Consider the following 128327-nt stretch of genomic DNA (forward strand, 5'->3'; position numbering starts at 1 on the left):
GCCGCTTCTAAGATTGCTTCCTTGTATATAACCCAGGAATGCTCTACATTTTTATGTCTTCTTTCTATTGAAGTAGTCCCTAATTTTTGTTCGACTAATTCTTTGAATATGTTAGCTACTCGTTTGTCATTTAGTTTGTAACTTCTTATTGTTTCGCATTCAGTTTTTTTGCATACTCCTATTCTTTTTCTCTGCTTTTCTTTCAATTACATCTCTTATTTTAGATATTACCATAAAATGATCACTACCAATCTCTGGCCCCCTTCTAACTTTTGTGTCTAAAACATGTCTCATATTTTCTCTATCTACGTAATCTCTGACGTAATCGATTATTGATTTCTCGTTTCTTGTTGGTACCTCTCGTGTATAAGTATGTATCTCTTTATGTTTGAACCAGGAGTTTGTTACGATCATATTATTTATTGTGCAGAAGTCTAAAAGCTTTACTCCATTGCTGTTGCACGCTTTTTCTCCATGTGGTCCTAGTATCTCCTTATACCTTGGGTTCGCACAGCCTACTCTAGCATTAAAATCGCCTAGGATATATACCATCCCTCTCGCTCCTTCTCTGGTTTGTGTTAGCTGTTCCCAATACTTTTCTTTGTTCACAATTCTCTCATCTTCGTTTGGTCCATAAGTAACAATAAATGTATTAATCCTGTTGTCTCCGTTCCTTATTTCAACTGACATGATTCTCTCCGATATTGCTTCCCATTCATATATGTTTTCTGCTATTTTCTTGTGAATGATACATCCAACACCAGCAGCTGCCCTGTTGTTCTCTTGTACTCCGCTATATAATAATATGTGTTCGTTGTCTAATGTTATGCACCCTTTTCCCTTTTTCTTTGTTTCTGTTATCCCTAGTACTTCCGTATTTGTTTTTTCGAATTCTATTTCCAATTCCTTTTCCTTGCCATTAATACCTCTAACGTTCCATGTCCCTAGTTTCCAAACTATTTCATTTTTTACCATTGATATACTTAAATTTTCCTTTTCTTTCAATTGTACGTTATTCTGGTTATTTATCTTATTTCTTTTCCCTTTCCATTGCCTGGTCGTCGTCGTGTTTCCTTCCTTTTGTACCTCTAGTTTTTTGAAAAAACTTTCTTTTTCATTTCTACTATGTCATTTGTTTCATTATTCCATTTGAAAGTCTTCCCATTGATTGTAATTTTCTGGTACCCAATCTTTACGTTTTTGTTTAAACGCCTTTCTTCATTTGCTTTTTCTGTAAGTAGTTTTTGCACTTTCCTCTCTTGTTTTGTTAGATCATGTTTTATGTAAACAGGGCTACCTGAAATTTCTTTTAATTTGTATTTGTTTCGCATTATTTCGGTCTTCTTTTCGTAGTTTGCTATTTCTGCGATGCACATACTTTCGTTTATCTTCGTTACCTTAGTGATGTTTGATTCGATTTTTAAAGTATCCTTGATAAAAGTTTTAATTACCTCTTTTTGCTTTTCTTTATTCTCTTCTATTTTAAGTCCGCTTATCACTATGTTATTTCTCTTGCTGTTTTTCTCTAGTTGTTCCATCGTTTCATTGGCTTTTTCTAAACTCATTACTCTCTTATTTAGTTCTTGAATTTCTTCCTTCATTGTTTTATTTTCTTCTTTGAGTATTCCTATCATTTCCCGGTATTCACTGAAAAGCTCTCGCATTTCTTTGATATTCTCTTTAAAACCTGCCATGATTTCTGTCAAATACTCTTTAATTTCCTCCATTGCTAATTTGCTGTGGATATAGTAAATAATTTGCTATGGAAAAATATATAAGATAATGTATACTTTTTATTATTATTATTAACCGGTGTCACCACGTTAAGAGCTCACCCCGGACTCTCTCCGCGGAGGGTTTACTCCTCTTGGTTGCACTCTAAATATCTTAATCTATTTTCAGCCTATCTATCTTAGAATATCTATCCTAATCTTACCTTTTCTGTAGTTGGTATTTTTTTTTTCTTAGTGTATCTATTCACTCCACTTTTAATGTTCACTATTTATCCATTTACCACCATGTTTTAGTTTTTACACACTTTAAATTAAATTTTAAATTCTCTTATGTAGTATTAGTAAATAAATAAATTCGAAAACCTAATTACCGATATTTAGTTTTTATCCGTTATACCGTGATAAGGCTCGATCAACGAGTTTGTTATCGCCGCTAAACAGACAACCTTCTTCACTGCTAGCCAAGACTCAACCACGGTTGGAGATAAAAAAGTGAAAATTTGGGATTGTGTGTATATTTTGGTTCAACATCGTATAAAATTAAGAAAAAAAAATTTGGCCAAAAAAATTTAAAAAAAATTTCGGGGGGGCAAGCCTTTCTTTCACTTAGGTAGACCGTACCACTTCAGAAACCATCCCGCGTTCATGCACAACAACTTTGATTAAGGTCGTCATACGATCAAATGCATAGTTTGCGAGTCTATACGGAACATACATACATACAAACATTCATTTTTATTTATATAGAAGAGGTAATATTTAGATGGCTATTAAAAATTAACCGTTGGAGATAAAAAAGTGAAAATTGAGGATTGTATGTATATTTTGATTCTACATCGTATAAAATTAAGAAAAAAAAATTTGGCCAAAAAAATTTAAAATAATTTCGGGGGCAAGCCCCCTTTTCACTTAGGTAGACCGTACCACTTCAGAAACCATCCCGGGTTCATGCACAACAACTTTGATTAAGGTCGTTATACGATCAGATGCATAGTTTGCGAGTCTATACGGAACATACATACATACAAACATTCATTTTTATTTATATAGAAGAGGTAATATTTAGATGGCTATTAAAAATTAACGGTTGGAGATAAAAAAGTGAAAATTTAGGATTGTATGTATATTTTGGTTCTACATCGTATAAAATTAAGAAAAAAAAATTTGGCTAAAAAATTTAAAATAATTTCGGGGGGGCAAGCCCCCTTTTCACTTAGGTAGACCGTACCACTTTAGAAACCATCCCGGGTTCATGCACAACAACTTTGATTAAGGTCATCATACGATCAAATGCATAGTTTGCGAGTCTATACGGAAAATACATACATACAAACATTCATTTTTATTTATATAGAAGAGGTAATATTTAGATGGCTATTAAAAATTAACGGTTGGAGATAAAAAAGTGAAAATTTAGGATTGTATGTATATTTTGGTTATACATCGTATAAAATTAAGAAAAAAAAATTTGGCCAAAAAAATTTTAAAAAATTTCGGGGGGGCAAGCCCTTTTTTCACTTAGGTAGACCGTACCACTTCAGAAACCATCCCGGGTTCATGCACAACAACTTTGATTAAGGTCGTCATACGATCAAATGCATAGTTTGCGAGTCTATACGGAACATACATACATACAAACATTCATTTTTATTTATATAGAAGAGGTAATATTTAGATGGCTATTAAAAATTAACGGTTGGAGATAAAAAAGTGAAAATTTATGATTGTATGTATATTTTGGTTCTACATCGTATAAAATTAAGAAAAAAAAATTTGGCCAAAAAAATTTAAAATAATTTCGGGGGGCAAGCCTCCTTTTCACTTAGGTATACCGTACCACTTTAGAAACCATCCCGGGTTCATGCACAACAACTTTGATTAAGGTCATAATACGATCAAATGCATAGTTTGCGAGTCTATACGGAACATACATACATACAAACATTCATTTTTATTTATATAGATTATTAAAATGACTATTTGACTATAAATACTTAAATTTAACTTTATTCCAAAACAGCATAAAAAAGGTAGTTCAAAATGGCGACAGTTTTTTACCTTTTGTCATCTATTGGCATTTCTCGAAAGCTGTAGAACGAGCACTGACATGAACGTGCAATGAGAAATGCATTCCAAACAAAACCGAAGATCACCGGTGAACCTGGTTCAACTGAACCATAGATTACCGCAGGTATGAGAAATCGACCCTAAGTAAAACTATGGTTACCACAATTACGTTATGACTATTTCTGGTAAATGTACTTATAGTAGGGGAGCAAATTATGCTAAATGTGCAGTCACTCGAGCGCGATGGGGACCTATTGGGTTATGAAGAGTAGGTCCTAAAACCAAAAAGGGTTAAATAAAGTTTTCCATTTAAGTGAGATTTACCATTTTCTAATTTAATTTTCTTTTTCCAACAATCGTTTTTTTAGATTATAGCGCCACTTATTCACAATTCGAAAAAATTTCTCGAATAAAAATTACTTATTTTTACGTAAGGAATCCAAATCTGCAATAAAAAATGGGGGCTCGCATTTAAGATTTTAAAGTAACCCCCCGCCCCACCTCCGTAGGGGGTCGTGTTTGGTACCATTCGATAGATTTTTCAAAAATATTGTACAGGTGTATTTTTCAGTTTTTCGATCTGATGTTCATTTCGCGAAATATCGCGGGATTCGTATTTAAAATATTAAATTTGCCCCCCACCCCTCTCCGTGGGAAGTCGTGTTTGGTATCATTCGCTTAATTTTTGAAAAATGTTGAGCAGGTATTTTTTAGTTTCTCGATCTGTCATTCATTTCGCGAAATATTCGCTTTTTTCTTGTGAAACTTTGGGACTCAACCGTTTCCTTACGTCCCGCTCAAATCGTCAGATTTTTTGAAATATACACTCTTTTGCATGTACTTAACTTACCTTATCTTAATCTGACAATTTTGAGTATTTTTAAGGATAGATTTTTTTTCGGGCCCCCCTTAACGAACTCCCCTGTGTTAAGAGCCAATATATGGTAGAGGTACATCTGCAGGCTACCAGGTTTCTCCCCATATGATAATCTGACACACTCGAGTAACTGCAAAAATCGCCGCTTGGGCTCCCCTACCATTATTTGAAAACTAATTAATTCAAAATCCATTCAAATTTTTTGCATATAAAGAATAATTTAGTCGGATATTAAACGTTGAAAGCACCAGGGATATTATAATAATAACGCTTTCGGTCAACGTATATAACTCGAGCCGAAGGCCCTCGGTCTATACATCATTGACCTCTAGCGTTATTATCCTTATAATATCCTTGGTACCTTAATAACTATAATATGTCTACAAAAGTTTCGTAGGTAGTCCGATAAGTACTTAGCCTACAAAAGAAAAAGGAAAATTTTGGAAAAGTGGCAATTTATTTCTCTACATAGTCTCCTTTTAGCTCGATACACTTGACTCAGCGACTCACTCAACTTCTTTAACCCGTCTGAAAAATATCTTTTCTCGAGTTCTGAAAAATAGGCTTCCGTGGCGGCGATGACCTCCCCATTCGACTTAAATTTCTGCCCAGCGAGTGTCTTCTTGAAGTTTGGAAACAAATAGTAGTCGCACGGAGCCAAATCTGGAGAATACGGTGGATGGGGCAACAATTCGTAGCCCAATTCGACCAATTTGGCTATGGCGACGGCGGAGGTGTGAGCCGGTGCGTTGTCATTGTGGAAGAGCACTTTTTTCTTTGTTCGGCGTTGAATCGGTCCAATAATTCGGCATAACAGGGCCCTGTGATCGTTTTGCCATTCTCCAAGTAGTCGATGTAGATCACACCTTGTGAATCTCAGAAAGTGCTGGACATCACCTTTCCGGCCGATTGGACAGTCTTCGCCTTCTTCGGAGCACGTTCGCCGGGTGCTGTCCACTCTTTCGATTGTTCCTTGGTTTCTGGTGTATACCAGTGAATCCATGTTTCGTCGATGATTATGAAACGACGTAAAAACTCCTTTGGATCACACGTAAATAGCGTCAAACACTGCTCTGAAGTGGTCTCACGGTTGCGCTTATTGTCTGAAGTGAACAAACGCGTCACCCATCGTTCAACAGCTTTCTCATGCCTAAAATTTTATGCAGCATATGACCTACGCCGTCTTTTGAAATACCTAATGTGTCAGCTATCTCGCGCACCTTCAGTCGGCGGTCTGCCAATACAAGATCGTGGATGTTTGTCACGTTATTCTCCGTGGTAGCCATTTTCGGGGCTCCTACGCGTGGCTCATCAACAATCGACGTTCGTCCACGTTGAAACTCATTAAACCAATTTTTGACAGTTGCCATTGAAGGAAAAGAGTCACTGTACACAGCATCCAAGCGCTCTTTGATTTCGCTGGGTGATTTCCCTTCCAAAAACAAGAATCTTATCACCGACCGATATTGCTCTTTGTCCATTTTATTAAAATCCGCGGATTTTCACACACAATCACAACAATACTATAATTTCGATTTGGCTGAAATTTTGACATTAGCCGTCTACCATAACGCATTAAATGACAGTACACTTCATTTGCGTTAGTGGCGCCCTCGGACGGAGAGGCTAAGTACTTATTGGACTGCCCTAGTAAGCCACGCCCAGGTGCCCCGAAATCGGCTACCACGGAGGATAACGTGAAATAAATCCACGATCTTGTATTGTCAGACCGTTGACTGAAGTTGCACGAGAGAGCTGACACAATAGGCATCTCAAGTGATCGCGTAGGTCATATCCTGTGTGATATTTTTGGCATAATAAAATAGTCTGCGTGATGGGTGCCGCATTTGCTCACTCCGGATAATAAGCAACTCTGCCTGGGGGTTATGAGCGCGAAGACTGGGAGAATTGAGTAGCTCAGAAGCCGCGTTCACGCTCACAGCCGGTCTCAAACCCGGATAAAAGAGGAGGGTTAATGGGCCAGGTTAGCATCCTACCCATTGTAAAGGAAAACAAGGCTCAAAGAACCGATATAAAGCCTCGTAACCTGACGAAAACCTAAGATGACGAACCACGAAAAGAAAAGGAAAACGACAAGGAAAAATAAACCTACAATCAGATTAGCAACATGCAACATGCAACATCACTTATTTCAACATCAAATACCAAGAGATAATAGAAGAACTGATAAATAAAAACAAAGACATTTGTGCAATCCAATAAATCAAGAAGGGGGTTAAAGGTCAAAGAGAATATAACCAATATATTTTAGCATAAAATGGAGTGAAGAACGAAGAACGAGCACGAGCAGACGTAGGTATACTTGTCCATAAAAAATTTAAAGACAACATAAGTAACTGCCGTTATATCTCTGAAAGAATAATACATATTCATATTACGAACATCACAACGGACTACCAAAAATGCAATGCTATATGTATCTATAGCCCCGAGGTAGGGATGGGAAAAACCTACCGGTTTAAACGTAAAACCGGTTTTTTTACTAAGCAATAACCGGTTTTACCGGTTGTTTTTTTGCCCCGGTTATAACCGGTTTTTTCTTTTTAAAGTAAAAACCGGTTATTAGGTTTTTACGGTGATTAGGATTAGGTTAGGTATTATTTTGGATCCCAATCATAATTATTATTTTCAAGTAATTATTCCAAACAAAACCATAATTCAAATTTTATTTTATTTTATAAAATACAGAAGCAAACTGAAAGTGCAATCTAACATCAGCCAGAAACAATTTTTAAGTTTTATTATAATATTTCCTTGAAAAGGTATTTGTAATCATAATATTTACATAAGAAATGATCTGGTTGAATTAGACGCAAACATCATCTATTTTTCATACTTAACTCTTGACATTGAAAGTGGGTGAATGACTTTTTCTGATTACCAAAAATAGTGCTCTGACTATGAATATCGAATTACTGATTGCGAATACGAATCTTCAAGAATTTCGCTACGTTTTCAAAACGATACACTCATACAGGAAGTATTAAATGAGTTAAAATGTACCTATTCTACAAATATACAAACGTGTTAAAAGTAATACATGTTCTTTCGATAGTAATACTAATTTTGATCATATTGATATCGAGTCGAATGGAGTATCGCAAACTAAAGTGTATTGTAAATGTAACTTTGTAACCTATTGGATTAAAAAACCGAAAACCGGATTTTCCAAAAACCGGTTTTTTCGGCCGGTTATAACCGCCAGGTTAAACCGTAAGCAAAAAAAAACGGTATAACCGAAAACCGGTGTTTTGTCAAGAACCGCCATCCCTACCCCGAGGACTGCAAACCTAAGGGTAAAAACAAAACAAGTGGGTCGAGGTGGACGTGTAGGTTGCAGTGGATGCTACTAGTTAAGTCGCGGTCGATGTCAACAGCACATAGCAAGGAGGTCACCTGCGCTGTCAGTTGAGCTAGAGCCACTATCAAGTAAAGTAGTTTAATGAAATTTGAATGACAAAAAGACTGTGCTTTTGCGATGTTGTGTCAGTCAAGTGATGATAGTGATGAAATGTCAGCTATCTGTAAATAATCAGATCCTTCTTCATGTTTCAAAAATTTACTGAATTTAACTACTTTAGAAATCCAAAAATAAACTGAATACAAAAAAGGTATTATATAAAAAGTATTAACACAGATAGCGCAGGTAATGACAACTTGGCTTCGAACGGACCAATCACAGGGAAGCATCCTTGTAGGCCGCGCAGTAGACATCCATGTAAAACAAACTCATTTTATTTTCAAAAGCATCGATGTAAACCTCCTGGATGGCATCGCGCTAAACCTCCACCGCGACTTACCTGCTCTGTTCTCTTCCATTCACTACGATGTGTTTGTTTTACATGGATGTCGACATCGACCGCGACCTCCACCTCTACCGCGACCCACTTGTTCTGTTTTTACCCTAAGGAGGAACGAGAGGCATGTTACAAACCGTTGCAAACCATCCTGGATAATATAACTCATAAAGAACCCTTAATTCTTATGGGTGACTTTAATGCATGAATCGGAAATGAAATAGTGTCAGGAGTAAAACAAAGATTCAAGGAAAACCTTGTAAACGGAAATGGAGAACTCATGGCTAATCTTTGTGCTTTTAACGAACTGAAATTCAATAAGACATTTTTCGACCATAAGCTTCAGTATAAATATACGTTTGAAAACTCCAGGGGGTACAAATCTATGATTGATTTTATAGTATCTAATAGAAAAATCCACCCAAAGCAGATTCTAGATATTTGAACTTTAAACTCAGCAGACGCAGGGAGTGAACACAAACTAGTCCTAGCAAAATTTGGGTCGGGCAGAAATTTGTTGAATGAGGAGTTCATAACCGGCATCCGGCACGGAAGCCTACTTTGCAGACCTCGACAAAACGTATTTTACAGACGGGTTAATAGACCAGGGCGCATCGGTAAAAATATTAGTACATTTGGACGTTGAGAGGTGACTCAAAATTTTTTGCATAAATTGCTTGAAAATAACTCAAATAATAATATTTGAGTTATCCTCCCTCTCAAAATGGTCCGGAACATTGTTTAAATAATCAAAATATCAAAAAATTAAGGAAAATTTTTTTTTGTTTTTTGATTATAACTTTAAAAGTATTCATTTCCGAGAAAAGTTGTACTTACATAAAAGTTGCGTAATTAAATTTCCTACAATATAGAATTGGGTCCAAATTTAAAAAATAGTCACCCTTGTTGCAAAATTGCAATAATTGCGAAAAAAATCATACAAAAACAAGTATTCGCATTTTACGTTTTTCAACCATTGATGCTACATTTAGGACCTTCGTATTTCACCCAGAAAAACTTTATAATACAGTAAAACAATACTGTAAATTTTATTAAGATCGGTTCAATAGATCTTGCAAAATAAATTTTGCAATCCAGCTTTCGCAAAAAAATTCATTTTTTCAAAATGTTACAGGACTTAAAATAAAGCAGATAGCAAGTTGAATTTTTTTGCTTACAGAAGTGTACTGTACCTTTCATTTGCAATTTGCAAAACTAATATTGATTAACTACCACCGCGTCAGGAATTTTTTTAAATAATCATTAATTATTGATGCTACGCGCAGGACAGCGGATAGTTTGCTCTGATTGGGCTTTCCAGTGACCTTTGATAATGATTGATACATTTTAATTTTTATTACATTTCGATATAAATAAATAAATTTGTTTATTGTGAAATAAAAACACATACTTTATCCTTTGAAATAACACTTTTTTTGACAAAAACATTCTTTGTTCATATATTTTAAAATAAAAGTTTATTATTTTTAAACATACGCAATTGTTTAAACCATATTTCACAAACAATAATAAAATTGGTTTGATTTTTGTGGAATTAAGATATTAAAATACAACAAAATATAGAGTAAGAAAATAATATATTAGATAAAGATTTGAAGACATTTTGGTGGAAATCAACTTGTGTGAATCGAACACCGCTGTCCTGCGCGTAGCACCAAAAATTAATGTTTATTTAAAAAATTTCCTGACGCCGTGGTAATTAATCGATCTTATTTTGCAAATTGCTAATAAAAGGTACAGTAGACTTCTATAAGCAAAATAAAATTAAACTTGATATCTGCTTTATTTTCAGTCCTGCAACATTTTTAAAAAATGAATTTTTTTTGCGAAAGCTGGATTGCAAAATTTATTTTGCAAAATATATTAAACCGATCTTAATGAAATTTAGAGTGTTGTTTTACTACATCTCTGGGTAAATATGAAGGTCCTGAGTGTAGCATAAATGGTTGAAAAACGTAAAATGCCAATACTTATTTTTGTATGGGTTTTTTTCGTAATTATTGCTATTATTGCTAATTATTGCAACAAGGGTGACTATTTTTTAAATTTTTAATCAACTCTATATTGTAGGAATATTAATTACGCAACCTTTATGTCAGTACAACTTTTCTGAGAAATGAATAGTTTTAAAGTTATAATCAAAGAACCAATAAAAAAATCGAATTTTTCCTTCATATTTTGACATTTTGATTATTTAAACAATGTTCCGGACCATTTTGAGTGGGAGTATAACTCAAATATTATTATTCGAGTTATTTTCAAGCAATTTCTGCAAAAAATTTGAGTCACCTTTCAACGTCCATCTCAAAAAAGATGCGCCCTGGGCTATAAACAAAGTGGAGCATCGCTTGTGTCAGGTTTCTCGAGATAAAGGAGACTTCGTTCAGAAATAAATCACCACTTTTAAAAGTATGTACTTATTTGGTTTTCTTTTGTAGGCTAAGTACTTATCGTGCCGCCCTAGTACCTGGTCAGAGATCAATTAATAGACGAGGCGCAAAAGAAAGGTAATACGAAGTAAGCTTTAAATGATAGATAATTAATTTATAACGGCGCGGCGGTACAGATCGGAGGTTAAATAAAAGCCTGAATTTTAATAGTGTAATATTTCAATCTTTTGTGTTTTCAAATTATTTGATCTTTATAGTTACATACAGGCGCGGATACAGAGTGGGGTCAACGAGGCTTTAGACCCCCTCTTGTACTTAGTCTCTAAATATTATTTTTTTACAGTTTTACAATATTGTTCCGACGTAAGCAAAGGAACATTACTGCTATAAATTATCATTTTGTGTAACTGTTTTACGCAGAATGTTTGATTTGAATTATTAATTTATGCAACAATATGTTTTCCACATTTTAAACAATGAACAGTATGTCCGAATGCATTCACACAACGGTCGAGCCTATGTGGCAACATTGGAACATTCAATACAGTTGATTCACTGTTATAATTCGGTTTGGGTGTAGCAAAACTAGCGGTATTTAAAGACAATCAGATACAAAACGACAATTTCTGATATGGAGATGTCAATCCCAAGAAACCATCCAATATCTTACCGGGGGATGCCAGGCGTTTGCTGCAACTGAATAAGGAACGGCATAACTCAGTGGGAAAGATCCTTCATTAAGAGATCAGGTATATCAAATCAGATATATCAGGTATGACAGATAAGGTATCAAAGTGGGATTTCTCCAAACCAACCATCTCCCATATTATAATGTTGTTCTGAAGCTATTTTCCTGTGGAATTTTTGCAATTACATAACTAGTTTTGATGGGAAATAAGCCACAATTTTACTTAAAAGAAGGTTTTAATAACGTTTCGACTCCCAAATCGGGTGTCGTTTTCAAAATACAAAAATATTAATAAAGCTATTTTCTTGTGACATTTTTGCATTTAACTAGTTTTGATGGGAAATAAGCCACAATTTTACTAAAAAAATGATTTTGTTAACGTTTCGACGATCAAATCGGGTGTCGTTGTCAAAATACAAAAAACATTAATCTTTTTTGTATTCTGACGACACCCAATTTGGGCGTAGAAACGTTAATTAAATCATTTTTGTAGTAAAATTGTGGCTTATTTCCCATATTATAAATACGTTCATGAGAGTATGCTTGAGAATTACAATTGCTGCGACAGCAGACTAAACAGTGGCATATAATAGAACAGATCTCATTTGTTAATAAATTCATGATACCTACAAAACCCTAATTAATGTGGCGATACCTAACAACAATAATCTGCGTATCAAATATAATGAAAAGAAAGCCAAGTACGGAGATTTGGAAGTACCGAAACAATATCTACCTATTATTCTCTCTACTACTGCAGTCATTTCGAAGAACCTTCTAGAAAACATAAAATAGTTGGGTCTGAATGAACATCTGTATAGACCATGCTGAAAGTTGTACCACTTTCATCGACCAGATATACACGAAAATTTTATTTTTGGGAGAAACTCCAGCACACTAAGTCACCTAGGGCTCAGTAGCATGGAAAGAGATAGGGTAGATAGAGATAGGATTGAGATAGTAGCACCAGAGCTCAATCCATTCAGTGCAGTAGAGAGAACAACATTACCGCGGTATGCAGGAGGAAGAGGACTTATGTGTATAGGCAAGCAAATAGAAAAGCTGGTTGCTAATTTAAAAACCTATTTTCAGACGCAAGCCGAGATATCTACTTTAAATCGCGCAATTTGGGCATTAGATGAAATAGCGCGGCTTAAACTGATGGAAAAACAATGAGCATAAACCACTTTTCTAAGCAAGAAAATGCAAACCTGGATGAGTCGAACTACTGGTTGATGTCAGGAAGGATATTTGCCGAAGCAGAGGAAAGATTATTCACCAGGAATTTACCAGTAAACTGGGACTTCTCCAAACCGACCACCTCCCTTGTTATCAATACATCCCTGAGCCTTAGGGGGAGCGTGACCCGTACTTATGGCTAAATCTAGATAATAATAATAATAAAATTTTCGGAAAGTCCAGCCCCCCCTATTATGAATTTCTAGATCCGCGCCTGGTTACACATCACAATAGTTTCTAAACGTGAAAAGTAGCACTTTACAGGACAGTTTAAAATTTAAAAAAATTGTAGTGTGTCCTGTGCCGTGTGCGCCACATAATAGAGAGTTTAAAAAAAAAAAAGTAAAAAAAAGAAAGTTCCTTTATTACAGGATGTTTTAATAAAGGACAAATACAGGATATGTCTAATGAGAGTTATCGGAAACGCAGTTTTAAGGAATCTCTTATTTTGACAAATGACACATTAAATATTTTTTGTAAATATAAAAATAACTTATAAAATTCTATTTGTTGATAAACACATAAATATAAGTGAAGTTAGAAGCCTTTCTTTTCTTGTTTCTTCGCATAATTTGACCAATTTGTGACATTTTTGACACGTTACGTCAAAATAAAGGATCCTTTATTAAAAGATTTTTGTCCTGTATTGTTCCTTAAATACGGGCGGCCTGTATTTTATTACAGGACAAAAATAAAGGTCGCGATACTGCGCTTGCGTATATGTCAAAATAAAGGATCTTTTATTAAATAACGATGTTAAATTGGGTTTCGACATCTCTCTAATAATAATAAATTTTAAGAATCTAAATTATTTTCAAGTAAGGTTTGTATAATATGCATGTAATATGGCCATGCTCGGTACCTAATATGGCTATCTAACACATTTCCAACTATTTTATGTCTAAATGATAGAAACCTTGATAATATCATTGTAATACAAACTTACTGCGGAAACTTTCCAAAAGATGGCGCCATATTTTCTACCCTCGCCGTTGTAGAAACTATTTATTAATATTTCATATTTTTTTTAATCTCATCTGGTTCTAATAGGTAAGTTTTAATTATTTTTTTGTATATCCCTTAGTTTAGCCGTAATCAAGTGGTTTGGCGCACTCTTTATATCCAGATAATCCATACATAATATGTTCATACATATATTAGATACCTCTTATCTAATTATAATAGTTCCTTAACTTAAACTAACTTAAATAAAAAACCGTAAATTTTGCCCAAAATATACTTGGACAAAATATCTTAAGGTGACCATATTACGTGCACATACTTTCCCTATATAAAAGGTGTCCCCGAAAATAGTGCGTTCCTTTAAGGTATGGATATAATATACAATTTATAAAAAAAGTCCTATACCGTTTTTCCTAAAGTTAACCGTTTCCACAAAAAGTTACATTGTTCTCCATAAAAGTGAATTTTTATTTTCATAAAATTAAATAGTCTGGCAACGTCATACAAGAACTTATTTTTGTGACTTTGGAAATTTAACGTAATCGAACCGCTTGTTTATTTGCTATTTGAGGTGTGATTTTAAGTTTGTTGACATCCGAAATGTACATAAGTACCTGAAAAATAATTTATTTCTTGCTAATAATGTGGCATTCGCTATTATCTGAAATAATTAAGGTTTTGCCCAAGTAGCAATTTGTCGACGCGACAACGTTGTCTACCGCGTGGCAACGTTTTGTTACAACGTTGTTATTGCCTAGAAGACGACCCTATTCTGCACTAATTTGGTGGACGATTTTTGAGTTGTCTTGACGTTGCCTAGGCAACCTCCTATGAAGCAACATCGTTTCGTAAGCGTTGCATAAGACAAGTGAAGCGACTATAAAAAGAACCTGCGCGTGCAATGGTTGCTCAAGGAGTCAGACTAGTTATGTTTTTTTACCTATATTTTTAACACCTGTATGGTGAATGCGAAAACCAAAAAGGTAACTATTTTGACATCGTATTAGGTATTTAAATTTATATAAATACATAAGGACATAACAAAATTACCTGATCTGAAATTTATAAACGCATCTCAGATTACCGTCAAATATGGATATTTCACCTTTAAAAAACACACGCGCTACTTTTTTACGACATTTTTGACAAAAACATGCAAATTTAAAAAAATCAAATTTTAATATAAAAGTCAAAATTTATGTTAAAAATGTTCTGTATAAATTTAATGTATTGATGGTGCTTTTAAAGTTATCAGAAAATGCCTGCATTTTTTATATTCTGTGTTTTCATTTTCTTTACATCCCAAAAATCTCAAGTAAAACCAAAATGGTGCATTAAACAATATTACCAATATTACTAAAAAAATACCTTATTACCAACTCTAGACCGATAAGACAACTTAGAAGTCCAATCGCCAACCAAACCCGGCCGCGCTGACTATTCCAACCATTTTAGAACGCGCCCTCTTATTGGGTGACAGAGAGGTCATGTGACCAGTGTCAAAAGTGTAGCAATCTCCTTAACAGCGTTGCCACAATTAGGAGATTTCTAGATTTCTACTTTTTTGGTAGATTTTTGATATTTTTTAAAATATTCTAGTAGGTAATATTTTTTAGTAGATTTTTGGTATATTTCAACATTTTGTTATGACTAAAATAAAATTTGCTTTTTAATAGTATTTACCCCATTTCTAAATTAATTTTCACACATTTGGTTACAATTTCCCAATCCGAAAATAAGATTCAGAATAAATAGGTCATTGCCGAAAATAAGATTCAGGACGTAGATGATAAATATTACAGAGAAATGAAACTGGATTCTTGTGTAACAAACTTGCAGATTTCAAGTAACAGTGCAAGCAGTATTTCAGGTGTTATTGAAGAGTTCTGGCATTCGGTGAGCCTATTAGAAGCTAACGATGGAAAACTAAAATATCTAAACATATGTAACTTTGCAAAACACAAAATGTTGTGTTCACGTGTTTCTAATGTTAAATGCGAAACAATTGTTTGAAGAATTTGATCCAGTCATGCAGCTGTTAAAATTAGTGGATGACAAAATATTCTAGTTGTTAAATGTACCTATTCATTTTTTTCGAAGCATTAGGAAACTATAATAAGTATTTTTGAAAAATTTAAACGCAGAATGAAAGACTGCATTATTTAGAAAAACCAAAACGTTTCTTTTGAATGAGATATTTGGAATTAAAATGACACTACATTTTTGTCCTTGGACTTTTTGTCCTTGGAATAATGTAATCTTTCTTTCTGCGTTTAAATTTTTCAAAATACTTTTAGTTTTCTTAGGATTCGCAAAAAATGAAAACATTAAAAATACATTGAACATTTTAACGGGCGACATTTTGCGCCTATCCCCGTAAGTTAGCTGTTTTTTTTATTATCAAAAATCCCAAATATATCCCAAAAATCCTTAAGTATATTTTAGTTTTTGATTTAGTAGATTTTAGCTAAAAAATGGTAATTACCAGTTGTTGTTTTGGAATAATTAGGTTTCCAATTTTTTGGAATTCCTCTTGGGACAGTTAAGACGGATATGCAGATTACTGTATAAGTATACTGTATTTACATGGCCTAAAAAGAATCTACTGATTTTGTGAGAGCAAAACTACTGAAAGAGTAAAAACTGACCTGGTAACCCCGTCTAGCAAAGCTGATACAAAGATTGAAAGATTAAGGTTATCAAATCTACTGATAAAATAGTGGACAATGGAATGGAAACCAGCTATTAAAAAAACAAACAAACAGGTTGTTAAATAAATCGAAAATTTCCAGCAAAATAAAACATATAATAATAAGAAAAAATAAGGTTATAAAGTAAATTCTTTTTCTCCTTCTGAAGTTGCCGCAAAGGTGTCAAACACCTAGGGTCGTGACAGACAACTTCAGAGTCGGCCAGAAAACCCAAATCGGCCAGGGCGTAAATTAGTTTAGCATTATAACGTTTTTAAGTCGTTGCGATTGTTGAAAAAACTGAACTGTGATATGTAGTTGTCACAATGGTAATAAATTAGTTGCCCGTATAACTAAAGGTATTACTTAAAGTTGTAACATCGTAATGTCAGTCGGGATAGGGGACGTTGGCCGAAACAACTGAAAATGCTCTCGGGCAACGTTATATACAGTGCATTTGTTTGTACTGACAACCGATGTGTCGAAAAATTGCTACTTGGGTGGATTAAGGCTCGAAGTTTTACATAAATAATTATAACTTTTACTATGGCTTATTTCCTAAAATGCAATTAATGCACCTAAAAAAATATTTGTAATGTTTTTCTGAAATGTAGCTACCGAAATATGGAATAATTTTAAACGAATTGATAAAATGTCAATTATTTACAAGAAGAAATACTTTATTTTTTAAATAAACTACTTAGTATTACGTATTTATTAAGCTTTAAAGGTGTTGAGTGCAAGGGTTTTAACTGAATTACATAGCTTACAGTGGAAATTAAATATAACAGACAACATTTAATAATTCTAGTTTTTACTTGTGAGCTAAAATTAAATTAGATGTTTGTACTTGAAAAAATATTGTTTATAATAAATGTTCAAAGTCAGCTCCACCTGCGCGAACACATGCATCGTTACGACGAATTCAGTTGTTAGTAATGCCATAGTCAACTAAATTATGTCAGATAGTTTCTGTAGCATCAAAAATTCGTTCCCGTAATTCAGCTGATGTTTGGATTCCATCTCGGTTATCATTCACTAACGGTTTCAGATGTCTCCAGAAATAAAAATCTAGTACATTGATTCCGGGACTTCGTGGTAGACAAAGAATGGGTCCATTCCTACCAATCCAACGATGAGGATCTAGAAGAAGTGGTATCCAGAAGATTTTCCACAGCTATGGTAAAATGTGCTGGGGTTCCGTCGTGAAGAAACCATATTTCACAGAGTGCTTGCAAAGACACGTCTTCAAGAAGTACCGGTAAAACTTATAATTTGTGAAATAATCTGCCTATAAATGTATGCTAAATTTTCGTTGAAAATTTGTCCTACATATGAAACTAGGGTCTTCGTCACTCCTTATGTGGCAATTATGAAAATTATACACACCATTTCTCGTGAAACATGCTTCATTAGCGTATAACACTTAGGATGGAAATTCAGGTCCTCTAGTCTGACGACTTTACCTTGAAACCACTTATAAAATGTTAATCGTCGAGGAAAATTACTTTGGTGAAAATCTTATACTCTCTGATAGTGATATGGATGTAGAAGTTGTTCCAGAAATGTTCTATGAACAACGTTTTTCGACATGCCAACTGCCAACCAGTGCTCGTATACTTACATTTGGATTATTCTTCACAGCATCTATAATGTCGTCTTCTATATTTAATCGACGGATACTTCTTGTTCTTCCGCTATTTGTTTTTTTTTTTTTTTTTTTTTCGGTACAACCCCTTTTCTAATAATCTTTGAGAAACATTCACAAAAGTTCGAGGATTAGGAGCTTGCCTTTAGCGATACCGATGCACATAAACTTGATCAGCTAAATTACTGTTGCAGTGACCTTCTCTATAAATAATCAAGATCTCGTGATACTCACGAATCGAATTTCGCGGTGGTAGTAAACACAATCGTGTTGACACTAAACACACATGACATGTTCCAAACTATCATGTAGTGATGAAAAAAAGTACCTACCCTTTACAAAGTAACAAAGTAAGGATATAATATTTGTCCAATATCCAAAGTACATACATACCGATCACTCGTTGCAAATACTTGTTCTTTTGGTACAGAATAAAACTAAACGATTAAGCGAAATATCCGGATGTCGGCATGTGGGTAACATCAAACAAAACAAATTCTTGTTTTGTTTGATGTTGAGGACGAAGACAGGGTGTAATGTAAACACTAAAGGCGCGTGCCGAAATGGATATCGGTTTCGTTGATATTTACACGATTCATTACTTTACTACCAGATACAACTCTAATACAAAGAAACCTACAATTTTTTAATTGTGACTGTCTTTAGATCTTTCGATTTTTGTATTGCACGTAGTTGCCTGATTTCAATTTGCATACCAAAATGTATTTTAGTTTTTGGTCAAACAGTTGAATTTAGAAAAAATGTTATAAGACTTTTTTGCTCTACATGGTGCCTTCTACCTATATCTTTAAATAACGCACTATCTTCGGCGACGCCCTGTATACCTATGCTACCATACTGTAAAGGTTAAGTGTTTGCCGTACCTTGTTGAGCAAAAACGGATATAGTATTTATGATAGCGTCGCTCCAGTTTATGGAATTTCGATTATAAATACTGTTTTCTTCGTGGTACAGAGCAAAGATTAAAATTAATATAGCAAAAGCTGAAAGTGAAATCAAACAAATCCATACAGTTGTTGTAAACGGTTTGGTGAACATATCTATAGAATTCAATCTTTTTGGATCCCTAAAGATAAATGCAGATCTGAAACAATAGAATCAATTATCAGTAATAATATTTTGCACAATATGGAATAATATATTATCTTATAAATAATATAATATTAATTATAGTTGAAATGTAAGACAGTTTTTTTCAGTATCATTACTTGTAAAATATGTCCATCACAAATGAAATAAGATATAGTAGAGAATTAGTCTTAAAATGGGCAAGAAAACAAGATTTATTATATTATACTGTACACTCCGATACCAGTACCCGAAATATTAACAAGGAAAAAGGGCATTGTCACCCAAGGATCAGAATTGATACCAGAAATCACAATAGACGAAATAATACTAGCCATAAGAAAAGCTAAGAATAACAAATCTCCAGGCGATGATTGTGTAGTTACTGATGCAATCAAAATCGGAGGCACTTGTCTTCTTAAGAAAATAAAAAACCTTTTTAACATGTGCCTTTTAGATAGTAATATACCCGACAAATGGCACAATGCTGAAGTAATTATATTGTACAAAAAAGGAGTACCCATTAATTAGAAAATTACAGACCTAAAGGCCTTTTTAGTCACTTATACAAACTCCTTACAAGAATAGTAACAAATCATCTTGAGAAAAAACTTGATTTCTACCAGCCAATGGAGCAAGCGGGATTTCGTATCGGATTTGGAACACATAATCACCTAAAGAATATTGAAACGGTAATAGAAAAGACTATCGAATACAATCGACTACTCGTTTCGGCTTTTGTAGATTTCCATAAAGGCTTTGACACGGTAGAATTTGACAAAATTCTGGAAGCACCACAAGCATGCCGCATTGACTACCGATACATAAGGTTAATTTACAATACATACAAGAACGCAACTATGTCGGTAAAACTACATAAAAATACAAACAATATCCTAATCGGCAGAGGAGTCCGACAGAGCGATATCTTATTGCCTAAACTCTTTACCGAAGTACTACAATATGCTAGTAAAAAGCTTAACTGGGAATAGCGAGGCCTGAATATTGGCGGTAGAAGATTAACAAATTTGAAATTCGTAGACGACATAGTTTTATTCTCTCACAACCTCAAGGAAATATGTACAATGCTCCATGAACTTCAGTTAGTGTGTGCCAGTGTAGGTCTTAAAATAAACATCTCCAAAACAAAATTGATGACAAACCTAGTACCTAGCGGAAATATCAATATTGGAGACAACGAAGTAGACCTAGTGTAAAAATATATATACCTTGGACACGAAATAAAGATCACAATACACAACCAAAGATGCGAACTACGAAGAAGAATAAACCTAGCATGGGCAGCCTATAGAAAACTCAAAGACATCTTGAAAAGTGATATACCAATTTCTTTAAAACTTAAAACATTTGACCAATGTGTGTTGCCTGTGAAGACTTATGATGCCGAAACTTTGACATTGACAGCTACAACTTCTAAAATGCTGCAAATAGCTCAGAGGAAAATGGAAATATCAATGCTGAGTATATTGCTTCGTGACCGAGTTAGAAATGAAGACTTAAGACGAAGAACAGGAGTTACCGATGTAATTTCCCGAATTGCCACCCTGAAATGGAACTGGGCCGGACACGTCGCCCGAATCAGTGATGGGAGGTGGACGAAGAGATTACTTGAGTGGAGGACGAGATTAGACAAAAGAATTAAAGGAAAAATACCTACTCGTTGGATTTACGATTACAAGAAAATGTCAAGAAATTAGATGCAAAGTGCTAAAAATAGAGCACAATGGACAAAATGAGGGAGGCTTATGTCCAGCAGTGGACGCAAAGGGCTGGAGGATGATGATGATGATGATGATGGTGATGATGATGATGACACTCCGATAACAGAAGATCAACTCTACGTCAATCAAGCCAGTGTAGAAAATGTGAAGCACTATAACTATATCATCGTGAAGAATGGACCAACGACCAAAAAATAAGAGTGCGCATCGTAAAAGCTAGATTTACCTTTAACCGGATGGGGGCCTTCTTCAACAGCCACAACTTCTTGCTTGGTATAAAAGTAAGAATGCTGCGATGCCACGTTTTTCTCTCCATTTTTATGGTGTTGAATCTTGAATTTTGAACAATTATAGGTGCCGAAAATTGGAATCATTTGAGATGTGGCTATATCGGAGAATTCTTAAAATCCCATGGACTGACGGAGTCACAAATAAGGAACTTCTCAGAAGAATGAAGAACAACCGGGAGGTACATTGACCACCATTAAATCTCAAAAGTTACAGTATTTCGGATACATGATGCGAAATGAATCCAGTGATGGCCTCCTACAAGCCACCTTGCAAGGAAAAATACTTGAAAAGCGAAAGAAGAAGAACGTACTGGTTGGAGAATCTCAGAACCTGGTTCAACACAATATCTGTGCAGCTTTTCCGCGCTGATACAGATAAGATAAAGATTGCCATGAATATCGCCAACATTCGTCACGGATAGGTACAGTTATAGGACTAGACTATAAACAAGAACCCAGACACTTCGACCGTTATAGGACTAGACGTGAGCTGCGCGCAAACAGTAGAAGGGATGCAGAATTCATTTGGGACTTGAATTACAGAGTGGCCACGGTTTTTACAAGTATTGACCTGTTTCTTTTGAAATGTTGTTTACATAAATCATTGCTTGGGTTACTAGGGGAGAGTTGGATAAAACGCGATAGTCGGATAAAACGGGTTACCTAGCCTAGAGACCCAACTAGTGCTGCTATCAATCGGACAATGACGAAAACTTATTCTCAGTAGTCATTTTAACATTTTCAGTTAGTTTTACCTCGATGCCATTATCTGATGAAAAGTTGTTGTAGGTATTTAGAATTGTTTCACTCCATTTTTTTGGTACTTTGTACTTTTAAGTGCGTTTTTTCTACATTATATTGCCTGTATATCTAAACATATAATTCCGGTGACTATTACATTTAATTAAGCACTCATTAACGAATATTCTCATGTATAGTCTATCTAATTTCACTTTCACGTTTAGGCAGGAGCCATTTTTGTTTTGAAAAATGTCTGAGTTGGACAAAAAGGGACACTTATAAGTTGGATAAAATGGGATACAGTTTTTTATGTTCCATTTTATCCACCTATTTATTTTTTGGCCTATTAATTTTTTAAATAGCGATAAAGCGTGTTTTCATACTGCAGAAAATAATAACATTTTTTATGTGACTTTTGGTCTGATATACGTACCTAGTACTAAATAAAAGGTCTTATTTCCTATTTTACAATAAAACATAAAAAAGGCCTATTTTTAAGTTTCTGACTACTGAAGATATAGTTTTTTCAAAGGTAGATTTTGCTTTTTTGCTTGTTTGTGCTTTTGCACAAACGGTCCTGGTAAAGAGACAGTGAGGTCGATTTGAATCTGCTACGCAATTTAGCTTCAAAATTACTGAGGTATTGCGAACAGATAAATCACCAAAGTCTTAAAAAGTGTAAATAAGTGAATTAAGTAATTTAGAGTGTAAACTAAACAAGAATTTTAAAAATAAGATCCAACCATTATTAACCTAACTTAGCTTTAATAAAAATATATTTTAAATTACTAACAGTAAAACAATAATTAATTATCATTAAGTTTTTCGGCACTGATAAGAAGTCACGGTCCGCTGGGGCGACTAGCCGTTGCTTCCTTTCGCGGTGTTAGTGACTAATAGAAAAATTCAAGTTTTTTGCACCTATCGAAAAATACAGAGTCGAAATATTATTGTGGATATAAATAAATAACCGATAATTAAACAATTTTTAAATAATTTTAAAAGTAAAATAAAAATTTAAAAATTAAATAATTAATAAATAAAATAACAATAATATTATTACATAGTAATAAGTAAATACAGAATTAGGTCTCTAAATAAAAACACAATGAGTGAGCATAGAAGCGAAACTGGAAGCGAGGTAGAAACAGACGAAGAAACTAAACGGAAGAGAACGGAAGGAAACGATGACAGTTTTGAAAGAAGTAAAAAAGCAAAGAGAACACAACAGAAAAATGAAGCAGACAAAGACACAAATGCAGTCATGATTAGAATGATGAAAGAACTTATGGAGAAAAATGAAGAACTGATGAATGAAATAAAACAGGTCAGGAAGGAACAAGCCGAAAACAATAAGCAATTAATGGAAATGAGGCAAGAGAATCAGAACTTGAAAAGAGAAGTAAAGCAACTACAGGAAAGAATCGAATACATAGAAAAATACAGTAAGAAGAAAAACCTGATAATATCAGGATTAAAAATGGACACAAACGACGATAGAAACATTAGAGAAGAAATGGAAAATTTCCTAGTCAGAGAACTGCAAGCTAAAGTGAAATTAAGGAACGCCACAAAAATTGGAGAGAATCTCTGTGTTATAGAAACGGAAACAATGACTGAAAAAATGGAGATATTGAAAAACAAGAGAAAGTTAAAAAACCACAACGAACGCATTTACATAAACAGTGACCTAACGATGAAAGAAAAAGAAATACAGAAACAATTAAGCAAGGTGGCGAAAGAAGAAAGAGAAAAAGGAAAAATGGCAAGAATTGGATACAAAAAGTTAATAGTAGACGGTAGAGAATGGAGATGGGATGAAGAGAAGGAGCAGCTATACGAAATAAAAAAAGGAGAAGCTGCACCAGGGGGGTCAAAAAAGTAAAAAATAATAATCAACATGAGAAAAATGGTAACGACATGGCTACAATAAGGACGATGAATTCGGAAAAAGGAAAAGAAGATAAGAAAGGAAATAAACAAATTGAAGATGTACTGAAAGTGGGCACATGGAATGTAAGAGGGACCTACGATGAAGGAGCATTAAGAAATTTAGATAAAATACGAGAGAAATATAGAATCGAAATAATGGCCTTGCAAGAGACCAAGCAACTAGGAAATGAGATAGTAAAAGTTAGGAAAAGTACCCTTTTTAAAAGCGGCGGGCCAAATAGATACCTGGGGACTGGTTTTATAGTATCAGACAGAATAAGACGAGTAGTAACTGACTTCCAAGCAATATCAGAAAGACTGTGCTATTTAAGATTTGGCGGGAAGTATAGAAAAATTAGCATAATTAATGCACATGCTCCTACAGAAGAGAAAGACAAAAAATGAGTTGGAAACAAAAAATGAGTTCTATGAACAACTCGGTGAGCTAATTGGGAAAATACCAAAATATGATATAAAAATAATTGTGGGAGATATGAATGCGAAAGTAGGAAGAGAAGAAATTTATATGAATATAACAGGAGGTAAAAGCCTACATAAAGAAAGTAATGACAATGGCAAAAAACTAATAGAACTTTCTATGGAACATAACCTTAAGATAGTAAGTACACAATTTGATCATAAAGATATACACAAAATAACCTGGATCTCTCCTGATGGAAAAACAAGAAACCAAATAGACCATGTCCTCATTGAAAGAAAACACAACAAATCTGTGACTGATTGTAGAAGTTACAGAGGAGCAGACGCGGACAGCGATCATATATTGACAATAGTCAAACTTAAGCAAGAAATTCCCAAGCTAACAAGAAAAGGAACACAACGGAAAAAATACCAATTAGAGCGACTCCAAGATAAAGAGGTACCAAAAAGAACAGAGGAAGAGATAAACAAAAGATTGGAAAGAATCACGACCGGGAACCTAGAAGAGGAATGGGAACAAATACAAGCAGCTTTGATAGAAGCGGCAGACCTTAGCATTGGTAAAGCAGAAAAAGAAAATAGAGAACAATGGTTTGATGAGGACTGCAAAAGAATTCTAGAGCAGAGAAACAACGCAAAAATGGAAAATATTAGAAACAACACAGAAAAAAGTAACGAGTATTATAAAGAAAAGAGAAGAGAAGCTAAGCGATTATGTAGGCAAAAGAAGAGAAAAGCACTGGAAAAGCAACTAGAAATAATAGAAGAAAACTATTTCCAAAAAGAAGTTAAAAATTTTTTATCAAGGAGTAAAAAAAACACGAGGGACACAAAATATATGCATAATGTTTTGCAGAAATAAAGATGGTATGTTGTTGGGAGACAAGACAGAAAAATTTAATAGATGGGCAGAATACTTCGGAGAATTATTAAACGATAAAGCCCAAACAGAAACAGAAATGCAACAGCGAGGGCAAGAAATCGAACAACAACAAATACAAGAAGCGGAACCACAACAAACACAAGCACCGACAGAAAGGGAGATAATAACAGTAATAAAGTGTCATGAGGCTGAATAGCTCATAAATGTAAAGTCCTGTGATCATAGATCACTTGAAGTGATTGTTGACAGACGATGACACAGGACAAGGACACGAGGCCTCATGGCAGGGGTTAGGTCAAGTAAGGACAATAGAGCAATGACTTTGAATTATAAAATATAATTATTGAATAAAGTACTATAACAATTCACAAGACCTTAAACATTATTACATGGCGCAGTCTAGTGGAAAATAAACCAAAATCATGGAAGTGAGGTTACCAAATACATTGTCATTTGAAGGAAATGTGGCCGAAAATTTTAAAAGATTCAGACAAAGTTTTGAAATATATCTGATGGCCTCTGGAAAAAGTGGTAAAAGTGATGACGTTAAGGTAGCAATTTTACTCAATCTAATTGGAGAAGAAGGCATTGAAATCTATAACACTTTGGAATTAACGGAGGCCCAAAAAGGCAAGCTAGCAGATGTATTGGAAGCATTTGAGTCTTATGTCACGCCTAGAAAAAACGTGGTCTATGAAAGATATGTGTTTTACAACCGCATTCAAGAAGAAAGAGAGCCGTTTGACCACTTTTTAACAGATTTAAAAAACAAAGTAAAAAATTGTGAGTTTGGAGCAGAAGCATCTTCAATGGTAAGAGATAGAATAGTATTAGGCACTAATAGTAAGGATGCACAACAAAACATGTTAAAGACCATTAATTTAGATCTGGCTAAAGCTATTGAAATATGTAAAATGCATGAAATATCCCAAGCTCAAATAAAAGAAGTTCAGAACAGCTTGGAGAAGGTTAAAATTGAATCAATTGGGAGTAAAGCCAAGCAGGGGCAAAATTCAGTCCAAACATTCAGGAGTGCAAATTCTAGAGATGAATATAGCTGCAGAAACTGTGGGAGAGTCCATGGGCCAAGGAGGTGTCCAGCATATGGAAAAAAGTGCAGAAAGTGCGGTAAAAATAACCATTTCGATAAAGTGTGTTATCATAGCAGGTTAGTGAGAGAAGTACAAGTGGAAGAAAGTGAAAATAACGAGGTAGGTGATTTTATGATATCATCAATCACTGTTAATGAAATCAAGAATAAAAATAATAAAGACTGGATCGAAAATTTAAAAATTAGTAATGTTGATATACCTTTTAAAATAGATACAGGGGCACAGGTTAACATTTTGCCTAATGGTTTTGTTCAAAAAGTTTGCAAAATTAATGATTTAAAAGAAACTAAAGTCATACTTGAAACATATGGTGGTTTTAAGGTCGTTCCTATTGGTACAATAAAACTTGTCTGTAAATATAAAAATATTGATTATTTATTAGAATTTGTTGTAGTTAAAGATAGCCTTACACCAATTTTAGGGTTAAAATCATGCTTAGATTTAGATTTGATACGAAGAGTAGATAACATAGATTTAAACATAACAAAAAGTGCCTTTATTAAACAAAATAGTGATGTATTCATTGGATTAGGCAAATGTCCTCAAAAATGTAAACTAAAACTTAAAGATAATTGTGTTCCTGTAGCTAAACCACCACGAAGGGTCCCTTTAGCCATTAAAAAAAGATTAGAAAACACACTTTTAGATTTAGAAAAACGTGGCATCATATCTAAATGTGAGGGTCCTACTGAGTGGTTGAGCAATTTAGTTATCGTTGAAAAGCCTGATAAAACGTTAAGAATCTGTTTGGATCCTAAAGATTTAAACCAAGCGCTTGAAAAGGAATATTGCTTAATACCTACTATTGAAGAGATATGCAATAAGTTAAAAAACAAATGCTATTTTTCTGTTTTAGACTTTAAAGAGGGATTCTATCAAGTTCAGCTAGATGAGGAGTCCAGTAGAGTTTGTGCATTTGGAACTCCCTTTGGAATTTGGAAATTTGATAGACTTCCATTTGGACTAAATATTGCCCCCGAATTTTTTCAAAGAATTAACTTAGAGAATTTTGGTGATATTGAGGGCTGTCTTATATATTTTGATGATCTTTTGATATTTGCTGATAGTCTTAAAGAACATGATAGAATCCTTAATGAAGTATTGGAACGTGCTAGAAATATTGGGGTAAAATTTAATTCTAATAAGATACAATATAGAATGTCTGAAGTAAAATATTTGGGAAATACATTTGATAAAAATGGTATGAGACCTGACTTAGATAAAATAAAAGCTATTATTAATTTAAAAGAACCCAATAATAAAAAAGAGTTACAAAAAATATTGGGTATGATCAATTATCATCGCAGTTTTATACCAAACTTATCGGATGTATCAGCCCCATTAAGAGAATTGTTAAAAAAGAATACACTTTGGGTGTGGACTAAAAGTCACACAGACGCATTAAATTTAATAAAAAAGTTAATTTGCTCACCACCAGTTCTTGCAAATTTTGATGAAAATAAGTCAATAATAATTCAAACAGATTCAAGTCAAAATGGCGTGGGATGTGTATTACTGCAGAATCATAAACCGGTATCTTTTGCTTCTAGGTCTTTAACTGATTGTGAAACTAGATTTAGCCAGATTGAAAAGGAACTAAATGCAATCCTATTTTCTTGTACTAAATTTCATAATTATATTTATGGTAGAGAAGTTAAGGTATTCACAGATCATAAGCCATTGATTTCGATAATGAAGAAAGGCATAGCTGAAGTAGATTCTCCTAGACTACAACGTATGAAGGTAAAATTATTAAAATATGACTTAACTGTGGAATATATGCCAGGCAAGGAAATGCTAATAGCTGATTTGTTATCTCGTAATTTTGTGAAGGAAAAGGTAGAGGATGATGCTTTTGTAACAGAAATAGTGCATACAATAAATATAACAGATGAAAGGAGAGAGGAATTTATAGCTGAAACTAAACAGGATAAAAAACTTCAATTGATCAAAGATTTTTGTGAAAAAGGGTGGCCGTCATGCTCTTCGAGGGTACCTTATGTAGTAAAAGATTATTTTAGTATTAGGCATGACATCTACATATTGAATGATTTGATATTTTATATGGACAGAGTTATAGTTCCGGATTCTTTAAGGCCTAGGATGTTAAAGTTTCTTCATGAAACACACTTTGGAGTTACAAAGACACAGCAAAGAGCAAGGCAAGTGTTGTTCTGGCCAAATATGAATAAGGACATAGTGGATTTGGTTAGAAATTGTGTTGATTGTGAGAAATATCACAGAAGTAATGTTAAAGAGCCATTAATACTAAGAGAAATTCCAGAACTTCCATTTCAAATGCTAGCGGCTGATATTTGTGAGTTCGGAGGAGCATCTTATTTAATTGTAATGGATTATCTCACAAAGTGGATTGAAATTGTTCTGTTGCCGTCCAAAACATCCCAGTCAATAATAAAATCATTTAAGACCATGTTTGCCACTCATGGGATTCCTTTGGAAATTGTATCTGACAATATGCCTTTTGGCTCTAAGGAATGTAGAGAATTCTCTAGAGAATGGAATTTTAAATTTGTGACATCTAGCCCTAGATATCCTAGATCAAATGGGCAGGCGGAACGAGCTGTTCAGATAGCTAAAAATATTCTCAGAAAGTGTGGTGATCTTCAGTTAGCTTTATTAGAATATAGGAACACACCACTGTTAGGATCAGACAAGTCCCCAGCACAACTCTTGAATAGTCGTAGACTTAGAAGCAAACTTCCAGTCTTACATGAAAAATATTTACCAGAACAAGTAGACCTAACAAGTGAAAAGAATAAATTGGATGACAAAAGAAAATTGTACAAGCACTACTATGATAGAAATACAGCTGCAAGAGAAGAATTAAGTGAAGGCGATAACGTTGTTATAAGGGAAGATGGGCAATGGAAACCTGCTGTGGTCAGGCAATGTTTACAAGAGCCAAGATCATATGTTATTGAGAAAGAAAATGGAACATTGGTAAGAAGAAATAAATATCACTTGAGACCATCTAGTAATACGCCTAAACATCACATTAAATTAGAAGATGATCTTGATGATAATCAGAGTAACAAACCTTCAACATCAATGGCCTGTGAGAGTGAAGTACCGAATCAGTTTCCTACCAGAGGTAAAAGAGTAATTAAACCCCCAACTCGATATAATGATTTCGAGATGTACTAGTTTTGTAATCACTTAATATTATTGTTAGTCGTAGGTAGTATTAGTATTTTATAATATTTTATTCTGAGTTTATTGTAGTAAGTTCTCTGCTTTATAGGAAGGGAAAGATGTCATGAGGCTGAATAGCTCATAAATGTAAAGTCCTGTGATCATAGATCACTTGAAGTGATTGTTGACAGACGATGACACAGGACAAGGACACGAGGCCTCATGGCAGGGGTTAGGTCAAGTAAGGACAATAGAGCAATGACTTTGAATTATAAAATATAATTATTGAATAAAGTACTATAACAATTCACAAGACCTTAAACATTATTACATAAAGGACCTAAAAAATAATAAAAGTGCCGGAGAAAGCGGAGTTCCAGCAGAGATATTAAAGGTAGGAAGAAATATACTGCAGCAAAAAATAGCTGGACTTATAAAGAAAATTTGGGCCAACGAAAAAATGCCGGCGCACTGGAACACAGCACTCATCTGCCCAATTCACAAGAAAGGTGATAAGACCATATGTGAAAATTACAGAGGAATCGCACTGTTAGAAGTGGTGTATAAGGTAGCAAAAATTATAAGAACTAGATTGAAAGCTTATGAATCAGAGATAATAGAATACCAGGCTGGTTTCAGACAGGGAAGAGGAACAACCGATCAAACTTTTTTGCTAAAGTTATTGCAAAACAATAGTTATGAACAAAATCTAGGATTACATATGCTCTTTATCGATTTTAAACATGCTTACGACTCAATCTCACGAAACGGGCTATACGAAGCAATGAGAGCACTAGGAATATCAGAGAATCTTTATCGCTGATACGATTAGTTAAAATGACGTTAAACAACACATTCAATAAAGTTATGATAGAAGGCAGTTTTTCAAATCAGTTTAACGTCAACAGAGGATTAAAACAAGGGGACCCCCTGTCAACAGACTTATTCAATCTAGTACTAGAAAATATAATTAGAGGAGCCAATATCCAGACAAGCGGCACGATTCTTAACACAAGACAACAGTGTATAGGTTTTGCAGATGACTTGGTGTTTCTGACGCGTTCAAGAACAGAACTTCAAAAAATGTTCAAGCAATTTGAAGAAGAAGCAAAAAAATATGGCCTGACTATAAACCAAGGAAAAACCAAGTATATGGAAATGAGAGGGGAAAATGCTGAAGAAAATAAGTGGATTACTCTAAGGACAAATGACAAAGATTATAAATTTGAGAAGGTAACTGAATTTGAGTACCTTGGATTCACAGTTACAAATAGAGGAGACGAAGAGAGAGAGACAGATAAACGGTTGTTAAAAGATAGCAAAGCAGTAGGTTCATTAAACGCACTATTGAAGGCAAAAACCGTGTCCAGGGCAGCCAAGATCCGAGCGTATGAAGCAATAGTGAGACCAACGGTGCTGTATGCATGTGAAACTTAGACAATGAACCAGAAAGTAGAAAAGAAGCTAGAGATTTGGGAGAGAAAAATATTGAGAAAAGTTTTTGGTGGTATAAAGGAGGATAACGGGGAATGGCGCAGAAGAACAAACCAGGAGCTAATGGAGATGTGTAAGAAACCTAAAATAACTCAGAAAATCAAGGCACAGAGAGTTAGATGGTTGGGCCGTGTTTTACGAATGCCACAAGAAAGAAACGTCCTAAGAGTTTCATCAGCAGGAGAACAAGGGAAGAAAAGAATAGGGAGACCACAAAGGAAGTGGTTTGATGCCGTCCGGACTGACCTAGAAGAAATGGGTACAAGAGACTGGAGAGGACAAGTACAGGACCGCAAAAAGTGGAAGAAATTAGTCAAGACTATCGAAGCCAAGGGCCTCTAAGGCCTGTAGGGCTGTTATATACATACAAATTTTGCTTTGAAGTCTTATATCAACTTAATATATACTTTTTAGATAATTTTATGCAAAAAATTAAATATTGTGAACCTATCCCGTTTTATCCAACCGTGGTATGCTAAAACGGGATGTAAGGTGCAGGACTTTAATAAATATTTTTGTTTACTATTTTCCAGTCATTCAAAATAGCTAAAAATATGTTTTTTGTGTGCTTCGATAAATCTCATACCTATAAAAAATAATAATATGATAATGTCTTTAACATTTTTTCCGTAATAAAAATAAACAAGAATGGTATCCCGTTTTGTCCAACTCTCCCCTATATGTATATTTTTTATACTATAGAAATAATCTAAACTAGCTGTTTTAACTAGTCTGTAATTCCTGTCTTCTTTGAATATTCTTAAGAGGCTATAGTACCGCGTCATCAAAACGGAAAACGCGATCCAAGATTGCTGCTTTAATTTTGAATTTTCTTCTAGAGAAGAAAGGAAACTAATTCCCCAACACCAATTTGGGTTCAGAACACAACACGGAACGATAGAACAGGTACATAGACTGGTAAAACACATCAGAAGTGATCTAGAAAATAAAAGGTATTGTTCTGCTGCATTCCTGGACATTGGTCAGGCCTTCGACAAGGTATGGCATGCTGGTATGCTCTTTAAACTAAAGAAAAACCTTCCTCATCCTTTTTATCAAATGCTAAAAAGCTATATTTCCAACCGACATTTCCTAGTCAAGCAGGATAATGAATACACAAGCCTAAGACCAATAAAAGCCGGAGTACCACAAGGAAGTGTCTTGGGACCGATATTGTACTTGCTCTACACTGCTGACCTACCCACAAGTAACAAAACAACGTGTGCAACTTTTGCTGATGACACTGCTGTACTAGCCTCTCACCATGATCCAAATACAGCATCCAGAACCCTTCAGAAAGACCTTAATAATATACAAATATGGCTTAAAAAATGGAAGATAAAGGCGAATGAGAGTAAATCCATCCATGTAACCTTCACCATGAGAAGACAAACATGTCCATCTGTAACACTAAATGAAACTCAACTCCCACAAACCGATACTGTCAAGTACCTAGGAATCCATCTTGATAGGAGATTAACTTGGCAAAAACACATTTTTACAAAAAGAAAACAACTAGGAATAAAATTTCGAGAAATGTACTGGATCATCGGTCGTAAATCTCAACTATCACTTGAAAACAAACTGCTGATATATAAAACTATATTAAAACCAGTGTGGACCTATGGTATCCAACTTTGGGGGACAGCCAGTCAAACTAACCTAGAAATATTGCAGAGATTCCAGAACAAAGTCCTTAGAACAATGCTGAATGCCCCTTGGTACGTGCCAAACTATGTGATAGAGCAAGACCTCAATGTGCCATCCATAAAAACAGTAATAACGGAATATTACAAAAAATATTCCAAGAGACTAGAATCTCATCCAAATGAGTTAGCCAGCAACCTTACTGATGACCACAATGATGTACGACGCCTGAAGAGATTCAAAGTAGTGGATCTAGCAAGAAGATTCGAATAATCTGTGATAACTAAACTTATTTTAATTTGTTTTAATTTAATTTATGTAAAGAGGGTGATCACTGGATCTCCCTCTACAGGTCAAAATTTTCAATTTTTGTCAAATAATTTACCTATTGTTCTCAGTTGAGGACAGATTGTAAATATTACAACATTAAATAAAAAAAAAAAAAAAAAAAAAAAAAAAATTGAATATTTTGTCGAGATATTTTGGCACAAATATTTGTAATAATATAGTAAACAATGGTGGTACAGAGCCCAATTTGAGAAATGTGTTAGTATGTGGAAATTACTCTATAACTGAATATAATATTAAGAAAACGAGCCTGTACCGCCATTAAGCAGAAAAAATACTACTACTACTACTACTATCCGTTTACAGCGTTCTCCGACGCCTTCCGACTCCTAACCGCCATTCTTCTCTCTTTAACCATAGACCTGGAGGGATTTCTCTTTCCCTAGTTCTTTTTTAATTCCCTCCCTCCAGCTTCTTCTCGGCCTTCCTCTTTTTCTTCTCCCTTGTGGTGTCCATGCGAAAATCTGTTTAGGGATCCTGTCATCTGGCATTCTCTGTACATGGCCGTACCATACCAGTTGTTTTGTTTTTATGTCATCAATTATTGTATGTGTTACTCCCATCATTTCTCGTATTCTCTCGTTCGGTATCCGATATCTTCTTGATTTGCCTGCTCTTCTCCAGAAGTCCATTTCTGTTACTAGTAACATTTTCTGCGCTCTTTGTTTCAGTGGCCAAACTTCGCTGCCATATGTGATTATACTTTTAAGTATGCTATTGTATATGAGCTGTTTGTTCGCTTTAGATATTGTCTGGTCCCACAGAATGCCGTTCATCATGGATATGGCTTTTCTACCCTGTATGTTTCTGTCTTTTATAGCAGCATCGAGTGTTCCATCTTGAGTTATCTTCATGCCCAGGTACTTGTATTCATCGCAGTGTTACAAAAAATACACTTTCTTCAAATAAACTTTTTTATCCCATGCCTAGATTTTGTGTAATATTGGAACTACTAAAATTGTTTATCTCTAACAATAAATCGAACATATTATAACTAAATAACTAATTAGTCAACATAAAGAAATAGTCACTGTCATTTTGACAAACCTGCGTCAGATTTCTAAGTGTAAATGTATCGATATCTGTTCAGTGCAGTAGTGTATTATTTTAAGAATTCGTTAGTGTTGGACTATTTGAAAAAAAAATATTATTGTTAATTTTGAGTTTTTCTTATATGTACGTAAAATTGTTTCGAATTCTATTGCGCGTATATAAAGTTTACGGAGGAGTTTTTATTCTAAAATTATTATCAATAGTTTAAAAAACGGGAAAAATTCATGTAAAGTTCTATTTTAAAAAAAGGGTTGAAACTAGTTAGTGTGCTTGTGGCGTTCTATGAACTAAATAAAATAAGACGGCTCTTGTTTCTCTTCACAACGAAATTACTATTTGTTATTGTTTTATTATTATTTCGTGCAAATACCTATGTTAAGGCCATCGGTACATAATTCGCAAATATTTTACGGCTATCCCTACTTTTTCTGTCTTTACACGGCAAATTAGGTGTAGTAAAATTCACACTGGTATGGATATGTAAACATTACTAGAATGTCATTCTACATACTTGAAAATGTCATCATTAACTGAAAGATGTAACGATATAATACCTCGACAAGCGATGAGCTGCCTTACCAGAGACGACCGGAGGAGTGTCAGCGTTGGAGCATAGCACCACTGGGGCAAACCGAAGGAGAGGGCATCGAGAGCATATTTAAGGCGAGCTAGGAGAATCGAAAACCATGTTAATCCAAAACCATGTTAGTACCAAAGTAGAATCAGTAATGTAAATAGGGAGAAAAGTTATCAAGCTACCCCTACAGTGAGGTGGCCTAACCACAACCATGCTAAAACGGAGGGTGTTTCTTTTCCCAAAACCACCCGACGTAAAGATCATAAGCCTCCCCGCGTATGTGATACGTTGGGGAGGGGTGGAGGAAAAACCTGGGGGTCAGATAGGTACCGATCTAAAATGATTTGCTCTTTTGGAGCGTGACCGGTTTGATCTTCGGACATGTGGGTCCCGCTGACTAGCAGCGGTACACACATGTTCCTAGGGGGTTAAGATGATCAGCGAGTGTGAGTGAGTGAGTGAGAAAATCAGTCATGGCTAGCGAATTGAACTAACCTCGGCTCAATAGCTGCTGCTCGCGTATTGAACGAGCAGTAGCTGGCTTGGCAATAGATGCACCGTATGTGAGGTGGGACTATGCCTAGGTGGACGCCACAGTAGCGACGTGGAGTCTTGCCATGACCGTTAAGCGCTGGTTTCCTCGAAAGCGGTGCCGACAACCTCCGATCGTAACACTGCGATGAATGACATCATAAAAAACTGTACCATGCAAAATAATAGCGTTGGTTTCCAAGGATGCGTTGGAAGCCACCGCTTGCTGAGCTTGCACATTCCATTGCCCCAGTGAAGAACCTTGAATTTTTCACCGTAATCTGACGTAATTCATCGCAATGCTACGGTCGCTGTTTGTCGGTGCCACTTTCGAGGAAACCCAGGCTTTATCGCAGTGTGCGGTAGTAACGAGGAATGATCTCTGGATCGGAATATAGGGCTAGGTTGATTTAACGTAGCTAGATTGATATTGTATATAAATATACTGTTTATCGTATTATTTTAATGTTGCTATTATCATCGGATAACTGTAAGAAAGTTTAATATTGTTTTTCCTTTGCAGAAGACGGAGTTATATTTTATTTTATTTGTTTTAAACTGTATATAATTATCTTTAATATATTTACTTTATTTTTAACTTGTGTTCTACTGAGTCTGTCGTCCTTAGAAGAACTGCCCGTTACAATGGCGCCCGAGCAAAAATTAGAATAAAGAGAATAAAGACACAGACTCAGTAACAGGTCCACGTCGTGGATATATAAATAGAACCCGTTCAAAGATGATTAAGCTTCTTTGTTTTCAGATTCTTAAGGAACCGAAAATGAACGAAACCGAGAATGATCCGAGAAATAAACGTCGCCGATGCATCAAGCAGGAAGGATGCGACCATCTGATGTATAAAAGCCTTGGCACACTGTCCAATGAAGTTGAGGGGTTCACGCCCAAGATCTACAGAAGGAAGCACCGTCTAGCCAGTCATCCGAGACAAATTTACAAATCACCGAAAAGGACGACATTGTTGATGGAACCGTCAAAGATGAAACCAGCAAGGAAAATGTGACCATCTGATGTAGAAAAACCTTGGTAAAATATCCCAATGGATTTGAGGGAATCACGAACAAGATCTACAGAAGGAAACATCTTCGTGACAATCATCCCAGACCAGTTTGCGAAAAGAAAACCGACAGAAAGTATATGCCTTAAGAGTAAACCGTCGCAGATGCAGCCAGCAGGAAGAATGTGACCATTTGCTATAGAAAAGCCTTGGCACACTGTCCGAATGGATATAAGGAGACCACGCCCAAGATCTACAGAGGGAAGCGTCTTCTTGACAGCCATCCAGGACCAGTTTACGAAGTAAGGAAGAACCAACCAAGACCACACCGTTGATGTGTCCAAGCCGTGTTGCACACACGGCACAAAAAAAAATGTATGCTACATTTTTTTTGTTTTCCAAAGAGAAGGGGGTGTAACGATATGATGCCTCGACAAGCGATGAGCTGCCTTACCAGAGACGACCGGAGGAGTGTCAGCGTTGGCGCATAGCACTACTGGGGGAAACCGAAGGAGAGGGCATCGAGAGCATATTTAAGGCGAGCTAGGAGAATGAGAAAATCAGTCATGGCTAGCGAATTGAACTAACCATGGCTCAACAGCTGCTGCTCGCGTATTGAACGAGCAGTAGCTGGCTTGGCAATAGATGCACCGTATGTGAGGTGGGACTATGCCTAGGCGGACGCCACAGTAGTGACGTGGAGTCTTGCCATGACCGTTATCGCAGTGTGCGGTAGTAGCGAGGAATGATCTAGGGATCGGAATATAGGGCTAGGGTGATTTAACGTAGCGAGATTGTTATTGTATATAAATTTCCTATTTATCGTATTATTTTAATGTTGCTATTATCATCGGATAATTGTAAGAAAGTTTAATATTGTTTTTCCTTTGCAGAAGAGTTATATTTTATTTTATTTGTTTTAAACTGTATATAATTTTCTTTAATATATTTACTTTATTTTAACTTGTGTTCTACTGAGTCTGTCGTCCTTAGAAGAACTACCCGTTACAAAGGGATGGCTTTTGAATGTTCTTGGATAACTGTTATTTGTATAATTGAAAATTATTAATTCAGTTAATTTGATAATTTTTTCACTAACTATGTATTCAGTGATTGTAATAATTTATAGGTACAACAAAAACTAATACTCAGTCGAGAAAAGAGGGAAAGTGTTAAAGTGATTTTTTAACAATATATTGTTACTATGGAAAGCTTACAATTTTGAACATCTTTAACAACAAAATACTTGGATCACAGAATATATTACCATGTGTTCTCTCCTGGGATCTTCCACAAATCATACACCATAAATAACTTTTTATTAAGTTCACGTCTTAAATCAATTATTTATCAAATACCTTATATATCAATATTATTTAATCCACAACTCAAAATATTCCCGATGTCATGTCAAATATTTAAAATTGTCACTGATTGTCACTGTCTGACAATATGCTGACAATATTCTGACTGAGTGCGTTGTAAGACAAAGATAGGTTTGGAAAATATTACCATGGTCATTGTGTTCATTTTTTTCGAATCATGAAAAAACTAATAAATATTTTAAAAAATTTTGAACGCAGAATGAAAGACTAAATTATTATCGAGGGCCGAAAGTCCCTTAGAATAAGTAAAAAGTTTATTTTGAATGAGATATTTAAAATTAAAAATCACACTAAATTTTCTCTTAGTTTTTCACCCCTGTAACTTATTAAAATAAACATTATGGAAGTTCTCAGGGACTTTCGGCTCTCGCTAATAACGTAATCTTTCATTCTGCTTTTAAATTTTTCAAAAAGACTTATTAGTTTTCTCAGGATTCGAAAAAAATGAATCCCCATTTGAAGAGCATTGCAGCCGAAAATACGTACCCATCCCCTTAATATAAAATTTTCACCCATTTTGGTTTATTTTTATAAATATTTATTTATTAATAATAAAATTGTTTTCTATTACCTCCATTTAACGCGCCTATGAGTATTGTCATCAAGCATATCACAATATTGATCTTAAATAATGTCAAATATTGCCACTGTTACCAAAGTTTCGCAGAACTTTCGAAAAAGGGTATGATACTATCTCCCGAAGTTATACTGATGACGCGCCACTGTAGGCTCTTAAAATATATACATCGTAAATGTATAAATAAATACGTTTTTATTTCTATAACTGACATTAAATGTCATAATTTTCCACCTCTTGTCAGTTGCTGAAACGCCGCATTGTATCCCATGGGGAAAATCTATTTCCATCTCGCTCGCGGACGTCAAAAATTTATAAATTATTATCACAGTTGAACACCTCTATTTTTTATTAATTGAAGGTAAATTACAATTATTAAATGTACAGTTAACAAATTTGTAACACTCATCTGTGGCTCAGTGGTAAGAGAGCCTACCTTTGGATTCAAGGGTTGTGAGTTCGAATCCCAGCTGGGTAGCAAACTTTTCTTTATTAAAAATTAAAAAATAAAAATTAGAGAAATACTCTAAACAATATGCTTTGACAGGATAATTTCTGTCTAGTTTGAATAATATTAAAATATCTATGCCCTAAAATGGTTTTCAAATTTTCAGGTAATACATATAAATCTTATAAAAATATAGTAGGGTAAGCTGTCTTGGCCTGTCTTTATTATGTATTTGCTAATTAATGCAATAGGCAATAAAATAATTTACATTTTAAATATTTATTAACTGGTACTCATTCTGTGAAATTTTATAACAATTATATTGTATTTACTAAAATTCAACATTCGACTTCGCTTATTTTTTTCCAATTTTTCAAAATTTTATAATTATTATTAAAGCAAAACTTAAAACAATTAGAAAATTCAAACTTATTATTATTAAGAATTATTAAAAATTCAGATTTTACACCAAACTTGTCAACTTCGTGAATCATCCCTCCCTATAGTGAAACCCAGAAGCGAAACTCAGGCAGATAACGGTAACATAATTTTCATGCGTATTCGCTACGTAAGTGGTGCAACCCGGTGCAACCCCACGTTTGCTACTGACAGTGACAGTTGTTCATAGTTAATTTTTTTTTAATTTTATATTTTTATATTTTTATTTTATAAATTTTATTTATAAAATTACTTAGTGTAAACACATTACGTTTACATTAAGGAAGAAGATCAATCCGGCCGTAACCTTTAACAGCACACCACCGCCAATAAGAAGTGACGTCAAATACTTGGGGATTTACCTAGACAGCTGCCTAACATGGAAAAAGCATATTTGGAACAAACGACTGCAACCGGGACTCGTTTGTAGAAATATATACTGGTTCATGAATCAAAAATCACGCCTAAGTCTAGACAATAAACTTTTGATCTACAAATGTGTACTGAAACCCATCTGGACGTATGGCTTCCAAATCTGGGGAACTGCCAGTAAAACAAATTTACTCAAGATACAGCGCATTCAATCAAAAGTTCTAAGGCAACTGTGCCAAGCTTCTTGGTACATTACCAACGATAATATACATAGGGATCTCCAAGTCCAAACGTTCAAAGAAGAAATTGTTTCTCTGTGCTCCAAGTACCACAATAGACTACAGGTTCACCCAAACATATTGGTCACCAATCTCCTGACACCCCTACAGAACAGAAGACTAAAAAGAACAGACACTCTTGACCTCAACACTAACTAATCATTCCCACTTAATACTATTGTACTATTCAAGTTAATTCAATTCATTTATTAATAACTGTACTAATTCAATCATTATTGTACTCTTTTAGGTATTCACCACTGGGTGAATACTGACTGTGTCACACTCTTAACACTCATATGTATTGTTTATTATTTTTTATAAAATAGATTGCAATAATTTTTTTTCTCTGATTCTGGCTTTGGTTTAGAATTAGAACCTTTAGCCACGTAATTGTATAACTTATCACTAAGTCAGGGGAGTAATGTGTAGTGTGTGTGTTGAGTAAGTGTCTTGTTACTTTACAAAGTCGACGTTATTGTCTTTGCAAAGAGACGCTAATTGTTTCCGAACGTCTGCGGATTCCAATAAATTGGATGCCAAAAAAAATATTTTATTTATATTTTATAGTTAAATTTATAGTTAAATTAAATTTTATATTTCATATTTAATTAATAACTATTTGTCAAAAATATCACATCATTTGGAATGGTCTATTCCTTAGAACATCAAGTAGTACTTTATGTTCTAAGACAGAATATTCTCTGTAAGTGGTGCTCAAGGTCAAATATTTCGGTCCCAACAAAATCAATGGAAACGACAGTCAGATTCGCTTTTGTGTGGTTATTTATTCTGTGGTGAAACTATCCACGTCTACAGCTAAGTAGTTGTTGATCGACTGAGGGCTTTCTGCCATAATTTGACATATGCTAGCGCGCAACGTCTTTTCCTATTTCTTTTTCTTCTTCTTCTTTTTGTTTTTGGTTTCGCTGCAAGGCGATTACCAACACGATTTATTGGCGATCTTGACGTAGTCTGGCTCTAAGCCATACCAAAATCGCTGACTATGTTCTTGTAAGAAGCTTTTGATGAGGTGTGATGATATAATTAAATGAGATTAAAAAAAGACTAAGTTTTCACTCTAATGGCATATAAAACAACATAATGCTATTCTACACCCCACCAGAATGAAAACAATGGGAACCTTCTCTGGTTACCCCTCCAAGGCTTCTACAATTTGCAAGCCAAACGGATGCTGAGACTAAGGAAGATGAGGGAATTCTACAATTTACAATTCACGTCCCATCTGCTCAGCGCGGTAAAGTTCCAACGAGAATGGTTTCCTTCATACTCCTTCTTCTTCTTAACGTGCCCTATCAAGTCCCCTTGACGTTGGCGATTAACATGGCGAAACTGTCTCTGTCTCGAGCTATTCTAAATAGGTGTTCTGCTTTCTTTATTCCTGTCCACTCCCGGATATTCTTCAACCAAGAGGCCTGCTTTCTACCAATTCCTCTGCGTCCTTCGATTTTACCCATCATAATAAGTTGAAGAATATTATACCGGTCTCCCCTTACTACGTGTCCAAAATAGGCCATCTGTCTATATTTGATGTTATCAAGCAGCTCACGGGTAGCATTTGCTCTCTTAAGGACTGCCACATTTGTCAGCATAGCCGTCCATGGTATTTTTAGAATACGTCTGTGCAGCCACATTTCAAAGGCCTCCAAACGGTTAATGGTGGATATTTTTAATGTCCATGCTTCGACACCATACAAGAGGACTGACCAAATGTAGCATTTAATCATGCGCTTTCGAAGTTGAAGTTGCAAGGTATCATTACAGAAGAATGACCTCATTTTTAAAAATGTCGTGCGGGCTATCTCGATTCTACATTTTATCTCTTTATCTGGATCTAGTTGTTCAGTAATATAGCACCCAAGATATTTAAAACTGGGTACTCTTTGAATCATATGACCATCAACATATAACCGTGAATCTTGATGGGCCAAACGGCTAAATACCATGTACTTTGTTTTTGAACAGTTTATATTTAGGCCAAACTCTCTTCCCACTCTGTCAATGGCATTTAAAAGGTGTTGTAATCCATTCATATTATCACTTAAAATAACTGTATCGTCTGCATATCTGATTGTATTTATCAGAATTCCATTAACCTTCACACCCCATTCCAAATTATGCAGCGCTTCCTTAAATATTCTATCTGAATACACATTGAACAACAGTGGGGACAGTATACAACCCTGTCTGACGCCTCTTTGTATTTTGCATATTTCTGTTGATTTTCCATTTATGCAAGCTGTCGCTGTTTGACGCCAGTATAATTTTTCTATGATTCGTACATCTTGACTATCAACTCCTTTATCCTTTAGTATTTTAATTAATTTGTGATGTTGTACTCGATCAAAGGCCTTCTCATAGTCAATAAATACAGCAAAGACGTCTTTCCTTTGATCTCGGCATTTCTGCAATAACACATTTAGTGCAAAGAGTGCGTCCCGGGTTCCCAGTCCATTTCTGAAGCCAAATTGTGTTTCATCCTGGTCTTCTTCACATTTATCTCTGATTCTACTGTGGATGATACGTAGAAAGATTTTCAAGGTGTGGCTCATAAGGCTTATCATTCTATAGTCGCTACAGTTTTTCGGACGTTGTTTTTTTGGTAGGGTTATGAATTCGGACTTTAACCAATCTTCAGGGATATCACCAGTCGAATAAACATCATTGAAAAGTTTGACTAGTATTCCAATGTTTTCCTCATTTATGAGCTTTAACATTTCTGTAGGTATGTTGTCGGGACCAACGGCTTTATTGTTTTTTGCCAATTTTATAGCATGTTGTATTTCTGATTTTAGTATTTCTGGTCCTTCACCTTCATCTAAAGTGTCCAGTTCTTCGGGTCTATCATCATTATACAGTTCATTTATATAATTATACCAGGTAGTTCGGATTTCGTGTTCGTCTATTATCATTTTTCCCGACGAATCGGTTATAGTATGTGGAGTTTTCTTATAATAAAGACCAGCTACTTCTCTAACTTTTTTAAACATATTAAACGTATCATGTTTTTCATTCAACTTTTCTAATTCCTTGCATTTATCCTCCATCCATTTTTCTTTAGCTACCTTTATTTTTTGTTTAATTAGTTTTTGTTTTTCTTTGTATTCTGTTTTGTTATCTTTCAGTTTTCTTCTCTGCTCCATCAATTCCAGGATTTCATCAGTCATCCATTGTTGTTTTTTGTGCCTCTGCATCGTTGTCGTATATTTTTCCATTACTTTCCAGGTAAGATCTTTAAAGGTGTTCCATATTTCTGTATTGTTTTCATTTGTTGAATTCTTTAGCTGCTTCATACTCCACACAGAGTAAATGTAAATAAAAAATGAATAACCATTTTCAATTTCGTTGCAAAACGAAAACACAGCCGAACCATATTCTAGTCCAATCAGAGAGTGCTGCAAGCACCTCTACCGGTTTCGAGACTTATTAGTCTCTCATCAGGAGGCACATATGCTGCTCTCCCTGATCCAACCAAAACAAACCGCAGCGTGCAGTCCCGGATTGCAACGAACGAAATGGCATAGATGCCCTAGCGGCAACTGCTAGCAAAAAGACTAAGTTTTCACTCTAATGGCATATAAAACAACATAATGCTATTCTACACCCCACCAGAATGAAAACAATGGGAACCTTCTCTGGTTTATATGCCATTAGAGTGAAAACTTAGTCTTTTTGCTAGCATTTGCCTCTAGGGCATCTATGCCATTTCGTTCGTTGCAATCCGGGACTGCACGCTGGAGTTTGTTTTGGTTGGATCAGGGAGAGCAGAATATGTGCCTCTTGATGAGAGACTAATAAGTTTCGAAACCGGTAGGGGTGCTTGCAGCACTCTCTGATTGGACTAGAATATGGTTCGGCTGTGTTTTCGTTTTGCAACGAAATTGAAAATGGTTATTCATTTTTGATTTACATTTACTCTGTGTGGAGTATGAAGGGAACCATTCTCGTTGGAACTTTACCGCGCTGAGCAGATGGGACGTGAATTGTAAATAGTAGAATTCCCTCATCTTCCTTAGTCTCAGCATCCGTATGGCTTGCAAATTGTAGAAGCCTCGGAGGTGTAACCAGAGAAGGTTCCCATTGTTTTCATTCTGGTGGGGTGTAGAATAGCATTATGTTGTTTTATATGCCACTAGAGTGAAAATTTAGTATTTTTGCAAGCAGTTGCCGCTAGGGCATCTATGCCATTTCGTTCGTTGCAATCCAGGACTGCACGCGTGCACGCTGGGGTTTGTTTTGGTTGGATCAGGGAGAGCAACATATGTGCCTCCTGATGAGAGACTAATAAGTTTCGAAACCGGTAGGGGTGCTTGCAGCACTCTCTGATTGGACTAGAATATGGTTCGGCTGTGTTTTCGTTTTGCAACGAAATTGAAAATGGTTATTCATTTTTAAATGAGATTAATTGGGTCAGGTTAAATATGATTAAAAATTAAAACATAAATTAAATGACAAATAGTAACATATAACACGAATACATAATATAAAGAGTTGAGCCTTGCAATTTGTAAGCTTATTTTGTTAATTGCTAGAAAACGCATTGCAGTTTATCAGCTTATTTGGTTAATTGCAAGAAAACGCATAATTACATTGACTGATTCTTCCGTTAAGGAACTTAGAATATTGTATATAGAGAGCGGTGTTTTGAAGTTCATGGAAATGCATTTTGTCTATATATCAAAATTAGGAATCACATTAATCGGGCATTCAAAAAAGATGTGGTTTAGATCTTCGAGACGACCACATTCACAAAAAGGATTATCTTTTATATTCATTTTATACAGATGTTGTTTTGTTAAACAATGGCCTGTGCGTATTCTAATGATAGTTGTAGTGTGTCTTCTATTTCTATATGGAAAATTTGAATACCAAGGTTTTGTGGGTAAGAAGTCTTGAATTGTTTTGTATTGCGAAGTCTTCTTCTGGACTAAAGATTTCCATTTTTCTTGGTACTCTTTTGTAATTTTTCCTCTGATGACTGATAGGGCATCCTGGGAACCCAGTTGTACTTCCATTGGTACATTCAGGTCTCTTCCTATTTTTGCCAGTATGTCAGCCTGGGTGTTACCAAATATATTAGAGTGCCCAGGTATCCAGGAAAGGAGAAATTTGATGCCATTCTCATTGGCTGAAGATATAAGTTTCTTTGTTTTTAGGGCCCTTATATCTGGTGAAGCAGATCTGTTACATGTTTTAGTATTGATTATTGCATTGAGCGAATCAGAAAATATTATAGCTTTGTTTAGTTGTTTTGTAGTTGCGATTTCCACCGCTTGATGTATTGCTATACTTTCTGCTTTGCTTATGCTTAGAGCTTCAGGAAGTCTTGAGGAGAAATTATATTCAATACTCATGATGCATATCCCAAAACCTACCCTTTCTTTGTTTTTTGAGGCATCAGTATATAAAAAGGTATGGTCTTTCCCATATTGTTCAGTAGTCATAAGGAATTTTTCTTTAATCATCGGGTCATATTTTTTGATATTACAATTTAGAATTGGAAGTGGATTCATTAGTGTATCGTAAGTCTAATTCATAGCATGGAAAATTTGCGCTTTTGTATATTTTTTTAAAATATGGAAAAAAATATTCTAATGCCGAAACCAAGTACGGTACATTATGCCTTGTTTAAAAATTAGGTTTGTTTATGAGCAGAGTCAGGCAAATATGCAATAGTGCATATGCATATCTATTTGCATATTTTTGTAGTTTTTTTTGAATTTTGCATATATTGGTTATATTTAAAAATAGAGTGCATATAATAGGTTTTCAAAGCGAATTTATTTGTTTATTCATGGTTCAAATACCTTCGTACCTGATATTTCTGTGTGGATCAAGGCATCCAGAATTGGTCATTGATATGGGTAAATTATTATGCTCAGCATGCAGTAAATAAATACAAAGTAAACCTAAATATTTTAAATTGTATGAAAATAATCAGAAAACCAAAAAATATCCATTTTTAATTTAAAATGGTTTAAATAACCCCCGATAATTAATCATCTTGTTAATAATTTTATTTCAGATATGAACAAAATATTTCTTAAGGCACCTATAAGGTATCAGTTGTATAAAGAACATTTGCCGAATCTTCCTCTTCCACCAAAACCTATTGTTACTGAATGAGAACTTGATTAGAGGCTGCAATGTTTTATTCAGAAATTTTTGCTGAATTGAAGCGAGTAGATTCTCCCGAACCACTTATACTTTTCAAAGAATTGGTGAAAAATAAAATAGTACCACAGCAACTTTCATACTTAAAATATTATGTACATACATGCATATTTGACACAAAAAATACATGCATATATATGCATATTTGACATAAATAAATGCATATAATTGCATATTTGATACAAATAATATGCATATATATGCGCATATATCTTCGTTGTTAGCCTGCATATTTGCCTGACTTTGTTTATGAGTCTTTTACGTATTTCAATTAGGAGTAAGGTTATGGGATGATTTTCAATAGTGATGATTTTACTTAAAAATTTAGAGGCTAACAATAATCTTCTATGTTCTAGGTCCATTTGGGCAGACTCTGCCAAGATTGACAAATTTGGTGTAGACTTCATGCACCCCAAACAAATCTTAAGTCCCTCAAAAAATACTGCATTGAGTTTGTTGTTACATTTCTGTGATATTAGATTGAATAGGAAGGAACCATAATAGAGGTGAGATCGGATCAAGGCATTAAAAACCATTAGGAGTGTTCGTGGGTGAGCCCTCCACCAGACTCTACATATTGCACGTAGGATGTTAATATTTTTCTTTGCCTTGAGTATAATATTGTCAACATGTAAGTCCCATGATAGATGCTTATGAAAAATTATGCCTAGAAATTTCACTTCATTTTTTAGAGGAATGGTTGTGTTGTTGATTTTGATTTCTGTTAGATTATCTCTTCACCTACCCTTTGTGAACCATACAGCTTTACATTTGTCTTTGGACAAAGACAAGTCATGTTCTGCAAGCCAGTGTAATCTGTTTTCCAATTCTTTGTTTATTTTACTTACCATGTTTTGGCTATCATATCCCTTAATATACAAAACCCAGTCGATTGCATATCCACATATTTGAACTTCATTAGTGATAGTACAAAACAATTCTGCTATATAAATATTAAACAAAATGGTACTTAAGGGAGAACCTTGAGGTAGCCCCTTAGTTGCCATGAAAGGTCCCAAAAAGTCACCATCATTAGATCTTGAATATAAAAGTCTATTCTGTAAAATTTTGAAGACAATAATATTTAATAAAAATGTATACCATTTTTATTATTATTCAGTTGCAATGAGAAAGCAAAACAATCTTACTTTTCAATTAGAATATGGAGTGCAATCCAGCTCTCTGAATCGCGATTTTTGATTCTTATTGGAATCTCATCGGGAGAGCGCAGGCTTGTTCTCCATATCCTAACTGACCAGCACCGAGAGCTTTTCCCACACATTGTAACTGAAACAAATAGGGTAGGTGACTACCGTCATCTGGCAATTGAAAGATGAAGTTTTTCAATCCTAAAAGCAACATTAATAATATTGAAAATATTAAAAATATTAATAAAAGATTTTTAAATTGAAAAACTTATTGGTACATTTTCCTGGTGACACCTCCAAGGCTTCTACAATTTGCAAGCCAAATGGATGCTGCAGTGAAGACAAAGGGAGGAATTCTACACTATGCAATTCACATCCCCGTCTGCAGCTTGGTAAAGTTCCAACGGAAAATGCACCTAGTTACTCTACGGAGTAATACGAATATAAAATAAAAATGTATAACATTTTTATTATTCAGTTGCAATTCGAAGGCAAAACAATCTTACTTTTCAATTAAAATACGGAGTGCAATCCAGCTCTCTGAATCGCGATTTTCGATTCTTATTGGAATCTCATCGGAGAGAGCGCAGGCTTGTTCTCCATATCCTAACTGACCAGCACCGAAAGCTTTTCCCACACATTGCAACTGAAACAAATAGGGTAGGTGACTAGCGTCATCTGGCAATTGAAAGAGAGAATACCAATAAGTTGTTCAATTTAAAAATCTTTTAGTAATATTTTTAATATTTTCAATATTATTAATGTTGCTTTTAGGATTGAAAAATTTCATCTTTCAATTGCCAGATGACGCTAATCACCTACCCTATTTGTTTCAGTTGCAATGTGCGGGAAAGGCTCTCGGTGCTGGTCAGTTAGAATATGGAGAACAAGCCTGCGCTCTCTCCGATGAGATTCCAATAAGAATCGAAAATCGCGATTCAGAGAGCTGGATTACACTCCGTATTCTAATTGAAAAGTAAGATTGTTTTGCCTTCGCATTGCAACTGAATAATAAAAATGGTCTACTTTTTATTTTATATTCGTATTACTCCGTAGGGAAACTATGTGCATTTTCCGTTGGAACTTTACCAAGCTGCAGACGGGGATGTGAATTGCATAGTGTAGAATTCCTTCCCTTTGTCTTCACTGCAGCATCCATTTGGCTTGCAAATTGTAGAAGCCTTGGAGGTGTCACCAGGAAAATATACCAGTAAGTTTTTCAATTTAAAAGTCTTTTACTAATATTTTTAATATCTTCAATATTATTAATGTTGCTTTTAGGATTGAAAAATTTCATCTTACAATATTATTTATTGCAGATGAAATATTTCGAAGTTTTAGTTTGCTATAAGGTTTGAATATATTGACATTATCATATGCTGCTTTGATATCAAGAAAGATGGCCAAAACCGATTGGGAGGATTCAAAGGCTTCCACAATTGTGGAATGAAGGAGGGTCAAGTTGTCAGCAGTGCCTCTAAAACCTGTCTGATGGTTGGTGAATGAACAGTTATGTTCTAAGGTCCAATTTAGGCGATTCTTGATAAATATTTCTAATGTTTTAAGCACACATGACGATAAAACTATTGGTCTGGATTTTTGTGTGGCTTTAAGATATTTATAACATTATGGTTTTTCCAATCCTCAGGCAGGTTGTCACCATTTAGACAATTATTGTAGATGTTCAAGAGAATTTGTTTAGCTTCTAGTGGTAGATGTTTTATCATAAGGTAAGGAATGTCGTCCATACCTGGTGCCGAATTTTTTTTTATTATTTACACCATTGTTAAGTTCCCAGATTGTAAAAGTGAAAACTTGCTCGTTTATATTGTCAAGCTCAAAATTTGGATAAATAAAAACTGCAGACATGTTCTGTAGAATTTCTCTTTTAATGTTATCTGCGGGGTTATGAAATGTCTGGCCGTAATTTTTGTTATTTGGGAATTTTTTAACTTTATTCCAAACATATATAGTGTTAGGTTCGTTATTTAATGATTCACAGAAGTTTATGAATTTATTTCTTTTTTTAATTCTGAGGTTTCGTTTAGTTTGGGCGATTATACGTTTAGCGTTTATACAGCGTGTCTACTTAAGTTGGAAACATATGGGAAACTTTTTTGTTATTCATTTTACGAAAAAAAGTTATTCTTTATAAAAAAGTTCTGCATGCTCTAAAACCTAAGATTCAATCATCAGATATTAAATTTTGTAAATATTATACGAGGTATGTCAAAAAATATGAACTTCGTTCAAGAGTAAAGTACCTTTATTCCTCTCAATATCGAAAATTCTTATTATGAAAAGTTGTTTGAAAACAAAAACTAAGATCAAATATGCAATAACATGCTTCTAATTGGAACAAAAATATTTTTCAAATTTTTCTCAATTTATTGATACTTAACTTCGTTTTTATTTATTACACATACGATAACTCTTTTATTATTACTTTTACGAAAAAAAGGTATTCTTTATAAAAAGCTCTGAATATCCTAAGGCCGAAGATCCAACCATCAGATATCACATTTTATTAATTTTATACGAGGTATGTCAAAAAATATGAATTTCACTCAAGAGTAAAGTACATTTATTTTTCACAATATTGAAAATGGTTATTAAAAAAGTTGTTCAGAATTAAAAACTATGTTTCAATATGCAATTACATCCTTCTAATTGAAATATTGTGAAATATAAAGGTACTATAATCTTAGCGAATTTCATATTTTTTGACACACCTCGTATAAAATTAATAAAAGTTGATATATCATGATTGTGTCTTAGATTTTAGACCATGCAGAGCTTTTTATGAAGAATAACTTTTTTTCGTAAAATGAATAATAAAAGAGTTATCATATTTGTAATAATTAAAAAAGATGTTGGGTATCCATAAATTTGAGAAAAAAAATTTTTTTCTATTAAAAGCATGTAATTGCATATTTGATCTTAGTTTTTAATTCCAAACAACTTTTTATCATAAGAATTTTCGATATTGAGAGAAATAAAGGTACTTTACCTTTGAAAGAAATTCATATTTTTCGACATACCTCGTATATTATTAAGAAAATTTGATATCTGATGATTGAATCTTAGGTTTTGGGACATGCAGAACTTTTTATTAAGAATAACTTTTTTTCGTAAAATTAATAATAAAAAAGTTTCCCATATGTTTCCAACTTAAGTAGACACGCTGTATAGTTCTCTAAGAAAACAGATTGTTTAAAGTTTTGAATTGTCTGTTTGCGGCTTTTAATCCAAAGTGAACATTCTTCATCCCACCACGGATTTGAAGGTTTACCCTGTGTTCTACAGTTTTTTTAGGGAATTGAGTTATCTGCTACTTGATTAACTACCTTCAAAACTCATTGTAATTGGAGTTTACCGGTAAATCAAGCATTCCTGTTATTATTCCAGTGTGGAATGTATACCAGTCTGCTCTTTTGATATTTCTCAATTTGTATGTTTGTGTATTGATGCTATCATTTTTGTTAAAATCACAGTTGTTTATTATGACTAGAGAGCGCAATATATGCAACACAACATTACCAAAATATGCGCATATATATATGCATTACTTTTACTACAAATATGCAGATATTTTTTTTTAAATTTGTCTAAATATGCAAATGCATATTAAAAATACTCAAAAATAAAACAATATATTAAATATTAACATTTATAAAAAAAAAGACTAAGTTTTCACTCTAATGGCGTATAGCATATCCCACCAGAATGAAAACAATGGGAACCTTCTCTGGTTACACCTCCGAGGCTTCTACAATTTGCAAGCCATACGGATAAAGAGACTAAGGAAGATGAGGGAATTCTACAATTTACAATTCACGTCCCATCTGCTCAGCGCGGTAAAGTTCCAACGAGACTGGTTCCCTTCATACTCCACACAGAGTAAATGTAAATCAAAAATTTTTTTTATTAACATTTATGTTTAAAAAATTCAACCTACATTTCGACGTTGCCAAGCCAAAACGGCATAAACCCCAAAATGACCACTTTTTAGTTAGCTGCACTAAAAAATAGGATTTTAATTTCCGCACCAGACAGTCAACGCGGAATAACCGCAGAAAAAGTGAAATAGGTGTAATATAGGTTTAAAATTTTTATAAACGCCAGTCTAGTCACGCACGTGAACACCGACGTGAACACCGATTGACATAATCGCCAGTGCCCGTAAGATTATCATTGTGTACATTTCGGTCCAGTAATAATAGTAAAGGTATGTATTTTTACAATTTTTATGGATAAGTAACATGATATTACCTACCTTTGCCATATTTTCAATTTGTATTGATTTTTGAAGCGTAAACACACTGAATTTCTTTAAAAACTATGAGGCGTTTATGCCAAAACCACATATTTACATTGTGGTTGACACAAGTGCCATTGCTCAATGGTATTCTTATACAGGTTTCTTATTTAAAAATTGCGCAGATAAAAAGTTTATTTTAAAATTTTCTATTGTAACTTTATACTAGTGTGATGAACAATTCATTTTGTATTACAGCGGAGAGTTCAAATCAATTTTATATAGCTAAAAATGGCGATCGATTTTTGGCGTTTATGCCATTTTTTTGTTGTAGATCAATAGCAGAAGTAAACAAATAATGGCCTTACTAAATGAAAATAAAACATATACCGAATCAGTACAAAATGATATACTGACTGACAATAACTCCCCTATATTTCCCTTAGAGGTTTATGACATTTATTTTATAATGCCAACATTGCAGAAGCTTTTAGCAATGACATTATCGTCTTTGAGGAACCACCAGACGTTGCAGTAGAAGAAGAAATATTTAGTCACGATCTCACATCATGTTTCAACTTAGCAGCAGATAATGGTTTGGGTGCCGGTATAAGTAGTGATCAAAATAAGGAAAATACAAGCAATCAAATCAATACGGATGTTGAATCAAATATTGACAGTGAATATGAATTAGAATCCACTATTATTAGATATCCGCTTCTATTCTCGAATTATTTACTTTTAAGTATTTCATCCTAGCACCAAAAACACGTTTAAAGAATTGAAGATTTTGTTTTTAACTTAGAATATATTTTTGATTAATAAAAAATAAACCCTATCAAAAATCTTCGTAATTTCATAATTTTTCTTTTTGGCATAAACGACAATTTTTAATTTTCGTTTCTTTTTTCATTAATGGCATATATCCCTTTTAAGCGCCATGTTGACTAACCTTACAACGATGCGATCAACACAAACGCCAGAGGTAAGTTTGGCATATTCACCAATGTTATATCTTGGATGGACATAAGCGCCATTTTCTAGTTTTTAATTTATTTCAGACAGTATTTTCAGCCACATTAATATTCACAATATATTAAAATTTGAAAAAAAAGATCACCATTTTTTTTGAGTCACTGTGCAGATAAGCAGAATTGGTAAAAATAAAAATAATCAGTTTTTTGTGTTTCCTGAAAAATCAAGTGAATGTCGTTTATGCCGTTTTGGCTTGACAGCGTCGATTTATGTTTAATACATATTTATTTTTCACATAAAAAATGTTCAAGCACCAAAAAGAAATCAATTTTCATACGAGAAGCTGAAGAACAAAAGCGGAATTGTCTATAATTTGATGGATTTTTGTATTTTGATGCTTCTCTCTATGTCCGTCTTTATAGAAGTAAAAGCGAATTTGTCGAATAAAAACACTCTTTCAAGAAAAATTTCTTTGATGGGACATGATGCTTTTGTTTGTCAGTTCCTCATTTAAAAAATAAAATGTGAAAATGAATGTAACTTACGTTTTTTAAACAGGCCTTGCAAAATACTTTGTCTCCACTTAGCTTTAACTCGGGAAAACACTTTATCCAAGCACTTTTTTGAATGGTAGACATATTAAAATTTAATATATACCAATCACTTCAAAAACACTAAATACCATACAACGTTTACTTTAAACAAATATTGGCCGGAAACTGACAAAATAAATATTAGACCCTTAAAAGCAGGTAGGTACCTACGACTTGCTACGCTAATAAAATAATATTTTTCTGGGAACACCCATAATTGTTAAATTCAGGTAGTAATGGGAAAGTCCAGATAGATGACAATGAGCGATAGATAGATAAATAACGAGCTCGTTCATATCGAAGTTATAAAATTCCAACAAAGATAGGAAAATTTTAAACTTTTATATAATTTATTTTTAAAATATGCAAAAGAAATCGTGTTTAGCTTAAATATGCAATGTTGTGTTTGTTGTCTGAAAATATGCAATATATGCATCTATATGCACTTTGCATATATTCCGCTCTCTAATTATGACAAAGGTGGGGAAATGGTTGCTATTTCCACAATCTTGTATGACACCCCAAGTAGAGCATAGAGCCATATTATTACTTGCTATGGCTAGATCTACAGCGCTAAGGTTATTATCAGAATAAGGGGGGCTGAGCCCCCTTCTCCTCACTCATTTTAACCCGCCGTTACACGCGTCTTCTATTGTGACGTGGTTGCACGCGTATGAGCGTCGCCCTCACCTACATAAATTCGACTTATTTCGAGGAAGAATGAATGTCAACATCTATAAATATAAAATGGGTTGTACTCACATATTATAGAAAGTCTCGTAAACCAATTTTTTTTATTAATTTAACAAAACAAAAGTAAAAATAATATAGATCAAAAGCAAGTTTTCTTAATTTTCAATTTCAGCAAGCCACTGAAGAAATTAACGTTCTTTACGCGAATTCATTTTACTAAAAATACAAATTAAAATTAACAACTCTTCTGAAGCTATTTACTTGTGGCATTTATGTAATTAACTATTAATATTTTGTATTTTGATAACGACGTCCGAGGTGGAATTCGAAACGTCAATAAAATCAATTTTTCAAGTTAAATTGTGGCTTATTTCCCAATTAGAATAGGTAAATTTAAAAATTGGTTCTTAACCAGTGGCGCACCTATAATTTTCCTCTGGGGGGGGGGGAGGGGGTTTGCTTGGGCACCGAAAGTTTTTTGTATTATTTGTGAAAGACAAGTTACATTTTCCTACTTTCTTTTATATATATATTTCTATATGCTTTGGGTGGGATTTTAACCCCTCGCACCCCCCTCGGTGTGCCACTGTTTCTAACCTAATCAAAACAATAATATTTTAATTAAACCTACCTAAATATTAAATAAAAACCTAAAAGTTTCTTTGAGATAACAGAAACGTGATTTCACCGTGTTTGCACGCGCAGTGAGGAATTCCCTCACTTGAAGAGGGATGTCTCTTCTTTCAACTATCACACAGCACACTGACCGCCTGAAATATTCTATAACTTTTTCATACCCTCTCATGAACCATGCTAAAGGCATTCCTGGGTGCTTAAGGTTATCGTATTAGTTTACACAATTTCATTGGTTATAAACAAATATGGTGAGGGATTCCCTCATAGCGCGTGTAATGGCGGGTTAAGAAAGAACGAGTCAATGAAGTATTAATAACTAGAAAGCAAAAACAAAATAAAAAGAGCAAGCAAAATAGCATAAAAGAAAGCCGCTTGAAAAAAATATAAGCAAAAATGCTCAACTTACCTATATGCAAACACTTAAGCAACAACACCGGCGGTTGTTAGCTAGGTTTAGACCCTAAACTAGTGGCAAACTTTAGCTGCTGCAAAACAGAAGCTGTTCACACCTCGAAAGCGTAATGTCTAGTTTAGAAATATTAAATTTTTGGAAAATATTTCTTAAATTTAAAATACGCGGTCTGACGTTTGGTATTTTATTTGACGACTTCTCTTCCTATTTGGGTTCACCTATATACATTCTTAATAATAAAAGCAGCACATGATATTGAAAAAAAAAAGAACGAGGCTCAAAAGGGAAAGATTGATTCGATGAAGAATATGAATATTGGATCACTAAGATGTGAGGCTGAAACGAAATTGTTAGGTGAGAACACACAGAAGGTAATCGAATGACAGTAGCATTAAAGAAGGTTATTGTTAGTGTAGTAATCAAAAGTAGTAGGCATCACTGATGATATTCCCACCATGAGCTGAATTGATACTTCCTTAATGTTTCTTTCGACAGGAAAAAAGTTTCTAACCAAACGGGAGTTACCACAGAATAATAAGTTATATCTGCTGCACAACCTGAGAGAATGATACGAATGTACATACTATGAACTTTTCAAAGCAGCCGTATTTAAAGTCCGAATAGCTGTGATGATTGCTGACCTCCGTCGCAGAAATGCACTTGAAGAAGAAAAAAAATATCATGACGAAAAACTAAGGAAAATTTTAATATAATATCCTATGGATAAGGATATATAGGGTGAGGCAGATAACTGGCCTATTAGAAATATCTCGAAAACTAAAGGCAACAGAATCATGAAAATTGGAATAAAGGGGTTTTGAAGGATGATCTATGAAATGAAAATATTTTCATCTCCTTGCAACTTCCGGTTATACCGGAAGTTGCTTATAACTTCGTTTTTTTAAATAGAACACCCTGTATATTTTTACATTTTTGGATTCTCTTCGATATCTTCTTTCTTAAAATATAAGGTTTTGTAATATTATACACGGTATTTTAAAACATAATTACGTTTTTTTATTAATTTCGTAGCAACATTCACACCCTGTAGAATTGTAGTAGTTTGACATCTAAAACTCTACTTACGTTCAAATGATTTTTAATATACTCTACTATTGTTAAGAATCATTAGTATAGCTAAATTTTTAATTTTAGTATACAGGGTTGGTCGAAACTCGGAATGAGTATTTTCTGAGTTTTCTTAAATGGAACACCCTGTATTTTTGTATTGTAGTGAAATGATATTTTATAGTACTTTTTTATTTCTTAAGCATTCCCTATACCTAACTGCTTTAATTTGTGAGTTATTGGTGATTCAAGCTAAACATTAATTGCAACAAAAAATACGTAAAATTTTATTAGGTTGGCCGTGAAAATACTCAATACCAAATAATTTTTCAGAAATAAATACATATTAATCCAGACTGGTCCTTAAAATTAACAATAATGGTTTAGCTATCGAAATACCTACTTAGTTAAGATTGTTGGTGCGATTAACAATTAAGCACAAATTAAAGCAGTTAGGTATAGGGAATGCTTAAGAAATAAAGAAGTACCATAAAATATCATTTCATTACAATACTAAAATACAGGGTGTTCCATTTAAGAAAACTCAGAAAATACTCATTCCGAGTTTCGACCAACCCTGTATACTAAAATTAAAAATTTAGCTATACTAATGATTCTTAACAATAGTAGAGTATATTAAAAATCATTTGAACGTAAGTAGAGTTTTAGATGTCAAACTACTACAATTCTACAGGGTGTGAATGTTGCTACGAAATTAATAAAAAAACGTAATTATCTTTTAAAATACCGTGTATAATATTACAAAACTTTATACTTTAAGAAAGAAGAAATCGAAGAGAATCCAAAAATGTAAAAATATACAGGGTGTCCCATTTGAAAAAACGAAGTTATAAGCAACTTCCGGTATAACCGGAAGTTGCGAAGAGATGAAAATATTTTCATTTAATAGATCATCCTTCAAAACTCCCTTATTCCAATTTTCATGATTCTGTTGCCTTTAGTTCTCGAGATATTTCTAATAGGCCAGTTATCTGCCTCACCCTGTATATTGATATAAAAAGATTAGAAAGTGCAAACGTAGTATCCGGTACCTTAACATAAAAGTTAGTCCTCCATACTGTACAAATCTAGCTCGATCAGCACGTAGTATTAGTGGAGATCCGTAATCGATTTCTCTAGTTGATAATGCGCCTACCATTCCATCAAAAGTACCATCTGGTCTTTGGTATCCCCAAGTTTTTACCAAAATAACTTTATTCCTAAAACGGGAATAGCAGACAATTATTAGGATAAAATACTAAACGTACCTGTACCTATATTTAAAACCAAATATGTATTTCTTTATAACTTTAATTTTGAATATTTTGTCGAGATATTTGGCACACATATTCGTAATATAGTAAAGAATGGCGTTACATGGCCCAAATTGAAGAAACATGTTAATATGTGGAAATTACTCTTTAATTAAATAAAATATTAAAAAAACGAGTCTGTACCGCCATTAAGAAGAACAAAAAATACACTTTCCTCAAATAAACTTTTATATCATGCTTAGATTTTGTGTCACATTGGAACTACGAAAAATCGATTATCTATAATCGATAACAATAAATCGAACTTGACTGACTTGGCAATTTTTGGCGCGTCTATGAGTATAATAATAATTATTGTTATCTCAATATTTTAGTCGAGGAAATAAAACTGAAAAAATGGCAAAACCTCGCAATTTTTCGTCCAGCATCGATTTGTACAAAAATTTGGGATTAGGCTCATTACACCCTCTAGTTTATTTTCCATATTGAGCCGTTTTACGCTTTTGGTTTTTTAAGGGCGAAAACTACCCCTAATTGTAAAAAATTATAAAATAACATTTTATACTTTAATATTGTCAACATTTGGTTCTTATTAGTTACATAATGATTGTTTTATGCTTTAAGATATACTATCATATTATTTCAACCCTTAAAACCACCCTTGTTGGAGATTATAAAACCCACCTCTATATAACAAATTTACTTATCCTAAAAGAATAATTTAGGCTTGCATCGATTTACATAAAAATTTGGGATTAGGATCATCTCACCCTGTACTGCATATTCTATATCATTCTAAAGGGGGTTGATTATTTTTAGGGGTGTAAACTACCCCTTATTTTCAAAAATTATATAAATACATTGTAAACTTTAATATGGGTAAATTTGGTTTTAATTGGTTAAATAATGATTGTTTTATGCTTTAGGATGTAATATCATAATATTTCAACCCTTAAAAACCACCCTTAATGCCATCGGTACATAATCCGCAAATGTTTTACGGCTATCCCTACTTTTTCTGTCTTTACACGGCAAATTACGTGTAGTAAAATTCACACTGGTATGGATATATTAACATTACTAGAATGTCATTCTACTTGACAATGTCATCGTTAACTTTAAAGAGATGGATTCTGAATGTTCTTGAATAACTGTTATTTGTATAGTTGCAAATTATTAATTCAGTTAATAAATGTAATAATTTTTTCACTATGGATTCAGTGATTGTAATAACTTATATGTACAACAAAAACTAATACTCAATCGAGAAAAGAGGAAAAGCGTTAAAGTGATTTTTTAAATATACAGTGCTAGTCAAAAGTCCGTACCCCCCCTCGTATCTTTTGAACGGTTATACCTATAATAGTAAAATTTGGAGGAAGGAAATAAACGGACGTAAGCTTCTTAACTAGTTATGACAGGTGACGTAATAGTGACATATGACGTTACAGAGCCACTGTGACCGATAATTTTAAATAGGACCTTATGGCAAATGATACCTCGTTTGAAAGGTATTTAAAATACCTATTCAGTCATACAAATTTTTTTGAGTTTAGGTTGATTTTGATTTTGGTGAATAAATTAAATAAATATAATATTTTAGTTTTGAATTTAATTAATAAAAATTCAAATGTCCGCCTATGGATTTTTTGTCAAAAAAGTTGACGTTTTTAATTCTCTAGTAGTTTTTACGTCAACGTCAACCTATTTGACAAGTAATCATAGGCGGAATTTTGAATTTTTATTAATTAAATGCGAAACTACAATTTTATATTTATTTCATTTGTTCATCAAAATTAGATTAAACTCAAACAAAATTAGTATGACTGAATAGGTATCTTCAATACCTTTCAAACGAGGTATCACTTGCCATAAGGTCCCATTTAAAATTATCGGTCACAGTGGCTCTGTATCGTCATCTGTCACTATTACGTCACCTGTCATAACTAGTTAAGAAGCTTACGTCCGTTTATTTTCTTCCTCCAAATTTCACTATTATAGATATAACCGTTCAAACTATACGAGGGGGGGTACGGACTTTTGACTAGCACTGTATATTGTTACTATGGAACGCTTACAATTTTGAACATTTTTAACAAAAAAATACTTGGATTACAGAATATATACTGGTGTATTCTCTGCTTGGATCTTCCATAAACAATAATTAAGAAATAACTTTTTATTAAGTTCACGTCTTAAATCAATTATTTATTAAATACACTATCAATAGTTTTTTAATCAACAACTCAAAAAATATTCCCGATGCCATGTCAAATACTTAAAACTGTCACTGTCTTGTCATCATGTTCTATTTGACTCAGTGCGTTGTATGACAAAGATAGCAAATGTTTGATTTGGAAAATATCACCACGGACATGGTGTCCATTTTTTCGAATCTTGAAAAAACTAATAAATATTTTTAAAAAATTTAAACGCAGAATGAAATACTAAATTATTATCGAGGGCCGAAAGTCCCTTAGAATAAATAAACAGTTTCTTTTGAATGAGATATTAGAAATTAAAAATCACACTACATTTTCTCTTAGTTTTCACCCCTGTAATTTATTAAAATAAACATTATAGTTTTCAGGTACTTTCGGCTTTCGATAAGAACGTAATATTTCATTCTGCGTTAAAATTTTTCAAAAATACTTTTTAGTTTTCGCATGATATGAGAAAAATGAATCCCCATTTTAATAGCATTGCAGCCGAAAGTACGTACCCATCCCTTTAATAACATTACAATTTTTATAAGTAGATAATTTAATAGATCTATACAGAAAAAAAGTAGAATTAAAGAATTACAAAAACATTTATTTACACAAAAATACGAGTTTACAAATATGTACAAATACAAATACAAATAGTTTTTTAGTCATCTTCCAGTATACGAACCGGTTCTGTGGTATTATACATACATTGAAAATGATCCAATTTCAAATGATAGAATTTTTCGAAAAAAAAAATGGTTTTATTAACATGGCTCCTTCATTTTTGGAGGTAAAAAGTTTTTTCAAAAATGATTTTGTGGCATTTTTGAAGAGCTATAAGCTTGTGTAAAGGAAATTCCGTAATATCTCTTAGTTTTTAATTAGGGTGGGTTTAAAGGGCTCGAAAAAGGAGGTGCTTGCTCCTAAATAGAGGTTTTAAACAGCTATATCTCGCTAACTGTTCATTATAAGGAAAATTTATGCACAAGGGAATTTTAGTTTTTAAAAAAGCTATACTTTAGTAGTCCATCATATTTTTTTTTCGTATCTCCAGTGTTTACGGAGACATTTTGAAGTAAAAGGTGAAAAATGGGAAATTGCAAAAAATCTATTTTCCTCTAAACTCCATTTTTTCCAAAATTAAGCCTTTTAAATAGGTCAAACTTCTTAGGTGTATTTAAAATACAAATATAAAAGGAATTACAGAAAGGTAAAGACCAATTTTTAATAAGGAGGGTAGTTAAGGGGTTGTTTTCACTGATTTTTTCATAGAGAAAAGCAGGTACCGACCTTTTTTTTGATCATAAGTCGCTTAAGTTTCATTCTAGTCACTTTTTATTATTTTTTTTTGAAAGGTCTAACTGTATATTTGTACAAATATTTTTTAAATTTCCTCGAAAAATGCAAACTTTTTCCGTTATTTGGCTTTTAATATTTCAAATTATGCATTTGATGAAAAAAGCTAACTTTTAACATGCCGTATCTCGGTTTGTATTGGTCTTAAAAATATTACAGAAAAATAATTTGGTTTGTGTTACTAAAAGATACAATTTTGATATCAACAGTTTTTTTGATTAAATGCATGTTTTTCGGGGTATCCTCAACAAACCCTCTAAAAAAGTCGATTTTTTCGTCGAAAAACTGTTACTTTCAAGCGCGAATAACTCGAAAAATATTAGTTTTACGAAGAAAATGTAAAAAACATTTTTTTCTTAGAATTACTTTTTACATCGATTTACATGGTTAAAATGTAATAAAAAATTCCCACCCCCGAGATGGGGTGGCAACAATCCCAAGGGTTTAGCGTACAGCGGAATTATATAGAAAATGATCCTTGGACTATTCCCTAGCTTCTGTGAAAATTTCAAGTACATCCATGCTGGACGAAAAAATTGCGTGACAAAATGCTTCATTTCTTCGACTATTTGTCCTTCACTTTTGATAGTTTGGTGCCACTGACACTGTCGTACACTATTGCGGCATTGTTGAAAGTTCGCAGAACATTTGAAAAAAAATATTGATGACGCGCTGATGTAGCCTATTAACCCGACATCTGACAAGTGAAATTTTTTGCCACTAACATACATGTGGGGTGTGACAGCAGTTGAAAGAGTTAAAGAATTTCAAAAAATATCTTTACATTTAGTTGTCTGTGATATCTGGAACGGCAAAATCTTACAGCTGGTCAGAATAGTCACTATTTACACTAACGTTGTCTATTTCTTCCAAATCACTCTTGTCAATACATTCCTCACTGTCTGCTTCATCCCATAAGACCTGAAGACGTGCTTATTCTCGTTCGTAATTCATTTTAGCTTAGACTAATAAAAAAAATATGTTACAATCTGTAATAAGTAATCCACTTTTAATCCAAATGTACTTTCTGAAACTAAACAGACGACTAAAAACTATATCTATGTGTCATCGCATAGATGAATATACAGTACTACATGCAAAATTTCCTTATGTTTTAGGCGCTTCAGCATTGTTGGGGTGTACCACACCCCACCTGTCAGATGACGGATTAAGAGGCTAACAGAGAGCTTCTGCGAACTTTCAACAGTGCGTCGGCAGTACCTGACACTATACTATCAAAAGCGTAAGCACAATATTGTGGTATAGTCTGGGCTGATTATCGGAGAATAGGCCATTTTTGGGAAAACTTATTTACCAGCAATTTTATTGCTGAAATCGAATCTTATGATTATATATATTAATAATATAGGTCGAAAGTACCGATTAAAATCTGCTCCCAGTAAAATTAATTTTTCTGTGGATATTTGCTGGCTCTTTCGTTTAGTACGCGTCAATTTCGATTTATCTAAAACTAATTTATCTATACACAAAAGTTTTGGAAAGTTTTTTAAAGTGAATTGTTCAGTTTTACCATAATGGGGGAAGAAGATCCCCTGATGAAGGGGGAACAAAAAATATGGACTTGGAAAATAGTTTGGAGATCCAAAATATACCAAATAATGCTGAAGTTGAAAATAATGCTGTCGTTGATAAGGAGCCATCCAAAAAAATGTTTAATTTGCAGAAAGCTCATCTTTATTCTAATAAAGTGTATATTTTCATTGAAAAATCAAATAAAGAAGAGAATCTGGGTAAAATTCACGCAATGAAGATAGGCCACATTCTCCATAAGATTCTTGCTGTCCAAAACATAATTAGCATCAGTAGTGTAGGTAAGAATAGAGTAAGAGTTGAGTTAAAATCAATAAAAGATGCTAATAAATTAATTCATGACAAACGTTTACAAGACCATAATATAAATGCTTTCATTCCTAATAATTTGTTGCAAAGAAAAGCCATTATCAGAAATGTTGATACAAGTTCTAATGATAAGTATCTGTTTGAAAATATTATCTCTCCTATAACTATAACAGAGGTAAGTAGATTTAAAAGAAAAATAATCGTAGACGGAGAAAATACTTATATACCAAGACAGATGATTTTATTGACTTTTGAAGGCAATGTACTACCTACACATGTTTTTCTTAACAGTGTTTCATGTGCAGTCGAATCTTATATACATAAAGTTGTCAAGTGCTTCAGGTGTCTTGAACATGGACACGTAGCAAAAAATTGTCGCAGCACTAAAACTCTCTGCCTTAATTGTACAAAAGAAAAAGACGACAAACATGAATGTAGAGATCCGCAAGATAGTTTCTGCAAACATTGTAAGACTGACCAGCATAAATCTATTTCTAAAACTTGTCCTATATTCATTGAGCAAAACAAAATTAAAAAATTTATGGCGGAGCAAAATTTAACCTTTTTGGAAGCAAAGAATAATCTTCGAAATAACTACTCTTCGACTTTAAATACAAATAATAGATTTTCAGTTTTGGATACTCAAAGCATGGATAGTTTTCCTAATCTTCCTCAAGTAAAAACAAATGCCTACAACTTCATTAATAAGCCTAGAGTTTCCTCCACAAACCCAACTACTTCACAGCAGGACAAAACCACCACAGTTCCTGTGTATCCTTATTCACAAACTGCGGAACCAAGAATCCCAGCTAAAAGAAAGAAATTGTCTGCTGGGCGGTGGGTGGCAGCTTTAACATTGAATTTAAGCGAAAAACAATATTTATTTGTCAAATAAACATTTTTTCCTGTTTCCTGACAACATTAAAACGTATTTTGAATTAAATAAATTACATACATTCTTCTTTTTGTCTCAATTATTTTAATTAAAAAATGTTTTTTTGAACACCTTGTATAAATAATTATATTAATGTTTATATTATTGGATAGAGAATTGAATACCCTTTCAAATGAGCTATCACATGACCCCTATTCTCATTTAAAACATCATCGATGGTGCCATCACGCCCAGATGGGTGACGTCACTACTATGATATATATGCCAAAAAAACGGAATTTAAAAATAAAAATCGACCTGTTTCGGGATTTTTCCTTGGTATCGCCGGTTTACGAAATAATGAATTTATGCGTTACTTTATGGACGCACTGTATATCTATTCTTAACAAAAAGGTCGGTCAGACTTAGATAACCTTAACTTAGATTAGTAATTAGATAGTTTAGATAAGATATATATTATGTTTATGTATGTACTATTTACTTTGTTTCTGGCCGCATGGTCTAATCCTAAAGCCAATAAAAAAAATAATATAGGTATGCAAAGTCCGCAGATAGTGTGCTACTTTTTTTATAAACAAAATGGCGCCCGAAAATCGTGTTTCTTTTCAATTTTTGCTCTATAATTCCAAAGATTTTACCTTTACACCAAAAACATTCAAATAAAAATTCACCGCAATTAAATTCTGCATAGAGACGTGTTTTTCCCGATTTCGACGAAAACTTTCTCCGGAAAAAGCGGGGTTTTCCAACAAAATCTTTAATTTTCAACTAAACTTTTAGATAAGTAATTGTTAATCAATAATTAAATAACTTGGTAATGTAAAAGCCCTTTTCGTATAGATTATAATTCCAGAAGCCGATGGAAATTGAATGAACAGTTTAGCAGCAATTAAATTGTTAATTAAAGATTTACGGTCGCTATAATAACGACCATAATTATTATGATACATAAGAAAAACTATGATTTTTTCATAAAAAGACACTATACCTATCTAATGTACTTTACAGAATTGATATTGGACTATTTAAGCGGCCTCAGGAATATTTTAAAATTATAAAGAATTTTTTGGCTTATAAACAAATAGAATATCTAGGAAAATATTAAACTAAATTAAATTGGAAACACGGTATTCGGAAAATAGCGGCAGGACGCTTCTTCTAAAAGGAAAACGTTTAATTATGATGAGTATTTCCTGAGATACAACCGGTCAAAGTTCACCGGAATTTACGGTAAAGATGTAAATAATAGGATCATAATTTTCAAACCATCACCTTTTTATTTTTGTCCTCTTTCTCCACACCAATTTTCATATCCTTAAAATACTCATAACGTATATTATTATAATAAAAACTATCGATAATACGTGTGAAAATTGCCTAAAATAGCAAAATTCCAATCAAAAATTAGGTTGGAGAAAATGTAACCCTCAAAGTTCAAAATCGATATACGTTAAAAAAATGCATTTTCTCGGCTTCCCATGGAGCAATTTGCTTCATTCTTTTTTTGTTCCCAAGTAACTCGAGTAGAGCCATCGAACTAACGCATTATTAAATGTCAAACTTGCTTTTGTTTTGTTATAATAAATTAATTTATTTATTATAACACAAAATTTTAATTTGTTTAAATAAAAATTGTCTAACTAATTATACAGCTTTCAAATGAGAATATGTTTTTAACTTTAAAAGGTACACTTGTAGTAAGTTTATCTAAAAAAAGCCTACAACTGGAAAAAATATGTAGTTTTCTGTTCTTATAAATAAATTAATCTATTATAACAAAACAAAAGCAAGTTTGACATTTAATAGTACGTTAGTTAGATGGCTCTACTCGAGTTACTTGGGAACAAAAAAAGAATGAAGGAAATTGCTCCATGGGAAGAGGAGAAAATGCATTTTTTTAACGTATACCGATTTTGAACTTTGAGGGTAACATTTTCTCCAACCTAATTTTTGATTGGAATTTTGCTATTTTTGTCAATTTTCACACGTATTATCGATAGTTTTTATTATAATAATATATGTTATGAGTATTTTATAGATATGAAAATTGATGTGGAGAAAGAGGACAAAAACAAAAAGGTGATGGTTTAAAAATTATGATCCTATTGTTTATATCTTTGCCGTAAATTCCGGTCAACGTTGACAGGTTGTATCTCAGGAACCACTCGTCATAATTAAACGTTTTTTTCTTTTAAAAGAAGCGTCCTGCTGCTGTTTTCGAATACTGCTTTCACAATTTAATTTAGTTTAATATTTCCCGAGATATTCTATTTGTTTATAAGCCAAAAAATTGTTTATAATTTTAAAATATTCCTGAGGCCGCCTAAATATACCAAATTCAATTTTGTAAAGTACATTAGATAGGTGTAGTGTCTTTTTATGAAAAAATTATAGCTATTCTTTTGCACCGTAATTATTGTCGTTATTATAGCGACCGTAAATTTTTAATTAACAATTCAATTGTTGCTAAACTGTTTATTCAATTTCCATCGGCTTCTGGAAATATAATCTATATGAAAAGGGCTTTTACATTACCAAGTAATTTAATTATTGATTAACAATTACTTATCTAAAATTTTAGTTGAAAATTAAAGATTTTGTTGGAAAAACCCGATTTTTCCGGGGAAAGTTTTCGTCGAAGTGAATCGCGAAAAACACGTCTCGATGCAGAATTTAATTGCGGTTAATTTTTATTTCAGTCTTTTTGGTGTAAAGTTAAAATCTTTGGAGTTATAGAGCAAAAATTGAAAAAAACACGATTTTCGGGCGCCATTTTGTTTATAAAAAAAGTAGCACACTATCTGCGAACTTTGCATACCTACAGTAGGAAAAATGAAAGAATACCCATGAACGAACATATAAAACACGCTGTATTTTCCTGTCACCGTGTCACACAAAAAATTGGCCAGCGCAAGTACATGTAATAATTATTGTTACATGTACTTGCACTGGACAATTTTGTTTGTGACACGGTGACAGGAAAATACAGCGTGTTTTATATGTTCGTTCATGGGTATTCTTTCATTTTTCCGACTGTATATTATTAATACATACAATAATAAGATTCGATTCCATCAATACAATTGCTGGTAAATAACTTTTCCTTGTATTTTGCTAATTAGCCCAGAGTAGTAATAATAATAATTATTAAACTCATATGTGCGATAAATATTGCCAAGTCAATCAAGTTCGATTTTTTGTTATAGATAATCGATTTTAGTTATTCCAATATGACACAAAATCTAGGAATGAGATAAGAAAGTTTATTTGAAGAAAGTGTATTTTTTTCTCCTTAATGGTGGTACAGCCTCGTTTTTGTAATATTTTATGTAATTATAGAGTAATTTCCACATACTAACTACTAACATATTTCTCAAATTAGGCTCTGTACCGCCAATCTTTACTATCTTACGAATATCTGTGCCAAATATCTTGACAAAATATTGAAAACTAAAGCTGAAGTCCTGGAACGCGTTTTCCACGCGCTAATGTAGCCTCTTAACAAGTTAGCCCGATCAGGGAACACAAAATTTTACGAAAACCTCCAAAAAAGTAAAGGAAATACGAAAATTTGGGAATAGGTAGTTGAAATTGTCTATTATTATACAGGGTGAGTCATGAGGAACTGTACATACTCCTACCTCGTATAAAGGCTCCTATGGGGAATAACAAATGACCATTAAAAAGTGTCTGCTCCCATTGTTTAATAATATACAGGGCGAGTTTCGCATTTTGACAGAAATTTGTATTCGTCATAATTTTTGAACGGTCAGATCGATGTGTCTCTTATTTTGGTCAACAGTTACACTATTACCACCTAATCAACTGATTTATTCAAACTAGAAAAAAATCAGGTCCGGCTTTAAAAAAATTAGTTCGTTTGGGTCTTAGAAAAAATTTTCACCCTATATACGCTTTTTGAAAACTCTAATATGAATTTTACAAATTAGACAAATAGGCAATTAAAATGGCATATTTATTTTTTTCCGCACACGATTACTTAATTTTTTATAAAAAAATGAAATTTCACTATGAATTAAAAGTTTGGTAAAGTGAATCATAGATTTAAAAAAAAAATAACTTTTATTACAAAAATTAATTTTTTTTGCACAAATAAGTAATTTATGTTACCATCCAATCAACTGATTTATTCAAACTAGAGAAATATCAGGTCCGGATTTAAAAAATTAGTTCGTTTTGGTCTTAGAAAAAATTTCACCCTGTGTACGCTTATTGAAAACTCTAATATGAATTTTACAAATAAGACAAACAGGCAATTAAAATGGCATATTTATTTTTTCCCTACACGATTACTTAATTTTTTATTAAAAAATCAAATTTGTCAAAATCGGAATTTTAACCTAAAAATGAAAAAAAAAATGAACTCACGGTTTAACTCGCTACAACTTTGTTCCATTTTAATATTTTTTTTCTGAAGACTTGTGAAGACTATGAAAATTGTTGTAGACTTCAGTCTTCTTCTTGTAAAAGTTGCAAACTTGTAAATCGCAAAAATTAGGTGGAAAAATTTATCAATGTGATCACGTCTATGTTAAACTATAGAGTCCAAAAGAAGTGTTATGTGAAGATTTAGATCTAGACGTGTTATAGAAAAAAAAAATGGTAAAACTTTTAATTTTAAGAAAAACGTTGTTTTTGTAAATTAATTTTTGTAAAAAAATTGCAAAAACTTTGCCAAACTTTTTATGCATAGTCAAATTTGATTTTTTAATAAAAAAAAAATAAGTAATCGTGTGGGGAAAAAATAAATATGCCATTTTCTTTGCCTATTTGTCTTATTTGTAAAATTCATATTAGAGTTTTCAAAAAACGTATACAAGGTGAAATTTTTTCTAAGAGCCAAACAAACTAATTTTTTAAATCCGGGGCTGATTTTTTTCTAGTTTGAATAAATCAGTTGATTGGGTGATAACATAAATTAAATATTTGTTCAAAAAAAATTTATTTTTGTAATAAAAGTTATTTTTTTTTAATCTAAGCAATTTTAATTGCCTATTTGTCTAATTTTTTTTAAAGCCGGACCTGATTTTTTTCTAGTGTGAATAGATCAGTTGATTAGGTGGTAATAATGTAACGATTGACCAAAATAAGAGACACATCGATCTGACCGTTCAAAAATTATGACGAATAAAAATTTCTGTCAAAATGCGAAACTCGCCCTGTATATTATTAAACAATGGGAGCAGACACTTTTTAATGGTCATTTGTTATTCCCCATAGGGGCCTCTATACGAGTTAGGAGTATGTACAGCTCCTCATGACTCACCCTGTATAAGAAAAAGTTTACAATTCTACATCCCCTCCGTTTACCAAAAATTGGAAAATACGGGGTGAAAAATATTTTCTCGGGAGTGAAAAAATATACGTTCAAACTAGGCCCGGAATTGGATAAAATGACGAAATCTAAGCAACTTTTGTTCTATAGAGTTTTTTCACCACGTTAATACTTTTCGAGTTATTTGCGAGTGAATTTGTTCATTTATGTTCATTTTTAACAAAAAAAAAATGTTTGTGGGCGGTTTTTCGCAGATAACTCAAAAAGTAAGTATTCTAGCTAAAAGAATATTCTTAGTAAAATATAGTTTATAAAAAGTTTAAAAAAAAATGGTGTACACTTGAGGTTTGCAGACCCAGTAGAAGCAAAGTTGTAGCTAATGAAAAATAGGTTCTTCTTCGTCAAATTCCAAATCGAATATTTCAATGTGCAATAGCCAAAAAAACAGAGAACTTTTCGGGGAAAATTTATTACAACTTTTTTAAAGTGTTTAAAAAAGGTTTATTTTTGTTTTTTAAAAAAACTTCTAACATTAAAAATAAGTGAGTTACGCTCAAAACATTGTTGGTCCCTTTTATTTTTTGCTACAAAAATCGCGAAAATCACCCCCTAATTAGCTTACCAAATAAAATTAATCGTTATCGCTTGACAAGTTACTTTACTTTAATATTGTTTATATTTTCTATAAGTTTCATTGGTTCAAAGTGCTCATTTTTGAAAAAAATTGGATTTAAAATAAAACATTTTTTTAATTTTGAAAAAAAATGGAATTGTTTGTGGAAATAACTTAAAAATTATTAGTAATACCAAACATTTTAAAGAGTAATAAAATGTACCTACGTTTTGCTTTTCTGAATATTTTTGCTTTTTTGTTTTCTTTTTAGACAAAAAGTGGTTATGCTACGGTTGTTCAAAATTTGCCTAAACTCGTGATTAGTTACTCGTTCAAGCCATTTTAACAACAGCTTTTTCAAAATTAAGCACTTCGAACCGATGAAACTTACAGATCATATAAATAATACATAAGCAAAATAACTTGTGAAGTGGTAACGACAAAATTTATTTGTGATGCTAATTAGAGGGTGATTTTCGCGATTTAAAAAAGTTGAAATGAATTTTCCCCGAAAAGTGCTCCTTTTTTGAGTTATTTCACATTGAAATATTCGATTTGGAATTTGATGAAAAAGAACCTACTCTTCATTAGCTATAACGCTGCTTCTACCTACTGGGTCTACAGACCTCAAACATACATTTTTTTCAGTTTTTTATAAGCTATATTCTGATAAGAATATTTTTTTCGCTGAAATACTTACTTTTTGAGTTATCTCCGAAAAACCGTCCAAAAACCTGTTTTTTTTTTCTTTTAAAAATGAACATATTCACTGGCAAATAACTCGAAAAGTATTGACTTAGGGAAAAAACTCTATAGAACAAAAGTTGCTTAGAATTAGTGATTTTATCCAATTCCGGACTTATTTTGAATGTATATTTTTCACCGTCGAGAGGGGGTATTCCCCTCCATTTTTGTAAAATGGAGGGGACGTAGAATGGTAAACTTTTTCTTATATAATAATAGACAATTTCAACTAAATATTCCCAAATTTTCATCCTTCCTTTTTTTTGGGTTTGATTGTTCTCTGATCGGGCTAAGTATCTTTGGTATGTATCATTATAGTCCAGAGAAATAAGGATTTTCTCAGGACACTGAAATATCCAGGCAGGTGACTACTTTTTTAGTTATTATACCTGGAGTATTAAGCCATTAGACAATATACAGATGCCGACATAAAGGATTTCCCTTTTATGTCTCCCAAGTGGATGTACAACTATGCTTAACTTTTGTCTTATAGTTACATATCAAAAAAGAAAACCTCATGTTTTAGAGACGAAGTGAAGGAAAAATTTGAAACAAGATTGCAAAACGAGAAAGCCTTTTTACAATATAGAACACAGCAGTCACACAACCACTATAAACGAATTCGAAATGAAACGAATATTTTAGTCGGACAAATAAAGAGGGAATACTAGGAGAGCTTCTAAAAACAGATGAAAAACTACTTTTACGGAACACAAGGAGAAATATGGAGAATGGTTAGGATTACAAAGAAAAGAGATAAACATCATCATCATTCTCTTTGCCTTATCCCTATGCGGGGTCGGCTTCCCTAATTGCATTTCTCCACACAATTCTATCCTGGGTCATATCAATATTAATCCCCTTTACCAACATATCCTGCCTAATCGTCTCCCCTCACGTCTTCTTTGGTCTTCCTCTCCTACTCCCTCCAGAAATCTGCACTTTAGCTACTCTTCGTATTGGATGATTAACGTCTCGACGTTGAACATGACCAAACCATCTCAACCTATGCTGTCTCATTTTGGCATAAATTAGTGCCACACCTAGACTTCCCCTAATATATTCATTTTTAATTTTATGCATTCGTTGTTTCTTCATGTTTCGTCATTCCTCTTTCTTTTTCACTGCCCAACATTCAGTTCCTTACATCATAGCCGGTCTTATTGCTGTTTTATAGAATTTTCCTTTCAGCTTCATTGGAATTTGTCTGTCACATAACACACCACTGGCTTCCTTCCACTTCATCCATCCAGCCCTAATTCTACTGCATGCATCTCCATCTATTTCTCCATTACTCTGTAATACCGATCCCAGGTACTTAAATCTATTGCTTTGTACACCACCAGTTTACACCATTTAATCAGTTCACCATCCATTACCATCAGATACCATTTTATTTGTAGTAACTCCATCTTTAAATGAACATTCCAAATACTCTGTCTTTGTCCTACTCAGTTTTAAACCTTTTTCCTCCAGAGCTCGTGTCCACTGTTCCAGTTTTTGTTCTAAGTCTCTTTCACTACTTCCTACTAACACGACATCATCAGCATACATTAAGCACCATGGAATGTTACCCTGTAGTTTCGCTGTTATCTGGTCCAAAACTAATGAGAATAAATTCGGACTAAGCACCGAGTATGGGTGCAATCCTACTTTCACATGAAATTTGTCAGTCTCTCCCACACCTGTCCTAACACTAGTCGTTACTCCCTCATACATATCCCTCACAATCTTTACATATGCACCAGGGACTCCTTTCTTATTGAGTGCCCAACACAGAATCTCTCGAGGAACTCTATCATATGCGTTCTCAAGATCAATGAATACCATATGAGCGTTTGTTTCTTTACTCCTGTATTTTTCCATCAACTGCCTTATAATGAAAATTGCGTCTGTTGTTGATCTGTCCTGCATAAAGCCAAATTGATTCTCGGATATGTCGGTCTCTTCACGTATCCGTCTATTAATTACTCTCTCCCATATTTTCATGGTGTGGCTAAGCAGTTTTATAGCCCTGTAGTTTGTACACTGCTGTATATCTCCCTTGTTTTTGTAGACAGGTACTAGTATACTGCTTCTCCATTCGTCTGGCATTTGTCCAACTTCCATAATTCTATTAAATAAACCTGCTAGCCACCTTATTCCTCTCTCTTCCAATGCTTTCCATACTTCCCCAGGAATATCATCTGGTCCTACCGCTTTTCCTCTTCTTTCATTCTCACCCATACCTGTTTGAGGAGCATACACACACACAATATTCAATACACTTTATCAATTACAAATTTCACTGACATCATTCTATCAATCGTTCTTACAACTTCCACTACGTTATCATTCACTTCACTATCAGCAATTATACCAACTCCATTTCTAGTGTTACTACTCCCTGCATACCACAATTTGTATCCTTCACCTAGTTCTTTTGCCCTTTGTCCTTTCCACCTAGTTTCTTGAATGCAAGCAATTTGAGCAATTTGAGCTCTCCTTCGTTTGAGCGCACCCACTAACTCCAGACTCTTACCTGTAAGACTACCAAGATTCCACGACCCTATCCTGATTTTTCTAACCTGCAAATGGTGTTCCCCTGAGATAGTCCTCACCCAGAAATCCGAACGGAGGCTCATTTTACTTCCGGCACATTTTACCTCAGGAGATGCCATCATTTCAGTATAAGTTTAATATCATTGGAGAAGGTCTTTTCATTATTATGGCCTGAAAAGATTTTATTTGGATATTTGATGCCTGAATGCAAATACAGACAACAATAGGATACCAAAGATTACAGCCAATAAAAATAGAAGCCCTATTGTATGCGGATGACATAGTCCTTATAGCAGGTTCCGTGACAAAAATGCAAAAACTCATAAATATATGGACAGAAGAAATAGAGAAATTAAAAATGGAAATAAACATCGAGAAAAGTAAAATAATGGTCATCGGCGAAAAGGAAGAAAATGAAGTAATTATAAAATGCAAAAATACTCAACTGGAAATAGTTACAGCATATGATTATCTTGGAAGTATTATTACCAATGATGGGAAAATAGACCTCGAAATAACAAACAGAACTAAAAAATCAAATAAACTGTACTACGCACTAGCGCCAATTCTGAGGAAAAAAGAATTGTCCCAAGAAACAAAAAATTAAAATATATAATACGATTGTAATACCGACGATACTGTATACAAGCGAAAATTGGACTTTACAGAAAAAGCATAAGATAAATGCAATTGAGATGAGACATTTACGTGCTATAGCCGGAAAGACCAAATGGGATAGAATAAGAAATGAGACAATAAGAGGGATAACTAAACAGGAACCAATAATGAATAAAATAATAAAGAGGCAATTAAACTGGTATGGACATCTGATGAGAATGAAACCTAGTAGACTAGCAAGGAAAATTCACGAAACAAGGAATATTACAAAAAAGAAAAAAGGCAGGCCGAAGAAAAAGTGGATACAGCAAATAGTAGAAGCAGGAAAAATCAAACAGAAAACGCTAGAAGAAATGAAACTAATAGCACAGGACCGAAAAGAATGGAAGAGATGGGTGAATATGTAGCTAAATTAAACCCAAATCCGACACCTGAAAGGGTATAAGGAAGGGGAGAAAGAAAGAAAGAAAGATGCCTGAATGCCTTTTCTATCAGCACCATACCCCGCCCTGCACGTTTAGCCAATACACCACAAATGCAGCCAAAGTGCAGTATTACTCCACACCCGCCTGCATTTTTCTGTATAGGCCAGGGTCCCTACTGTAAGGACTGCCCTATAAGCCAATGTATTGTTGTCCGTATCCCGCCGCTAGGAGGCACGTACTTTATTCGGGACACAAAGGAAAGAGATGAACGAACTAATCAAGACGAGACACGTTCAGAAGGAATAATTGCCCTACTACTTTTGATCCCTATTTGCTACACGTCACGATAATAACCATCAACATCAGAAGTGATGATAAACAAAGAAATAAACATTGAGGAGAGAGACATCAAGGAAGCAATAAGGAGAGTAAACAATAGAAAATCGACAGGAAAATACAGAATTCCTAACGAACTCCTAAAGTACGGAGGATCAGATCTGACCTAACAACTGTTAAAACTAATCCAAAAAAATAATAGAACAAAACAGAATACCACAAGAATGGAGATCAAGCATCCTAATGCCTCCTCTACACATCGGCAAACGCGTCTGCGGATGCATCTGCGATGTATCATCACGAGCTAACCACAAATCTGTAGGTACACATCTTAGCCCAGTAATTGAACGGGAAATACGGCGATACCGTGTAATTTTCAGGGGCAACTCCGAATTGCATGAAAATTTGAATTTAGGTTCTTTTTACCCTCTACTTCAAAGTTGAAATTGTGCCGTTGGTTGCTTTTACTTGGGGGGTGACAGTCACCCCTTCTCGGGGGGTGAAAAAACACAAATTCAAGATAAGACCAGAAATGGATAAATTGACTAATTTTAAGCAACTTTTGTTTTATAGAGTTTTTTATTTAAGTCAATAATTTTTGAGTTATTTGCGATTGCAAATGTTTATTTATCTACAAAAAAACTACGTTTTCGGACGGTTTTTCGCAAATAACTCAAAAAGTAAATATTGGCCGAAAAGATATCCTTGGAAAAAGTGTAGCTTATAAAAAACCGAAAAAAAATGTGTATCAGTAAAGTCTATCAATCGAGTAGAAACAAAGTTGTAGCTCATGAAAAATACGTTCTTATACGTCTAATTCCAAATCGAATACTTCAAGGTGAAATCATCAAAAAATTAAGCACTTTTCGGGAAAAATCCATTTAAACTTTTTTAGAGTGATTATAAAAACCTTTATTTTAGTTGTTTATAAAAGTTTCTAGCATTAAAAATAAGCGAGTTACGATCAAAATAAAGTTGGCTTTTTTTTGGTAAAAAAATCATGAAAATCTCCCCATGTTTAGATCCCAAATGAAATTAATCGCTACCGCTTTTCAAAAAATTTACTTACTTGTCTGAGAAGTAAGGATCTGTTTTTAGGTGGATGTGAGAGGTGGCATTCAGATTTTTGCGGATAAAGTTAGGTGATAACTTCGTTAATAATAATTGATTTATGCTCCTTCTCAAATATGCCCGGAACATAAATAAAAAAATAAAATATTTAAAAATTTCAAAAAATTTCGTTTTTTTTTCTACTATTTTTGCTTATAACTTAAAAACTATTCATTTTAGAACAAAGTTCTATGGGAATAAAACAAAGACAATTAAATTTTATATCAGATGCGATTGGTTAAAAATGTCTTAATTTATCACCCTTGCTTCAAAATAGCAATAAATATAAAATAAGGTGACAAAACAAGCCTGTTTTTATTCAATGATTTTCCATCATTTAGGTTACACTTGGAACCTTCCTAATTCGCTTAGAAAATTTGCGTAATGTGCTAAAATCGTACACCAAATTTCATTAAAATTGACTTACTAAATTTTGCATAATAATTTTGCAATCTAAATTTTTTTTTAAAAATTTAAATTTTTTAAAATCTTGCACAACAAAAACTAGAGCATACAAAGGTTTGTCAATCTTTTTACACATAAAGAAGTACTCCACCTATCTAATGCACTTTACAGAATTGAAGTCGGATTATTTAAGCAGCCTCAGCAATGTTTTAAAATTATAAACAATTTTTTGGCTTATAAACAAATTAGTGCTGTGGCCAGGAAAGGGTGCTACGGGCTCCTTTATTTAGATGGACTTACCCAAGTTTTTTTTTATGTATTTTGACCCGTAGAACATGAAATTTTTGGGTAACAGTTGATCCGGATGTCGATTGTTATAAACAAAGAACTTGAGGAATTACATAAAATCGATTTTTCGCAAAATAAAACATTTTTTTGTATTTCTTGGGTAATTCTAAGCAAAAAATGTTCTTACAACTTTTTTCGTAGGATGCATAATTTTCGATATAAACGCGGTGGAACTTTCAAAAAATCGAGAAATTGCAATTTTTGAACGCAAATAACGTTTGATTAAAAAATAAAATAGCAATTCTACTGACAGCATTTGAAACTTTAAGTCAAATTATACCGGTTTTAATTATTTGCATTGCTAAAAATTAATTTTTTTATTATTAAAAATGCTATTTTTTATAAGCCAAAAAATTGTTTATAAATTTAAAACATTGCTGGGGCCCCTTAAATAATCCGATTTTGATTATGTAAAGTGTATTAGATAGGTAGAGCACCTCTTTATATGTAAAAAATTAGCCAATTTCTAAATGGTCTACTTTTTGTTCAGAAAGATTTTAAAAAATTTGAACTTTTTTAAAAACATTTAGATTGCAAATTTATTATGCAAAATTAATTAGGTCGATTTTAATGAAATTTGGTATGCAATTTAAGTATGTTACAAAGAATTTCCTAAGCGAATTACTAAGGTTCTATGTGCCACCAAAGTGGTTAAAAAATATTGAATAACAACAGACTTATTTTGCCCCCTTTTTTTTGTATTTATTGCTATATTGCAGAAAAGGTAATACCTTAAGACATTTTTACCAGTCGTATGTCATACAAAATTTAATTATCTTTATTTTATTGCTCTACGACTTTGTTCCAAAACGAATCGTTTTAAAGTTATAAGCAAAGAAAGCAGAAAAAAATCGATGTTTTTCGAAATTTTTAAATATTTTAATTTTTTTATTAATGTTCCGGGCATATTTGAGAAGGAACATAATTCAATTATTATTACTGAAGGTGTCACCTAACTTTATCTGCAAAAATCCGAATTCCACCTCTCACTTTCAAAAATAGACGTTTTTTCGCTAATCCTTACTGGTCTAATATGATTTGTCAGTCTCACCGGTTTAAAGTGCTTATTTTTGAAAGGGTTATAATTAAAAAAGCTTGAACGGGTCACTAATCATGAGTGTATGCAAATTTTGAACAGCCATATCCTAACCAATTTTTGTCTTCCGGAAAAACAAAATGAAACTAGCATATTTATAATAGCAAAACCTACATTTTTTACTCTTTAAGATTTTTTTATCACAAATACTTTTTAAGTTATTTTAAAAAAAGGGAATTTTTCAAAAATTTTTAGAATTTTTTTTTACTATAAAACTAATTTTTTTTTTTTCAAAATAAGCACTTCAAACCAATCAAACTTACATATCATACAAACAATATACATAGAGTTAAAATAAATGTTAAAGAGGTAACGATTAATTTTATTTAGGGTGCTAAATAGAGGGAGGTTTTCACAATTTTTTTATCAAAAAAAGGGGCCAACTTTTTTTTTCAGTGTAACTCGTTTATTTTTGGTGATAGAGACCTTTGTAAAAAACATGCGTTTTTAGATTCTTTAAAAATATTAATAAGATTTTCCCGAAAAGTGCTTAATTTTTCGGTGATTTCGCGTTGACTTATTCGATTTGGAATTAGACGAATAAGAACGTATTTTTCATGAGCTACAACTTTGCTTTTGCTCAATTTATACAGGGTGTCCCGAAAAGATTGGTCATAAATTATACCACAGATTCTTGGATCAAAAATAGGTTGATTAAACCTCACTTACCTATATACAATAGTGCACGCAAAAAAAGTTACAGCCCTTTGAAGTTACAAAATGAAAATAGATTTTTTTTTCATATTATATCTAAAACTCTTAAAGATTTTTTATTGAAAATGGACATGTGGCATTCTTATGGCAGCAACATCTTAAAAAAATTAAAATGTAATTTGTGCACCCCATAAAAATTTTATAGGGGTTTTGTTCCCTTAAACCCGCCCAAACTTTTGTGTGCGATTGAATTAAATTAATATTGTATTACCATTAGTTAAAAACGATGCTTTTAAAACTTTTTTGCCTCTTAGTACTTTTTCAATAAGCTAGTGTTGATCGAGATATTTTGAATATTTATCGAATCCACCACATATTTGTATATGGTTAAGTACTAGAGACCTGTTAATAATCTGAAAATTTATTTATAATTTACATTTTTATGTATATTTTGAAAAAGAAGCCACATCTCGATAAAAGGTGACTTATCAAAGAAAGACTAAGAGACAAAAAAAGTTTTAAAAACACTGTGTTTAACTAATGGTACCACAATAATAGTTTAATTGGAACGTACACAAACATTTGGGGGGTTTAAAAGAGCAAAACCCACAGAAAATGTTTATGTAAATATAATAACAAAGAAACCGCATCTCGATAAAAACTGGCTTATCGAAAAAATACTAAGAGACAAAAAAGTTTTAAAAACGTTATGTTTAACTAATGGTACCACAATAATGAATTAATTGGGACGTACACAAAAGTTTGGGGGGTTTAAGGGAACAAAAGCCCCATAAAATTTTGTGGGGTGGACAAATTTCACTATAATTTTGTTTTAAGATGTTTCTGATATAAGAATCATACATGTCCGTTTTCCATAAAAATCTCTCATAGTTTTCGATATATTGAAAAAAATCGGATTTTAATTTTGTAAATTCAAAGGGCTGTAACTTTTTTTATGAGCACATTTGTACTAAAGTAAGTTAGGTTAAATCGAACTATTTTTGACCACAGAATGTGCGGTATAATTTATGACCAATATTTTCGGGACACCCTGTATACTTTACTGATACACCATTTTTTTTTATTTTTTTATAGGCTACCCAGGGGTGGGTAAACTTTTTTTAGTAAGGGCCACAAAATTTTTTTGGTCTATTACCGAGGGCCGCAATATTTTTTACCTCAACATGTTCGACTTTTTACTAATTTTGTTTAGGGGGGGATATGGTTTGAAATCAACTTTTCAAGTACATTTTTGTGAATTTTGTTTAAAACTACGGTAGAATTATTTTATTTCTAAATTAAATAAACATATTAAGTACAATTCAAAAATATTAAAAAAAATTCAAGACCAAATATTGAAAAATAAGTCAACGGTGGCATATTTCTACAGACACCTCAAGAAACATGGATTTTGCAGTAGACATCAGAACTCGTCATTGAATCATGTTCAATAAAAAATTCAAGAATATTTTATTAGCTTATGGCTTTCTTGAGATAACGCTGTCGAGTTTTTTGTTTTAACGATTTTTGAGTTTTTGGTATTAGTGGAGTCAATGAAGGTGGATATGAGTTATTACCTCAGATTTCGTTGAACCTCCATCGCTTTTTATAAAAATTGGTGAGTGATTAAAAAATACCTCAAGGAACAAAGGTCACTTAGTGCCAACTTGCGCTTTTTGCATTTTAGGGGTGAAATACACCCCTTTTTAAAAATTATTTTTTAGATTTCTGAAAGTGCAGTCACTGTAAGTTTTCACTTCCCATTTTGTTGAACCTTTATCTATTTTCATGAAAATCGGTAAGTAGTTAGAGGATACCTCAAGCAATAAAAGATATATAGCATCAACTTGCGCTTTTGCATTTTAGGGGTGTAATACACCCCTACTTTTTAAATTGTAAAAAATGCAGATTTCCGCATTATGGCGCAAGTAATCTCGTTTAATTAAGAAAATAAATATTTTTTTATATTCATGTGCATGAATTACATTTTTTTTTAATTTTTCAAACCTTATAGCAACCAAAAATCCGAAAATTAACAAGTCGAAAATTACGGAATCCTTATTCTTCTATATTTCTGAAAGTGTAGTCACTGAATGTTTTCACCCACTATTTCTTTGAACCTTCATCAATTTTCATGAAAATTGTTGATTAGTTAGAGGATACCTCAAAAAACAAAAGTGATATGGCACCAAGTTGCGCTTTCTGCATTTTAGGGGTGAAATCCACCTTTTTTTTATGATAAAAATGCAGATTTCAGCATTCTGGCTCAAGCAATCTCGTTTAATTAAGTAAAATAAATATTTTTTTATATTTATGTGCATGATTTATAATTTTTATTACTTTTTTAAACTTTATAGTAACAAAAATCAGAAAATTAGCAAATCGACAATCACGAAAAAAATTAATCTTTTATATTTCCAAAAAGGCAGTCACTGAAGGTTTTCACCCCTGATTTCGTTGAACGTCCATCAATTTTCATGAAAATTGGTAAGTAGTTAGAGGATACCTCAAGAAACAAAAATGATGTGGTACCAACTTGCACTTTTATCCTGGGGGTGGATGTTACTCCTTCTCATGGGTGAACACTATTTTATTAAAAATAACCCCATAATTAGATGGAGGAGTAAATTCTAAGCAAACTTTCTTTTATCAAGTTTATAAATTTTTTATTTAAATAATATTTCATAATTTAATAAAATATTATTGGTACAGTAAAACCTGACAATAACGGCCACTACAAATAGAAAACAATTGGCCGTTATAGAAATGTGGCCGCTAATGCTAGGTTTCTTTTTCCACAAATACATAAAATATAATTGAAAATTTATTTATTTTAGTAATTAAAGCAAATCTAATTAAATATAATTCTACAAACAAACGGAACATACTAAAACTAAATTCAATTTACTACAATATAAAACAATATCTATACGAAAAAACAACTACAAGAAAAACAGAATTTTTGTTTGTTTTACATTTTTTTAGATAAACGAAACTTACTAAAACTAATTTAATATAGGTAATACATAATATAAAACAACATACTAAAGCTACTACGAAAAATACGCTTATCACTAAAGTTTCGTCGTGCTTCCATGCTATATTCAACAAAACCAACTTGGTAGGGCCTTTAATTAGATATCGCAAATCGCTTTGGCTGATTTTGTCTGCATATATATTATGTTTGAGGAATCCCTTTTTTTTGTGAGACTGGATATAGGACATTTCTCAAGTATGAATTCACATTCATGGTATATCGTTGCTATACAGGGATAATAATCTGTGCAATGTTATGGTACAGGCTACGTTAAATATGAAGTAAATGTGGAAGATATACACTGGTTATTCATTTCAATTTAATTTGATTGTTTTTTAATCGTTTACAATATTTAAAATAATTAAAGATATAAAGTTAGGGATTTCAAAAATAAATTCAGTTCTCACTGGCAGGGTGGGAAATAATAAAGTGCCATACAATAGCATTTAATTACAATGCTCATTATAGGCATTACAGGCTGCTCCGTTTGAGAAAACTCATACTCTCAAACTTTGAGAAAACACTCATTCAGTTTCGACCAACCCTGTATTAGATAAAATTAAACGTTTTGTTAGATTAATAATTTTTAACAATAATAGATTATATTAAAAATCACTTGAACATAAATTGATTTTCTGAAACATAAATTTGAAAATAAAAACGTAATTATCTTTTAAACTACTTCGTATAACATCACAAAACCTGATATTTTAAGAAATAAAACATAGAGGAGAATCCAAAAATGTAAAAATATACAGGGTGTTCCATTAAATAAAAGATAATTTTGTTTCACCCTGTCAATATGGGTGGCCCTGTATATTTGGAAATGTATTTAAATTCTGATATTAACTATGCCCCAATCTCACCTAAATAAACTTTTTTCGTATCTCTTACAACAAACGGCTAATTGGACTTCCCACAACCTGTATACATACAAAATCTCCGCTATAAATTTTTTTCAAAGAAACTGTTATTGGTTTTTTTAAAATAACTCCGTTAAATTTTGAAATATGAGATTTATCCAAAAACGATTACAAAGCTAAGTAAAAGTTATAACACTGTATTAAACATAATTTTCTAAATCCTAAAGGGCCCCAGTTACATGGTTCTCGCAGTAAAATTTAGGTTTTTAATGTTTCTATCTCGGTTATTTTCTGTCGTAAAAAATATTAAAAAAGAAAAAGCTCAAATAAAGTTAAAACTAAAATTTTGTTCTCTACCATTTTTTAACTATATCGAGTATTTTTGGAGTTATCAAAAGAAAATGAAATTCACGAAAATTTGAAAAATTCTAATTTTTTTTAATCGTATTTTTTTTTTAAAAATATGCATTCTAAACCGGTCAAAATTGTTGAAGTTATTACTCATGTTAAAATAAATAAAGTTTTAAATGGGTTACTATAAATTTTAATTTTTGTGGAAATGACGTATATTTCATTTTTCATTCTTCCCTAAAAAATCTGAAAGGGTCCTCTTATTTCCATCATAACTTGCTTAATTTTGATGCTATCGACTTCTTATATAGCTTTTTGATAGTTACCTTTAAGTACTTTATTAAAATGTTTAATATCTATATTTAACAAAGTGCATCGTTTTCCTGTTATTTAAGCTTGAATACTAAGATTTGAGTACTCGCGGAAAAAAATATACATTCAATTGCATATAACTCACTTTGCATATGTTATAAAGGATTTTTCAAATAAGGAGCTTATTTATTTTTATATTATCTTCGATTTTGGTAATAACAACTTTTTTGAAGAAACTTATGGTTTTTGAGTTATTTATGAAAAACTGCTTTAAAACATGGATTTTTTTCAGGAAAAATCAAAACTTTTGATCTTTAATAACTCAAAAACTATTGATTTATTTAAATAACTTTATATAACAAATTTTACTTATAATTTGTCCCTCTATCGATAAGTGGTATTATTTTTAATAAAATAATTTCCACCCCTGAGAAGGGGTGGCATCCACCCCCAGGGTAAAAGCGCAAGTTGGCACTATGTCACCTTTGTTTCTTGAGGTATGCTCTACATACTTACCAATTTTCATGAAAATCGATGGAGGTTCAACGAAATCGGAGGTGAAAACCTTCATTGACTCCACTATATACTTAGAAGTCAAGAAAACAATATTTTTTGTAAACAGGGTGAAAATCAACATATTGTTAATAAAAAAAATATCTCGACAGCGTTACTGTCGAAAATATATAAAAAATTTCAGGTGGATCTGTCAAGTAGCTTTCGAGTTACAATGTCCACCGCCTTTGAAAAAGCAATTTTAAGAAAAACGCGTTTAAAGTTTTGACAACTTTTATTTTCAATTTCTTTTTTGTCTGTCAAATCGTAAAGTGATGAATACCGGAATATGTTTTTGGATCGTCATTTAAATAAAAATAGACAAAGTTATACATTTGAAAAAATCTTAGATTCCCTTTATTGTTTATGTTTTCTTTGAAACAATTAAATAATAAAAAAATATTTATGAAACACATTATCTATTATTTCCAAACTTATTTAAGGTACATTAGTATTTATTAAAACATAAAAAACGAATCTTAATGGCTTATATAAAATTTTAGTTTAGTTTTATGTCCTCGTTCATGATTCTTTCTACTTCGGGTGGAAATCTGGTCAAAGCATCATCAATTCCGGTCCTCAATGGATTGTATCGATAAGTCGAACTATAAATTTAATTATGTACTTTTGCACATTTGCAAAGATTGGTAAAATGCAAAAATATGGAAAAAATGTGCAAATTAATCTATAATTTCTAGTTAAATGTAGACTGGTACGGAATCACTTTGAACTGAAAAATGGTTTCTTAGAAGTGATATGATATATCTTCAAACCATTTTCAAATTTCGTCAGCAAGTTACAAAATTTTTCTTCATAAATTTTAAACTTATTTTCTGGTACATTATTTTTAATGATTTTAATGAGGGAAATAATTGAACTAATTCTTTCTTTTTTATATTAACAATAAATAGTTTCTGTTTCATTTTAAAAGTTTCATTTTGCGTTCAAAATTTGTAAATTTAGCAAATGTGTTGCTGTTTTTCATTTCTATAAATAAAGCAGTTTCCTCTCCTAATTCACAGCATCTTTTAAGAACCGTTTCTAAACTCAATTATCGAATATGATTGTGGTATAAGACATCACTATGTTCTATTTCTAACTTTTCCAAAAATGCTATGAATGCACGATGATTTATTCCTTTTGAACAAATAAAATTAACAATATTTGTTGAAAACTGAAATAACGTTTTTTAATTTCAAAACATTTTTGAACAATACCTGCTGATGGACTATGCAGTGAAAAAATAATAAGTAATGTTCTGGAAATTGTTATTGAATATAATTTTTAAGTTTTCTCAACATTACAATATCCTCTTAAATTTAGTGCTCCGTCAGTTGTTGTTACACTTATCTACTAGGTGGTTACGGGTTAATTTAAAATTTTCCAAAGAGTTCCTGACTACATACTTCAAAAATATCGTTTCCATTTGTTGAAATTTCATGGATTTCATTGAGGAAGCCGACAAAACTGTGTCGGGAACCCAAATAATTGCCCGCGGAACTGCGGAAAAATGACCCGCTGCAAAAGTGGTAATTAATAGCTGCATTATCTATATTTAATTATTAATATTAGCAAGAATTCAAAAAATATTTCCACGGGCCGCAAAAAAATGTCTAAAGGGCCGCATGCGGCACGCGGGCCGTACTTTGCCCACCCCTGGGCTACACTTTTGCTAAGAATATATTTTTTGATAAATTATTTACTTTTTGAGTTATTTACGAAAAACGGTCTGAAAACGTAGTTTTTTTGTCGAAAAATCAACATGGTCAATTGCGAATAACTCGAAAAGTATTGACTAACGTAAAAAATTTTATAGAACTGAAGTTGCTTATAATCGGTCAGTTTATCCATTTCCGTGCTTATTTTAAACACGCGTTTTTCATTCCCCGAGAATGGCTGCCTGTCACCCCCCAAGTAAAAGCAACCAACGGAATAAATTTAACTTTGAGGCAGAGGTTAAGTAGAACCTAAATCCAAATTTTCATGCAATTCGAAGTTGTCCCTGAAAATTACACTCCAAAACGGTCATTTATTGGGCTATCTGTAAATCGTTCAGTCCGTTTTAATTCTCGGGTGACTCAATATCTACTTTGAATTCACTGCGAAAACTAATGCGTCGTAGAAGTCAGAGGTCAGATGTGTGGAGTGGCATCGGGGATTCGCACCGAAACCCTTTAATCTGTGCTAGGAAAATCGACAACAATCGGATATTTCGCAGACTCATCCGCCGACGTGACATATAAACAACAAAGGATCAAATTATTCCATCTACACTAGGGTGGTTCGAAAAAAACTTTTTTTTTATTTCAGATCGCTATAGTGCGCAAAAGTTGCCATTGGTATAGACTTGAAAAAGCACTAATTATTATTTTTTCATTATATTTGTTTTCCGGTCGCGCAATGCCATCGAAGTGAGCAAAAATTGTGAAAAACCTTCATTTTTCATATATTTTTTTAACAGGCCAGATGGTTTTAATTGCGTTCCTATACCATGAATTAACTACTAAAAGTATGTAAAATCAATATAAATGCACTTATTATACATTTGTTTCATATCTTCCGGTCGCGCAACATAATACAAAATGAGTAAAATTAGTAGTTTTTGCAAAATTTCAACGTTTGACTGTTTGGTACAATTTAATCATACGACTTTTAGAGATGGTATAGTTTAATTTAATTACAATAATATATTTAAAATCCAAGCATATAAGATAAATTTTAATATTCAAGTGGAATTCGGTCTCGCAGCTTCGTCAAAAACAGCAGACTTCCGAGAGACGAGACGAAAGTGACGAATGCCAGCTAAGCGCGCGCTGCCACAAATAAAGTTACATGTGGGAATACCTCTACAATGTAGTATTTGTCTTCTCCATTACAACGAACTGCCATTACACCACCTTTTCCAACACTTAGATGAAAATACAACAGGCCCAATAGGATATTCCGGACCAATTAGAAAGGCCCTACCTGATTGTGAAAGACTACCACTTATTGATTTTAATCCTATTGATTGTGAGATTCCAAAAGTTGACAAGCGTATTCTTAGCAAGCACCAATAATTGTACTTGCTTGCGATATCAGAAGTCATCAAGTCAGGACATTGTTCAGAAGACTTTGTAGTGGGTACGTGATCCTACCCCAACCTCACATTCAAGATGGCTTACTACTGCAAACCGAGTTTTGCGTTTCTACATCAGTGTGTCCAAGCCTTCTGAAAATCTGAGAGAGATTGTCACATTCATTCTCAAATGTTATAATATGCCTATGTGGTTTGTCACAAAAATAAACCACAAATTCACAGATGGGCCTAGACATGATTACAAAATCATTGAATATTCAAGGTACTTACCAGAAGAGCTTCTTCAAGTTGTTGATCCCGTTTGACAACGGAATGTTTACTTTGCCCATCCCGAAAATTTACTTTTGGCTATGGTAACTGATGACAGAAACCATATCCGATAGCTGGGCTTTAGGCGTATCATTAAGGAAAAGCAAGCAATATCTGAAAGTGACCCTATCAGAATCTTTAAACCACCAAACTTAAACTTTGAAGCTACATAGTATTACGAAATTATCAAATGGAACACCAGTACACTGACTCCCCTCTACGGCTAAGAACATTGACTAATGAAGAGATAAAACAGTATGTGATCAATGACTTCAAGCCTGTTATGAGTATAGATAATTTGCCATGCCATACATAGGCAGTTGAAAGATGCGTTAAGCCAGTGACTGTAGCTTCAAGTAAAGTGTGTGGACATAGTTCCAGAGACGGCTATATTACAACCACATTATTGCACCGCTCAGCGATGCCAACGATTAAAATCAAAAACAACTGGTAGTCTTTCACAATCAGGTAGAGCTTTTCCAATCGGTCCGTATATCCTATAGTGCCTGTTGTATTTCCATCTAAGTGTTGGAAAAGGTGGCGGAATGGCAGTTCGCTGTAATGGAGAAGACAAATACTCCATTGTAGAGGTCTTCCCACATGTAACTCTATTTGTGGCTGCGCGAGCTTCGCTAGCATTGGTCACTTTCGCCTGGCCTCTCGGTTGTCTGCTATTTTTGACGAAGCTGCGCGACCTAATTCCACTTAAATATCAAAATGTATCTAAGATGCTTGAATATATTATTATATTGTAATTGCATTAAACTATAGCATCTCTAAAAGTCGTATGATTAAATTGTACTAAACAGTCAATCTTTGAAATTTTGCAAAAACTACTAATTTTACTCATTTTGTATTACGTTGCGCGACCGGAAGATATGAAACAAATATATAATTGGAAAGAAATCCTTTGTAAAAGGTATAAAATTTTTTTATTAAAAATCCCTTAAAAGGGCTACATCACAACAAAACGTTTTCGATTTTTATAAAAAATCATCATCAGTGTTCGATCTAAAAATAAATATAACCGATTTAATGAATATAAAGTTATTATTTAAATTTTGACAAAGGTTAGAGCAAGTTGGTTATACTTACAAACTGGATGCTAGCTGAGCCACAAAAGAAAAATATGTGGGTAAAAACCCTTTACATATAATATAGATGCCTTAAAAGTGCATACTTCGATAAAAAGGCCTGTGATGGTCACATGGCAAACAGGATAATGCCCTAAGGTAAGGTATACAGGTTTCCCAACACGTGGGATCCAAATTGAGTTGATCACATAGGGTTTTTCATCGATTGTCATTTGTTTCGAGCTTCTGTCATGTGTCACATAATATTAATACATATACGTCATACGTCTTTGGTTGGTATTATTGTATATACCAATAACGTATGTCGTAGATATGTTAATATTATGTGACACATGACAGAAGCTCGAAACAAATGACTGTGAATGAAAAGCCCTATTTCAATGACTTAATGGCAACTAAGTGCAAAATGATTGATGTTTCTGAAAGGTGTCAAAAGACAGATAGACAACGTGACGTGGAATTTACCCTGTATTACGACAGCCAACTAATTGTTAGTAAAATATTTAATGAAAATTTACATAGTAATAACAAACATCAACAAAGTTATGGCTATAATTACATTTAAGTAAGTACCTTGAATATGTAAGATGAACGTGAAGTAAGAAATGATTTTTATAATGAGAAATAGCCAGAATCTATGCAGCCATCTATACATGTTCCTATTCTAATTGATGTAAGTTCAACTGTGCTGTGGAAAATTTGATTTCTATGAATTAAAAGGAGTGTTTGGTTTAATTGTACCAATGGCAGAGTAAATTATAGAGTCTGTAGTAAATGGAAGTCTGATATTAAAGTAGTGTTGAAATTAAGATAAGTTGTATGAGTCACAGGAGGAAACTGATATGATATAATGATATGTGAATTAATTGGTTAAGGTACCTGAGTGTTGATATTGGAAGTGAAGAAGAATATCAATTGAACTAATAACCTGGCAAAAGTATGAGGTCCTTTTATGTAACATAAGCATCTAGGACTAAACATGTTTATGAAATAGGGATTTTTTCCCATTTTTTATTTTTTATACCAAGTTATCGAGTTGAATTGAAAAGGTTTAAAACTGGATGGATGTATGAAGGTGTATTGGAAAACAAGCAATATGTGTAAAATTAGAAGGTAGTGAATAATTTGTGATTTGATATCAGAATTGTTTACTGTAATGAGGTGTGATGAAAAAGGCTGGGCGCCCCAGAAACCAGACCCCACATCTATGGATAAGAGAGTGGAAGAATTAGTATAAAAACCTTTTATAAATATTTTTTTTTCTGAAGTTTAGTTGGACCTATAACGAAAACCTTATCAAATGGCGATAAGTTATGAAATTGGGTGGAAAAGAACAAATAGTGTTAGAGTTGTGACTGGTCGATTTAGTAAAAACTGTGGAAAAAGTTAAAGTAGATTATTTTGGAAGACTAGTAGAAGTTAAGGGATAATGAGTTGATGTTAGAAATGTCATCTGTTAGATAAGTAAATATGGAGGAAAGGTTAATATAAATGAAAAAAGAGTTTGGAAACAGCAAAGAAGTTTTGAAATTTAGGTTAAGAAAAAAGTTGACGATGTAAGGGATTGAAGTCACGATTGAAAGACACATGGCGGTTAACACAGTTAGGGCTACTTTGCTTTTCTCTAATTATTTCCAAGTCCTCGTATAGGTCCAGTCTTAAGAAATTCTTTTGAGGTATGTTGTGTATTAGAGAAACATTTTCCGGAATGTTAAGAGTATGACTGTTTTGTTTTAAATGTTGAGAAAAGGTGGAAGTGTTCTCTCTTTTTGTGTGTTCAAGGGAACGAGATGCTAGTGACCTACAAGTTCTTCCTATGTACGTAGCATCACAGTCAGAGCATTGAAGTTTATAAACCCCACTACGATTCATGTAGTTGATAGGGTCTTTGGAATTGGAAAGACATTGTCCTAAATTATTGGAAACTTTAAAAGAGATGTGTATGTTATCAACTGATCTCTTGATAATATTACTGATATCACCGGAAAGGCTCTCTTGATGGAAAGGTAATGAAGCATAAATGGGTCTGGTGGTCAGATCTCTGGGAAACGCAGCCTCCCTCAGAACCCTCAGTTGTCTCTTATGAAGGAGTTTGGTTATAAGGTTTGGTTCGTAACCGTTATTGAAAGCAATTTGTTTGATAGTGTTGAGTTCTTTAGTGTAGTTAGATTGAGATAGGGGGATGGTTTCTAGACGGTGTATGTAACTGTGGAAGGCAGAGTATTTATGTGACATTGGATGGTTTGAAGACAAGGGTATGGCATGATCAGTCTGTGTTGGTTTCCTATAAATACTAAAATCGAAGTGGTCATTCAATCTGGTGATGGTGAGGTCGAGAAAGTTAATTGAATTGGATGATTCAAGTTCCATAGTGAACTTAATGTTGGGGTGGATTTGATTAATTTTAGAAAGCAATAGCTCAGCTGATGTGGAGGGTCCTGTTAAGAAAACTAGACAATCATCTACGTATCGAAACCAGTGTAGAATTTCAGGATTTTTCATAATCTGTGTGGATTCTAAGTGATCCAAATTGAGTTGATCACATTTCAATGACTTAATGGCAACTAATTGCAAAATGATTGAAACTTTTGTAAAGTGAAAACTCCAAGAAATGTTCCAACCAACCTAAAGAACACCTTCCAACTTAAGATATTAAAAAAGGAGATTTGTAATCATTATAGTAAGAAAAACTTCATTAATTGTAAGCTTAAGGTAACGTATGACTTATTATTAGCATCCATTGGTTTTGATAACTTGAATAGTTTTCTGAATGATGTCCAGGACAGACTAGACAGGGTGACTTCTGTAAAATTCAATAGAGTGAATTCTAAACTTAATAAACTTATCAATGACAAATCTAACTTACATATTAGTAACAATAATAACAACAATACCAAATTTTCTGATTTTGTCTTCCATCCAAGATTGAAAAACCTTTCATCTGTTGTCTTTAACAAAAATGAACTAGAACTTCTTAATCTAGGACTCAAATATTCCATTCCTAGAAAGGTTTCTGAAAAGGACCTTCAGAGTCTATCCATTGAGCTAGATATCATCATACAAAATCTTTCTGTCCCATTAAATCAAAAAACTTCAATTAGAAACTCATGTTACAAAACTATCAATAAATTCAAAAATAAATATATTCCATCTGCTACTTCTTCTAACTTATCTAATGCATATATCTCATCAAATAATCCTAATAATACATCTTCGTTCAATCTACCACCTACTTCTCAAAACAATTACTTCACCTCTTCTTTTCCTTCACTTTCAGATAAGAAACGTTTAGACCACCTCAACACCCTGAAATCTATTAAAAACAAAGTCAAATCCAACAATCTTATCATAAGTAAAGCAGACAAAGGAAATTGTTTAGTGATTCTAGACCAAAATCTTTATCATGAAAAAGTCACTACTTTTCTATCTGATAATAATTTCACTCTACTTCATGAGGATCCTTCCAAAAAGTTCATAAACAAACTTAAAGACAACCTCGAACCTTTCACAGAATTTTTTTCAGAACATGATGCACCTTATTACAAAACACCCAGCAATCCTTTGACACCCAGACTGTATGGTTTACCTAAGATACACAAAGAGGGTATTACAATTCGTCCAGTGGTTAGTTTCATAAACACTCCAGTGTCAATCCTTTCTAAATTCATACTTAACCTTATCAACACTATGACGAATTTTTCCCCTCGTTTCTCAGTCAAAAACACCAATCATCTAGTCAATAAACTTCAACAAATTAATCTTCATCCCAACATTACTATGCTTTCATTCGATGTCAGCAACCTTTTTACTTCGGTCCCCAAACAAGAAACTATTAATCTGGTACATTCTCTTCTTAGAGCCAGTTCCATTACTATGTCTACTACCAATTCAATCATCCAATTATTACAATTTTGCTTATCTCAAGATTTCTTTGTATTTAATAATACATATTACAGGCAACCTGATGGCCTAGCTATGGGTAGTTGTCTATCTCCTCTCTTAGCTGATATATTTATGGATCATTTAGAATCCACACAGATTATGAAAAATCCTGAAATTCTACACTGGTTTCGATACGTAGATGATTGTCTAGTTTTCTTAACAGGACCCTCCACATCAGCTGAGCTATTGCTTTCTAAAATTAATCAAATCCACCCCAACATTAAGTTCACTATGGAACTTGAATCATCCAATTCAATTAACTTTCTCGACCTCACCATCACCAGATTGAATGACCACTTCGATTTTAGTATTTATAGGAAACCAACACAGACTGATCATGCCATACCCTTGTCTTCAAACCATCCAATGTCACATAAATACTCTGCCTTCCACAGTTACATACACCGTCTAGAAACCATCCCCCTATCTCAATCTAACTACACTAAAGAACTCAACACTATCAAACAAATTGCTTTCAATAACGGTTACGAACCAAACCTTATAACCAAACTCCTTCATAAGAGACAACTGAGGGTTCTGAGGGAGGCTGCGTTTCCCAGAGATCTGACCACCAGACCCATTTATGCTTCATTACCTTTCCATCAAGAGAGCCTTTCCGGTGATATCAGTAATATTATCAAGAGATCAGTTGATAACATACACATCTCTTTTAAAGTTTCCAATAATTTAGGACAATGTCTTTCCAATTCCAAAGACCCTATCAACTACATGAATCGTAGTGGGGTTTATAAACTTCAATGCTCTGACTGTGATGCTACGTACATAGGAAGAACTTGTAGGTCACTAGCATCTCGTTCCCTTGAACACACAAAAAGAGAGAACACTTCCACCTTTTCTCAACATTTAAAACAAAACAGTCATACTCTTAACATTCCGGAAAATGTTTCTCTAATACACAACATACCTCAAAAGAATTTCTTAAGACTGGACCTATAAGAGGACTTGGAAATAATTAGAGAAAAGCAAAGTAGCCCTAACTGTGTTAACCGCCATGTGTCTTTCAATCGTGACTTCAATCCCTTACATCGTCAACTTTTTTCTTAACCTAAATTTCAAAACTTCTTTGCTGTTTCCAAACTCTTTTTTCATTTATATTAACCTTTCCTCCATATTTACTTATCTAACAGATGACATTTCTAACATCAACTCATTATCCCTTAACTTCTACTAGTCTTCCAAAATAATCTACTTTAACTTTTTCCACAGTTTTTACTAAATCGACCAGTGACAACTCTAACACTATTTGTTCTTTTTCACCCAATTTCATAACTTATCGCCATTTGATAAGGTTTTCGTTATAGGTCCAACTAAACTTCAGAAAAAAAAATATTTATAAAAGGTTTTTATACTAATTCTTCCACTCTCTTATCCATAGATGTGGGGTCTGGTTTCTGGGGCGCCCAGCCTTTTTCATCACACCTCATTACAGTAAACAATTCTGATATCAAATCACAAATTATTCACTACCTTCTAATTTTACACATATTGCTTGTTTTCCAATACACCTTCATACATCCATCCAGTTTTAAACCTTTTCAATTCAACTCGATAACTTGGTATAAAAAATAAAAAATGGGAAAAAATCCCTATTTCATAAACATGTTTAGTCCTAGATGCTTATGTTACATAAAAGGACCTCATACTTTTGCCAGGTTATTAGTTCAATTGATATTCTTCTTCACTTCCAATATCAACACTCAGGTACCTTAACCAATTAATTCACATATCATTATATCATATCAGTTTCCTCCTGTGACTCATACAACTTATCTTAATTTCAACACTACTTTAATATCAGACTTCCATTTACTACAGACTCTATAATTTACTCTGCCATTGGTACAATTAAACCAAACACTCCTTTTAATTCATAGAAATCAAATTTTCCACAGCACAGTTGAACTTACATCAATTAGAATAGGAACATGTATAGATGGCTGCATAGATTCTGGCTATTTCTCATTATAAAAATCATTTCTTACTTCACGTTCATCTTACATATTCAAGGTACTTACTTAAATGTAATTATAGCCATAACTTTGTTGATGTTTGTTATTACTATGTAAATTTTCATTAAATATTTTACTAACAATTAGTTGGCTGTCGTAATACAGGGTAAATTCCACGTCACGTTGTCTATCTGTCTTTTGACACCTTTCAGAAACATCAATCATTTTGCAATTAGTTGCCATTAAGTCATTGAAATGTGATCAACTCAATTTGGATCCCACGTGTTGGGAAACCTGTATACCTTACCTTAGGGCATTATCCTGTTTGCCATGTGACCATCACAGGCCTTTTTATCGAAGTATGCACTTTTAAGGCATCTATGTTATATGTAAAGGGTTTTTACCCACATATTATTCTTTTGTGGCTCAGCTAGCATCCAGTTTGTAAGTATAACCAACTTGCTCTAACCTTTGTCAAAATTTAAATAATAACTTTATATTCATTAAATCGGTTATACTTATTTTTAGATCGAACACTGATGATGATTTTTTATAAAAATCGAAAACGTTTTGTTGTGATGTAGCTCTTTTAAGGGATTTTTAATAAAAAAATTTTTATACCTTTTACAAAGGATTTCTTTCCAATTTTGTGATTGATGGTATACAGCCAACTACAGGAAAACCTTTTCTTTTCCTTGTGGAAATGTATAATAAGTGCATTTAAATTGATTTTACATACTTTTAGTAGTTAATTCATGGTATAGGAACGCGATTAAAACCATCTGACCTGTTAAAAAAAATTGAAAAATTAAAGTTTTTCACAATTTTTGCTAACTTCGATGGCATTGCGCGACCGGAAGACAAATTAATAAAAAAATAATAATTAGTGCTTTTTTCAAGTCTATACCACTGGAAACTTTTGCGCACTATAGCGATCTGAAATAAGAAAAAAAGTTTTTTTCGAACCACCCTAATTTACACATCTGCGGGTGCATACGCAGATGCCGTCCGCGGACGCGTCTGCCGATGTGTAGAGGAGGCATAATACTTCTCTTGATAAACGGAGACAAATCGGACCCGGACAAATACAGAGGAGTTAATTTATTAAACACAACACTAAAATTAACAGCCGAAGTGATAACAAAGCTGCATGAACTTATAGCACTAGCAGAAGAACAACAAGTTGTTAGGTCGGGAAGATCATGCACTGTCACAGTGTAAAATTGTTAGGTCGAGAAGATCATGCACTGTCATTGTAAGAAAAGTCATGAACAAACCGACATATTTGTGTTTCGTGGACCCGAAGAGGGCATTTGACAGGGTCAAGTTAATAGACGTTATCCACTTCAAAATGATCAAAATTTATACCGGAACAACACAATAAAAACAAAAGTAGAAGAACTATTGCATTTATTATACCTGTACATTCTCTAGTTAATAATATTATACTTACGTATAATTGTAATAATCTGCACAATATCCTACAATTTGATACTGAAACTTGTTGTAATTTTTTAAATTGAGATCCAAGACATTTACACTTTTATTTTGAAAATATTCTTCCAGCGGCCCTTCAAAATTAAACGGCGCCTATAACAGTAATTAATAAGGTGATATTATTATTTGATAATGGGATAAACATAAAATGTAACAAATATCATAAGTATAAAAAAATTTAAAACTAAAAGGAATTGGCTGAAGATAGTATGGGTTGGATCGAAAACATCAAAAACTAGAATTATATAAAATATTAAAATAAAGGTACCTAAGTTAAGTACATAAATAAGATTATATATTTAAAAAATCTGACGATTTGAGCGGGGCATATGGAAATTGTCGAGTCACAAAGTTTCAAACAGATCGAAAAACTCAAAAATACGTGTCCAATTTTCTTCAAAAATCTGTCGAATGATACCAAACACGACCCCCACGGAGGTGGGGTTACTTTAAAATATAGGAGCCCCCATTTTTTATTGCAGATTTGGATTTCTCGCGTTAAGATAAATAAATTTTGTCCGACACATTTTTAGAATTATGGATAGAATGCGCTATAATCGGAAAAAAATATTTTTGGGACGGGAAAATTCAATTTAAAAATGGAAAATCCCCACTATAATGTAAAACTTTAATTAACTTTTTTTGGTTTTAGGACCTAATCTTCACAACCCAATATAGGTCCCCATGACCCTCTTATAACTGCAAATTTAGCACCCAAGCCTCCTCTAGCCCGATCAGGGAATGCAAAATTTTACGAAAACCTCCAAAAAAAAGGAAGGATGAAAATTTGGGAATAGGTAGTTGAAATTGTCTATTATTATATAAGAAAAAGTTTACAATTCTACATTCCCTCCGTTTTACAAAAATTGGAAAATACGGGGTGAAAATTTTTTTCTCGGGGGTGAAAAAATATACGTTCAAAATAAGTCCGAAATTGGATAAAATGGCTAATTCTAAGTAACTTTTGTTCTATAGAGTTTTTTTTACTAAGTCAATACTTTTCGAGTTAATTGCGAGTGATTGTGTTCATTTTTAACCAAAAAAAATGTTTTTGGACGGTTTTTCGGAGATAACTCAAAAAGTAAGTATTTTAGCGAAAAACATATTCTTAGTAAAAATATAGATTATAAAAAATTGAAAAAAATGGTGTATGCGTGATATCTGCAGACCAAGTAGAAGCAAAGTTGCAGCTAATGAAATGTAGGTTCTTCTTCGTCAAATTCCAAATCTAATATTTCAATGTGAAATAACCAAAAAACGGAGCACTTTTCGGGGAAAATTCATTACAACTTTTTAAAAGTGTTTAAAAAAAGGTTTATTTTTTTAACTTCTAACATTAAAAGTAAGTAAGTTACGCTCAAAATATTGTTGATCCCTTTTATTTTTTGGAAAAAAAAATGGCGAAAATCACCCCTTAATAAAACATTTTTTTCAATTTTGAAAAAATCGTAATTGTTTATGGAATTACTTTAAAAACCATTATGAATACCAAAAATCTCAAAGGGAAATAAAATGTACGTTTTGCTTTTCTGAATATTTTCGATTTTTTGTTTTCTTGTTAGACAAAAATTGGTTATGCTATGGCTGTTCAAAATTTGCCTAAACTCGTGATTAGTTACTCGTTCAAGCCCTTTAAACTACAGCTTTTTCAAAGCGAAGCACTTTGAACCGATGAAACTTACAGATCATATAAATAATACATACAAAGTGACTTGTATACTTGTAATACTTTGTAGACAAAGTAACTTGTGAAGTGGTAATGTTAAAATGTATATGTGATGCTAATTAGGGGGTGATTATCGCGATTTTTTACCAAAATATAAAAGGGAACAACAATATTTTGAGCTCAAATCGCTTACTTTTAATATTACAAGTTTTTTAAAAAACAAAAATAAACCTTTTTTTAAAAACTTTAAAAAAGTTAAAATAAATTTTCCCCTAAAAGTGCTCCGTTTTTGGGTTATTTCACATTGAAATATTCGATTTGGAATTTGACGAAAAGAACCTACTTTTCATTAGCTGCAACTCTGCTTCTGCTGGGTCTGCAGACCTCATGTATACACACCATTTTTTTCAGTTTTTTATGGGCTATATTTTTGCTAAGAATATTTTTTTCGCTAAAATACTTACTTTTTGAGTTATCTCCGAAAGATCGTCCAAAAACATGTTTTATTTTGTTAAACATGAACATATTCACTCGCAAATATCTCGAAAAGTATTAACTTAGTGAAAAAACTCTATAGAAAAAAAGTTGTTTAGAATTAGCCATTTTATCCAATTCCGGTCTTATTTTGAACGTATTTTTTCATCTTCGAGAGGGGGTATTTCCCTCAATTTTTGTAAAATGGGGGGATGTAGAATTGTAAACTTTTTCTTATATAATAATAGACAATTTCAACTACCTATTCCCAAATTTTCATCCTTCCTTTATTTTTTTTTGGGGTCAGATTGTTCTTTGATCGGGCTATATAGATAGATCATATTTGTGAAAACATAAAAATCAGAAAAAGAAATAGGGCTGAAAAAAAACTTACCACTAACATAGATTTTAGTGTTATTCCAGTTAAATTTCTCCTTAACCAATATTTAGATTCTTGATCTTTTTTGAATCCGTCCACTGTGTTAGTATAAAATCCCATATTTCTCCGTTTTAATTGTCCTCCCTTCATAGATGCTGGATTATATGTGTCTTCTAATTTGTAAATATTTAGACCATTTTCAAATGATTTATATAATATATTAATATCGGAATTAAGGTATAATTCTACATTTTCGAAATATTGCGTAAACAGCAAATTCGTGGTCATAATTAACCAATGATATTTCACATGGAAGTAATAGTTTTTCCCACACTAAAATTACGAAATAAAATTTTTACATAAAAATAAATGCTTAATATTTAGAGAAAGGCATAAATTATAACGAGCGATCCACAATTATTTTCATCAAAGCTATCCGAACAAAAACTTACGTATGTATGTATTGTTCTGAATTTGTATCATTGGCTTATACATTAATGGACCGTAAGAGTGTGACTTCAAAACGTCAAAAAGGTTTCCAAACAAAACAAAAATCTGTCAAGTTATTATACACGTGGTTTGTGTAATAATTTGTAATTTTATTTTGATTTAAAAATCATATGCGTTTGATTAATTGGAATAACGGCAAAAAATAGTTAATTAAAATTAATGAAATTTTGAACTGTTTTAAAGATATTTTCTATAATATTTTAGTACTTACAATCAGTGGCGGCTCGTCAGAAAAGGCAAGGGAGGCTTAGCCTCCCCATAAATTTTTTACACGCGTTACACTGTTTTGTTTATCTTGAATCGCGAAAAACAACAAGCACTCTTACTATTATATAAAGTGTAAATTCCACATTATCACTAAATATCTATACGCACGGAGCATTAGCATTAAATCGCATGATTGCGTCTCAGTTTCTCATTATTATTGTAGGCAGGACCCTGGGTTATCCAGAGATGCATGAATGGAGGCGAGAAGCCAGCCAGGCTCCGTTGCTAATGCTCCGTGCAGCGCTGCAGCGTTTAAGAAGACCCGGTATCCTAGCAGTGCCATCCACACGGTACCATCACACGCTGCACGGAGATTTAGCAAGGAAGGCTGGCTGGCTTCTCGCCTCCGTGCATCTCGGGACAGCGAATTTTAGGGTCCCGACTAAGAATAATGGATCATCATCAAATTAAGCAAGGTGCAAAAACTTGCTTGTCTCGGGATCACGGGGGCTATGAGGGGCACACCTACGGCAGCTATAGAGGCACTACTGGATCTCCCTCCTTTACATATAACAATAAGAGGTGAGGCGATAATGGGCTGTTATAGACTGCGAGAAAACCTGAGCAACGTACCAGTTAAATCAGGACATAGTAAAATAACGAATGAAACTAATGATGCCGAATGGATGATGATTTCTGACCATATGACATCAAGATATATGCCTGAAGTACCTTTTCAAGAGGACATTTGCCCACGAGACGAATGGGACAGAGGAAACTCTCGACCCAGACTGCAGGGTTGCACCTGGTATACGGACGGGTCTAAAACTGCAGACGGTTCGGGCGCAGGAATATTCTGTAGTGGTGGAAAATTCAACATTTCTAATCCACTGGGAGAATGTACCTCCGTATTTCAGGCAGAGATCTTTGCAATCTTGCAGTGTGCAAGAGAAAACAACCTGAGGGCATTCGAACTGCAGCGGGTTAACATATGCACAGATAGCCAAGCAGCCATTGGGGCTCTTATAAGCCCTAAGGTGAACTCTAGGCTGGTGTGGGAATGTCGACAAGAACTTGATAGACTGGCACAACATAACAGTGATATACTGGTATGGGTTCCAGGTCATCGGGGCATATACGGCAATGAAAGATCTGATGCACTTGCCAAGAGAGCATCAGCTACAAAATACCTGGGTCCAGAGCCGGCCGTGGGAGTGCCAAAAAGCACCGTCCGTGAACGGAAAAAAGCCTGGATCCGAAGCCAACACAACTCACACTGGGAGAGTGTACCCGGTCAAACACATGGCAAGATGTATATCGGACGGACATGTGCTAGTAGAGCTGAGTTACTGCTGAAAACAAGCAGGAATGAGCTCAGAGTCATAACAGGTTTCCTCACTGGACATGCGCCAGTTAAGGGTCACCTGCATACAATGGGGCTGTTTCATGGAGACTTGAGCTGCAGACTCTGTAACAGAGAACCTGAAACAGTCAACCATATTTTGCATGACTGTGAGGCATTGGATCGGAGGCGGCAAACACTTTTCGGAGACATCGAAATGACTCCAAATTTATATGGCAGCTACCCACTAGACCTGTACAAGCTGGTACAGGGTTCCAGAATTCTGGAATGGGTTTCATAAACCAATGGAAGATGTACAGTAAGCCAAGTGGCTGCAGTACAACCGGTTCACAACAGACGGCTTCCAGGAAAAAAAAAATAATGAAAAAACTATAAGTGCGAATTTTGTTATGAAATTTGGTATGTGGGGTTAGAATAATATTTTGTTAGAATAATATTTACTTGTTTAAATAACTCTTTCCGGTACATGTAACGCAAAGCAAAATATCGATCATTTACCGTGTTTTGGATTCGCAGTAGGCCGCGTTTAGAATTAAAAAAATTCAAAAGCAAAGTTTTCAATCTAATAGCACATATAACAACATCGAAAGATGTTACTCTACATCATACCAGATTGAAAACAATGGAAACCTTCTCTGGTAACACCTCCGAGGCTTCTACAATTTTTAAAGCATAACGGATGCCGAGACTAAGGAAGATGAGGGAATTTTGCAATTTATAATTCACGTCCCATCTGCATATGTGCCTCCTGATGAGAGACTAATAAGTTTCGAAACCGGTAGAGGTGCTTGTTGCACTCTCTGATTGGACTAGAATAATGATGCGGCTGTAGTTTCGTGTTGCAACGAAAGTGAAAATGGCTATTCATTTTTGATTTACATGTTTACTCTGATTGGAGTACGAAGGGAACCATTATCGTTGGAACTTTACTGCGCTGGTCAGATGGGACGTGAATTATAAATTGTAAAATTCCCTCATCTTCCTTATTATCAGCATCCGCCCTAGAGCACCCCTGCCATTTCGTTCGTTGCAATAATCCGTGACTGCACGCCGGGGTTTGTCTTAGTTGGTTCAGAGAGAGCAGCATAATATGTGACTCCTGATGAGAGACTAATAAGTTTAGAAACCGGTAGAGGTGCTTATTGCTCTCTCTGATTGGTCTAAATATTTACTATTTATTTATTAAATAAAGTGTATTAAAGTTTATTAAAATATACTTTTTTTATTAATAAAAGGACAAAAATGCTAAAAAAATTGCTCCTACTTTTGATATCTATTATAAGAATTTTTTTTCCATCTATTTTGTTTGTGTTATGCGGGGATTAAATAGGATTTTTAAACTAATATTTTATCCTTGCTATCTTGTTTTGTTATCGTATTACCCGTTTCCTGTTAAACGATTAACACGAAACCGTTAAAAATATGTATTACAGTAAAAAACACTTCAACTCAATTAGATATAAATACAGGATGTCCCACTGGCAAATTTTCTTCAGGTATTTCATCAAGAGAACCATTGAAAATTTTTCCACCTACCTCTACCGAAAGTATACTTTTCCTGACCTGATTGTAGGGAGCAAAGTCGTACTTTTCCTCCCTAGGGAAGGAAAGTAATGTTCCTTCCTAGCGAGGAAAAGTAAAAGTGACGTCATTATATATCATTGATGAAATAACTTATTGACGCCCTATCCCTATACAATATTATATTATTATTAGGGGTACGGAATTTTCGTTTTTACGAAATAGATGGGAATTTCGGCGAAATTTTGAACATAAATGCGAAATATGGAGTTTTTGTTCATTTCCGCGAAATATCTGCAGGTGCTCAACTCAGGTAGTTACGAAGGTATGGAAAGATTTTACGGAGTTTTCTATTGTAATTTTTGAAAGGATTGTTTATTGTTGTAACACTCAATTTTTTGATGTGCGGGAGAATGAAAATTCCAGTATTAAATTTCTCAAACACAATTCCGCCGATAAAACTTTCAGACGTAAACTAGAAATTCAAATGACCTTCACCACCGAGTTCTGTCCAAAATTAATGAAATTAATAGACGATTCACCTGAACACCATCGACAAGGTTATTTTGATGTAAGAACATCTCGATTGCTCACTGAAAACGAAGAAATTAACGTTACACTGAAGTAAATGCTTATGAAAGCAAACGACAAAGCCTTTAATAAAATCACTCTCCATATGACTTTAAAAGACACAAACGAGGATTTCTTACACATTGGACAGTTATTTAACCCATCTATAGCTGCAAGTTTTACTGTGAACCCGAGTGTACTCTCAGAAAGCCTTTCTAAAATCCTTTTTTTAGAACAATGACCCAATTGGGGAACATACATAGATGGATATACTCCCTTTCATAAATTAATCCTTCAATCGATACGAAGGAACGAAGATCCCAATGTGAAGAATATTCAGCTTGCTACACATTTCAGTTTTCTGTCATTTGCTAAAACAGCATTACAGAGCATCTGGAGTCCAACGAACAAGGTAGACGCAGAACGATTCTTCAGCAGCAAATATAATATTGTAGTGACAGATCGAAGAACAGCTCTTAAAGAGTCGAATGTCGAAATTACATGTTTAGCTTTTAATTAATATTTTTTATTTTACTAGTAGTTAAAAATAAATGCTAAATAAATGCGAAATTTTGTAATTATAAAAAAAGTTAATGCGAAATTCATGTTTTTTATTTGCGAAAATTCCGTACCGCTAATTATTATCTATTATGTAAGTATCTATACATTTTAAAGTATATTTATAGAGCCCCCTGTATTTTGCAGAATGGTAAAAACAGTAAATTGTTATTTTGATTTAACAATGTTTACATTAATAATTTGACTTATATTTGACAGTTGACAGTTATACTGTACCTACTTGTTAGTTTTAGTGCTCTATAAATTTTGTCAGTTAGTGACATAAATGAATTATTTAAAAATTAAAAAATTGCTTGATATTTGAAAAAGGTGGAAAAATCATATGTATAACATGGGAGTAAAGTGCCTTTTCCTCCCTCGAATGATTACTGCCCTCCGCTACGGGTCGGGCAGTAAACTTCATTCTCGGGAGGAAAAGTAGCACTTTCCTCCCTTGTTATACAAATAGCTATATATCAACAGTTCAAGCCAAATACACCAAACTGTACATTTTAAATCAATACCAATGAGACGAAATACAAACCGAAATTAAAATTATTATAAGCCACAAAAAACTTAATTCTCTGTAGGGGCATTTTAACACTAAAAGCAAATAACAAATTAATGAATTATTAGGAGGGCTTAATGTTTTTCGTATTACTTCTTTGAATAATTGTAGAATGCGTAAAATAATAAATACTACCTCTGCTAAAAAATGCTTTGTCATATTTTCGTCACAGTCACCATCAATAATCACTCCTATATGTTTGTGAGTTGTATGAAAAAATAGCAAACTCTTTTGGATATACGAGATATTATTAATGTTTCCAAAAGCCATCGTTTGATTTCCAAAAATCAGTGATTTTGCTAACTGAAATCTTTCTGGAAATAAAAACAAAATTTAAAATAAATTTTAAGTTTTTCTGCAATACCTTATTTATAGGGCAGTCAATGAGAGCAAGAAGAGGTTAATACCTCCGAATTCTATCCTACTGCATGGATTTTAATGAAATTTTAGGAATAGCCTGAAAATATCTCGTTATTCAAAGTCTACCCTATGCCAATGTGTGCTTTTGTCTTGGGGGCGGCTCCCACCCCTTCTCGGGGGTGGAAAATTTTTTGGTTAAACAACTACGGAAGTTGCTAGAGAACCCAATTCTAAGCAAAAACTGTTCTATAATTTTTTTTCTAAAACTCACTACTTTTTGGGTTATTCGTGGTTGAAAATTGGCCATTTTCATTGAAATATAACACCTTTTCAAACGGTTTTTTGCGAATACCTTAAAAACAATGCATCTAACTAAAAAAGTTATAGAAAACATTTTTGTAGCTCAAAAAAAAAACTAAGAGATTCGTTCCTTCTTCAATCTTCTAGTTATAACACAAAAAGAGATATGGTAGGTAAAAAGAGTTTTTTTTTTGGTGAATGCTCAAAGCAGTGTATTCAAATTGAAATAACAGAGAAACGGTCGTTTTTATGTATATAATGCTACCAATATCGTTTATTGTGCTTGAAAAGTCCTTTCAAATAAGCAATATTAAATGTCGATTACATTCAAACTAAACGAGATATGCTGCAAAAAATTGATGACTAACGAATTTTAAGAAAAAAATTGAGAAGTTTATTTAACCCCTCACCCACAAGAATTTAAATGCATCGTTTTCCTTCTACAATACATTTTACTACAGTGTCATTTTTATGTTCAAAAAGTTGAGCGGGTTTAAAATGAATGGTTTTTGAAAAAAATAAGATCAAATTATAGAGCGCATATTTAAATTTTCTTAAAAATCTTCTTTTTCTCCATGTAACTTGAAAATGATAAGAGATACTGTTATAAAAAATAAAATCAAAATGTTTATCTAGAAGAAACCTTGATTTTTGTATGGCGTCTTTTTTTTGGCATCTCTTATCATTTTCGAGTTACAAGGAGAACACGGAAGATTTTTAAGAAAATTTAAAAATGCGCTCAATAATTTGATCTTATTTTTTTTCAAAAACCATTCATTTTAAACCCGCCCAACTTTTTGAACATAAAAAGAACACTATAGTAAAATGTATTGTAGAAGTAAAACGATGTATTTTAATTCTTGTGGATGAGGGGTTAAAATACACTTTTCATTTTTTGCTTAAGATACGTTAGTCATCAAATTTTTTACAGTTTATCTCGCATGGTTTGAATGTAATCGACATTTAATATTGCTTATTTTAAAGGTCTTTTCAAGCACAACAAAAGTTATTGGTAGCATTATACACCTAAAATCGACCGTTTCTCTGTTACTTCAAGTTAAATACACTGATTTGAGCATGCACCAAGAAAACAAGATTTTTTCACTTACCATATCTCTTTTTGTGTTATAACTAAAAGATTCATAAAGGAAAAGATGTCTTTGTTATTTTATAAGCTACAAAAATGTTTTATACAGTTTTTTTAGTTATATGCACAATTTTTTAGGTATTCGCAAAAAACCGTTTGAAAAGGAGTTATGTTTCAATGAAAATGGCCAATTTTCAACCAGGAATAACTCAAAAAGTATTGAGTTTTCGTAAAAAAATATAAAACAGTTTTTGCTTAGCATTAGGTTCTCTAGCAATTTCCGTAGTTATTTAAGCAAAAAATTTTCTACTCCGAGAAGTGGTGGGAACCGCCCCCAAGACGAAATCACACATCGGCATAGGGTAGACTTTGTTTCTTGGGCTATTCCCTACTTACTGTGAAAATATCACGTAAATCGATATAGTAGGATAGAATTCGGAGCCACATACCCTCATTGACTGCCCTATTAGTGAAATGTAGAATAAAAAGCCGGCCACTCACGATACTGCGGCGTCGTTCAATTTTGTCTTCTTCTTCTTCTTGACTGGCTTTACAACTCGGGATGAGTCTTCGCCGCATCCACTATGGCCCTCCATCGTCTGCGATCTTGCGCTTCGATTTGCCATTGTTGTACCCCAATCCTAGATAGATCGGTTTCAACATCATCCTTCCATCTTTTTCTGGGACGGCCCACTGATCTTCTACCGTCTGGTCTCTCGAAGAACACTGTCTTTAGCACTCTGTCTTCCTCTGATCTTACTACATGACCTGCCCATCTTATCCGATTAGCTTTTATATGTCTGACGATGTTTTCAGTACCATATAGAGTCACCAATTCAGCATTGCGGCGCCTTCTCCACTCTCCTGTCAATTCATCTCTTTGAGGACCAAATATCATTCTGAGGACTTTCCTTTCAAATATCAGCAATTTATTTATTTCTCGCTGATGTAGAGTCCATGTTTCACTCCCATATGTAACAACTGGGCGAATAATTGACATGTACAGTCTTAATTTAGATTGTCTTTTCAGCAGCTTAGATCTTAATAATGATGATAGGGAGTATAATGCTCTATTTCCCGCAGCTATTCTTGCTGAGACCTCTTTTTCTATGTGATTGTCCTGTGTGATTACTGCTCCCAGATATTTAAACTCTTTTACTACTTCAAAGTTGTGGTCATTAATAGTTACGTTCTGCCTATCTCTTGGTCTTGGATTTTTGGTCACCAGCATATATTTCGTCTTCTCTTCATTTATTTGAAGGCCCAGGTTACCTGTTTCCTCCTCGAGCTGTGAAAACACCTCTCTTACGTCTCTTGTAGAATGAGCGACTGCATCTAGATCATCGGCAAAGGCCAACAATAGTTTTGATCCTCGATTTGCGAATCCCCCTGTTAGTTCAGACGATATTTTACTTATTGCGTGTTCTAAAGCCAAATTGAATAGCAATGGTGATAAAGGGTCTCCTTGTCTAAGCCCTGATGTTATACTAAATGGCATCGATGTTCTGTTTCCTATATTTACCTGTGCATATGAGTCTGCCACGCACATTTGAGTGAGCTGCACTAATTTTCTTGGTATTCCCATTTCTAGCATTGCTAGCCATAGTCTGCTTCTTTTTATCGAGTCATATGCTTTCTGGAAATCTACGAAGATTTGGTGTACATCTCGGTTGAATTCCCAGTTTTTTTCTAATATTTGTCGGATGGTAAATATTTGATCTATTGTTGACTTTCCACTTCGAAAGCCGCATTGGTAGTCGAATTCGACTAATTGACAAAAATGTTGATCGTATGTGACTGTGCATCCATCCAACAAAATCGTTACAATTTTACCACATAGAAACTGGCCTATCTGCTGCAGTACTGCAGAATTGATATCGTCGACGATTTTGTCGAACGACACCGCAGTACCGTGGGTGGCCGGCTTAAAAGAACTAGTACACTTTAGAAGCCAAAAATAATTATTTTTTTCAAGAATTTTTTTCTCAGAACCTTTATTAAAAATGAACATAAGACTTTTTACATATTAATATATAACTCTTAGAGAGTACAAAAAATATATCTCTTTTCATGTATGAACGTACACTAATATTGTAGAGGGCGCAAAAGTCGAGTCCTCCAAAAATGTTGGCGGACAGTTAATCTCAGGATTGGGATATTTGAAATAAAAAAATCGTACTGCATTTGAAAAAGGAAGGTTTCTTACGTGACAATTTACCACAATTTTGTCCAAAAATAAAAAATAAATATTTTTTAACCATGAAAAACTGCAGAGAAACGGGTGATTTTTTCACAAAAATTTTTCAAATTTTCGTAAAATCTTTTTTGGCAGAATTTTTCACTAACGGTGGTAAATCGTCACGTAAGAAACCCTTCCTTTTCAAATTCCGTATGATCTTTTTGTTTCAGAGATCCCAATCCTGAGATTATCTCCGCCATCGGAACTACTTTTTTTCGAGGCCTCGACTTTGGCGCCCTCTACAATATTAGTGAACGTGCATAAATTAAAGAAAATATATTGGTTGTATTTTCTAAGAGTTAGATATTAATATGAAAAAGGCTTTATGTTCCTTTTTAATAAAGATTCTAAGGAAAAAATCTTGGAAAAATGCTTATTTTTGGTCTTCTAAAGTTTACTTGTACCTTAGAAGTTCCACATATAAGAATAATTGATACAATAATAAATATGATCACACAAATTAACAGCCTTCAGTGGAGAAAGGACTGCAAGGTTTAGGGAAGCTAACGGAGTAAAGACAAAGCTACATATTAATACTAAGTCCTATTTTATTTAAAATATAGTATGTTAATTTTTTAATTGTGTGTAGAATATTATATCGTCGATGTGAAATCAAACCGGAATAGGTAAGTACAAAAAATCTATTTTCAAAACATTGGTATCTATAGTGTATGTACATATAGTATAGCTAAGAAATATTGTGCCTCCATGTTGTCAGGCCGCTACCGTATGAAAAATTTTATGATTCTATTCTGCGGATTCCTATTCAAAAATGTCCTCCTTACACCAATCCTGTCCAGTTTTTCTGGGTGGACATTTGACTTTCTATGTGTGTGTGTGTGTGTGTGGGTTATATTAAAAATTGTGTCCAATAAATTTATTGTGACTATTGACCTAATTACATTAAATTTTTATTAATATTCTACGCACTAACAATCTTAACAACTACGCAAGTATTTTATTTATTTTTTTTTTTTTTTTTATTTAGTAAGTACAGCCGCATCCACATTGATGGTGATTAGCGGCGGCTACAGAATACAATGCTAAATTCTATAAAATACTCCTGTGGATTTTAGAAATTTTGTAATATTGTCCGTTTAACAATTAGTTACTTATACAGTTAGGTATGTTAAACATGGCGCGATAATTGGCAAAACGGAGGCATACAATTAACAAGTGATTAACAGTAATTTGGACATTACATATTTCACATACAGGTGGATCGCCTTTAGACAGTAAATATGAATGAGTAAGTCTCGTGTGTCCAATTCTCAATCGAGTTATCACCAGCTGTTCTCTTCTGTTACGAGTTGACGGTTCCCAGGCTGTAATGTCATTTTTAATTAATCTCAGTGAAGTTTGAGACGATTGGCATTCGTTTTTCCACTTGCACAAAACACGATTTTTAAAGTAAGCTTTTATATCACTCGCGGTATTTCGACACTCATCTTTTTCTATATCGGCACATACGGCAATTTCACTCGCGCACTGGTCAGCTTTTTCGTTGCCTGCAATGCCAATGTGGGATGATATCCATATAAATCTAATTCGTCTAGCGTTTTCTTGAGCCTGCATCAGTTCGAATTTAATGTGTTTCTCAACAGGACCTTTGGGATAGATCTGTTTAAGGGTTTGAAGAGCGCTTAGTGAGTCATTTAAGATAACTGAATTAGAAATGTCATTAGAATTTATATGCATGATAGCTTTGAGCACTGCATAGAGCTCAGCAGAGAAAATCGAGAAGTAAGATGGGAGACGAAATTGATAAGTATTGCTTGGGGTAACGAAGGCAGCACCTACTCCTCTCTCACACTTTGATGCGTCTGTAAAGATTTTGTAACAATACTCATAATTCTCTTTGAGAACTAAATCTAGATGGTGCTGGATCTCTGCATGACTATTAATATGTTTGTCGAATTGGGTTAGCGCAGTATTTATATTGGGAATATTAATTAACCAAGGTGAGGGGTTTTTAATATTGATTGGAAGAATATCTGGGAATTCGACGTCGAGACATCTCAGGTAACACCGTACTCGCTCGTAGTAAGGTTTGTGTTTAGTACTATTGGTAAAGAGATTTATATATTTATTAGTGAACGTGTTATTGAAAAGAAATTTGTTTACGTTTGAAGCTATTGACGTTGCATGTGACAGAGTTAAGTAAGTCCGTCGATGATATAAGGAAGGCTCTCCACTTTCACTATATAAACTTTCTACAGGTGATGTTCGGAATGCACCAAGAGATAGTCAAAGTGCTGTATTGTGTACAGAGTCTAGCTGTTTCAATAATGTGGGGGATGCAGAGGCGTAGGCGATTGATCCATAATCTAGTTTTATCTTATTAACATTCTGTAGATAGTTAGCAGAGTGGAGCGATCAGAGCCCCAATATCTATTTGACAATGTTCTCGTTAGATTAAGTTTCTTATTACAAGTCAATACTAACTGCCTAATGTGTTCTTTCCAAGTAAGTTTGTTATCAAACGACATACCTAATAATTTCACACATGGTTTGAATACAAGCGGTGTATTGAAAAATTTGAGATTAGGATTATTTGTAAGGTTCTTTTTAGAAAACACCATACCTACGGTTTTTGTAACTGAGAATTGAAAGCCTGTATCGCGAGAACATTCTTCGAGATTGTGTAAAAACTTTGGAAAACTGTTGAAATTAAATTGATATCCTTGCCTTTTACGTAAACGACCAAGTCATCTGCATATAAACGTGCTTTTAAGGGTTTCATGAGGTTTCCGATTATATCATTAATGGCGATTAAGAAGAGTGTAGGTCTGATAATTGAGCCTTGTGGAATCCCATGTTCTTCCTCTTGTTTTTCGGAATAGTGGCTGTTAATTCTTACACGAAACGAACTATTCTCTAGAAAGTTTTTAATATAGTGAAGAAAATTTCCACGAATATTCCACGACTGTAACTTTCTTAAGATGTTGTATTCCCAGCATGTATTAAACGCTCTTCTTAAGTCGAAAAATACGGCAATACAATGTTGTTTCGTTGACAGGGATTCGGGAATATCACTTTCCAGATCTAATATGTTGTCTATCCCAGATCGGTTTTGTCGAAAGCCATTTTGTTCATTTATAAGTAAGTTTGAACTTTCTAGCTGACATATCAGCCTTGAATTGATAATTTTTTCTAATAGCTTGCCCATTGCACAAGTTAGGCTTATTGGTCTATAAAAATCAGGACCCAAACGAGATTTTTGGCTTTTGAGAAATAGAAGAATAATAGATTTTGACCAAACAGATGGGTGTTGTTGCCATTGCCAAATAAAGTTAAATAATCGGAGCAAGTAATTTTTAGCAGAAGTGGGTAGGTGTTTTAAGAAAACTGTTGGAATATCGTCTGGCCCAGGACTTGTGTTTTTTAGTTCATTAAGTGAGTTGTTGAGTTCTTGTAACGTAATAGGAGCGTTTAATAGGATGTTAGAATTTTCTAGAGAAAGGGTAGACTTTTCGGCTTCTAGTTTGTTTTCCAGAAATACGGGGTCGAGATTTTCATTGGAAGACATCTGCCTGTAGCTTTTAGCTAATTCGTTAACAATTTCCAGCGGGGATGTGATAATTTGACTTCCAATTTTAAGACTAGATATTGGGGGTGACCACTTTTTGCCGAAAATTTTACGAATTTTCTTCATACTTCTCTTACTGGAGTGGAACTGTTAATACTAGAGACATATTGTGCCCAACTGGATTTTTGTGTTTGGTTTATTAAACGTTGAGCTCTAGCCTTAATTTTTTTGTAGGTTATTTTATTTTCAAGCGTTTTATGCTTTTTAAATCTATTAAAAGCTGTTTTGCTGGCATGTACGGCTTCGCTACACTCCGAATTCCACCAAGGCACAGAGACGTGATTTTTGACGGGCTTAATTTTGCCGATGAAGAGCTTCGCACTCTGCAAGATGACACCATTAAAATCACTCAAAGATTCATTTATATTATCGCTCGTTACAAGATTTCCCAAAGCTTTATCTGTATAGTTTTCAAATTCGTTCCACTTAGCAGAATTTATATTCCATTTGGGCAAGAAAGGTATTGGATAAGGCTGACCTGAGAGATTTTCAATTAAAATAGGATGGTGGTCACTACCATAGGTATACTGGAGAACATTCCAAGAGAGAAGTGGGGCGATACCTGGATCGCACAAACTTAAATCTATCACGAAGGATTCCGCAGTGCATTAAATCTTGTAGGTGACCCGTCATTTAGGAAATTTAATTGAAGATCTTGCAATACCTTTTCTAGAAGTTTTCCTCTGCGATCAGTACTCTTCGAACCCCAAATAAAATTATGACCATTAAAGTCGCCTACAATGATTCGGGGAGACGGTATCTGTTCGATAAGATTTTTTAAATCTTCATACGTAACTGAGGAACTAGATGGAATATAAACATTACATATATACATTGAAACAGGAGCTGTAATCTCTATAACTATAGCTTCGATATTACTATTAACGGGAAAATCATTTGCAACCAAATAATTTTTAACAAGTGTCATAACTCCACCTGAAGAATAATTATTGTCATGTACTCTATCTTTTCTAAAACGTTAAAATATTTAGAATTATAGTTTTTTTGTGAGTTTAAGTTTGTTTCTTGGAGACATATTGTTTCGATAGAAAATTCAGAAATAACTTTCTGTAAGATAGGTAGTCGATGGAAAAATCCATCTATATTCTATTGATGAGATTCCATACTCTGAGATGACTCGCCCTCGGATTCAGAAACCTCGTTTCCTAAGTGTCGTAGGATTTTCTTTTTGAGAGTGGTGATAAAATGTTTGGATGATCTATTTTGCAGTTGTGAATAAACTTCAGTTAACATGTGGTATAATCCCATTAGGTTGGTAGTGAAATCTTGAATAATTATATCAATAGGGTTTTGGCGCCAGTTATATTGCTAATAAGAAGGTTCAGTTGGTCAAAGTTAAGGACAAATGCGGGCGAATGATTTTCGATAAAAGTTTTGGCAGGTCCAAGATCATGTTTTTTGACTGATTTCGTTGCTACATGCTCCTCGTCGCTTTTAATCTTCTTGGCTTTAGGTTTAGATGTACGTGCAGTAAAGGGTTTTTCTGTATGACTTGCTTCTGGAGAAGTGAGAACCTCATTTTTACTACGTTTCGACTGAAGGTCGACATTAATGGCTATGGAGGTGTCCATGGTGCTAACTTCTTGACTTTCTTCTATATTGGGATTGTTTAGATTATTTTCTGAGCTTTCTTCGATAGGAATTTGTTCGTGAGATAGAATTGTAGCTGTAGGTTGAGGCATAGTTTCGGGTGAGGAAGAAGAGATCGGTTGACTGTTATTTGAATTTGCTAGTGATTCCATTTTATCGGGACAGTTTGTGGCGATGTGTCCAGACTTTTTGCAGGTATAACAGGCCGTAGTTTCTAAGAAAATTCGATATGTTGAATTATCGAAGTCTAAAAGGAATGAGTCGGGTAAGGAGATATTGTGAGGACTAACGTATATTTGTCTTCTGAAGCTCAAAATATGATTGTATTCAGGAAAATTAGAACTGATTTTTAGGAAGGTAACTGGGGAGAGAAGATTAAGTCCTATTTTTTGTAAATAATCGGTTAACAAACTGTGTGGTATACTGGGACCTACGTTTGACAAAACAATACGTTCGGCTGGAGAAATCAGTCTTTTAGCTTGTACAATATTATTCTCGATTTTTATTTGTCCGTGCTTTTGCATAAATTCTTCCACCAGTTGTTTGCTTGAAAGTTACATACATATCCGATTTTTCGATAATCGAGACGAAAATATAATATTTTTTGGTTGAATTAGATTACGTAACGGAATTAAGTAATCTTGCAGCTTCGTATTTTCTAAGGCGCTGAAGACAATCGCTTGCAGTTTCGACGGAAAAGAAGAAGTTGCTAATGAATAGGTTTTATTGGTATTTGTCTGCGGTTGTTGTACATGTTGCGAGTCAGAGAGACTCTGAATGTTAGGTTCCATTTTTAAATTTAACACGAGACATGTGTTCAAAACTAATACGGACCTGACCAGTAATTAAGCAGGTAATTAAACCAGTAACAAAACTGGAATAAATTGTAACTTATATCGTACTTTATTGATGTTATTAAATAAGAATTAACCAAAACTGGTTTACCACGTTATACTAAACAAAAATAATACGATGGATGCACTTACTGGTATCTAATAAACTTGTCACTGAACTATTTATAAATAAACTATTACTATTTCTGCACAAAATTTGCAATTTTGTTGAGACCAGAAATAAACACACCTTTCGGTAGGTCATTCAGGGCCGTACTCGCAAGTATTTTATTATTTCAACCAATATTAATATATTAAGGACTAGTCTAGATTAATATGTATTTATTTTCGAAAACGTATTTTTGATTAAATATTTTCACGGCAAACCTAATAAAATTTCACGCAATTTTTGTTGCAATTAATTTTTGGCTTAAAAAAGCACGAATAACTCACAAATTAAAACCGTGAGGTATAGGGAATGCATAAGAAATAAAAGTAAATAAAATAGAAATAAAAAAATAAAGTACCAGTATATCACTTTATTACAATAGTAAAATACAGGGTGTTCCATTTAAGAAACTAAGAAAATATTCATTACGACTTTCGACCCACCATGTATACCAAAATTAACCATTTCGCTATATTTATAAATTTATATCTTTGAACAATATTAGACTACATATATTAAAAATCATTTAAACAATAATAGAGTTTTTAATGTTAAACACAACAACAATTCTAGAGGGTGTAAATATTGCTACGAAATTATCGTTTAAAATACCTCGTATAGCATTGCAAAACCTTATATTTCAAGAAAGAAAACATCGAGTAGAATCTAAAAATGTAAAAATATACACGCTGTTCTGATACAAAATACTCTGTCAACACAAGTCGCCCTGGATATTTGAAAATATTTGTAAATTATGCTTCTACCTATGCCCCAAATTTTTCCTAAATAAATTTTTTTCGTATCTCTTAAGAAAACAAATAATTAAACTTCCTGGCACTAATGACGCACCCTGTATATAGGGTGATTCATTAAGAATATCCAATGTCTGAGTTGTTTTTTTTTTGGTTAGACTATAGTCATTCAGCCCGAGGTTGTTCGGTGGCCCGAGTATCCCGAATAAAGTACGTGCCTCCTAGTGGCGGGAGACGGGCAACATTACATTTGCTTTTAGGGCAGTCCTTACAGTGGGGATCCTGGCCTATACAGAAAAATGCAGGCGGGTGTGGGGTAATACTGCACTTTGGTTGCATTGGTGGTGTATTAGCTAAACGTGCAAGGCAGGGTATGGTGCTGATAGGAAAGGCATTCAGGCATCAAATATCCAAACAAAATCTTTTCAGGCCATAATAATGAAAAGACCTTCTCCAATGATATAAAAAACTTATACTGAAATGATGGCATCTCCTGACGTAAAATGTGCCGGAAGTAAAATGAGCCTCCGTTCGGATTTCCGGGTGAGGACTATCTCAGGGGGAACAGTATTGCAGGTAAAAAAAATCAGGGTAGGGTCGTGGAATCTTGGCAGTCTTACAGGTAACAGTCCGGAGTTAGTGGATGCGCTCAAACGAAGAAGAGTTCAAATTGCTTGTATTTAAGAAACTAGGTGGAAAGGACAAAGGGCGAAAGAACTAGGTGAAGGATACAAATTGTGGTATGTAGGGAGTAGTAACACTAGAAATGGAGTTGGTATAATTGCTGATAGTGAAATGAAAGTTAACGTAGTAGAAGTTGTAAGAACGAGTGATAGAATGATGTCAATGAAATTTGTAATTGATAAAGAGGTATTGAATGTTGTGTGTGTATGCTCCCCAAACAGGTCTGGGTGAGAATGAAAGAAGAGCTTTCTATGATCAATTAGGAGACGTACGGAGTGATATTCCAGCAGAGGAGAAAGTTATAATAGGAGGTGATTTCAATGCACATGTGGACCAAACCAAGACCGGATATGAAACAATATATGGGGGATTAGGCTTTGAAACTAGAAATGAAGCTGGAGATGACATGCTTGAATTAGCAACAGCATTGGATATGGCGATTGTTAACACATTCTTTAAAAAGAGAGAAACTCAACTTATTACCTACAAAACTGGACAACATCAATCCCAAATAGACTACTTCATGACAAGGAAAGAAGACATACGTGAATGCCAGGAGTGCAAGGTAATAGTTAGTGAGACAGTAAGCCAACAACATAAGCTGCTTGTTCTGGACATCGAAGTAAAAAGCGAAACTAAACAAAAATATCGGAGAGGACCACAAAAAATCAAGTGGTGGCTGCTGAAAGATGAGAAAGAAGGTCTATTCAGGAGAAGAATAGTAGAAAAAATATGTTGGAACATGAAAGGAAGCTCTAATAAAATTTAAAGAAAAATGGCCAGTAGTGTTAGAGAGACTGCAATTGAAATACTTGGGAAAACGTCAGGAAAAAGTTTGAGGATAAAGAGACTTGGTGGTGGTCAAAAGAAGTACAAGGAAAAATAAAAGAGAAGAAAAAATTATACAAAACTGGCAAGAAACCAGATCTGACACAGATCTTCAAAACTATAAGGTGGCGAAAAAGGAAGCGAAAGTAGCAGTAGCAAAAGCCAAAGCAGAAGCGTATTCAAACCTATACGATCAACTTGATACCATGCAAGGCTAAACGAAGATATCTAAAATAGCCAAACAGAGAGCAAAAAAGCAAAAGATTTTAATCAGATTAGATGTATCCGAGACCAAAATAATAAAATACTAGTCCACGAAAAGGATGTCAAAAAGAGATGGAGAAAGTACTTTGATAGCTTATTAAATAAAGAATTTGACAGACAGCCTGTAGAGTCAACGGAGACATTAGCAGCAATGGTAACCAATATAACCAACGAGGAAGTGACTCAAGCGCTTCAAAAAATAAAGAAAGTAATAGCGGTAGGACCAGATGATATTCCTGAGGAAGTATGGAGAGCATTGGGAGAGACAGGAACAAGGTGGCTAGCAGATCTATTTAATAGAATTATGGAAGTTGGACAAATTCCAGACGAATGGAGAAGCAGTATACTGGTACCTGTTTACAAAAACAAGGGAGATATACAACAATGTACAAACAACAGGGCTATAAAACTGCTTAGCCACACCATGAAAATATGGAAAAGAGTAATTGATAGACGGATACGTGAAGAGACCGAATTATCCGAGAATCAATTTGGCTTTATGCAGGATAGATCAACAACAGATGCAATTTTCATTATAAGGCAGTTGATGGAAAAATATAGGAGTAAAGAAACAAACGCTCATATGGTATTCATTGATCTTGAGAAAGCATATGATAGAGTTCCTCGAGAGATTCTGTGGTGGGCACTCAATAAGGAAGGAGTCCCTGGTGAATATGTAAAGATTGTGAGGGATATGTATGAGGGAGAAACGACTAGTGTTAGGACAGGTGTGGGAGAGACTCATAAATTTCAGGTGAAAGCAGGATTGCACCAAGGCTCTGTGCTTAGTCCGTATTTATTCTCATTAATTTTGGACCAGAAAACAGCGAAACTACAGGGTAACATTCCATGGTGCTTAATATATGCTGATGATGTCGTGTTAGTAGGAAATAGTGAAAGAGACTTAGAACAAAAACTGGAACAGTGGAGACAAACTCTGGAGGAAAAAGGTTTAAAACTTAGTAGGACAAAAACAGAGTATTTGGAATGTTCATTTAAAGATGGAGCTACTACAAATAAAATGGTATCTTTGGATGGTGAAATGATTGTGAAAAGCAATAGTTTTAGGTGCCTAGGATCGGTATTACAGAGTAATGGAGAAATAGATGGAGATACATGCAGTAGAATTAGGGCTGGATGGATAAAGTGGAAAGAAGCGAGTGGTGTGTTGTGTGACAGAAAAATTCCAATGAAGCTGAATTGAAAATTCTATAAAACAGCCATAAAACCGGCTATAATGTACGGAACTGAATGTTGGGCAGTGAAAAAAAAGAGGAACAACGAATGCATGTGGCGGAAATAAGAATGCTTAGATAGATGAGTTTAGTGACAAAGAAGGATAAAATTAGAAATGAGTATATTATGGGAAGTCTAGGTGTGGCACCAATTGATGCCAAAATGAGAGAGCATAGGTTAAGATGGTTTGGTCATGTTCAACGTCGAGACGTTAACCACCCAATACGAAGAATAGCTGAAGTGCAGATTCCTGGAAGGAGTAGGAGAGAAAAACCAAAGAAGACCTGGGGGGAGACGATAAGGCAGGACATGTTGGGAAAGGGGATTAACATTGATATGACCCCAGATAGAATTGTGTGGAGAAATGCAATTAGGGAAGCCGACCCCGCATAGGGATAAGGCAAAGAGAATGATGATGACTATAGTCATTCAGCCAGTCTCAATTAAAAGTAAATGTATTAAAGATATTGCCAATTAGTGAAACATAGTTATTATAATAATATTACAATTTTTTACTTCTTAGTTTACCTACTAATTACAGCTAATCTACATACTATGTTAATAAATATTATAAATATATTATACTTAATGTTTATCACGAACACATAGTGTATACATTTTACAAATAAAATTATTAATGTTATTATTTATAATAAATTCATTCTTTTTTGTATTTCTTTTTTCTTTTTTTTTTGTTTTGTTTTTTTTGTTTTGTTTTTTGTTTTGTTTTTTTGTCACTACGATAAGATTCTGATTCTAGAATATAATAGAATATAATGTCTGAGTTGTAGATTCTAGACCTTAAAAATATAAGATTTAACCCAAATCACTTAAATAAAATGTGACTCCTTATTGTGTTACAGAGTATTTTATTTAAAAATTTAAAAACTATTAGTACCCAGTACTTTAAAACTATTTGACATATTCTTGTCATACTTGTTAGGAAGTGTAGGTAGCATACATTCTACTAAATTATGATAAATACACGTTTCTGGCTACTACCAGAAGCGTACGACAGGGGACAGTGAATGGTTGACTCTTTCCAAATTCTACGCCATTGGCAGAATTGCTATTTTAGCACAATTTTTCTATACTCTCTAGTCAAATAACATACGCTTCACTCGTAACGATAAAGGCATTAGTTTTCGAGATTTTTGAAGTTAAACATATAATGGCACAGATATTTTGATTAATGTATTAGTGCTAATGCCGCTTCAAATTTCAAATATCTCGAAAACTAATGATTCTATCGTTAAAATTGAAGAGTATATAATTCATTCTTAACGATAAAATCGTTAGTTCTCGTTAGTTTTCGAGATATTTGAAATTAAAAATTAAGTAAAACATTAACATTTTACACAATACATTAATCAAAATAACGGTGCCGTTACATGTTTAACTTCAAATATCTCGAAAACTAATGACTTTATCATTATGAGTGAAGAGTATGTTATTTACAGAGCAAAATTGCGCAAAAATTGCATTTCCGCAAGTGGCGTAGAATTTGGAAAGGGTCAATCATTCACTATCTCCTGTTGTATCCCTCAGGTAGTAGCTGGAAACGTTTATTTATCAAACTTTTGTAGAATGTATGTACAGTAATTACACTTTCTGACAGGTATGGCAAGGATATGTAGAACAGTTTTAAAAAACTGAACAAAAGCATTTTTTTAATATTTAAATAAAATTTCCAATAAGGAATCATATTTTATTTATGTGATTTGAGTTAAATCTTAATATTTTGAGGTCTAGAATCTACAACTCAGAGATTGGACATTCTTAATGTAACCCCCTGTATAAAGTATCATAAAATTTGAAGAAAAATCTAAATGGTTAAATGCCATATTTAAATCTAAGGCCTACCTTCGTGATTGTAACATCCAATAACGGTAGCATGATTTATATATTTTTCCCTGAAATACGTTTGAATTATTTTGATATCCAAAAATCCATTTACAAAGATTAGTGTAAGTACAAGACAATTTAGAACATAAAAAGCCTTCATTTTGTGTAACGTCGGTTTCGCTAAATGATCAGAAAAAATACATTTTCTACGGAATATGACAAGAAAATTGCATCAACCTTGAATGATTTCTTTAATTAATGAACCAATTCAACTTGTCTCCGGAATAATAGGAAAGATTTCAAACTGTTTATAATTTACCGGCCATTCAATAAACCATTAAAGACTTTGTTCTTATACTAGTATGTGTAAGGTATGAAACTATTATTTCCGTTAATCAAAATATATCTAAAAATTTTGGGTAATCAGTGGCGTAGCTAGCCCCACAGGGGCTCCCTATTAAAGTTTGTTGCGGGGCTCTTTTCGACGACTGATATGGGATAGTGCTAAAAAAATGTTCAAAAAAAGGCAGCAAAAACGCGTGTATAGAATAGAATAGAAATATGCTTTATTGTCACTGAAAATTTCACAATTTTATGGATAAAGCGTAGGTACAAAGAGTACAACATCAACAAATACAGTTTACTGAAATTACACAAATCGTCAATATTATTACAAAATAAAAGATTATGAAATAAAACAAAACAATACAGGGTGTTTCATTAATACTCGGAAATATTTTAACTGTAGATTCCTGGGCTCAAAATATTACGGTTTAAACCAAATCACCTATTTCGAAAAGGCTTCCTAAGGGAGCTGGAGCTCTTTGAACATGGTGACTTTTAATTAATTTTTTTGAAATACCGCTAGAACCCATCTATTTAGAAAAAATAAAACTGGTACGGCTATTTATCTTGCAGAGATAAATCTATTTCATAAATTGCGAATTTATAGTACCGGTCATAAGCGTCATCTTTGGGTAGGGCAACAGTTATTTTATCGCATAACTTTTTTGTCTTTAACTTTTAAGCAATTTTGACACTTGATTATTAAATTGTGTGGTATTCTAGTACTAAAAGTTACTTTAATACACCGTTTTCTAGAAAAACCGATTTGAAATTTTTCGTTTTTTGAATTTGATCAAAATTAAAAAAAATTAAAAAAAAACGGTGTATTTTACCGACCTAAAGCAAGAGTAACTAAGTACTAGAATACCTCATAATTTAATAATCTAGTGTAAAAAAATGTTTCAACATTAAAGACACAAAAAATAATGCGATAAAATAACCGTTGGCCTACTCAAAACAGACGCATATGACCGATACTAGAAATTCGCAATTGATGAAATCGATTCATATCTGGCATAAACGTACCAGTTTTCGTTTTTTGTTTCCATAGTTTTTTTTGAAAAATTTTCTCACATTAAAAGAACACAAAATTTTCAAATCGACAGTTCTAGAAAAAGGTGTATCCTACCGACTTACAGCAAGAGTACCTTTTATTACTAGAATGCCTCACAATTTAATTATCCAGTGTCAAAAAAGCTTAAAAGTTAAAGATAAAAAAGGAAGATAAATAGGCGTACCTGTTTTGGCTTCTCTACATAGAAGCGTTTTGGAGGTATTTAAAAAAAAACTAATAATTACAAGACGCCTTTTTCAAAGATCTCTAGCTTATGTAAGAAGTATTTTCAGACTAGGTGATTTGGGTTAAATCTTAATACATATTTTAAGCCCAGGAACCTACAGTTAAATTATTTTAAATTATTAATGAAACCCTGTATATTGCAAAATTTAAATAAATTCCAAATTGCGTAATACAACCTTAGGGGAACTAATAAGTTCAGCGTATAACACTCAAATATAGATATTAATAATAAATCTAATAAACTCTAATAATTCAAAGTCGAAAAAGAGATTTGAATTGAGACTCATTGTTTTAAAAGAGATTCAGTTTTTTCAAGAAAAGGGCGAATAGACATTGAAAAGGAGGGTAAACAAAGAGGATCTGGTCTTTAACCGCGAGCGACCGGCAAATAGATATACCTTGTAACGCTCCTATATTCTTTAGGAAAAATTTCTCACTTTTGTTCAAAATTTTTCTGATGGGTGAGAGGAGTGTCTAACGTTATAAACGTCACATATTTGCTATTTTATTTTTAGATAATTATTTTACTTTATTTTCTTTAATATTTCATTAATAATTATCTTCTATTCGTTTTAATTTGCTTTTTCGTTAAAAACTTGTTTGGCGCCCACTTTTATTATTCTCTATCTCTATTTTCATCTAAAATCTAAATCATCATACGGAACGTACTTCATATATTCTTACTCTGTAGATATTTGTCTTTCAATACGGAACATGGTTGCCCATCTACTCACACTTTGCGCTCTCATGTGAATGAGAGTGACAATCAGTAATGGAGGGGCAAAATTAATCTATTTAAAGAGATGAGCCCATAAGGACCCATCTATTTCATCAGACCATATTCTCTTGGGGTAATAATACATATATTTTAATAATATATTTTAATTACATTTCTACATCTAACAGTTTTTCTAATATTTTAGTTTTAAATATATATTTTTAATTTACATATACGCACGTTTAGTAATCAAATTTTAACTAGTAATATTCAATCTTAATTCCATTTAATTTACCCCTTGCCATCTGCTATTTTTGAATACTTTTTGGCAAGGGAAACTTTTCTTCTTGATGTCAAACTTATACGCATTATTCTTCTAGTTTTTGGGAATACAATCAACCTTTCTCCCTCCGGAAGCCTCCAGCATCAAGCCATCCACACCGGTGATGGAACTAAGACCAACAAGAATGAAGACCATTGACCATGTTATCTAGACTACAGCACCCAACATCTTCAGCTGCAGGGATCTGAGGCCAAACATCTGCCCAGGTATATAAGAAGTCTACAACAGTACCATTCTACATCAAGAAGTTACCATTGAACCAGATACCAAAGCCATAAGTATAATCTACAAATTGTTAGTTTTTGGCAAGAATTTGAATATATTTGTTAATGCACTTAATAAGTCACATTTTTATTATATCTTTATTGAACAATAAACATGATTGGTTAAAAATACTGTTTTGTTTGCTTCCATTCTAAATTTTCAGAGTTCATTATCTAAGATTAGGACAAGACGAACACACACCCTGAGAGACTGAGCTAGGCTGGGGTGAACGATAGCTATCTTAGTTAGTTGAAACATTATTTTCGGATTGTATTTCAATTAGCTGGGGTAGTCTATCGCCTTATTTCGTTTCACTGGCGCCCAACGTGGGGCGCCAGGGAAACGAATTAAATGACAATAGACCAGTGGCGGCCGGTCAGGTTCGGCAGGGTCGGCAGTGACGACCCACACATTTATAGATATTATAGATTTTTTTAATATTCAATTTAATCAGAGTTTATGTCATTTTTTGTATCTATGAAATAAAAAAAAACTGTTTGATAATACAGACTAAATTTTATTCATGGTTTTTAAAAGGATTCGACCAATCCGAGCTTTAAGTGATTCCTGCGCATAAAAGACTTTTCAAAAAATGAATGACATGAGCCATTCATCTGACTGTTCGGCTAGCCGACCCCAGCTTATCCGTAGTCCGTAGCTTGACGATTTACACGTAAAACTCAACGAAAAACACAAGTCGATTAGCAACCAAACAAACATTTCTCCGTTGGCATTAAGCGGCAGGTACGGCATATTTAAATCTGCCGGTTTCATTTGGAAGCATCGGCAGAAATTGTAAAAAATAATCACGCCGTTTTACGTCGTTTAATTGATATTGTAATTTTTTTAAGTTGTCAGGAATTATCATTTATTTGTAGATATATAATATCGTATAATCGGTATATCATATAATTATAGATAACTAATAAAATTGTTTAAGAAATACGATTTGGATTTTTTAATTTACTTTCTGATTCTAAGATATTTTTTAGCGGCATGTCTAAAACAGTACAGAATGAACTAATATAATCAATTAGTTACATTTTCAATAACGTTATTTGACCTGAGATTCAGAAAACCATTTGATTTTCGCTAGAAGTAGATGAAACTTTTGATTATCATGTCATTTACAATAATTATCAACTTACGCGTTACGTGGTAATATTTATGAGAGGTTTTTAGGTTTTACAGACGTGAGTAAAAGCAATAAGGCAGAATATGTTTTTGGTGTTTTAAAGAACAAATTAAAAATTTTTGATATCAAAAATAAATTGGTAGGGCAAACTTATGACGGCGTTGCCGTGATGTCTGGTGAATTGAACGTTCTCCCAGGCAAAAGTTAAAACTATTGCACCATAAGCTTTATTTACTCACTTTCATGGGAATAGAATGAATTTAGTTTTGCAGGATAGATACGTGTAAAAAATTAAAGAATATCGTCTTTTCTTGCCAGTTTTGTCAAATGCGATGAAATTTTAAACCTCGGTTAGTTTCCACTGTAGCAGATTTTCGTGAACAGCTTTTGGAAGTTTTTTTAATTTATTATCGAAGGCGACGATTTTGAAAGTTGTGATGTGATATCTTGATCCGTGAAGCAATCGGTTTGAGAACTTTATTAAATGATTACTCTTTTAATATTCTTTTAAATATTTTTAAGAAGCTGTTTGCCCAAACCGATTTGATATTCATTGTTGTTCAAAATCAGTCAACTGACATTATTTATTCCAAAGATAGAATAAGAAAACTGGTGCAAAATCTCAAAGATTTTCGTAATGATAGTAGTTTCCAATATATACGCAGTGACGTATTGGGTTCGCTTGATATTTCAGAACCACCCCAAAAAAGACGCAGGCATGATACATATCTCGAAAACGAGTATATTTTGAAATTTTGGATACCTACTATGTATTATGCAAATAGATACTCGTTTTTCGAATTTTGAAGATTTTCAAATTTTTGACCTCTTTGACGACTCAAAACTTAAAAGTTAACTTCGCCAAAGAATTTTCAAGATATTTATTATTACAAATTACTTAAAAATTACTCTGATCCAAATATTTTCAGAAAGTTGGATAAGTTACAAAATATGTGTAATTTTATATAAGTAGTAAGTACTGCAATTCATTACAACAAACTGATCATCAATTCTCTTATTACCACCAACTTCTGCTTTAAATGAACGGGATTTCTCTTGTCTCAAAAGAATCAAAATATATTGTCGAAACACCATGAAACAAGAGAGCCTTGAGGAATCTCCTATGATGATTTAAGCCTTTTAATTAGATGGTATACCTCTGTGAGGCGACAAAAAGACCTTGCCGACCCTGTCTCTAAGGCCACGAGCCGCCACTGCAATAGACTACCCCAGCTAATTGAAATAATATTCGAAAATATTACTTCAATCATCCAAGATAGTTATCGTTCACCCCAGCGTAGCTCAGTCTCTCAGGGTGTGTGTTCGTCTTGTCCTAATCTTAGATATGAACTCTGAAAATTTAGAATTAAAGCAAACAAAACAGTATTTTTAACCAATCATATTTATCGTTCAATAAAGATAAAATAAAAATATGACTTTTTAAAAACATTAACAAATATATTCAAATTCTTGCCAAAAACTAACAATTTTGGATTATACTTATGGCTTTTGGTATCTGGTTCGATGGTAACTTCTTGATGTCGAATGGTGTTGCTGTAGACTTCTAATAGACCTGGGCAGATGTTCGGCCTCAGATCCCTGCAACTGAAGATGTTGGGTGCTGTAGTCTAGATGACATGGTCAATTGTCTTCATTCTTGTTGGCCTTAGTTCCATCATCGGTGTGGATGGCTTGATGCTGGAGGCTCCCGGAGGGAGAAAGGTTGATTCTATTCCCAAAAACTAGAAGAATAATGAGTATAAGTGACAATCAAGAAGTTAAACCCAATGTGCCAAAGTCTGCCATTCTTTTAAGAAATAATCAAAAAGAGTAGAAGATGACAAGAATAAATGAAATGGAATTAAGAGGATCGGTACGTATTTTCGGCTGCAATGCTATTCAAATGGGGATTCATTTTTTTCGAATCCTGAGAAAACTAATAAGTATTTTTGAAAATTCTAAAATCAGAATGAAAGATTACGTTAATAGCGAGGGCCGAAAGTCCCTGAGAACTTCTCTAATGTTTATTTTAATAAGTTACAGGGGTGAAAAACTAAGAGAAAATTTAGTGTGATATTTAATTTCAAATATATCAATCAAAATATACTTTTTATTTATGCTAAGGGACTTTCTGCCCTCGGTAATAATCTAGTCTTTCATTCTGCGTTTAAAATTTTTCAAAAATATTTATTGGTTTTTTCAGGATTCGAAAAAAATGAACACAATGCCGTGGTAATATTTTCCAAATCTATCTTTGTCTTACAACGCACTCAGCCGAGTATAATATTGTCAGCATATATTGTCAGTCAGACACTGACAATCAGTGACAATTTTAAATATTTGACATTGCATCGGGAATATGTTGAGTTATTGATTAAATATTATTGATATATAGTGTATTTGATAAATAATTGATTTAAGACGTGAACTTAATAAAAAGTTATTTATTGTGTATTAATTGTGGAAGATCCAAGCCGAGAATACATCAGGATAATTTATATTCTGTGATCCAAGTATTTTGTTGTTAAAGATGTTCAAAATTGTAAGCGTTCCATAACAATATATTATTAAAAAATCACTTTAACACTTTTCCTCTTTTCTCGATTGAGTATTACTCTTTGTTGTACACATAAATTATTACAATCACTGAATACATAGTTAGTGAAAAAATTATCACATTTATTAACTGAATTAATAATTTGCAATTATAAAAATAACAATTATCCAAGAACATTAAAAACCCATCTCTTTAAATTAATGATGACATATTCAAGTAGAATGACATTCTAGTAATGTTTACATATCCATACCAGTGTGAATTTTACTACACGTAATTTGCCGTGTAAAGACAGAAAAAGTAGGGATACACGTAAAATATTTGCGAATTATGTACCCATAGCCTTATAATTGAATATTACTAGTTAAAATTTGATTACTAAACGTGTATATATGTAAATTAAAAAGATGTATTTAAAACTAAAACATCAGAACACATTGGAGGTTAGAAAAAAAATTATTATAAAAACGGTTATAAGAAACCAGGTATACATGGAATATAATGAGGAATATAATGATTGTAATAATTCGAAGTTTTAGGATTCTTACCCCAAGAGAAAGGTCGTCTATTGAATAAAAATTATTTATTTCCAAGCTCCCTTGGCTTTTATGAGTTTACCACCACCATTTTGAGAATTGAGAGACGAAGTGTCACTATCATGACAGTAGGACGTAGGAGGTGGCAGGCATGTTCCGTATTGAAAGACAGATATCTACAGAGTAAGAATATATGAAGTACGTTCCGTATGATGATTTAGATTTTAGATGAAAATAGGGGATAGTAAAAGAGGGCGCCAAACAAGTTTTTAACGAAAAAGCAAGTTAAAACGAATAGAAGATAATTATTAATGAAATATTAATGAAAATAAAGTAAAATAATTATTTAAAAATAAAATCGCAAAGATGTGACGTTTGTAACGTTACAACCTAAATACAATTTATAGATAAAGAACAGATGAAAACAATACGCAGACATTACGCAAACAATACACAATGTTTCAATGTTTCAAATTATCAAAGGTAAAGCGATAACAAATATTGCAATTTCTCATTATACATTATACAATGTCTCACACAGCCAACGGTGAATAGACAATAAGAAGTAGCTTGAAAACAAAAAACCTCTGCTGTTATAGAACGGCGAGAGGCAGAAAATAGATAGGTACTTGTACAGTACATAAATATAGTTTATAATAAAGAATCCATTACACGAAAATGCCGATATTCCAACAACATATTATATACACTGTTTCAAAGCGTTTTAATAGTGAAATAATAATTGCAGAATATTTTGTTCAATTTTTTGAATGGAATTTTGTTTCGACATGCCGCGTTGGTGCCCCTGAATGTCGGGCGCCCCGTATAATTGATACATCTGATACTGCGGTAGCTACGCCTCTGGGTAACATGTTAATATAACATGAGTTCTTGAACTCATAAGTGGAGCATAGAGCTAGAGTAAGAACGCGCCATCAAATTCATGTTGAGCTAAGATCTTCACCTCATTCTAAGACGTTCCTTGACCTCTTATCTCGTCCGTGATTGATCTTCACCAAGATTGTGTGGTCTTTTTCTTTTACCTTGGGGACTCGACTATAGGGCAGTCTTTGCAATACAGGAACTATCTTTTCGGAGTGTGTGACCGATCCAACCCCACTTTCTGGACTTTATTTCATTTTCTACCCTCTTTTGTACGGTCAGGTAGGTATAGCATATATGTATCTTCGTTTCTGATGGTGTTAGGCCAGAAAATATGAACAATTATTCGTAGCCATTTATTAACAAAGACTTTCCAAGTTTTACATCCGTAGGGTAAAACACACTTCTTGACATTTGACTGGAATATTCGGATCCTGCTTTTTGTAGTATATTGGCCAGATCTCCAAATATGGTTGAGCATGCTGAATGCTTGTTGAGCTTTTCGCATCTTCATACGAATATTTTCTTGTATACCTCCGCATTCTGTTGTGACGCTTTCAAGATACATAAATTTTTCCACATTTTCAATCTGCATGTTGTTAATAGTAAATAGTATGTTGTTCCTTGCATTTATTCTCATGGATTTGGTTTTATTGATATTGATTTTCAAACCTATTTTATTGGCTTCAGTGGAAAGTGTTTCCAATTGGTCAGCGTCATCTTGGAACCTTTATTCTAAAAGGACGAGTTTACCGGCCTATTCTGGATCGCTTTTTTGACGTGTGGTTAACGTTCATTGTATACCTCTTCTGTCGAAGCCTAGTTTGGAGAGAACATAGTCCACAGCTATGTTAAAAAGAAACGAAGAAAAGGTCTGACTCCAGTAATGGTAGGGGAGCAAAGTATGCTAAATATGCAGTCACTCGAGCGCTTTGGGGACCTATTGGGTTGTGAAGAGTAGGTCCTAAAACCAAAAAAATTTAAGTAAAGTTTTCCATTTTAGTGGGCGCTTGCCGTTTTTTAATTTAATTTTCAATTTAAAACAATCGTTTTTTTTAATTATAGCGGCATCTATCCATAATTCGAAAAAATGTCTCGAATAAAAGTTACTTATTTTTACGTAAGGAATCCATATCTGCAATAAAAAATGGGGACCCCCGTTTAAGATTTTAAAGTATCCCCCACCCCATCTCTGTGGGGGCCGTGTTTGGTGCCATTCGATAGATTTTTCAAAAATATTGAATAAGTTTATTTTTCAATTTTTCGATCTGATCTTCATTCGCGAAAAATCGCGGGATTCGTATTTAAAATATTAAATTTACCCCACACCCCTCTCCGTGGGAAGTCGTATTTGGTATCATTCGATAGATTTTTGAATACGTATATTGAGTAATATTGAGTACGTATTTTTTAGTTTTTCGATCTTTCATTCATTTCGCGATATCTTCGCTTTTTTCTTTTGAAACTTTGGGACTCATCCATTTCCTTACGCCCCGCACAAATAGTCAGATTTTTGAAATATACACTGTTTTGCATGTACTTAACTTAACTTATCTTAATCTGACGATTTCGAGTTTTCTAGGGATAGATTTTTTTTTCGCCCCCCCCCCCTTAACTAACTCCCCTGCATTAAGAGCCAATATATGGTAGAGGTCAATTTTCAGGGTACAAGGTTTCCCCCCATGTAATAATCTGATGCGCTTGAGTAACTGCAAAAATCCCCGCTTGGGCTCCTCTACAATAAGTATGTTAAATTCGTCACTGTTGATCCCATTGTGTGTCACGCTGCATTTCGCCACAGTGTTTATAATGGAAATTATTTTAGGGGGAATATTTCTTATATAGCTCTAAAATTTTCTATACATATTGTTATATTTCTATTTGATATGAAAATTAAATTTTGATAATTATAAACAAAATTCAATTTAATATAAAATATTTTCAATTTTCTCAACCACGGGAATATAAATTTAGAACAACCTGTATACAACAAATTGTTATATGTAATTTTAAGAAGTGATTAGAAGAAGCTTACGAAACTCGGGACAATGCGCCGAGAATAAACAAAGTGAATGGGGCGTACCATTATCGTTGTTCGCGGAAGGTTCGATCATTAGCCTATGCTAAATAAGACTCATTTGAAGTAGATAATAGGTCATTAAATTTTGTAAATAGTAGAAAGTAATTTT

The 128327-nt window shown here is 33.3% G+C and overlaps 2 protein-coding genes across 2 annotated transcripts; both read right to left on the reverse strand.

The window, feature by feature from the left end:
• Positions 1-1088: 1088 nt before the first annotated feature.
• LOC126890282 (uncharacterized protein PF3D7_1120000-like) lies at positions 1089-1727 on the reverse strand. The gene has a single exon (XM_050659140.1). The coding sequence runs from the start codon at positions 1725-1727 to the stop codon at positions 1089-1091; it is 639 nt and encodes a 212-aa protein (XP_050515097.1).
• A 53186-nt stretch (positions 1728-54913) lies between these two features.
• Positions 54914-111105, reverse strand: LOC126890283 (uncharacterized). Its single transcript, XM_050659141.1, has 6 exons — positions 110964-111105; positions 102397-102575; positions 96980-97297; positions 94402-94538; positions 56711-56878; positions 54914-54926 (listed from the first exon to the last, which is right to left on the reverse strand). The coding sequence occupies exons 1-6, from the start codon at positions 111103-111105 to the stop codon at positions 54914-54916; spliced, it is 957 nt and encodes a 318-aa protein (XP_050515098.1).
• Between the last annotated feature and the right edge of the window lie 17222 nt (positions 111106-128327).

The sequence above is a fragment of the Diabrotica virgifera genome, chromosome 8, assembly GCF_917563875.1.
Source record: "Diabrotica virgifera virgifera chromosome 8, PGI_DIABVI_V3a".
Taxonomy (NCBI): domain Eukaryota; kingdom Metazoa; phylum Arthropoda; class Insecta; order Coleoptera; family Chrysomelidae; genus Diabrotica; species Diabrotica virgifera.

What these genes read in the sequence shown, in the direction of transcription:
- LOC126890283 (XM_050659141.1), bottom strand. Translation starts at nt 111,105, where the DNA reads ATGGGATTATACCACATGTTAACTGAAGTTTATTCACAACTGCAAAAT. An exon ending in CGAGGGCGAGTCATCTCAGA is followed by an intron (nt 102,576 to 110,963) that starts GTATGGAATCTC and finishes TTTTATTTCCAG; the next exon opens with AAAGATTTCAGTTAGCAAAA. An exon ending in CACTAAAATCTATGTTAGTG is followed by an intron (nt 94,539 to 96,979) that starts GTAAGTTTTTTT and finishes TTACTGTTATAG; the next exon opens with GCGCCGTTTAATTTTGAAGG.
- LOC126890282 (XM_050659140.1), bottom strand. Translation starts at nt 1,727, where the DNA reads ATGGAGGAAATTAAAGAGTATTTGACAGAAATCATGGCAGGTTTTAAA.